The 132,173-nt window shown below is 38.2% G+C and overlaps 1 protein-coding gene across 1 annotated transcript; it reads left to right on the top strand.

The window, feature by feature from the left end:
* The first annotated feature begins 11,155 nt into the window (after positions 1-11,155).
* On the top strand, positions 11,156-76,012 carry LOC146403592 (uncharacterized). The gene is made up of 5 exons (XM_085024912.1): positions 11,156-11,443; positions 65,139-65,226; positions 71,648-71,712; positions 73,153-73,307; positions 74,870-76,012. Exons 1-2 carry the CDS (start codon positions 11,156-11,158, stop codon positions 65,208-65,210), a joined length of 360 nt encoding a protein of 119 aa, XP_084881038.1. The 3' UTR covers positions 65,211-65,226; positions 71,648-71,712; positions 73,153-73,307; positions 74,870-76,012.
* The last annotated feature ends 56,161 nt before the right edge of the window (positions 76,013-132,173 follow it).

Here is a 132,173-nt window from a genome sequence, read left to right as displayed (position 1 = left end):
CATAGAATAGTAAGCTCCTGTTGCAGAATGCAGGGAGTTCAACATTTGACACATTGGCAAGAAAATTTGTCTGTGATTATCTAGTCTTGGCTGGCATACTTTTAATGCCAGTTGGTCCATCGTGCTGTTTTTGATTAACCTAATTGTTGGAAAGCTTATTTATTTATTTACTTATTTACTTATGTTGAGATTTAACATCTGTTGTTGTTAAGAGATAGACTTAATTTAGTAAGTAAATTTGGTAAGTCTTGTCTTGTGCCTGTGGAACATCTCTGGTACATTCGCCCCTTTCCGGGTGTCCTCTGTTAGACACACATGTTGATTTTAGGGCCCTTGAAAAAATGGCACCCCAAAGGGAAACCGAAGTTTTTTCAGGCCAGAGGGATGCCATCCATTCCCATCTTTGCGGGGGGTGGGGGCAGATAGGATAAGAATCATTCTTTGATCATAGAACTTCTGCTGAGAACTCTGGTGGCTTGCCATTGCTTTTGGAATAAAGGAAGGCAAAGCCTTTCAGGTTTCTGGAGTCTGGCACTTCCTGGCTTCTAGAGAGTCAACTGGTGCTGTGTTTGCTGCTCCAGAGGCAAGAGCCATCTTCTCTTCCTCGGAGTTCCTTCTCACTTCAGAGCCTTTGCTTATAACTTCCTTCTGCCTCCGCAGAGATCGCTTTGCCCAATCCTCTCCTCTTCGCCTAGTAAGTATATTATTCTTTAGCTCTCAATTCAGTATTTGCTACATTTTCTTCCTCAGGTGTGGGCAAGCTCATCAGGAGATCAGAAACCCTAAGCTCTGATAGGGTCAGATTCCCTCTTATTCTAAACTCAAGTAGGAATTTTCTCTCTTTTGCGGCATTTAAAAAACAGAGGCAGTTTAGCATTTGTTTGTGATTATTTGATTAAAGTCACTGTGACTGTCCTCACTCATTATTTTATCTTCAGTGTCTACTGAAGTGAGCAGAACACAACAAATCTCTTAAATGTTGTTCCAATTAGGTTACTGGTGTCAGAGAGGAGGCGGGACAAGGCTCTTGGCTTACACATTGTCACCAATTTCTCACCACAATCATGTAAGGGAGATAATTTTTCTGTTTGATACATAAGGAACCTGAGAACCAGTGAAGGTAAGCAATTTATTCAAGTTCCTTCAATTGGTAAGTGGAAAGAGTATGATCTAATCCAGGCATATGGATTATGGGTAGGACTTTTTATCTCCTCAGCACATATCCTATTTTTCTGCTACCAGCATCCCACATTCTTTTTTTAGAAACCATATGCAGGAGTTCCCAGGGTAGCTCAGTGGGTTAAGAACCCAACATCGTCTCCATGAGGATGCTGCTTTGATTCCTGGCCCTGTGCAGTGGGTTAAGGATTGGGCACTGCTGTAAACCACAGCATATGTCTCAGATGTGACTGGGATCCAGTGTTGCTTGTGGCATAGGCCACAACTGCAGCTCCAGTTCGACCACTAACCGGGAACTTCCCATATGCCACAGATGCAGCCATAAAAAGAAAAGAAAGAAAGAAACACAATTCCATGGTTTTCAAGAAGGATTGTCATTTACAAGCCTTTGTTCCCCCCCACACCCCGCCCCCACCTCCTCAGCTCCCCTCCCCTCCACTATAGGGGTGGGTTTAGCATCCAGGTCTGGCCAATCTCCTGATATCACCTGAGCTGGGTCAATTAGCACCCACTGAGGTACTTACAGGCTAAAGTTAATTGGAACGACTACCACCTTAATATGGAGTTGCTACAAGCCACAAAAATGTGAGGCTTCCTTTATCCTATTGGTGTCTGGTTTGACCAACCTTAAAAAATAATGACAGACAACAGTTCACAGAGTACTCTTTGAATAACCTCGATTTTTCTAGTATTCAGGGAGTACCATCAAACTCCTTTGTTTAGTTCAATTGTTTCTCGATTATAGAATAAAGATTAGAAAATACTGCCAAGGATAGTAAAGGCTTAAATGATTGGTAGGCAGCCTCCTTTTCCCTTTACACTGTGCCTAAAAATTAATCGCAATTCCTATATAAAAATCAATAGTAAATACTTACATTCCTGAAAAAATGTCGAGCCTGTATAATACAAAATCAGAGATTTTTTTAAAACTCTTTTATGAAATATAGAAGTGTTTACAATATTATCTCAGATGTTCTATTTAAGGCTGTCAAGAAATACTGATTGCACATCGAAAGGAATTTGGTTGACAAAAAAAAAAGAATTAGTATTCCCTGAAGATAATTACAACATAGATCATTATCCTCCATGTCTATCAAATAACCAAGGAGTTATTAGCCATCATAACCTACTGAAAAAGTGAGATTATTAAGAAATTCTAAAGAAATAAACTTATTTAAACATTCTAGTAGGAATCTCAGTGAAAACAATTCCAATGGATCCTAGGGAGTTTCCTGGTAAATTTAAAGCTATTACTTCAACTTTGCAGAAACAACTAATCTTATTCATCAACTAATTCATTTGACAATTTTAATACTTCCAGTAATTATAACAAATAATTTTTAATTACCTCCAATAATCTCCTCTAAAATGTATTATTCATTTCTGGTATCACTGCCTTACTTCAGAGTCTCATGAATCTCATTTAAACTACTGCAGCAGATTTACCAATTATCATCCTGTTTCTAGTTTTTTCTTCTTCCCATCTGTTTCATCATTGTTGCCAGCATTACAGTAGCATCTATAAAAATATAGGCACAGCACCTAACAGTCTACAAGTGTATTCTGATTCTTCAAACCCAGAAAAGAAAATATTTGGCCACAATATTTCTAGTTTCCTAGACTCATCAATTGTACTAGCCACTTTCTTCCAACTAGCCATATTGGACTTCTCAACATTTTTTCTTTGACGCCTTTGTTCCTGTGTTTGCATTGTTCCTTTAGCACAGAGTAGCTTTTCCTCTATTTTTTGCCTGAAATCTCCTTTTCATCCTTCAAATCCTGGTTCAAATAACACTTCCTCTTTGAAGCAGAGTGGTTGCTCATTCCTTACAACCTTAATTAGGCTTACAATTAGTGGGAAAATTAATTTGTAATCCATGGGCCCTCAGTGAAGGAGAGAAGGATGCTGCTCAAAACACCGAGTAAAAGAATCAAATAAACTGTAGGAATTTGATGGGAACATTCTAGAGAGAGGATATGAATATAGGGCTTGATAAAAGTTAACTATATTTTCATGTTGTTGGTTTTTTTTGCTACTAAAAGTTTAACAACGATTTTTTGACTCAAAATTTATTTTTTAATAAGTATAATTATTTCCCTTAACTCATAGAAATGTTTTTGTTTATGCCTTTTTCTAATCCTTAGAGATTTCAAAAATTGAGTTATTTCAGAAACCTGTAGGTTTAAAAACTAGAAAAGAATTTTGATAAAAGTTGGTTTACATAATTAATCTACAGATAAAGTGTTGAGGCCACAGAGAGGCTTGCGTGAGCAAGGAATAGACCCATTGTCTCCAGAATTGACATATGAAATACTTTCTGGCTAGTCTGGAGACACTACTTCCAACGAATCAAGATCAAAGAATAAATATTCTATCCTTGTTTATTGCAATGAGTGACTATTAATAAGACAATGATTTTAAGATTATTTAGGGAAGAATTTCTAGAGAAAATAAAAAGGTGGAATTGATTTTCTAAATGAAATGTATATTCTGGGAATACACTTTTCTATATTCCCAGAATATAGCAGACTGTTGAATATGTATTTGTGTATATATAAGATGCTCAAATAACATAAACTGTTGTAACTTTTATATATTTTATTATATAAATATTCTCCATGATATTTAAAAGTGTGTCATGTACAATATATTATGTAATTATTTTTGCATACTTTTCCTGGATATTATGGTTTTCATATATGTCTCACAACTTTTATGTGTATAAGATAAATTAATTTAGGTTGATGTTTTTGGCAGTGATATTATCTGCCTCATTTATCTGAATTTAAAAGAGATTTGTGACTCAAACTGTAGCAGTTTTCTTTTTTATATTCTACTTTTGAAGTATCTTCTCTAATGAATCATTTAAAAAAGTTTCTAGAGCATGGCTTATTTCCTAATTGACACATTTCTTCTATACAGCTCTTGAATGGCACAGGTAGAGTATAGAGATATAGGCAAATATACTAGTACTTTGTAAAGCTCTTTCATAGATATAATGCAACTCCCATAGTTATCTCTTCCTTTAAATGTTATAAACAGGGAATGGCAGAGAAGCTGTACATGTCTGGAACTTTTTCTTTCTTTCTTCTTCTAGAGGTTGGTGGGTGAAAAGATTTTGATATTAAGGCAGCTAGGGAACAGATACCATTATGGGTTCCAAAGTCTGAAATAAGCATTGCAGGAACTTTTTTTTTTTTAGTGGATATGCAACTTGCTTAGACAAGTAGCAGATTTTTCATGTCTCCCTCCAGCGTCATCAGACCACTATCAAGTTTGGATAAAAGACATTTGTTAACAATGTACCTTATTGTCTGTGTTTTCCCTCAGCTAAAAACTATTTGCAGTGACCCCATCTTCAGAGGTTATGGGGATCTTGACCAGTTTTCAACCTAGTTTGCTGAGGCCTTGAGGGAAGAGATGGCTTCAGAATTTAGAGATCCAAATTGGAATAGCTAGTAAGTCCTAGACCTTGCTATCTTAGCCGCATACACTGGCCACCCTCACCCACCTTCCTTTTTAAACTTTTTTTTTCCATTCAAAACTATTATTCTGTATTATGGAGGTTCCCATGTCAAATCTGTTTCCAGCTTTCTTATTCTGAAGACTACACCCAAGGTAAGACAATAAATAAAAATAAAGTGATCATTGTCATAGCTATGAATTTGTAAATACATGTTTTCTTTTTCATTTATAAAGTATGCATGCTTAAATTGGATTGCTTATTGCTATGATATCTTTCATTTACCTTAAAATATGCAGTGTGTTCTTGTGTGTGCTATTGATGGAGGGTATATCTCAGCTGCTGAAAGCATGCTCTTTAAGAATTTCAGTCAAGGGCTGGCCAGGTAGCTTTCATATTAGAAGTTCCATGTTTAGAGGATTCTAGTGGGAACATTTCTATTATCCATATCTATGCTATCCAAATCTAGCTTAGTCATAAATGTTGGAAATAGATTAGAAATAGGAATGCACAATATTATTCATAGATAGCAGACCAAATCTAATAATTTTTTAGAAGTGAAAATGGTGGCTTATGGACCAGTATCATTAATGGAAGAGTCTCATTGGTAAATTAAAGTTCTTCAGGATACATGGACTGGCTAAAATTGTTCTAAAAGCATAGACATGAACAGGGTATAAAAATTCAGGGAGGCACAAAACCTTTAGCAGTAGTTACAATGCTTAAGACTCGAGCCCTAAACAGACTGGTTCCAGCCATTGGTGTGGGAGGAGTTTTAATAATGTGTTTGCTTTGAGTAAATATTTCATGCAAGATATTAATGGGAATACTTAACTGTACCAAGATCTGGGACTTTATCAAGCTGTAAAGAATATTTTGCTTGGCTTGATTTGTGTCTCTTTGTGAACATATTGGTCTCTATATGTTGTAGAATTTGGTCTGCGATTTGCTTTCAATATGAATTGATGGCCACATACTCTACCATAAAGAATCTAAGAGTTGTGCACATTAAATTGGCTTGAAGTCAGTTAATAATTGTTCATGGAGCACTCACCAAGCATATATTATTTAACCTTTAGAGTAGTTATGCAATAATCCTCATGATACTCCTAGCAAAACTGTTGTTTGTTTTTGGTAAACCATCTATGCATAGGATGATGTTAATTATTGTCATTATTTAAAGAAAGAGAAGTAGGATGATCAAATCCACATATAAGGTGGGCACAATTACCTATTTTAAAGATGAGGAAACTGTGGCCACAGGGTAGTTAAGTGACTACTCAAGAGCACACAGATTAAAAAGTGGCCCATCTTAGATTTAACCTGTGCCTGAGTGACTCTAAAAGCTCATCCTTCTAGCCATGAGGTTTTACTGCATTCCCCAATGATTTTTTTCTTGTTAATAGAAGAATTTACAGGGTGAGAAGTGAGTTAAATATTTCTGATAATACAGTATTTATGTTGCAGAGTTTTCTCCTGGGGTCCAATGATGAAAATAATTCGTCAAGTCTAGGGCACGCTGGGTAGCTATGAGGACTATAAGATAATTAGACACTTTTCGAAGCAATGCTCTCAGCATGGAAAATGTCAATTTTGATTCAAATGACTGATGTCACAAAAACAAACTCATAGAGAACAGACTTGTTGCCGAGGGGGAGGAGAGGTAGGGGAGGGAAGGATTGAGAATTGGGGATTAGCAGAGATAAACTATTACACATAGGATGTGAGACTAACAAGGTCCTACTGTGTAGCACTGAGAACTGTATTCAATAGTCTATGACAAACTATAATGGAAAAGAATATGTGTTTTATACATGCATACATACATACATATGTATGTATGTATAACTGAGTTACTCTGCTGTGCAGTGGAAATTAACACAACATTGTAAATCACCTATACCTCAATAAAATTGTTTTAAGTGAATGATTTTATAACAATGAAGGGTTCCAAAAGCAAAGCAAGATTCTTTTATGTAGAGCAAAGGAAATAGGCTAGTACTGAGTCTTTTCAGGGCCAACACTGGAAGTTTAAGATTATCTGTGCTGATTTTCCCCTTAATCCATGTTCTTGAGTTTCTGGTTACCCGACCTTAGTATAGCTTGTACAATATCATCTGTGTAACCTTTGTGTTTGTCAGTTTATCTTGATCAACTATCAGTGCACAGTGAGAAGCTGCCTTTCATCTGGTTTCCCATGGTGCTAACTAGGAAAAGAGAAACTAAAAAGTTTACATTGAGCAGAAATAAAGTAGTCAAGGTATTAAAGCACTGACAGTGAACTTAAAGAGGGTATTTGAAGAAGGAAGGCTTCCTAGGGAGAAGGTTCACTATAGAATATCGACACTATAGGATTTTGGGAACAAAAAGGGTTGGCTAAAATCTTGATGATTTGCAGTGGTACAAAGCTTTACTATTTCAACTTCAATAAAGAGTTTTTGTCAGTTCATCCTTATGCTGAAGCTGTTCTTCTAAATCTAATGCATCAAAGATCTGCCACTGTTAAGGTAGATAATCCTTGAACCCTTAGCAATATAAGCAGAACTGGCAAGGAAGAAAAAAAAAAAGGATGATGCTATATACACCTTTGTCTCTGGAAGGAAAATAGAAGAGATTTGGTTTTTGGGAGACTAGCTAAATCAGGCAGAAGAGCAGAGCAAGGCTTTCTCCTCCCAGAAGAGAGGAGAAAGTGAACAAGGAAGTTGTAGAATGCAAATGATTAATTTTACAGCTCCGTGTTAAATGAAAGGAGGAGGTATATTTCACTTCACTAACATGCCTTCTTTTATCCTGTGTGGGAGTTAAAAGAATATTAGTTTTGCAGTCAGTATACTTGGGTTTCAATCCTGGCTCCAATACTTTCTACCTGGGAGGTTTAGGGCAGATTCTTTAATCTCTCTGACCCTCAGTTTCCCCATAGGCTAAATGGAGCTCCCAGTACTTATCTCCCAGAAGTGTCAGAGCCTACATCTGTCACTCACCTTCTATTTGACTTTGGGCAGCTCAACCTCTCTGAGCCTCAGGAGCTGGCTCCATCTGTAAAATGGGACACTCATGCTTCCTGGCTCCAATCTAGAACTTTCTGCACACGTGGACAAAACACACAGGACTGATGGTTCTGGTGGTTTTTGCTCTGTCATATCAGAATAATAAAGACTACCTGGAACAATAATGCCTTCTAAAGATCTGACGGTAATATATTTCAAGTCTCCAGTTCATAGTAGCCAAGCAATAGACACTACACAACTGGCATGCAGTCAGTGTTCAAAGTACGTTATTTTTGGTTTTGTTTTGACCATGTCTGCAGCCAGGGGCTGAACCCTCACTGCAGAGTCCCTGCAATAACAATGCCAGATCCTTAACTGCTAGGCCACCAGAGAACTCTTAGAAGTACATTATTAAATTCATATATGATCTATGGGTGGTATTGGCTTATTCAATACTCCTTTTCATATCAGCCATAGCAGACAACACATGAGACAAAAATTTCTTATATTTAAGTTGTGTTCTCCACTTTTTCAAAGCATGATCATATTCTCATGGAGAAAGACATACACACACACATACACATCATACTCACTATTTTCCAGAAAGAAAGGCTGAGATCCAGAGATATTTAGTGATAGTCAGCATAAATTGTGTGATGTAGCAGGATCAGATTTAGCTGGAGTCTGGGCTCCTGAATTCTGTCCCCGTGACCTTTCCATCACACCACATTCTAATTGGCCCATGGATCTTGAATACCTTTCTAGAAGTCCTCTGTTAGGGTGCATTGTAAGAGCAAGAAATAAGCAATCAAAATAGGCTTTCCTCTTCTGAGTTCGTTATGTGTTGATATCCTTGGCTTACTGTCTCAGTTTTTTAAATGCAAAGAAGATAATGAACTCTCTGTAACATTTAGAGAGGAACAGAGAGAACACACTTTTGCTAAATTGAGTGGACTCGTGCCACTATCAGTTTCAAGCCTTGAACTGATTTCAGACTCTTGAAAGCTGAAAATTAGCAAAATATTTTGCCTGTGTTCAGAAAAAAAGATTGATGTTTTTAAGATCACAAGTCAAACCCATCAACTTGAGATGGCAAAGGAAAAGTTAAATATTTTGATCAATAATGCAAATTGGAATACCCGCAAAATTAGTAAATTTTCTTTGAAACAGAAATCTTCTTCTGACTACATCTTGTTTAAAAGCATTGGACGTTATGAGAATCAAGCCCAAACCAACTCAGATTTCTTAAAGTGGTTTATTTTCCCCAGATAACTACTGTAATAGTTGATAATTTTTTTCTTTGCCATATTAAAATACTTTTAGAACGTCACAGAAATATACAACATTGGGTAAATGCTCTATGTTTTTGTTCAGTCCCACCTACAATGATTTAATTCAATCTATAGTACTCATAAAGAAATTCTTCTCTAGGGCCATGACGCCAGCCCTGAGATAAAGATGGTCTCTACCTTTGAGAAATCCTGCATCTGAGCTTTACGGTAATAAAAGCTTATAGTTGCTAACGTTTATTGATCTCTTGTTATGCATCCACTACTCTGCCAAGAGTTTTGCACATGTTTTCTCATTTAATCTTCCCACCTTAGTCCTTTAGAAACTGCATTTTAATTAGCCCCATTTTATAGATGAGGGCACAGTGGTTTAGATTTAGGAATTTATCCCAGGACAGAGTTTATAAGTAGTTTAATCCATTGACTTAATTAATATGTGAACAAATATCCAGACAAATAATTAACAAACTTACCCACGTAAACAACAAATACTTACAACTAATATTATTACAACTAATAAGAGTTTTCCTTCTTTAAATGAAACAAAGGTGTTTGTTGTTATTGTTGTTTCTCTTGCCAGCTTATGCTTCAGTGATTGTGTGATAGGAGCCTCATTGTTGTGCAGAAAGGGCAATGCATTGATAATCTCGTAGAGGCCTGCAGGACTACTAACTCAAGTCTCTCGTGACTACTAACTCAAGTCTCAAGTGCTCTGACCCAAACACTGCATTTTTTTTTTTTTTTACAGATCAATTAAGACCAAAAGGATGTTTAAGCTTTAGTTTGATTTCATAATAAAACTTTACAGGTACTTGTGTTTTTCCTAGGGAATTGTGGTAATAACATGCTGGGAATATATTCAGAACTGTCTTTTATTGAAGAATCTTAAACACACAAGACCAGAGGACCTTAAACATGAGAGCACAAGGGGCATGAGGGTAGGGGGAAATTCGGGTAAATAGGAGACTTTACAAAGAATAAATAAAATCCCCACCATTTTATTTGAAGTTTCGGGTAGAAAACTCTTGATAGAATATTTAGAAATATATTGAGATGACTAATTCCATTTATGCATTTATAGTGGATTTAGTGACAATGTTAGTTACTATGCTGCCATCACAAGCTACCTATGATTATACGGCTTAAACAAGGGAAATGTATTTTCTTACATTTCTGGAGGCTGAAAGTCCAAGATCACAGTGTCAGTGGGATTGGTCTCTTCTGACTCTCTCTTTGGTCTGCAGTTACCCTCCTGCTGTGTCCTCACATGGGCATCCCTGTGTACAATGGTGCCCTGCAAATCTCTTAGTGTGTTCAAATCTCTTCTTACTATAAGCACAGCAAGCAGTCAGGTCAGATGAGGGTCCACCCTCTCGGTCTCATTTTAACTTGATACCTCTTTACAGGCCCTCTTTTGAAATACAGCCACATTCTAGGCATTGGGGTTCAGGGCTTCCACATACAAATTTTGAAGAGACACAATGCAGCCCATAACAGCAATCTTTAGTTGCAAAGAGCTGAGAGTTCTTCCAGATCTAGAATTTTACACATTTTTTTTCCCAAAGTTTCACTGCATATAAGTTGACCACAATTTAATTTGCTAATATAATGCTTTCCTTTATTTATTAAAGAGACATTTCTGCTTTTCCGTGCTACCAGAGGGGGTCCATTCGGGGTTGTTCTGGGTTCTCCTCATAACTTAAAGGAAAATGGTCACAATGCCAGGAGCCCTTGACGTCCTGCAAACAAGGAAGAGGAGCGTCCTCAAATTCCTTGCAGCAGGAACCCACGTAGGTGGCACCATCTGTGACTACCAAAGGGAACAGGCCATCTATGAGCGGGAAAGTGAGGGCGTTACCTCACTCGCCCAGAGGGGCCCTGCGAGGAGCCTCTGCTGGGAGCTTGCGCCAGGGCTACCCCTGGAAACCAGGCTGTTCCAGGGTCCCGTCCTCCAGGAACAATGGCCAGCGAGCTGGGCTCAAGTTCGCTGCGGCCCCTGGAGCCACTCCTCTTGCCAGCTGCTTCTCTTCTGGAACCTTCCTTCGCCAACCAGATCCAGGTTTCCCAGAAGCTGAGACTTCCAGTGGGTACTGAATGAGATCCTAGGTTAACCCTCCTGCCATCACTGGGTCCCACCGAGTTTCCTCTGCGCTGTGTGGACACGGCCCTTGCTGAGACACAGCAAGGAGCACCTGCGCTGCGGCGGCTGTGGTTGGGGGAGGGGGGAGTTCTGCGCATGTGCAGCTCTGGCTCCCAGGAACACCTGGGGCGGCCGGCCTCTGCCCGGAGGCTGACGACGCTGAAAAGCGAGAGCGGGCTGCTGCTGGCGGGACTGTGGCCCGGGAGGCGTTTCCGGGGGAACTGGGCTGCTGCAGCCCCTGCATTTACTGCTCCTCCCCCTGAGGGTGCACGTGGGCCTTCAGGTGCCCTCTGTGCCCACCCAGCAGCTCCCCACTGCAGACCGCAGCCCTGCGGCCCCGTCGAGGACTGGACCGCGGCTCCCGGCACTCTGGCTGCTGAGCAGGTAGGAACACCACTGCGTGGTCTTCAGGCGTCCTTCCACACGCCCAAAGAGAAAATGGAAAGAAGACTGGCAGAAAGTAAAGTTTCTTTCAAAAAATGGCATTCCCGAATTAGCCTTAGTACACACACACGTGTGTGTGGGGGGATATATGAATATATATATATATGAGTGTATCCCCACATGTGTGTGAGTATTTTGGGGGCAATGGAGAAACAGACAGCTGTGGTTACATCTACCTTTTAACTCCTACAGTTACAACCAAAAGTGTTTGTCCAATTATTGACCGCGAATAGCCACAGTCACATGGTTGCCCCATGCTAAAAGCACTCTTTTTAAAAATGGATTTGAAGAAGTTTCTGTTTTAGATTAACCTACAGTTCCATGCTGCATTCCACCTGGTGTGGGGACACCTTTATATAGACAAAAGTAAATTATGAGCAGCTGTACTGAGTTAAAAGTCATCCCAAGTACTTTCAATAAGATCCCTGCTGCTGTGCATTTTATTTTCCAAAAGCAGCTGCAAGAACATTTGCAATCCTACAGACCTTGGCAGCTGCCCTGTCCAGAGGTGGAGTCTGTGTCTCTCCCCACCACAGTCTTCCTCCTTAAAACTTGGTGGGCCTTTAGGACTGCCTCAACAAATAGAATCCTGCAGAAAAGATACTGTGGGACTTCTGAGAAGAGGCCACTAAAAGGCAACATAAAAAGTTTTTCCATCTCAATAAAGTCTGTATTTGGAAGAAGAATGTAGGAGAAATGGAAGGAAAGAGAAATAATGCATTTATTTTCTGCTTCAAATAGTTTCTCTTTCCTGAAACGGTCACCTGTATTGCCAAAAGATGCTTTCTTAAGCAGAGAGCAGATTGTCTTTATGAGGGATGCCAGAGAAGGGCAGTTAGTTATTAGAAATAGGAAGGGTGGTTGAGGAGCTAATGACTGCACAATGCACTCCACCTGTAGTCTCAAGTTTATTTATACTCTGAAGCCAGATCACACTCTGGAGGAGAGGGATGCTTATCTCCCCTGCTGGGGTACCTTTGGCAGAGTATATTCCCCTGCCAAGACATGGGCAGCAGCAGGATAAGGTAACTTAGAAGCAGCAAGACTATGAACCCTCAGACAGAAAGGATCCGGTGGGCATGATGCTACATCTGTGGACGGTAGATAAAGCAGGGATCTGCATGCAAGTTAAACCAGACAGCGATTAGAAGCACGAGCGGGGGTTGGGGGAGAGGGAGAGGAGAATCTGTAGCTTGTGCCAATTTTCCTGGTATAAATACTACTACCATGACCACTTTCAAGTTATTAAAGTGAGATGGATGGACTTGCAAAATTTTTTGAAATTTTAGCGATCCACTCTTAGGAGTTAGTACAGGCCAGCTCCAGCACACTGAGAGAATTGCCACAGAGATTTATCTCAGGCAAGTATAATGGACTAAGGATCAGGGGCTTAGGCAAGGAGATTTAGTGACAGGTTGTCTGAATCCAGGCAAGTCACCTGGGTGATTTTTACCCGTATCATCAGCACGAAAAAGCCAGCTATGGCATTGAACATCGTCTGAGCCATAGCCTCCGGGAGCTCTGTTTGTTTTTTTGTTTTGTTTTGTTTTTTTTAAACACTCTGTGGGGGTAGGTCAGAGGCAGGAGGAAGCAAGTTGGAGTATCTGGCAGAGTGGGGAGCAGAAGCCTAAGAAGCGTCATGGGGTGGTCCCTGTCTTCTCTCTCCTGGGTAGATGTGCCGAGCATCTGGGCTTTTAGTAGGGCCTTGGCTCCTCCCTCTAATTAGATGCTTCATTCTCAAACCAATAGCCAACAGGTGTGGAATAGGGAAGAAAGTAGTTGACAGAAATCACCCCTCTGTTTGGTAGTGAGTTGCCTGCTTCTAATCAGCTTCAGGAATGAGATAAATGAGATAATTTATACAAAAATTTCCAGCCTCTCTCTCTCTCTTTCCTTTATAAACATTCTGCCTCACTTGAAGCAATCTGTCTTCCATGTGATGCCATTCACAAATACGGTATTGTGAGAATATTCTTTAGCTCACATTCTAGGGTGTTTAAACACATTCAGTATTTCAATCTGTGAATTTATATCATTCCCAGAAAAAAAAATTTATTTCCAGAAGAAATTTACAACCTAAAGAACAGTCAAAGGAATTCTAAATGACAGAATGACTGTAGTTTTCATAACTTACTAAATCATTTAAAAACAGCTGTCCTTTGCATCCTTTGCAACCAAATTTTTTTTTGTTTTTTTTAATGGGTCTGACTTTGGGCACAGTTTTAGTCACAATGCTCTCATTGATCATTTCTGCCATTTAGTCATAAGGTAAGAAAAACTCCAAGAAGCCTTCTAGAAGGTCAGTAAAACAATTAAATACAGCATTTAAAGGATTTAAATTTTGCTAGAGAATGAGATTGTAATATTTCATTATTCGAATATTCCTTTCCTTTCACATGATGTTTGTTAGTTGTAACTAAATAACATTATGCAAGTAATTCTGGAAATAGTGTTTTCTGAAGATACGTAAGCCTTACACCATAAAAATGGTTGACACTGTTTTTTAAAATGGTATATGTGAATTTAATTATGAAAAAATGTTCAGAAGTGGTTGATTTAGAAAATAGTTTGTGATTGGGTTCTTTGTCTCCTGTGAAGTGGAAAAAGATAAATTTAACAGGCCCCTTGCCTGGGCCTACTGCCCGATTCATTTTTCATTCCATCGCTCTTAACCCTGAGCTCCTTGGGCTTTTCCACGCTACAAGCCTGCCTCGACCTGACTGGAGAGTTCAGGTCCAAGCCTGTCTCTGATAAACTACCTGAGCCTCTTCTCCAAAGCTCCCTGCAAGGGCAAGGCCGTAGGGCTTCAAGCTTTTTCTTATAAAGTCCAGAGGCTCTCCTAAGAGCATTAAGAACTTAGAACTCCGGGTCCAGGTTGACGACACTGTGCTTGCCTTTGTTATAAACCCACATCACACGATTGCGTATCATAGGCCTCCTTGTCCCTCGCTCCCTGCTTTTTTATTCTGAGAAGGAACCAGGAAGGTAGGTTTGGAATCCTGTTTTCTTGGCTTTTGTAGGAAGCCACCCCTGAATTACCAATTAGAATCATGCCTCCCTAAGCCATTCCTCGACCTCTCTATTTCGAATTTCCCCCCTCAAACCTTTAGTCATGCTCCCAGCACTCTATCTCCCTTTAAGCTTTATTTTCCTCCCTAATATTCATCACTGATTAGAATGCCATATATTCTCCTTCTGTATTTGTCTATAGCTTGTTTGTTTGTTTTTTTCCTACTAGGATATAAATTGCAGGAGATCAGGACATTGTCTGTCTTGTTCACTGCTACTGCCTGGCACCTAGAGCCACGGTGCACTACAGATACTAAATAGTTACTAAATATGGGACTAATACAAGTGTGAATGAGCAAATTCTGGACGGCAGGTTCAGAGCTGGGAATAGGGTTCAAATCTGTGGCTTTCCAGTGACCAGCTTCGCGAGAAATAAGATGAAGGTCATTTCCATGTAGGGCTGTTATTTATGTTTCATTCATTCATTTAACAATGAACGTTTGTTGAGAAACTTTTGTATACAAGGCACGGTTCTAGATGCTGGAAGTTGGTGCAGAGTTAGCAGGTTTATTAGGGTCGGTAGGGTTTAGAATTGTATTACTTTGCACTGTTAAGGATGCTTATTTACATGCCGTCTGAAAGACTCTGTGAGTGAATGCTAGGGGAAGTGTCTGGGTACAGGTGGGTACAAAGTGGGAGCACAAAGGAAGATGTGGGTACCTCGAAAGAGGTTGTAGTCATGTGTTGCCAGGCATGGATTTGCAGAGAAAGAATTTATTTTTTGCACTAAAGAAGTTATTGGCAAGAGTTCACTCAACCTGGTTGGGGGAACTGAATGCCCAAAACATCGATGAGTAAGCTTATGGCATTTGGGGGGAATTACCGAGTTATTTGTGACCAGGAATAAGGCTGGGAATGTAGGTTCAGGCGGGGTTAGAAAGTACGTTGAGAATTTAAATTTATACCCTGTAGGTTACAGGAAACCACTTAAAAGTTACTACATGGGGAGTGATAGCTATGTCATAGGTTTCAGAAACATGAACTTCTTTGGTGCAAAATGTTTGGAATGGGCGGAGGAAAGATATTTCATGTAGAGATGCCTGCTAGGGGGCTTTGGTCTTAGTGGGGACGATGATGACTAGGGTAATAGCAACGGGAGCAGAATGGAGAGGGTGGAGTACCTTTGTATTTCAGAGGTAGAAGCTATAGGATTTGATGCGAAGAATAAGGTAAAGGGAGGAATGAGCTATGTGGATGAAGTTTCTAATTCGGGAGCTGATGTGGTGTTTTGTCCTTAACTGATATGAGTAATACATGGGGTAGAGGTTTCTGGAAAGACGGGGAGGGAGACACACCGGTTTGCTGGCAGAGGTGCTGTTTGAGTTGCAGGTGCTCCTAAGAAGGTGAGCCCTGAGTTCTGTGTACAATGAAGCTGGAGATGAAGATCTGGGTGTCATTGCCGAGGCTGTGGGGTTTCATGAGCTCCATCAGACAGAGGATACAGAGCCAGAATAAGCACTCCTAGAATGGAATCCTAAGGTATATTTAAGAGACTCTGGTAAAGATGGACCATGAATACTCAGTTTCACCAGAACCAGAAGAGAGAGAAGAGAGGAGGAGCCTTTGCAGAAGGAAGAAATTGTTAAGTAAAAAATGCTGCCAGAAGTCAAGAGAATGAAGTTCGGTAGTTAGGAGTCTTGGGTGACCTTGACAAGAGCCATTTCACTTGGGTGCTGAAGGTGGCAATTGGATTGTGAGGTTTAGAAAGTGGCAAAGCAGGAGGAATGTTGTACATTTTGTGTGAATGTGCAGCAGCACCCCCTTGACCGCCCTGGCCACACCCCCGTAACCCTTCTCACAGAAGCAGATTCTCAGTCATGCAGGGCTTACAAGGAGTTGAATTAGTTTAGCACCTTGTTCACCTGAGAACTCTGTCATAGTAGTCACACATTGACACTATGTGACTGCCAGCCCTTTCCTGTTCCTTTAGCATCCTCACGGATATTTTTATAGAACTGAGGAACACTATTTACTGACCAAAATGTATTTGGGAAGGTGAGTGAGATCCAGGAAGTCTTTATTTTTAAAAAGATCAAGGGCAGATGCTAGAATTACCAGCAGCAGTCACGTATCCTGAGGTGTCCTTGATTTAAGTTCTATGCTAGTGACAATATCCTCTGTCACCTGTGTAATGGAAAAAAAAAAAAAAAAGCCAAGATCATTCTATAAGCAAAACTTTCCACAAGTAAAAGGACAAACACACACACAAGTATGGAAATGTATAGAAGAATCTGAACGGTACGTATCTAACAGCAGTGAGTAACTTTGAGGAGTGAGGTTAGGGGAGGGATGAAGGTAGAACTTGTACTATTCATACTGCACTGTTAAAATTTTTCAGTGAGCACATGCACACGCATTACTTGTGCAGTTCTTTAAAAGATACACCATCTCCCTCTGTGGGAAACGGTTCTTTCCACGTCCCAACACAAAATACTCTGTAGAGTTTATAAAGCATTGAGGTTTTAAACATGATTTCTGCCTAGTGACAAGCCAGACGTAATCATGAGCCCGTTAGCAAAGGAGAAATGTGAGAGAGAAGGGTTCTACGAGAATAAAAATGGGTATAAAGATCATGAGCAAACTTTGGTGCTCTTTTCAGCAGCCGGATGGCATTGCACACTGTCCCAAAGTGTGATTTGTTTGCATTGAAATCGCAAGGGGCACCCGCTAGAAATACAGAGTCCCAGGTCCCATCCGATCTAGCAACCAAGATGCTCTGAGGATGAGACAAGGAGCTTGTCTCTTTCAAGAGCACCCATGGTGCTTATGAGGTATGCAGACATTGGAGGCTTACTGGGGTGCGTGTAAGAACACAGTAGCTGGGAAGTGGAGGGCCACGTCCTAACTCTTAGCACTGGTGTGGCCGTGTACACATGGCTTATCCTCTCTCAGCCTCGCCTTACCATGTGAACATTGAGCTTTCCCTTCCGTTTCCAGAATTCGGTTTGTGTGCCTGTAAGCATGACAGAGCACAGGGAAGAGGACACCTTCCTCTCAAGAAATCTTTTTGTTATCGTGATTGTATTTGTGAGAGCCGGGTTTAATGAAATCAAACTTTTAAAATTCAAGGCGATCAAACGTCTAGGTGCTCATCTCGCAGAGGAATTCCTCTGCTCACGGTCATGGGCACGCATCACGGAGTGAGTCCTTGGTGATAGGGTGATACCGCAGTTAGTCACGTTTCGTTTCTCCCCTTGCTCCTAATCTGTAGGTTTTAGACCTGATGGTCTGAAACTGGCTGGGGCGGAAGATGGGGTGGGTGGAGGCAGTGTTACAAACACAGACAAGTTTCATTCCTTAACCTGGAGGTCGCTAAATAGCCTGTAGCGTGCGGGCGATACTTTCACCTCCTTTCTGTGTTTAGTAACTGCCTAGTTAGGTCTCCTGCAAGCTTGCTCTGCTCCTGTTCTGGCACTTTGGTCCAGATTCCCTGGTGGCTGGTCCCAGAGTGATAGAGGGTTAGCTTGGTGAAATAGCCTTGGACTCGGACCCTGACGTTAGAATGTGGAAACGGGCAATTGGAGAGTATCAGGATAGACATTCTATCTTCTGTTGACCTTTGCTCAGCTCCTAACCTACCAAAAAAAGAGAAGGAAAGGAGGAAAATTGCTGCACTTTTGGTATTTCCCTGTACATAATTCACGAGAATTTCTTAACATGTCTTTATCGTTACAATCGTTAAGGACATAAAAATGCGGTATCACTGTTATGTGTAATATTCTACTGAATTCCATATAGGCTCGTATATCATAACCATAATGAAAATAACCACAGCCACACGCACGCACATGCTAACAATGCTCTGAAGTTTCTAGTGTTCTGTGGCATAGCAAGGGTCCAGTTGTGTCTTGCAAGACATCGTGTCCCTTCTTTGCTGTGTTTCCTTTTCTAGCCCTAGAACTACACCATCCCTTTCTCCCCCACTTGCTTCTCTGCCTCTCTTCCTTCTTCCTTTGAAAAGTGACATGGATAACACATTTTAGCCCCAAGAACATTTTTTTTTCTCATAGACTGCAGTGGTTTAATACATGCAGTGGGCCCACTTTTTAAACATGCAACTATTTATGAATTCTACAATGAAGGAAGTTTGGCAGGGGGAGGAAGATTTAGGTGTTTTTTTTTTTCTTTGTATGGCCACACCTGCAGCATATGGAAGTACCCAGGCTAGGGGTTGAAACAAAGCTACAGTTGAGGTCTACACCACAGCCACAGCAACACTGGATCTGAGCCGCACCTGCGACCTACGCTGCAACTTGCTGCAATGCCGGATCCTTAACCCACTGAGCCACAGTGGGGACTCCAGATTCAGTTTTGAGTGGAGACTCTCCTTAACAGGACTCTTCACTATTCTGAGAGGTTGTTAGGCTAACTGAATCTTTGTTGCTTCGGGTGGTGGGTGATAGGAACAGGAGACAAGGGCCACCGGGGGATGAGGAGAGACAGTGAAAAGACCGTGATTCACAGAGTCGACCTCAGTCAGACCCCGCCTTGGAGCCAAGGATAAAGGAAGGAGGTTAGAGGTAGGGAACTTCTCACAGAATGGCATGGCCCATGATCTTGGGGAGCCCTGATAACACTGATGGTAATTTTATTATTCTTATTCCTTGACTTATATTTAAATTTTAAATGAAGCTTTATTCATCATTGAAGCCTGGGTCAAACTCTGCTGAGGGAAATTATGAGATGATTCTTTACCCATGTTGTACTGAGCTCATGATGTGAGCATAACTGCTTCTTCGTCTGAAGCTGACACCAAGGTAACAGCATCCTTTCTAGGGATGCCATCCCTCCTTGGATTCTATGAGTTAGCCAACAACAGAGAAAATGGCTTATGAAAGAAGAGGAAATGGGTAATGATACCTAAGTTTGGGCAGTAGAGGGTGTAAGTATCCTCCGCGTGTCTTGGGAAAATTTAGAAAAAGGAATGTGAAAGACACATATTTATCTGCAGTCCTGCAAGATGAGTCAGATGGTTTTTATTTGAATATTCAGGGAAAGGACATCTCCAACGTCTTGCACACTTGGGGACTCTCAGGTGAGTCATCGTATATCGCACTGTCGAAAAGCCTCATGTTTAAGATTGTCAGTTTTGAAACATGAATATCATATGTATACATTCTGTGAGTTAATATTTTTCAGTGTCCTTAAGTTTAGTCATCTCTTAGTAAGTGATTTCGTAGATATGTGATGGTATGGGGTTGAATGTTACCTGGATATACATGGCCAGTATTTGATTGCAATGAAAAAGATGGGTCATGTTGGAGAGACCAAACTCCTAGAGGTCATCTGATGTTGGAAAGATGAATGACGTTTGCTTGATGGACAGATCTCGTAAAAGAGAATCTTGATGGAAAAACAGTCTTACTTTGTAATCAGTCACAGCGTTTTTCACTATTACCCTTGAGTTCGGCCATTGATACAATGCCAGCCTTGCAGTCTGTTTTTTCTTAGTCACTACCTTATTCTGCAAAGTTCTCTTCAGATTAAGAAATACAAAGCCACACTCAGCGACAGTGATTCATGAATAAAAAATTCATGATCCATAGTCTTTCTATAGCTCTCGATTTTTTTTTCTCCTTGAGCTTTTCAATTTAAAGATAAATAGACATGCTTCTGGGAAGATAAATTTATCTCAATTTGTTCTCATCAGGTTAAAAATCATCCAGTTCGCATTGGCTCATCCCAGCCCAAACAGTGTTTTATAAATAATATTCCTTAAGTATAGTTAGTTTTCATCTTTGGAGAAAAAGCATCTCTGCTGCTGGTCCCGTCTGATGCCTGGGATTAGAAGGTGAACATGGGTGTTAATTGTGGCTGACACTGCATGCCCTACATCAGTGATTATATCAGGAGTCAGGGGCCGTAAAGGGAGATATAAATTGGTGCCACAGACGTGGCGCCAGGCACAGACAGGGCCTGGCTCCTAGTCATGACCGATGTTGGGTTGTCAAAGTGATTTCTGGATGTTGTGACCTGTTGTCAGCTCCCCTGCCCTGAGATGCCCAGCCAGTGTTGAATAAACTTGCCGTTAATTTGTCTCCTTGCTTTTGTGTTCTCTTAATTGTCTGGCTTCCCTTTCTTCATGTTGCCTCCTCTGAAGTTGACTCCTGAGGAGGTGGCCTGAGGAGCTGTGATTGAGATTGTGTGGGAGCACATCATCAGAAAATGTGGATGTTAGAGAGGGAACCTTGGGAGGAGGAAGGTGTCGAGAAGGAACACTTGGGGGAGCGAGGGATCTCCTCACAGGAAGCTGTGAAAAAAAAAGGGACAGCTTGGAGGTCACCTGGGAAAGAAAAACGTCATAGCTAAAAAGTCAAAGGGAGTAAGGCTGAGGAAAAGAAGTGGGGAAGAAGGTTAGACGTGGTTCGGAAGGGCTAGCAGAGTGATCAGGAGGCTGGGAAAGCTGGAGTATGAAAGAAAAAACCACAGGCTAGAAACTGTTCCAGAGTCTCCCCTGACTGCTGTACACTCATGCTTTCCCCACACCTGACCTTTTCTGTAATTTAAAACCTCCAAAGCAGTGGTGTTTCCATTAAATAATCAAGTACCTATAAATGTATATATTGTGAAAGTTCATCAAACCAAATTTGATTATTAGATATGAAAATCCAATTTCCTTTTTTTCCCTTATCTAGTCTTCAGAACCTAATGGAAAAGGGCCTCAGAGGTTTTCTCTTAAATCATTATTAAAAAAATTCTATCCTCTCCTTTTCTACCATTAAAACCTTGCATGGCAGTGGACCAAAGTGCATTAGCATTATCCTGGAGAGATAATAGGAAACTCCCAGTCAAGGGGATGCAGCTATTTCTGCTCCCCTCTGTTCCCATGGGCTTTTAGTTCAGTGAAGTCACCATCAACATTTTGCTTAAGCTGGATTTACTCTGTGTATTCGGTTTTAAATTAACTGCGCACGATTTATTTATTGTATGGATCTATGACTCCTTTTAAATTTAATATCCAAATATTAAGCAGAATTTTAGAGTCTGAATTTCCTCCCATTGTGCTGTTGATAGGTAATCATGAAGAAAGGCTGTGGTGTGTGTCAGCAAACATAGGGAATCTTTAAGTGAAAAACAAAAATTCATAGAACACCAAAGATCAAATACAATGTGCTTTAGGTTGTTCGTGATTTGAGATTATTTGTCGTTACAATTACTATTCTTTATTAGTATGGACAGTTGCCAGTTGACCAAATTCTGATGCATGGAATTCACAGATAAATGAGAAGACTATCAAACACATTCTTTTTTTTTTTTTTTTTTTTTGTCTTTTTAGGGCTACACCCATGGCATATGGAGGTTTCCAGGCTGAGGGTTGAATCGGAGATGTAGCCACTGACCTACACCACAGCCACAGCAACATGGGATCTGTGCTGCCTCTGTGACCTTACACCCCAGCTCACAGCAACACTGGATCCTTAACCCACTGAGCAAGGCCAGGGATTGAACCTGCATCCTCATGGATACGAGTCTGATACATTTCCTCTGAGCCATGATGGCAACTCCAGTAGATGATTTCTTAAAGGACCAAATATATGATACTTTTTTAGAATCACCCTTGTTCTCATTTTAGAATCCAAGCAATAGTTTAAAAAATTTGTTGTTTCAAAACCTTCTAGTTTTCTGTACTTATGATATGATGGTTTAGAGTATTACATACACATTTTTGCAAAAATTAGACCACTTCTGCCAAGATAAATATTGTGTAAGCCCCTAAACTATCATAATGGCCCCAGAAGTAAACTTAGAACAAATAAAAAGAAAACAACCTTTTGCGAAAAGCAAGATCAGCAAAGCAGACATTGCAGTGTATTCTTGATAGACGTTCAATACATACATTCTCTTCAACGAAATATGAATGGAAAAATATTTTTGCTTATATTTTGGGATAAGATTAAGAAATAGCTCATACTTTCGGGTTGAGTTTGCTCATGACAGAGAAGAATGGCATAGTATCAGTATGTTCTCTTGACTGCTTTTGTTAACCATATTTATAATCGTCAGCATCTGAAGTCTTTTTAACATTCTTCTCTGGATTGTGGTTGAGTTCCCCTGGTTTACTTGGTCATCCTTGCACTGGGGGTCATCGTATTGGTTGATTTTCTGTGTCACCTTGTCTAGGCCACGGAGTACCCAAATATTTGGTTGAGCGTTATTCTGTGTGTGTCTGGGGGAGTGTTTCTGGATGAGGTTAACATTTAAGTTGGCAGACTGAGTAAATCAGATTGCTCTCTTCAGCGTGAGTGGGCCTCATCCAATCCATTGTAGGCCTGACTAGAATAAAATAGCTGAGTAAGGAGGAATATCCTCTCTCTGCCTGACCATCTTTTACTGGGATGTCAGTCTTCTCTTGCCCTTGGAGTCAAGCTCGGACTGAAACTTAAACCACCCACTGTCCTGATTGACAGGCCATCCGACGAGACCTGAACTATTCTTTTGGCTCGCCTGACTCTCCAGTTTGCAGACCGCAGACTTAGCCTCCATAACTGCATTAGCTAATTCTTTCCAATAGATCGCTTTATGTAAATCCTATTGATTTGGTTTCTCTGGAGAACCGTAATACAGTCACTTACTTAGTTTTCTCATGAGATTGTCAACAGGAGCTATGCTGGCTTATAGAAACACCAGTTTCAAAGACTTGTACACTTTCCTACAAAGTCTCTTCAAAGAGAGAGCTCCAAGAGCAGGGGAAGAACAGCCATTTCCATTCACCGACCTAGAAACTGGTCAAGGCCACTTCATTTAAACAGATCATCAGAGCAGAGAGTAGTGCTCTGAACCTCCTGCCTTGGGCTCCTTCATGGAGCTCTGTGTGCCTCTGGCTTGGAGTCCCGAGTGCTTTTAGCATCTGGCAGTTTGTTGCTCAGTCCCCAGCAGCTCTGCTCGGCTGCTGGAGGATCTCGCTTTGCCTCTAGAATGTGACACCCAGCCTCTGAAAGTGGTCTCTGCTGTTGGTATTTCCAAAGCCCACCAGTCGAGCTGCTTCTGCTGGAGCTCAGGTGTCTTTACCCTCACATGGATGGATGGGCTTCTGGAGTCTCATGAATTAAAAAAAAAAGAAGATAATATATGTCTTTTTCTGGGAAACAGAGCGTATGGAATTTTTTTTTCTATCAGTGTTGAAAGGTCGCGGTACGCAAAAAAGGGCAGTTGTCCTAGGGAGTTGGTAGGCTTGCTCGTTCTCTGAGGCATTTTGGTTCAGTTTTGCCCTAGGAAGAAACGTGAGCTCAGTCAAAGCACTCTTTGCCTTGTTGAGCCCAAAGCAGTGCAGCAGTATCTTAGCACTTGCTTAACCCATCTTGCTCCCCTTAACTGAGAAGGTTACATACACTTCTTCCTCAGAGTGGCATGCCAGACCTTCTCAGCCATCTCACGCTGAGAAAGATAGCTCAAGGTTAAACACACCTGTGCATTTTTGCAAGGAAATAGTCTAGTTTTGAAGCTTTCAGGGTCAGGTACACGTAAGTTCACTGTTCATTCGAACTTTATGCTCCCTTGTCTGTCTTAAGCATACATGTTAGTAAAATACTCCTTTTTCCCACTTCTGCCAATGTGTCCTCCCCTCTGAACTATATTTGGGGGGCACTGAAGTTCAGTGTTAGGGTTTCAGTGACTTCCAACAAATGCTTACTACTTGTCTTCTCTTAGTAACTAAATTTTTGTAAACTACAGTGACAAGATGGTGTCACTGCCATAATTTTTCCAAGTAAAGAAACAGTACTGGATTCCATTTGTATTTTGTCAGTTTGGTGCTGTTCCACCATAATAACTTGGAAGGTTTATTTTTCATTATGTTTCTGTTGCTCAACAGTAGGACTGGTTTTGTCTGCATGAAGCTGTCATTCTACCAAGAGCTGTATTTGTAAATAGCCATAATCAAAAGAATGACAACTATAGTATGGTGTCTATAAGGTGCAATGGAACTGCAGCCTGGGGAGCAATGACCTTTGATTCTGTGTGTGCAGGCGGGTGAGTGGAGGGCTCGGGGAAGCTATGAGGAAGAGAGAATTTTCTCCTGTGCCCTGACATGGATATAATGGGACTACAGGAAAGTAAAAAAAGGGAGATCTGGTAATTGTAAAATATTCTAAGACTTAAACTTCAGAGAAGCGTTCTTTCTTAAACTAATGTTTGGAAAACAATTACTGTTTGAATAAGAGTGTTTACATATTCCTATTAAGTGATGTCTTTGAAATGCTTAAAACCAAGAAATTCTGTGCCAGTTTTTTTTTTTTTTTTAATAAACAGCTGTGTGCTTTCAATGTCTTGTTACTTTTAAGTTTAAACAACAATTTAAAACATTTTAAGGAGTAATTTTTCTTTTGCTTTTGAATTAAACCCATTCTTTTTATACAGAAACATTCTAATTTTCTTATTTGTCAAACATTTGTGGAGTGTTTTATAGAATTTAATACATATTAGCTCTCTTAGGAAGAGATTTAATGCTCTGTAAAACGGAACTGCTACTGTCAGCTACTATATGATTTGATGTATTGCAAGAGTTTATAGGTTAGAGTCATTAACACATTCCATACAAAGGGTCATTCTAGAAGTAAAATGGTTTAAATTTTAAAGTTGTTAGTTCTTACAATTACTGTTGTTAGTTGTTACAATTACAATTCGAACTTCCTGAAACAACCCACTGACTAGTAAAATTATCAGGCCTCTATATTCTTTATGCCTTCATAGATTAGGGTTATTCTTGGATAGTTATTTGAGGAATCTGTTTGAAAACATTTATGCACAATCACTTAGCCTCTCGTATTTAAATAACACTTTGATAACCATAAATTTTTGTTGTTGCAAAACTCTTGCCAGTATTAAGTGCTCTCTTTAATAGATTCTTTGCCCCTTTGTTACGTAGATATTTTTGCCGTTTTAATGGAAACTTGACTCAAACTACAATGAATTTGATAACCTAACCTGCAAAACACCATACAGTGTGCTCAGTACCTGTAACATAGAGTCTTGAGGAAAAATAAGCTTGTAGACAAAGAATTACAGAGTGATAAGTTAAGTGCTACGAAAGAAGTATGCGTAGAGACTCACATATTCAGAGACTCACACATTATGAAGATTCTTTTTAGAGGGTGGTGAACCAGTGGAGAAAGCCTATAGAGGGGAGAAGTTTGTGTAAGATTCTAGGGGAGTAGCAGAGGATTTTCGCTGAAGACAACATCACAAGCATAGTGAGTGTGAAGAATGGTGAGAAACCCTATTGGGCAGGACGTGAGAATGGGAAGGAGGCTGGAGGCGCATTGGTAAAGGTCTGGTGTACCCCTTAAGCTGAAGAGGACATGACATATACTGGAGATCACCTTGATAACAGGAAAGAGAATGGACCTCTTGCAGAAAAGAGCCATGGTGGAATTACAGTGAGTAATTAATAGGCAGAGAGAGAGTCTCAAATGCAGGGCACACCTTGGAAACAGATAGGAGAGGTGACTTGTGAGAAATGTTTGGGGCTGGGGGACTTGCCAAGAACTGGTGACCAGCCAATGAAAGAGAAAAGAAGGTATAGACCCAATGCCAGAGGAAGAAGAGTAAATGACTAATTCTTGAGTTTGCAAAGTAAAATGAATTAATTAATCTTGGAAAGATAGAGCAAGGAATTTTGAATGAAGCAAAACTTCTTAGAAAAGAAATGCATTTTAGTGAAAGGAACGCAAACACAGGTTTCAGTCTTGGTTCTCTGCTCTATTATTCACTAGTTCTGTGAAACTTGGAAAGCTCTTTAACTTCCTTTTTTTTGGCCACGCCCACAGCACATGGCAGTTCCCCAGCCAGGGATCAAACCTGAGCCTCAGCAGTGAGCCAAACTGCTGCAGTGACAACACTTAGCCTTAACCCCCTGCTCCACAGGGGAACTCCAGAACTTTTTAAAGTAGGGAAAATTGTACTTATTTTCTAGAGTCGTTGAAAGGATTAAAAGATAAAGCATATCTCAAGTGACCAGCACTTTCCTGAAAGATCAGAGACACTCAGTTTGTGTTATTTTCACTCCCACCATCCTCTTCTTTTGAATTTGAGGAGCATGAAAGATCTAAGTTAATTAGTCAATGAGACAAAGTTGGTTAAAAAAATAGAAAACCCAGTCAAAGGAAGGACTCAACAGAAAGGTTGCAGAGATTTTAAAAAATTGGATAGCAGAGAAAACCTGTATGTATTTGATCTTGGGCTCTGTAACTACTTTAGAAATATACTGTATTCCAGACAACTTATTTCTGCTGGCTTAGCTGCCCAGTTAAGACAACACTCAGCTAAGTGGTCTCAAGAAAATGAAAGACACTAACATTAGCCAGAGTAGGAAATGGATTTTAGAACGTAAATGTGTTCTGAACAGAGAACACAGAAAATGAGATGTAGTTTGTGATATTATTCTTTTGATTATGATAAGGGAATGAGGAGAGAAAAAGGTGATAGCAAAATGACGGGCGTGCAGTTGACAAATGATTTGATAATGATTTACTTTAGATTACATAGATGCGTTTTTCTTTGAACACTTTAAAATGAGCATATTTTAGACCACTCTGCTTCTAAGTCATCAGTCACTTAGCATTTTTTTTGTTACAGAAAAAATACTTCTCCCCCCACAGATGGTCTGAATATTCTACAAATGTCTCAAAGTCAGATTCAACCTTCTGAATAGAACACGATTCTAGAGAGCTTTGACCTTCCCCCTGCCCCTTCATTCCCTGCCACAAGAGGGCATATATTTCATCTTATCTTAGAAATTAATGGAAAATTAGGTATGTGGGCAGTTTCCAGTCTGTCTAGTTGCCTACCCATTCTGAGATCTCTCTTAGAGACTCATGATTGCCTTTGATATGAAAAAAGGTCTATTTATTTCTAAACGTTCCCATTTAGTATCATGAATTTATCCAGTACAGTCTAGAGTTTATTTGTTTGTTTAATGTGAATCATCCCATTATACCAAGCAGAGAGCATGGCTTTATTGCCTCTTTTATCAAATAATTTAGTACCAGGTATTCAATAAAGCAGGTACTCAGTCACCTTTCTAAGCACCAAGGTGTTCTAACTTTCTACGTTCTGCAGTTGGGTCAATGAGATGATGCTCTCTCTGATGTTAGAACTTAGTGATTCCACCTCATCTTTACTTTTATTTACTTTTTTTTTTTTTTCAGAGAAGAGACACCTTTACTTTTATTTACTTTTTTTTTTTTTTTTTCCCAGAAGAAATTCTGGGAGATCCCCAGCTGACTTGTAGATCTAGCTTTAGAGGAAACAGGATAGATTTCAGGGGTAAAGCAGGACAGGTTAGGATTTTCTGACCTTGTTACACCAGATATAAGTTTGTTCCCAAACAAACTGATTTTATTTTTCTAAATTAAATTAAGCATTCTTCCTTACCTTGGAGTTAAGAAAGGTTACATCACCTCAAAAGATGCCTATTTTCTAGACTGTCATGGCCCATAGGAAGGCTGGAGGCTCTGTAGCTGACCACAGAGACTTTTGCCTTCTTAGACGTTCCACGAATCCTCTAAAGCTTTGGTTTTTAGGCTTTCGTCCCTCAAACATTTTAGGCCCACCTACATTAGAATTACTGGTTCCTCCCAGAATATTTTCCGGTCCCCAGAAGTCTCCCCCTCCTTCTGGAGTAAGGACTCTCTCTTTTATCCCTGTGAGACCTCTTTCTAAAATAACCCGAATGCTTTAATTAAATTAGAGAGTAAAATCTCTAGAGCACAAAAATACTGCTTTTCTTCTAGAGAGAGAAAGGAAACATGATTCTCATTTTCCTGACCTGCTCACAGAAAACCTATGGTTTACTTCATCTGATTGGCCTGTCATGATTGGTCCAATGTTTCTACTTTAGTGGGGTTGGAGGCTCCTAAGTGGATGCTTCGCTATTCCTGCTATAAATGAGATGCCAGAACTGGGATTTTTGTGTGTAAAGATGTCTGAGGTAGATTTCTTTGTGTCTATTTCTACATGTGCAAGTATTAATTCAGGTTGAGGTACGATCAAGTAGAAAATCAGATAATCATCTCAGAGAGGTTTTACGGGGTTCCACTGTGCTTTAGGTATTATGATCGACATTGGAATTGGAGGTGTAGCTCTGAACCAGACAGATCACAGGATCTTACATTCTATCAGGAATTTTTTTTGGAGCAAGATGAGGCTCAAAGTGAGAATAGGGACTGTCATAACTGTATGTAAATTATTTAATATTTGCAGTAACCCTGTGGGCAGATATAAATAATTCCGAGTCCTGTTTTGCAGGTGAGAAAGCTGAGATGGAGAACATTTAAGTAGTTTGCCAAAGTTTAAAATGATTGTAAGCATTTGAGATATTAAAATCCAGGTATTCAAACCTGTGCTCAATGCTGTCATACTGGTCAGGGTGGCCGTGAAGATTGGGACTGTAGATTTTTGTTGAAATAGAGGGGCTTTCTTGATTACTTCTCCTAATATATACTTAAGGTGCAAGTCTATTTGGTGAAAATGATAGCTTGTGTCCTTTCCCGATGTCACATGTTGAAATCCTAATTTCAGGTACTTCAGAATGTGACCTTATATAGAAATAGAGTTGTTGCAGATGTAATTAAATAAAGATCAGGTGATGCTGGAGTTGAGTGAGCCTCTAACCTAATATGACTGATATCCTTATCAAAAGGGGAACTTTGGACACAGACATCTACACACATGGGGAAGACCATGTGGATATGAAGGCAGAGTGAGGTGTCTGTAAGCCAAGGAAAGCTAAAGATTGCCAGCAAAACAGCAGAAGCTAGGCGATAAGCATGAAATATTCTTCCTCACAGCCCCCAGAAGAGCCAAAACAGCCAACACCTTGGTCTTAGACTTCTAACCTCCAGAACTATGTGACAGTGCATTTCTGCCTAAGCCGTCCAGATGTGATACATTTTTACAGCAGTCCTAGCAAACTATCATACAAACCATCTGTGGTAACACATCACAGATGCCCAAATAGAGAGCGATTAATGAACATGCTCCCTTAATGTCCCCTCTTCGTTAGTGATGAGCAGCAGCACAGATGAACACATCACATATTGTTAACATAGGAGCAACCACTAATGTGCACGGTCATCCGTATTTCCAGACTTTATGTCCACCCTCTGTATTTCCCTTAAAGAAGTTGATTCATTAAAGAAAAAAAACAAAACACTAATTAGATCCATCCATCATATCCAGTAAATGCTTCTTGTTTGGTTGAGGAGTTTAACCAAAAGGGAGTGGAGAAATCCATACAAATTTTTTGAAAACAGCAAATATATTAAATGTGAAATCTGAAAGTAAGTGTTCAAAGATGGCCAGCCTAGTCTGTGCTGCTTTAGGGGAGTTCATCAGATGTCAACATCTCCCCTTCCAGCCCTTAACTTCTGCAGTCATGTTGCCTCAGAATTCATAGTGGAGAGTGCTATGGACAACAAATAATATCTTGTGGTCGAGTAGGAGAGAAGAGACAAGTGCGTAAATAATGGAAGAATCAGAGAGAGAGAGAGTGATGTGTAACACAAATAAGCGTATGTGAAGGAATATATTAACCCTGACTTGGGATTAAAAAGTGAAAATAATAAAACAAGTTTTCTCTTAGGGAGTAATTTTAAGTTTGAGAATCTTGAGGTTAGTATTTTGAGTAGTAAAGGCAAATAAAACTAGAGTTTTCTTTAAATCAGGGCAAGTGATTGTTTCTTGACTTGTCTAAATATAGAGTAAATACTTAAAATTTTTTTCTTCTTTTATAGACTTCACTTTTTAGGATAGTTTTAGATTTATAGATGCATTGAGCAGCTAGTACAGAGTCTTTCCGTGGGTCACTCTCCATACAACATACATACAACACAGTTTTCTCCATTATTAACATTTTGTATTACTGTGTACATTTATTGCAATTAATGAACCAGCATTGATGTATTATTATAAAGTCTATAGTTTACGTCAGAGTTCATTTTTGTAATTCCCATTATGGCCCAGCGGGTTACAGACCCAACTAGTATCCATGAGGATGTGGGTTTGATCCCTGGCCTCACTCAGTGGGTTTGGCTGTGCAGCTGTGGTGTGGATTGCAGACAAGCCTCAGATCCTGTGTTGCTATGGCTGTGGTGTAGGCGAGCAGCCTCAGCTCTGATTCGACTGGGAATTTCCATGTGCCACAGGTGCAGCCCTAAAAAGCAAAAAAAGCAAAAAAAAAAACACCAAAATCCCAAACAAAGCAAAACAAACTCCCCCACCAAAAGTTCATTCTTTGTTTTGTAGAGTTCTGTGGGTTTTGATACATGAGTAATGCCATTTATTCACCATTGTCGTGTCAATCAGAATTTACTGCTCTAAATTTCCAGTCTTTCACCTATTTATTTCCCCCCACCCCCCATCCTTGCCACAACGAAAACCTTAGAAACCACTGAAACTTTAACTGCCTGTAGAGTTGTGCCTTTTCTAGAATGTCATCTGATTGGAATCATATGTGTGGTCTTTTCAGATTTACTTCTTTGACCTAGCAAAGTGAATTTAAGTTTCCTCCATGTGTTTGTGTGTGTATGTGTTTGTGTGTATGGTTTGAAAAGGAAGACTGCTTTTAGCTTAGCTTTGTACGAAACTGCTGCACCGTCTTCCAAAGCGGCTGTACTGTGTAACATTCCCATCAGCAATGAGTGAGAGCTCCCTATTTCTCTACATCCTCACCAGCATTTGGTGTTGCCAGTATTCTGGATTTTGGCCTTTCTAATTAGCATATTGTGATATTTCACTGTTTTAATTGCATTTCCTCAATGACAATATGATGTGGAATATTTTTTCATTTGCTTATTTGCCATCTGTATATTTTCTTTCATGCTGTGTCTGTTAAGGTCTTTGGCCCATTTTTTATTTGGGTGGTTTGTTCCCTTACGGATTTTTAAAGACTTCTTTGTATATTTTGGATAATAGTGATCAAATGTGTCTTTTGCAAATATTTTCTCTGAGTCTCTGGTTTTTCTTATTCTCTCGACGTCTTTTGCAGAGCTAACGTTTTTTGTTTTAATAAAATACAGCTTACTAAATATTTCTTTCATGGATCATACCTTTGATGTTGGATCTAAAAAGTCATCACTGTTCCTAAAGTCATCTTGGCTTTGTCCTAGGTTCTCTCTTAGGCATTCTATAGTTTTGTGTTTTATATTGAGGTCCAGTCCATGTTGAGTTAGTTTTTACGGTGAGTGTAAAATCTGTCTAGATTCATTTGTTTGCATGTGGATATCTAGTTGTTCCAGCATCATTTGTGGAAAAGAATCTTTGCTCCAGTGTGTTGTCTTTGCTCCTCTATTGAATTTCTGTTGACTACGTTTGTGTGGATGTCTTTCTGGACTATATTCTGGTCCATTGAGCTACTTGTGTATTCTTTTGCTAATATCACTGTCTTGATTACTGTAGCTTTATTGTCTTGAAGTCAAGGAGTGTCATATCTCTGACTTATGCTCTTTTCCTTCAATAAGGTGTTGGCTATTTTGGGTCTTTTTGACTCATAAACTTTAGTACCAGCTTTTGGTATAGATGATATAACTTGCTGAGATTTTAATTGGGATTGTCTTGGTCTATAGATCAAATTGAGAAGAACAAACATCTTAATATTGAGTCTTTTTATCCATGAATGTGAAATATCTTTCTGTTTACTTAGATTTTCTTTATTTCTTTCATCAGTGTTTTGTAGTTTTTTTCTCATATACATGTTACATGTGTTTGTCTTAGATTTATAGCTAAGCATTTAATTTGGGGGGATACTGATGTAAATGGTGATGTTTCTTTAATTTCAAATTCCACTTGTTCATTGCTGATATGTAGGAATGCGCTGGACTTTTTCTGTTAATCTTGTATCCTGAAACCTTGCTATAGTTGCTTAGTAGTTCCAGGAGTTTCTTTGTAGATTTTTTTGGATTTTCTGCCTAGGTAATCATGTCATCTGCAAATGAAGGCAGATTGGTTATTTCTTCCTTCCCAACCGGTATTCTTTTTTAATTTTTCCTTCTTTTGTCTTATTTCATGTCTTACTGTTAGGACTGAAAGTGTGATGCTGAAAAGGAGGAGTGAGAGGGGACGTCCTCGTTTTGTACCTGATATTAGTGGGAAAGCTTTAGGTTTCTCACTTTTGAGAATGGGGGTTCATGATGTTCAGTTGTTAGTTTCTTGGAGATATTCTTGATTAAGTTGAGGAAATTCCCCTCTATTCCTCATTGCTTAGTTTTTAATCATGAGTGGTTGTTGAGTTTTGCCAAACGCTTTATCTTCATCTATTAGTTTAATCCCCTATCTTTTCTACTTTAGTCTATTGAAATGGTATATTACATTAGTTGATTCTTCTTCCTTACTGAGACATAATTGACACCACATATGTTGAAGGTGCACAGCACAATAGTTTGACTTACAAGTATTGTTGAAATTTACATTGATTGATTTTTTGAATGTCAGACTAGGCTCACATGCCTGGAATCCCATTTTGTCATGGTGAATATTCTTTTAATACATCGTTGGTTTCAATTTGCTAATATTTTGTTGAGAATTTTTACATCTATATTCATGAGAGATCTTGGTTTATAGTTTTCATTTATTATATCTTAACTTGTTTTGGTATTAGGATAGTGCTGTTCATATAGAATGAGTTAAGAGTATTCCATCTTAGATTTTGGAGGAGAGATTGTAGAGAATTGGTATAATTTCTTTCTTAAATGTTTGGTATGATTTACCAGGGAAATGATCGGCCTTGCTTTCTTTTTTGGAATGGTATTAGTTACTAATTTAATACTTTTAATACATAGAGGTTTTTCTTTGTGTTTTTTGAGGCATGTGGAAGTTCCCAGGCTAGAAATCGAACCCAACCCACATCAGCAACCCAAGCCACTGCAGTGACAATGCCAGGTGTTTAATCCTCCGCTCCACAAGGGAATTCTCATAGATATAGGTTTATTTGTATAATTTGCTTATCCTTTTGTGTGTTTTTATTTTTACATTTTGTATTTTTATGCCTTTAAAGAAATTTGTACATTTCATCTAAGTTATCAGATTTGTAAGTATGGACCCACGTAGTGTAAAAACTAATCAGAATTAAACAAATGCCTTACTTGACTTAATTCAATCAAATGGATTATGCCTGAATCTTATAACAAAAAAGTTTCCCCATTTCCTCTATCATTTAATTTAGCTATTTTAAAGGAATCTCTGCCTGACTCCAGCCCAACACAATATTGTTATCACAGCAGTTACTGCTTTCTTCTGCTCACTCTCTTCTGCTCTACAAGTATTTGCACCCTACACTTTGAGTCCAAAGGTGTAGCTCCTACCCTTTCTGGTTTCAGGACTTTGTGCTTCCTTTACTGCTTGTATCATCTGCCTTTTCTGCACTTTCACATTACCTGAGAATTGGATAATGCGCCATAACCTGTTTTCAAGACTATCTCCTGGTTCTGGTCTGTTTATCTGATATTTAATCTCTTCCTTCTGTTGACCTCAGTTATTTGGGTGAAGAAAAGACTCTTTTTATAAAATCATGAAAAAAGAAGAGCAAGAGAGGGAATGCGTCTTTCTTGACAGTTCCTTAGTACTGTCTTGAGTTTACAGTTGAAATAAAAACATGCAATCTTCGTTGGAGGCTAAGACATCCTTTAAAGAAAGAAACCTTCTGGGAGAAAAGATAACCTCCTGGTTATTATGAAATGCTAGCTCATAAGTATATTCCATTACAATAAATTATCTAGCCTTTAAAAAGCTTTTAGAATTTTAACAATGAGAATCGTTTCTAGAGTGAGAAGAAAAAAAATTTTTTTTCTCTCCACAGCGTGATTACAAATCATTTCTCCTGCTGTCTAATGCTTTTCAAAATCATAGCACAGTTTAAAAAAAAAAAAAATCCCTCCACTTCCTTTGTTGAAAAAGGAAGGAACTGAAGTCATTAATGGTTCTGATGAAATTAGGAAATTCATACTTTCCCAGCCCCAAAGAGAATCTGTTAAAAGTTTTAACAGCTTAAAAGTCTCTCTCAACTTCTCTCAGTGTTCATTAAGAAAACACAGGAGAAATCCCCATACGGAAAGTATAGATTTTTCTTTCCCCTAATCACATAAAGTAGCTTCTTATCTCTCCTCTCCTTTCTGCAGGAGAGAACTGAACTAAACCACAGGCTACTGTTTGTTTCAGTGCACTTTGGTCCGTATCAACCACTGATTGTTTGCCCTGTGTTTAGATACAAAAGTAATCAGCTTTTATGCTTCTGGAAACCTGTTGACCCCTCTCCTAAGTATGTATACACAGACTTTTGCCAAAGTTTCAAGGTGCTTTATGAAAGTAGGATCATCTGTCATGAAGGTGGGGGAGGTCACAAGCTCCAAGAGCAAAGCCCAACAGCTGCTCGGAGAAACATTGCCAAGTTTAAGAGCAGCTTTGAAGGATAAACTGGGAGATTATGGTAGCAAGCATGGATAAGGCTTTTGGAAGGTCGGGGGAGGCTACACTTCCATAGAACATTGTATTACAAGTCGAAGAAGAGTTTTGTTCTTTTCTAATGAGTTGTGTACATTCCCTGTGGAATACCAAACACAATTTTTTCCTTCTAAAGAATAATATTTGATTGAAAGTGCTTTGGCTTTGGGGTTGACATACTTTAGAACCTGAGAGAATCAAGAATAATGATTTCCACAAATATCTTATCTATTAGAAATTAATCTTAGGAGTTCCTGTCGTGGCTCAGTGGTTAACGAGCCCAACTATTATCCATGAGGATGTGGGTTTGATCTCTGGCCTTGCTCAGTGGGTTAAGGATCTGGCATTGCCATGAACTGTGGTGTAGGTCACAGACACGACTCATATCCTGTGTGGCTGTGGTGTAGGCCAGCAACTGTGACACCGATTCGATCCCTAGCCTAGGAACCACCCACCATATGATGCAGGTGTGGCCCTAAAAAGACAAAAAAAAAAAAAAAAAAAAAAGAAAAATTAATTTTAGATGGATTCATCATAGTCATACCTTTTTTTTTTTTTTTTTTGGCAAACATATGCCAAAGGAATGAGTAACTTTGAGGCCAATGTTCTACTCTAAGGTTGAATAAGATCTAATTTTTATTTTCTGTCATAGTTGTAGGTTGTTTCTTTGGAATATGTTCTTAACCTAATGCAAATAGTCCTAGGTTATGGTGCTTCTTAAATTTCTAGTTTTCTTTTTGCTATATTGATCCTTTTGTCTTTGAACACCACTTATAAAAATTAAATTTCAGGAGTTCCCGTTGTGGCTCAGTGGTTAACGAATCCGACTAGGAACCATGAGGTTGCAGGTTCGGTCCCTGCCCTTGCTCAGTGGGTTAAGGGTCCGGCGTTGCCGTGAGCTGTGGTGTAGGTTGCAGAGGCGGCTCAGATCCGGTGTTGCTGTGGCTCTGGCGTAGGCCAGTGGCTACAGCTGTGATTCAACCCCTAGCCTGGGAACCTCCATATGCCGCAGAAGCGGCCCTAGAAATGGCATAAAGATGGAAAAAAAAAAATTAAATTTCAGATGCTGGTACAGACATTGGTAATATATGGAATTCATATATATTCACATAACATATGGGATTTAAATTAATATCTAAATTCTAATCTTTAGACTTTGTGGTGATCTATATGATTTTCTTTTATAGTCTTGCCTTCCCAATTGTATTTTTTATTGGATTAACATTAAATTCAGTTTCCTTCCTTAAGAATACATTGGGAAATAGACATAAATATGGCAACCCAGAGCAATACATAATATAGTAGGTGGCAAATCAGAGTAAAAGAAGATTTTACCAAAAATCAAAAATTGAGAACATTTCATTTTAATGTAGATATTTGAGGATATATCATATTTTTCAACTTTGATTATCATGGCATATTAATATTTACCTTTCCTCTGTGACAATGAAATATATATATATATTCATTTTAACTTGTTATCTCTGTATATGTGTTTTGTATTATGTTGTGAATGTTTAATGAATATTGAATTTACCTAGATAATGTATAAGAAAATAAAGCTACATTTATCAACAGTTCATACAGTATTATCTCTGCCTAAGAAAATTTTAAACTTCTGTCCTGACTCAGTTTTTATTCAGCTCAAATGCTCTTTGATATTGGCCTGAACTGCTGTTGAATCAGGACACAAAAAGAATAAAAGTTTGCTTTTGTTCACAGGTTTAATTCTTACATTTTTCTTACTGTCAAAATATATCTGTCAGAAATCTTTCTTCCTAACTGTAAGTTTATAGCAATTAACTTTGTTTTGAGAATGGTGCCATTTTAATGTTTTTACCACATATAACATAGGACATCTTTATAGCATCTAGAAGGACTTGATTGATAAATTCAGGATATGGTAAAGGCTACTTTGAGAACTACCACCAGAAAAAAGAGATTGTACATGTTGGGCAGAAAAATATCATAAATGTCCACTTATACTATTATTCAACTGGTGCTCTATGAATTACTTAACTGTTTCTCTACAGTTGAATATTTAACTTGTTTTTGAGCATTTAGCTCCAGTATGCATTTTTCTCTAGAATTAATTTTATTTTTTTTAATTTTTTTTTTATTTTATTTTTTTTGTCTTTTTGCTATTTCTTTGGGCCGCTCCCGCGGCATATGGAGGTTCCCAGGCTAGGGGTCTAATCGGAGCTGTAGCCACCGGCCTACTCCAGAGCCACAGCAACTCGGGATCCGAGCCGCGTCTGCAACCTACACCACAGCTCACGGCAACGCTGGATCGTTAACCCACTGAGCAAGGGCAGGGACCGAACCCGCAACCTCATGGTTCCTAGTTGGATTCGTTAACCACTGCACCACGACGGGAACTCCTAGAATTAATTTTAAATGCAAAATTATTTGGCCCCAAATATATTAGTATTTTTTCCTTGATCATCTATTTTTGTATATTTTCAAAATGATTGGATTGATGTATAGTGATAACTTGGCACTCTCCATATGTGACAATAAAGTGGCAGTTTCCTCTGAGAGAGTTACAGAAAAAAATTGATCTTGTCAGAGGTCATGTACCAACTGGAATTTAGAGTATAAGGCACAGACCTACCTAGAAGACCATGTTAGATTTCAGTTACCTGCCTGAGCTGGGTCGGTGAATGCATCATGTATTTATTTATACCCCGTCTTATTTCAGAAAGTATTACGAGATGAGTAAATGTATCTGTAGCAATGGCCCACAACAGACTACAAAGCCGAAAGGAATATACGTCAGCTTTCCTTCCAAGAAGATAGGAGGAAGCAAAAGCCACTTCAAAAAGTCGCTTGATTCCAACTTCTCTGTGGAGCTTGATCCTACTTAAAGCTGAGATATAGGCACAATTAATCTCTTAAGTTTTATGTCCCTTTTGTAAAGTAGTTTGGCAGCTACACTATGAGCCATAAAAATGTGCCTACTCTGACTCAGTAATTTCACTTCTGAAAATACTAAAATAAATATGGGAATAATAAATCTTATGCATTAAATATCTATCACAGTATTATTTAAATATTCAAAACTTGGAAATAACCTAAATTTTCATCCAAGAGGACAAACTAGATAAATAAAATTATATCTACTTGTTAGAAGTAGTATATATTTTGGATAGTAAAGTATTAAAGTATTAAAGTATTAATCACTGCAAAAATTAATGTAATATTAAGTGAAAAGGCAGAATATAAAATATCATGCCTTGTGATGATAATTGTGTGAAAGAGAAAAATGTCATGGTTTCAAGAAAAAAGTAGACCAAAATGTTCATAGTCTCTGTATTAATAGAAGGGGAACTGTATGTACTTTTTATATTCATTTTTATTTACCAAAATTTTATTGTGGGTTTATAATATTTCCAAAGAAATTACTTTGAGGAATAATTAAGCATCCACATCTAAGTAATCTCATTCTTATATTCTGATGCAATATTAAAATACAGGAAACATTGCTGTCAGAAAATTACCTTTTGGTAAGTATTCCCAGTGTGCTAGGGCCTGTATCAGCCCCAAGCACCTCTGCAGTGAGAGGACAGCTGAAATCTAGGGGAAGAGCTAGCCGTTGAGGAGGGGGAGCTGGTGGAAGCGCACACCGTTGAGAAAAGCCAGTAGCCGAAAGCCCCAAATCAAAATGGGGCATGACTTGGACAATCTGTATGTAAGGAGGCTGTAAGATAGCAAAATGATCCTTCATGCATGCATGGAACCAGTGAGTTTCTTGTCTTTTTAGACTTTGTATACCAAAGTCTACTAGGGCGTACCAAATTCCATTTCTGCAAAATGTGAAAACAGTCATTAAAACCTGTTTCTGTTCCTTCGTGTAGATGAGAAATGGAAACAAATGGAAACAAAGTAGGTTATGGCCCTAGCTAGGTGTAATGAAATCACATTGTAGTCTCCTTGAACATGGCAAGAATGTGTTTTTTTTTTTTTTTATTTGTTTTGTTTTTTGTCAGTCTACTAATTTTGAAAACCTGAGTCCAATGCTTTATCTGTGGTAGTTTATTTAACTCACATAGAACCCTATGAAGTAGATGACACACAGGTATTTTACAGAAGAGGATCCTGGGTCCCAGAGAAATCACATTATCTTGCCCAGGGGCACACAGCTAGTGGTAAGATTAGGATTTGAACCCAGTTCTACAAAGCCCAGTTACTTTCTGTCATTTTTAATGGGTCTGAGAGTGAAATGACCCAGTAGCGTAAGTCCAGTGGGGTGTTATTACACTTACTCCCTAAGGCAAAGAGCAGATAAGATGAAATTCTGTATCTTACCTTCTCTGAAAAGCAAGTGAAGTATCTTAACCTACAGATCTATAGCTGATAATGTAAAGACCACAATCACCCAGCTACATTCAGGATAACTGGAATATGCCCAGGTCTAGAGCAGACCTGCATTCAAGGTAATATTGATAGTGCTAACGGCATTGCCGTAGAGAAACACTTAGAGTTATTTCCGGTCTTGCAACATTTAGCATCTGGTGAGAGATAGATTGACTCATGTTGAGAAAAGTACATGTTTCCAGAGCTAAACTGTTTAAATTCAGTCCAAAGCAATCCAAGCTGAACTGAATGAATCAAACCAAAATAACTCTAAGAAACAGCTGGAATAATTTTATGCAATGTTGCACTGTAGAGTTTTAGGTCAAGCAATGAAATCAGTCACCAGACATTTTACCTCCATGGTTATACAGAAGAAAAATGTCATGTATTAGATATATGTGCTTGTGAGTAAATAAGTTTCATAGATTTCATTTTATTTGGTAGTTTGCATTTTCTCTTCATTACAATTTTAAAGTCCAAAAGTGACCTCCTTTTCCAAAATTATGTGGAAAAGACTTGTTTTGATTTTTGCATGTCCATTGTGAAGCCCTTGGCTCCCATAAAAATGCCATTTTTTCTAAATCCTTTATTGGAGTCATGCACTTTTTTTTTTTTTTTTTTTTTTTTTTGGTCTTTTTATGTTTTTAGGGCCGCAGTCTCAGCTTATGGAGATTCCCAGGCTAGGGATCCAATCGGAGCTGTAGCCGCCAGTCTACCCCAGAGCCACAGCAACTCGCGGGATCTGAGCCACATCTGTGACCTACACCACAGCTCACGGCAATGCTGGATCTTCAACCCACTGAGCGATGCCAGGGATTGAACCCACATCCTCATGAATGCCAGTCGGGTCCGATAACCACTGAGCTACGACAGGATCTCCTGGAGTCATGTATTTTTAACAACACTAACCAATGCATCCCTTGCAATTGGTAGATCCACTGAATATTTTCACTTTTTTTTTTTTGTTTTGGTTTGTTTTGTCTTTTTGCCTTTTCTAGGGCCGCTCCCGCGGCATACGAAGTTTTCTAGGCTAGCTAGGGGTCTAATTGGAGCTGTACCTGCCAGCCTACACCACAGCAATGCAGGATTCGAGCCACGTCTGTGACCTACACCACAGCTTAGTGCAACACCGGATCCTTAACCCACTGAGCAAGGCCAGGAATTGAACCCACATCCTCATGATTCCTAGTTGGATTTGTTAACCACTGAACCACGATGGGAACTCCTGAATATTTTCAGGAGTTCCCATCGTGGTTTTTAAAATAGCAAATCTTTAACCAGATATCTGGTGCTTTGGTAGAAGTTTCAGTTTACATACTTAGTAGACTGAGGCCAACTCATCTTAAAGTAGATTTGAACTGACCAAAGAGTGGGTCAGTTCTCTGAAAGCAACAAAATCTAATAACAGCTTGAATTTAGGGCAACTTAGGCCACTCTTCCTAGTACTGAAAGGTAATCAACTTTAACAGACCCACTGTAGTAAAACAGCTGAGAAAGCTGCCCTCCTTAAGACCGTAGGAGCTGACTTCCTTAAAATGTAATCATCACACGTGAAACTCTCTATTCCAGAGACATTTTCAGTCAATAATTGAAATGTGTGGCAGGAGAGAAGGTGGAAGAAGAGAAAAAAAAATCGTCGTTAAGCTTCTCAGTGTTAAAATCCGCAGTCCTATTTAGTATCCAGCACACTGAGGTCACTTAGAACTTCCTCTCGTTTTTTTGCCGCTCCCTTCCCTGCTGTTGGTTCCACTCTCCACTCCCCAAGCCCCTCTCTTCCTGAGCATGACAAATATTACCGTGGTGTTCCTACATCAGCCCAGTCCCTGCTTACCTGGTCTCTGCTGTTCCTAACTCCTCAGAGCTGGATTCGTTGATTCTGTTCTTAATCCCATTTCCTGAGCCAACTCTGGCTCTATCAAAAACATCCTGGATCACTGAAAACTCTTCTCTTGACAGTCTCTGGGACTTGAAAGATAAGTTACCAAGAAGCCAGTCTGAAAAGGCTCTATATGGTATGATTCCAACTCTACAACATTTTGGAAAAGGCAAACCTATGAAGACAGTAAAAAGATTTGTAGTGGCGAGGGGGGTTAGAAGGGGAGGAATGACTAAGCAGAGCTCAGAGGATTTTTAGACAATGAAAATACTCTGTGATACCACAGCGATGGATACATGCCATCATATAGTTATTCAAGCCCATGGAAGGTATAACACCACGCATGAACCACATGTAAACTATGGACTTGGGGTGAAAGTGGTGTGTCAGTGTAGATTCGTTAATTGTGGAGAGTGTTCCGCTCTGGAGGAGGAGGTTGATAATGGGAAAGGCTGTGCATGCGTGGGGACCTAAAACTGCTCTAGACAAATGAATCCTTTAAAAAAAGGAATTAAAAAGAGTCACACTTCCAAAACCTAAAGGTAATAAGGCCAGAATTTCAAGCCTCCCCTATTTCTGCCTGTCCACATTGTTCTAAGTCACAGTTCTCATTTCTTACCTCTGGAACTGGTTTTGTCCACAGGAACAGGCTCCTGCCTTCCAACTTACTTCTGACCTACCTCTGACCTACTGATCTGCTGAGAAGTCCTGACTTTTGAGATTCACATGACCTTGTATAAATTACACACCATTTTCCATGGAAGTCCCTCCATCCCCACCAATTCTCCAGTGGTTTTGAGGGCACACGGGGATCCCAAACACTGCTGGCTCTTATTTGACTCCTTAAATGAGGTTTAATGCTTCCACTGTAAGTTGGTTTATCGGTCGGTTTGCTCCTCCAGTTATGCCATCACTCTTGATTCCTGACATGGATCATAGCATGCTATGCTGGATTTCCACCAAAAAATACAACTCATGTAAGACAGTTGCATGTGAATTAGACTCACTGCATATTCAGTGCTCAGTCAGCTGGGACTCTGAGTCCAGAATTGAGCTTGTCTCTCACTCAAAGGTCAAGAAAGATTGGATAGTTCCTGGGTTAGAAGGGTCTGTGGAAGTAAATACTGATCTACCTAATTAAGGTAGGTTTCTAAATCTTTAGCAGACCTTAGAATAGGTCTGGGCTGTGTATGATTTTGCCTAGGAATTGTTTTCAAGAGATTCTGTCTGGATCTCAGAGTCCAGGGATTTCCAAAAGATATTTGAATTTTCTTTATTTTATAATAAGAATAAGGGAATTAACAGGCTTGTTCATTATGGATCTAGTTAAGAAAACTGGACGTGCAAGAGGCAATGGAATGCAAGTGACTACTAGTTTACTCATTCATGTGTTTATCTATCCAAGATGTGTTTATTGAGTGACTTGTTTGAGCCAGGCAAAGTACCATATGCCTTGGACATGCACTTAACAAAAGGGATATGGTTCAGCTCCTTGTGGAACTCATTGTGAACTCTGAGTGAGGCAGAAAATACATGAGAAAACTACTATTGGGAGAGGTCATTGAGAAGACACGGCTGAGCGTTGGCCCACAAGCTGGCCCCAGGAAATTAGAAGCTCTTTCCACATCCCTCTTCCTTGGAATGTACATTCTGCCCACCTTTCCCACCGTGGGAATGGTTTTTAAGGACACAGTCCTGAGAGAGCAATGTGTTGTTGAATCATCTGGACGTATAAGTGACTAAAACCACTTAAGGCTTCTGTGTAAACCTCTAAGATTCTGGCAGGTGGGTACAGAAGTCTGTTTGTCTTGTGGTGCCCAAGACAAGACTTTTTTTTTTTTTTTTCTTTTTTTTTTTTTTTTTTTGTTATTTCCCCAGTACAATTTTTTTTTGCTACTGTACAGCATGGTGACCCAGTTACACATACATGTATACATTCCATTTTCTCACATTCTCATGCTCCATCATAAGTGACTAGACATAGTTCCCAGTGCTACACAGCAGGATCTCATTCCTTATCCATTCCAAAGGCAATAGTTTGTATCTATTAACCCCAAGCTCTCAGTCCACTCCTCTCCTTCCCCCTCGGCAACCACAAGTCTATTCTCCAAGTCCATGATTTTCTTTTCTGTGGAAAGATTCATTTGTGCTGTATATTAAATTCTAGATATAAATGATATCGTATGGTATTTGTCTTTCTCTTTCTGTCTTCCTTGTAGTGCAAGTTCTCTCACTTGTTAAATCTACCAACTACTCACCTGGAGTGGTCTGTATTTTTCTTTGGTCTCTCCTTGCCCTCCTTGCATAGGGGCCAGTTTCAGGTTTCACTCAGGGAGCTCCTGAGGTTTCAACCCAACAACCAGCAGATAAATATTCCCAGTATGTTAATTTTTGTGAATAACTAATATGAGGTTATTTTTAAAAATTGACCTTACCAAGGAATAATTAATGTGCAATAAAATGTGCTCCTTTAAAATGTATGGTTTGATGCCTTTGACAATCACCAGTGTAATAAAGATAGAGAGCATTTTCATAATTCCAGAAAGTTTCCTTGAACTCTTTGGAGTCTGTAATTCCCTCCTTGATCCCAACACCCCAAGCAACCACTGACTTGCTTTCTATTCGCTGAGATTAGTTCTGCCTGTTTTAGAGTGTCATATAAATACAAACCTACAATATTACTCCTTTTTGTCTGGCTTCCTTCACTCAGCGTAATATTTTTTAGTTTTATCTATGTTGTTGTATGTATTGGTAATTTATTCCTTTGTGTGGCTGAATAATATCCTGTTTTAGATAGGTGTCATAATTTATCTGTTCACCTTCTAATGAATATATCAATTGCTTTCAATTTCCATAACTGCTGTGCCCATTCGGATACAAGTCTTTGTGTGGGCATATGTGTTTATTTCTTTTAATGTGTAAGAGTGAAATTGCTAAGACATATGGTAAGAGTATGATTAAATTTAGAAGAAATTGAAAGACTATTTTCCAATGTGACTATTTGTTTTTGCACTCCTTCCAGAAGTGTAGGAGCCTTCACCCAGTTGTTGTACATACTCACCAATACTTGATAATGCTATTCTTTTCAATTTTAGCCATTCTGCTTTTTGTTTGTTTTTGATTTAAGGATTTTTTTTTAAATTGAAGTATAGTTGATTTACAATATTGTATTAGTTTCAGGTATGCAGCAAAGCAATTCAGTTATAGATATGTATTCCAGATTATTTTTTATTATAGGTTATTACAAGATTTTGAATATTTTTCCCTGTGTTATGCAGTAAATCCTTGTCGCTTATCTGTTTTATATATAGTAGTGTGTAGCTGTTAACCCCATACTCTAATTTATTTCTAGTGTGTATTATCTCATTGTTTAAAAAATTAATAATGTAATAATTAGATTGACTTAATTTGATTATTATATAATTATATACATTACATATATGATTATTATAATATACTTTATATGACCCAAGATATGCAAATTGTTTCCAATTTAACATGTAATCAGTATAAAAAGTATTGAGATATTTTACATGATTTTTTTCAAGCTAAGTCCTGTGTATTTTATTTATTTATTTTTAGTATTTTATTTTTTATGTAATTTAAAAAATTTTTTTAATTTTTAAATTTTTTATTGTTATTTCCCCCAACACACTTCTTTTTTTCCACTGTATAGCATGGGGAATAGACTTGTGGTTGCCCAGGGGGAGGGGGAGGGAGTGGGAGGGATTGGGAGCCTAGGGTTAAGGATGCAAACTCTTGCTTTTGGAATGTATTATCAATGAGATCCTGCTGTGTAGCACTGAGAACTATGTCTATATACTTACAACGGAGCACCACAATGGAGAAAAAATGTATACATATATGTGTAACTGTGTATTTTAGACACCAGCACCTCCCAATTCAGACTAGCCACATTTCAAGGGCTTAGCAAGCATATGTGTCTAATTTTCACCATATGGGCAATGGATTTGCTGTTTATTTACTAATCCTAAAATTTTACTGTGTGTGTTGAGGATCTTGCACACATTATATGTTGTCATCCTAGCAATAAGTTGAGCTCTATTCCCTTCTTTTGATGGAGCTAAAGAACTTTCTGCAGTCAGGCCCTTCCCAAAGCCCTACCCTCTTCTAGCTGTACAGCAACACCCCCACTCCCAGAGCCCTGGACTCCCAGCATCCTACTCAGGGTCTGGTGAGAAGTATATGTGGAGGCAGGTAGAGGTCACCTGTGAGCAGAAGCGGTCATGGCATTGGGTTTGCATTTGCATTTCTCCAATGACAAATGATGTGAAGAATATTTCTTGAGCTAGTTGGTCATTTATATATCTTTTGTGTAGTCTACGTTCAAATTTTTGACTACTTTTAATTAGTTGATTTCTTATTACTGGGCTCATGAAAGAATTCATATACATGAATTTTAAATATCCACTCCCCTACCCACCCTGAGTATTTAGCTATATCTTCATTTTCATAATGATGTTTCTTTTATGAGAAAAACATTTTGTTTTGATGAGGTTCAGTTTATCACTTTTAGGTTTTTATGATTCATGCTTTTTTGTGTTTGCCTAGCACAAGGTGGCAAGGATTTTCTCCTATCTTTTCTTTTATTCAGTGATTTTTATTTTTTTCCATTGTGGTTGGTTTACAGTGTTCTGTCAGTTTTCTACCGTACAGCAAAGTGACCCAGTCGCACATAGATATATACATTCTTTTTCTGATATCATTCCATCATGCTCCTTCATAAGTGACTAGATCTAGTCCCCAGTGCTGTAAAGCAGGATCTCATTGTTTATTCATTCCAAAGGCAATAGTTTGCATCTATTAACCCTTTTCTTTAAAAAATTTTACAAGTTTTTGCATTTAAATCTATGATCCAAACATTTATGTGTAGCTTGAGGTAAAGGTCAAGGATAATTTTCTCCCATGTGAATATCCAGTTGTTTGTTCCAGAATCATTTGTTGAAAAGACTGACTTTCCCCATGGAATTACTTTCATATTTTGTTGAAAAATAGGGGATCACATATAAGTGGGTTAATTTCCAGCCTCTTGATTTTTTTCCATTGAAGTGTTTGTCTATCCTATGCCAATATCACATTGTCTAAATCACTGTAGTTTTATTAGAAGGCTTGGAATCAGATTAAATCCTCCAACTTCGTTTTTTGAAAAAAACTTATTTTGGTTATTTTAGGTTTTATGTATTCCTATAAAATTTTAAAATTTGAGCTTGTCAATTTCTCTTTTTAAAAAACCTACTGGGATTTTGATTGGAGTTGCATTTAGTTTATAGACCAATTTGGGGAGGACTGACTTTAAAAACATTGAGTTTTCTAATTTGTGAACATAGTAAATCCTTCTTCTTCTACTTCTCCCTGCAGTGTTTGTGGTTTTTAAATTCATGTCCTGCATATATTTTGTTTTTGAAGATGTTATAATTGGCATTCAATATTAAAGATATTTTCCAAATATCTGTTGATAATAGGTTATTCTGATATTTTTCAAAAGCCAAATAGTTTGCAAATTGCCAGTATCAAGATAAATTTGAATATTCTATACAAGCCAGCTGCCTTGTGGTCATCTAATAAGCATACCACCCTTAAGTTTCAGAAATTAACCACACTTCTACTGTTGACATTATACACAGGGGATGAAATTAATCTTTGTTTTATGATATTTATTTGTTTGGGCTGGTTATTTCGAAATTTTTGTCTATAAATTTTTTGATTGTGCACCTTCTTCTATTAGTGAAACCATTTACACACATCCTTATGTATGTATCTTAGGAAATTTATTTACAAGTTATATACACAACATTCTTTACTAATTTGTCATATAAATGATATAAAGCATGGACATTTGAAAAGGTCAAAATAAAGAGTAAACCACACTTTTAAATGTATTAATAGAAGTGATGGCTTTATATTACTCTTAGCTAATTTTTTAAAGCATGAATACAGGCAGAACAAGTTTCTTCATTAACAAGTGTGGATGTAAATCCATTGTTTAGTCTTCTTGGTTATTTGAATTTCTTTAGCTGACTTCTTGTCAGGTGGGATTAGGGTGTCCTTGTCTTTAATCTTGTATTATAAATGATGAACAGCTTGTTTTAGGAGTATGCGGCGCGTCATCTCTGCTATTCTTTTTGTAGTTTGCTGGCACTTGCATTAGTAGCAGTATTCTCAATTTGTAATTTATTTCCTGGAAACTTTTTAAGCCACTTGTCCATTTTGTAATGTTAGGCTTGGCTAAATCGACATAATTTAATCTGTAAATACAATGAGCCTACTTAAACTGCAGTAAACTGGAAGCCAACAAGTGAATGAAGGTCTGTGTATCAGAATTCCCTCCCTTCTTTCACATCCGTGCCTGGGAGCTTGACATCTGGTTACAGGACAGAGGGAGCAAGTGATGACACCACTTCAAGCATATATTGTCTTAGTTAACCTTAATTTCTTAATTGTTTCAATTAAAAGTAAACATAAGTAGAAAATGTAATTTCCCCCCTATACTTCAGGGGATCATCTTGGAATCCTCTGATGTCATTATTAACCTCCCCTTGAGAGACCAATCATTTAGGCTGTGTTGCTACCGAGTCCATGTGATTGCATTTGATGTCTCTGCCAGCCAATGTGTTTCATGCAAAAATTAAATAAAAAATAAAAATAAGATACAACAACATACTCTGTTCTATAGCTCTGTTCCAGACAGCTGAATCATAATATGTGCTATTGGTCATAAAATAAGGATGAATTTGGATGCTCTTTGCAATCCTACAAGTTTAGGAATAATAATATGCAAAACATGTGTTTCTGAGGTCAACTGAAAGTACATTCTGTTTCTACAAATTACTGGGAAACTTTGGTAGAGCACAAACTTATTTAAATGTATTCAACCATTTCCTAAGTATTTCTAAGTTTCTTAATATTGCTCTATACAAGGTAGTATCCGAACAGCCTCCCAGTTCTTTCTTTCTTTTTGTTATTTCCCAAATACAATTTTTTTTCCTACTGCACAGCATGGTGACCCAGTTACACATACATATATACATTCTTTTTTCTCACATTATTATGCTCCGTTATAAGTGACCAGACATACTTCCCAGTGCTACACAGCAGGATCTCATTGCTAATCCATTCCAAAGGCAACAGTTTGCATCTATTAACCCCAAGCTCCCAATCCACCCTCACTCCCTCCTCCTTGGAAACCACAAGACTATTCTCCAATTCCATGACTTTCTTTTCTGTGGAAAGGTTCATTTGTTCCATATATTAGATTCCAGATATAAGTGATATCATATGATATTTGTCTTTCTCTTTCTGACTTATTTCACTCAGTATGAGAGTCTCTAGTTCCATCCATGTTGCTGCAAATGGCATTATTTTGTTCTTTTTATGGCTGAGTAGTTTTCCATTGTGTATGCATACCACATCTTCCTAATTCAATCATCTGTCAGTGGACATTTGTATTGTTTCCATGACTTGGCTCTTATGAATAGTGTTGCAGTGCACATGCAGGTGCATGTGTCTTTTTCAAGGAAAGTTTTGTCCAGACTTATGCCCATGAGTGGGATTGCTGAGTCATATGGTAGTTCTATGTGTAGTTTTCTAAGGTACCGCCATACTGTTCTCCATAGTGGTTGTGCCAATTTATATTCCCACCAACAGTGCAGGAGGGTTCCCTTTTCTCCACACTCTAACATTTGTTATTTGTGGATTTATTAATGAGGGCCATTCTGACTTGTGTGAGGTGGGATTCATGGTAGTTTTGATTTGCATTTATCTAATAATCAGGGCTGTTGAGCACTTTTTCATGTGCTTGTTGGCCATCTGTACACCTTCCTTGGAGAAAAGTCTATTCAGGTCTTTTGCCCATTTTTCTATTGGGTTAAGGGCTTTTTTGCTGTTGAGTTGTATAAGTTGTTTGTATATTTTAGAGGTTAAGCCTTTGTTGGTTGCATCATTTGAAACTATTTTCTCCAATTCTGTAAGTTGTCTTTTTTTTTTTAATGGTTTCCTTTGTTGTGCAAAAGCTTGTCAGTTTGATTAGGTCCTACTGGTTTATTGTTGCTTTTATTTCTGTTGCTTTGGGAGACTGACCTGAGAAAACATTTGTAAGGTTGATGTCAGAGAAATGTGTTGCTTATGTTCTCTCCCAGGAGTTTGATGGTGTCTTGTTTTATATTTAAGTCTTTCAGTCATCTTGAGTTTATTTTTGTGCATGGTGTTTGGGTGCGTTCTAGTTTCGTTGATCTGCATGCAGTGGTCCAGGTTTGCCAGTAATACTTGCTGAAAAGATTGTCTTCTGTCTTTTTCACATTTTGTGTTCTTGCCTCCTTTGTGAAAGATTAATTGACCATAGGTGTCTGAGTTTATTTCTGGGTTCTCTGTTCTGTTCCATTGGTCTGTATGTCTGTTTTGGTACCAGTACCACACTGTCTTGATTATTGTGCCTTTGTAATATTACCTAAAGTCTGGGAGGGTTATGCCTTCTGCTTAGTTTTTGTTCCTCATATTTTATTTTAAAATAGAACTGGGGAAGGCAGAGCAAGATGGCGGAGGAGTAAGAGGTCGGGCTCACCTTCTCCCACAAATACATCAAAAAAACCCCACAAATCTACATGTAAAATGACTCGCACAGAACATCCACTGAATGCTGGCTGAAGAACTTAAACCTCCAAAAAAGGGCAAGAAGCTCTTGACATAACTGGGTAGAACAAAAAAAAAAGAGAGAGAAAAGGAATCAGGATGGGACTAGCATTCCTGAGAGGAAGCTCTGAAGGAGAAAAGGAACCCACCTTCTGCAAAACCTCCTAACTGATGAAAGATCAGCCGAGTTGGCGGGACCTCAAAGTCACCAATAAAAATGCACCAGCTGGACTGAGAGCAGCAAAGCAGAGTGAGAGCCGCACAGATCATCTGAACCACCGGCCCAGACACCACAGCCTGAGACGCTCGGGCAGGAGCTGGGCACTCCGGCTACGGAGGTCAGTCCCAGAGAGAAGACTGGGGTTGGCTGTGTGCTAAGGAGCAGTGCACCATGGCTGAGGGAGTGGTACACCACAGGCTCGGGTGGGGAACACCACTGCAGAGGGAACCTGGGAGAAGGTCCGGACCCATAGGAGAGGCAAGGTGCCATTGTCAGGGAGGGGAGAGGAGGAGGGGCCGACGCTGTAGAAAACTCCCCGCACCTGAGTGTATGCCTGCCCCTGGGCTCTTAGAGGGCAGGGTGGCTCTGGTGCAGGCTAAGGACGGTGAGAAACCTCTTGCTCGTTTAGGGCAGATTGGGCGCTTCTTGTGCAGGCTCCCGGTGGCCAGGCACCTCTTAGGTGTGCTAAGGGCATCAGGGGGCTAAGTGCGATCTGATGCCTCTTGCACAAGCTGAAGGTGGCACGGACAGACTGCGTTAGTCGTCTCAGAGGCCAGAGGGAGGCATGGCTTGTCACCACTGGGGGCCTGTGAGTGGGCTCCACTTGTGACCCCAGTCACCTCAGGGGTTGGAAAAAAAGACAAAAAGAGGGCACTGCAACCAAGCACCATATGCTGTTGTTCTCACTCCCCTGGGAACATACCTGCGCAGCAGCTGCCACTGCCAAATGCTCTGGGCGGCACCCAAACACTTGGTCACTGTTCCTTCCCAAGACCCCACAACTAGGAGCAGCTGGTGCAGCACCTCCTATGTGGGCTAAGTGGGACAGGGTACTTCTTGCGTGGTTTGCAGGCAGCAGGGGCAAACCGTCACAGTTATCCCTGATTCCAGAGGTTGGACGTGGCCCACCACCACTGGGGATACCTGAGCAAAAATCACTTGCAGCCCCATTTACCTCAAGGGCACATTGTGACCAAACAGCACCTGCTGTTGCTCTCGCACCCCTGGGAACATACCCACACTGCTGCTGCCACTGCCAAACTTTCCAGGCAGTACCCACATGCCTGATCTCTGTCACTACCCAGGATCCTGCAACTAGGAGCAGCCTGTAAAGCACCTCCTGTGTGGGCTTAGTGAGGCAGGTTGCTTCATGCATGGTCTACAGGTGGCAGGGGCAAACCACCACAGTTACCACTGACTCTAGTGCTGGTCATGGCCCACTCCCAATGGGGTCCCTGAACAGGCACCACTTGCAGTTCCAGTCACCTCAGAGGAGGGCACTGCAATTGAACATGGGCTGTTGTTGCTCTCACTCCGCTGGGAACTCACACACCCTATGTTGCTACTGCCAAATGCTCTGGTCACCTTGAAGAACTGCCTAGAGCTTATTACCACTTCCCAGGGCCCTGCAGCTTTGAGTAGCCTGTGCCACCTTCCTGCAGGTCCTTGCTGCTGTTGAGAGCTCAATGACCAGGCACTGACTGTTGGCCCTACCCATTGCCTCCTTCTCCCTGAAAACACACTGAGCATCCTGGGAATAACAGCCTGCCCACACTGAAGAAAGAGACAGTAAATATTCACACTCCCACCCCAAAAGTAAATAGTAAACCCCCACAAAATACAAAGGGATGCTCTTGCATAGAAGTAGCCCTCCAAGACTATGGGTTGGCTTCCCTAAACTCACAGAAAAAGAAAAACATAAGCAAGATGAAGAAGCTTAGAAACCATTCCCACTTAAAGGAACAGGATTCATATGAAGCAGCAAACAATGAAACAGATCTCTGCAGTCTAACAGACATGAGTTCAAAAGGGAGATACTGAAAATACTGAAGGAATTAAGAGAGGATATGAACAGTAATGCAAATTCCTTTAGAAAGGAACTGGAAAATAGGAGGAGCCAAGAAAAACTAGGAAATTCATTTGCAGTGATACAAACTGAGCTAAAGGCAATTAAGTGCAGAATGAATAATGCAGAGGAACAAATTAGTGATGTGGAAGATAAAATAAGGAAAATCACCCAATCAGGACAGCAGACAGAAAACGAAATGAAAAAAAACCATGGAAGCAATATGAGAGACCTATGGAAAAATATTAAGTGGGTCAATCTATGCATAATAGGAATTCAAGAAGGAAAAGAAAAAGGAGATGGAAAATGTATTTGAAGAAATTGTAGCTGAAAACTTTCTAAATCTAAATGATACTGATATCAAGATACAGGAGGCACAAAGGGCCCCAAATAAGCTGAACCCAAAGAGGCCCACACCAAGACATATTATGTAAAAATGGCAAACGTTAAAGACAAAGAATTCTAAAGGCAGCAAGAGAAAAGCAAAACATTAATTATAAGGGAATCCCCATAAGGCTATCAGCTGATTTCTCCACAGAAACACTACAGGCCAGAAGGGAGTGGCAAGATATATTTAAAGTGCTGAAAGGAAAAAATTTGCAACCTAGAATACTCTATCCAGCAAGAATATCATTTAAAATAGAAGGAGAAATAAAGAATTTCTCCAACTAACAAAAGGTAAAAGAGTATAGCAATACTAAACCCATTCTAAAGGAAATACTGAAAGAGCTTCACTAAATTAAAAAAAAAAGAAAAATGAAAAAAAGAAGAATTAGGATGGAGGAAACCACAACTGGAAAGCAGTCACTTAAGTAAGCCAGCATACAGATCTAAACATGAAGATGTTAAAAAAAAACCCAAAAACCAAAACAAGACAAACAAAACCAGACATCAAAATCATACAATGTGGGAAAGGAAAGTAAGAAAATAGGGATTCTTTTTTTTATTTTAATGATGTGTTTGAGCCTATATGACTATCAGGTTAAAGCAAGCAGATATAGGAAGGGGTTAACATACTTAAAAAACAGGGCAAGTACAAATCAAAACCGAATATTACATTCACAAAAACTGAAAAGTACTCAAGCATAAAATAAATGGAAACCAGCCAAAAAAAAAAAGAGAAACAGAATTAACTGGAAAACAAGGTTTAAAATGGCAATACATATCTATCGATAATCACCTTAAATGTCAATAGAATGAATGCTCCAATCAAAAGGCACAGAATAGCTGATTGGATAAAAAAGCAAAATCCTTCGATCTGCTGTCTACAAGAAACTCACCTTAGGACAAAGGACACACATAGATTGAAAGTGAGGGGATGGGAAAAGATATTTCATGCCACTGGACAAGACAGGAAAGCAGGAGTTGCAATACTCATATCAGACAAAATAGACTTTAAAATGAAGGCCATGAAGAAAGACAAAGACACTATTTAATGGTTAAAGGAGCCATTCAAGAAGAGAATATTGCAATGTCAATATATATGCCCCTAATTTAGGAGTACCCAGATACCTCCCACAAATACTAACAGACATAAAGGGAGGAATTGATGGGAATACAATCATAGTAGGAGACTTTAACACCCCACTCACATCAATGGACAGATCCTCTAGACAGGAAATCAGTAAGACAACAGAGGTCCTAAATAACACAATGGAAAAGTTAGACTTAATTGAGAATTTCAGGACATTACATCCAAAAAAATCAGAATATACATTCTTAAGTGCACATGGAACATTCTCAAGAATTGACCACAAAATGGGGCACAAAGCTAACCTCAACAAATTTAAGAGTATAGAAATTATTTGAAGGTGTTCCCATCATGGCTCAGTGGTTAAAGAATCTGACTAGGAACCATGAGGTTGCAGGTTCGGTCCCTGCCCTTGCTCAGTGGGTTAAGGATCTGGCATTGCTGTGAGCTGTGGTGCAGGTTGCAGACACGGCTCGGATCCCGCATTGCTGTGGCTGTGGCATAGGCCAGAGGCTACAGTTCCGATTAGACCCCTAGCTTGGGAACCTCCATATGCTGCTAGAGTGGCCCAAGAAATCACCAAAAAAAAAAAAAATTATTTCAAGTATCTTCTCTGACCACAGTGGCATGAAACTAGAAATCAACCACAGGAAAAGAAATGAGAAAAAACTTACTACATGGAGACTAGACAACATGCTATTAAAAACCAGTGGGTCAATGAGGAAATCAAGAAGGAAATTAAGAAATACCTCGAGACAGATGATAATGAAATACAACCACTCAAAAGTTATGGGATGCCCCAAAAGCAGTGCTCAGAGGGAAATTCATAGCAATACAGGCCTTCCTCGAAAAGAAGAAAAATCTCAAACTGACAACTTAACCCAACACCTAAATGATTTAGAAGAAGAACAACAAAACCTACAGTCACCAGAAGGAAGGAAATCAATAAAACAGAGATTCAAAAAACAGTGGAAAAAAATCAATCAAACCAAGAGCTGGTTCTTTGAAAAAGTAAACAAAATTGACAAACCTCTGGCCAGACTCATCAAGAAGAGGAAAGAAAAAACCCAAACAAAATCAAATGAAAAAGGAGAAGTCACAACAGATACTGCAGAAATACAAAAAACCATCAGAGAATACTATAAACAATTGTATGCCAACAAATTTGACAACCTGGAAGAAATGGACAACTTTTAAGAGACTTACAACCTGCCAAAACTGAATCAAGAAGAAATAGATTAACTGAACAGACTGATCACTAGGAATGAAATTAAATATGTCATAAAAACACTCTCTACAAATAAAAGTCCAGGACCAGATGGCTTCACAGGTGAATTCTACCAAACATACCCACCCAAAGGGGAACTTATACCCACCCTCCTTAAACTTTTTCAAAATGTTGAAGAAGGAACACTCCCAAAGACATCCTATGACACCACCATTACCCTAATTCCAAAACCAGACAAAGATACCACCAAAAAAGAAAACTTTATAGCAGTATCTTTGATGAATATAGATGCAAAAGTTCTCAGCAAAATTTTAGCCAACTGAATCCAACAACATATAAAAAAGATCATACACCATGACCAGATGGGATTCATCCCAGGTGCACAAGGATGGTTCAGTGTACACAAATCAATCAATGTCATACACCACATTAACAAAAGACAAGTCAAAGACCACATGATCATCTCAATAGATACAGAAAAAGCATTTGACTCCAACATCTATTCATGATCAAAAGGCTTACCAAAGTGGGTGTAGAGGGAATATACCTTAACACAATAAAAGCCATTTATGGCAGGAGTTTCCGTCGTGGCTCAGTGGTTAACAAATCCAACTAGGAACCATGAGGTTGTGGGTTCGGTCCCTGGCCTTGCTCAGTGGGTTAAGAATCTGGTGTTGCCATGAGCTGTGGTATAGGTTGCAGACGCGGCTGGGATCTCGAGTTGCTGTGGCTCTGGCGTAGGCTGGTGGCTACAGCTCTGATTCGACCCCTAGCCTGGGAACCTCTATACGTTGCAGGAGCGGCCCAAGAAATAGCAAAAAGACAAAAAAAAAAAAAAAAAAAAAAAAAAAAAAAGGCCATTTATGACAAACCCACAGCAAATATAATATTCAATGGAGAAAAGCTGAAAGCCTTCCCACTAAAATCTGGAAAGAGACAAGGATGCCCACTCTCACCACTGTTACTCAACATAGTACTGGAAGTCCTAGCCACAGCAATCAGACAAACAAAGGAAATAAAAAGCATACAAATAGGAAGAGAAGAGTTAAAACTGTCGCTGTATGCAGATGACATGATACTACATAGAGAAAACCCTAAGGACTCAACCCAAAAACTACTTGAACTGATTAACCAATTCAGCAGCGTAGCAGGATATAAGATTAACATTCAGAAATCAGTCACATTTCTGTATACTAACAATGAAATATTAGAAAAGGAATACAAAAATACAATACCTTTTAAAATTGCACCCCAGGGAATACACCTGACCAAGGAGGTGAAAGACTTATATGCCGAGAACTATAAAACATTAATCAAGGAAATTAAAGAAGATGTAAAGAAATGGAAAGACATTCCATGTTCCTGGGTTGGAATAATTAATATTATAAAAATGGCCATACTACCCAAAACAACCTACAGATTGAATGCAATCCCTATCAATTTACCCATTGCATTTTTCACAGACAATTGACAGAACAAACAATTGACAGAACACTGTAAACCAGCTATAATGGAGGAAAAAAAATCACTATGTTGAAAAAAATATATGAAAGCTCCTAAGTATGGCTAGAGAAGAGTTTAGGATAAAAATAAATGGACCCAACTTAACCAAATTCTATCTGGGACACCTCTGCTCACACATTAGGATATTGGGTGTTGTTGTAATGCAGACAGATATCCCCTTAGTGTGCAAACAGAGAACATGAGTACCCTGGGAGATCAGGGAGGAAAGTGATGAGGATGTACCAAAACCAAGTGTGGATGCAGCAGAGGACAGATGCTGAGCAAAGCCATTTGCCCCAGGCATCACCGTTGTTACTCTAAGTGGATCTTTTTGGATTCGAAGGAATCATCTCATTTACTTGTTGTTGATCCTCTAGACCAGAGATTGGCAAACTTTGGTCCACAGACCAAAAGCATGCCACATATTTCTGTAGGCCCCAGGAGCTAAGGATATGGTTGGTTTTGGTGAAATTTACATAAAATTGAAATTTCAGTCTCTGTAAATGAGGTCTTATTGAAACACTGCCATGCTCATTAGTTTACATACTGTCGATGGCCACTTTCATACTATAGCCACAGAAGTGTAGTTGTACTAGTGACTCTATGATCCAGTGCTGACTATCTGGGTCTCTCTATATAAAGTTAGCTATACATACTTGAGGTGTTTGCCTGATCTTTCTTTTTGGATTGAACAAACAATTTTCTTAGGGGAAATAGAGAACAATATTTATAGAATGCTTATTTGCTATGTCATTTCACCTGGTCCTAGTAACAACCCTATTTGATAGATGTTAACACACTATTTTATGGATTAAGGAACTGAAGTTCAGAAAATTTAGGCAATTTAAAAGATTGTGTAGGTAGTAGATTTTGGAGCTGGGTCTCAAATGTGTTATTTCCCATACTCCCATGTGCCCGAGAGGGTAGATTTGTTGTGTCAATCCCAAAGCAAAGATGAATAGAACTATGGGATAGTAGGGAAGGGAGTCAGCAGTTTAATGAGTATTTGGTCACTGTGTTGGGACCTGGTGTATCACCAAGCTGTCTCAGAAAAACTGACTCAGCTTCTAATAGGAAGACAGCCATGAGTATTTTTTTATTACCCATGGATGGTTCCCCTATAGGCTCTCTTTTTCCTAGGGTTGAATGCTCTTATCGGTAAGACCAAAGTAATTTATAAGAAAGGCTCTTTCCATACTAGTCTTTATTACAAGAAAGAATATTAACCTTAAACTGAATTCAACAAATCTTCCCAATTTTCCAATATACGGTTGAAGTAGCTCAATTTAAAAGTCACTCTTTGTTCACTTTTTAAGTATCTGCAGATAATATAGCAGCAACTGCAGAAGTGGGACTCTGTTGAAACAAATTATAGTTGTCACTGATTGATCTCCAAAGGCATATTTCCTTTAGAAACTGGTCTTTGAACATTCACTGAAAAATTTATGGTGCTTTAAATGAAAGGAGCTAAAATATAAAAGATGAGGATTATTTCTTTATGTGGTGGCAGGATAGCTTAAAGATTAACTGTTTCGCTGATTGATCCAAAGCATCACAGCCAAACAGACATTCAGAGAAATGAACTAATACTTAAGTTACTAAAAATAAATGTTGGTCGTGTTGTAACCTATTCATTTTTTGTAAGTAGATATGATCCACATTTGATTTGTAGGGAATGAAATGTCTCTGCATTGCTGTCAATAGATTCTTCATCCCTACCGTCATTTTTCTTAAGTAGTTTTTACATTAACTTTCTCTCACTGCATTATTTTTCTTCCTCAGAAGAAAGAAATGTGCAAGTGCTAATTGTCTTTTGCTTACTTGCTTATTCCTGTTCTGCCTCCAAGCCTACCCATGTGCAACCCACCATGGCCCACCTCCCATCCCATTGTTGTGTTCCTTGGAAAGCTAACTGTGATGGAAATAGCTACTGGATACAAGGGCTGTGCGGCATCTGAAAGCAGGACAAAAGCCTTAAGTATAGAAATTCTAAGGGGCGGTTGCTCGAGGTCAGGTGGTAATCAGGGAGGCAGAGGTAGACCCTCCATAAAGATGGCACTTCTAAGAATGGAGCATTAATCCCTGTACAGGGATCACCATAGAGAAGACGTGCTCAAAATATGTCTTCTCTTCAATGTAGTACTATCTAAAGGAGCAAAACAGAAGCAACAGAAACCCAAACTATGAAACGCCAACATTAGGGGAACTTTTCAATAATTGTGCTCTATCAACACAGTGAAGATGCTCATTAAGATGATAATCATAAGTCTGTGCTCAAGAAACCATCACATGGAATAGGATAACATATGAAATGATGTAAGTAGAATAGCAGAGCTAAGAGTCGGAGTCTTGGACTAAAAGAATGCTACTGACTTGGGGAATTTAGACAGAGAGGGAGAGAGAGAAAGAGATAGAAAATCTGGGGATTAGAAGAGGAGAGGGAGGAGGGAGGGAGAGAAAGGGGAAAGGGAAAAGGAGAGAAGGTAAAGATTAAACAACCAGATCTCAAAAGACAAGAGAAGGTACAGCTACAGTGATCTGGAAATTGGAAACTAATATCAAAGCACACGTAGATAGTGTCGGGACCTGAGCAGACAGTAAATACTTTGGACAAGGAAGCTAAGAATGAATGGATATTTTCTACTTTTATGAAGCTTATACCTAGAGCATTTTATTATGGTATTACCAGACATTTTTCTTTGAATACCATTCGAGGGGAGCCTTCTCATCATCATTTTAATAGTTGGGGAAAGGGATTGATACATACATTATTAAATTATTTTAAAAGGGTTGCTGTTCCTTCTTGTCTAACCTTAATAAATATGGAAGTTGAGAAATGATGTTTGTGGCACTTAAGGTTCTGTGATTGCAGTCTGTCAATGAAAAATAGAATCTCACTTAAGAGAAATTATCACAGTTATCTAAAAAAGTGAGAAGCTAAAAATGAATTCTAAAGAATAAGACATTGATTTTTAAAAGTACAAAGCTGCTGTCTAGCCTGTTAAAATTTAGAAAGTTTACATTTTATTTTTGACTTTACCATGCTTTTGTAAATGTATAGATCTGTTCAGTGAGATAATAGAGATAATTGAAAATAAATATATATGCTTGAGGAAGAGAATATTTTACGGGTATTATTACCACTCTTGGAATACCAGTTAGAGTGTGGTTTCCTCTTATCCTTAAAAACCATCTGAATTGTTGGTACCATTACTGATTATCAGCACAAACTATAGAAATGAAAGGTTTAATTGATTTTTGAAATTACTTTGTATTAATGCTCCTTTTCACCTGTAGTTGTGCAGAAGAAGAAATTTTTCAATACTGTTGTTATTAGTCATATTATTAGCACCTGTGGATGTCAAAGATAGGCAGATGGTTTATAATATCTGCATATTGATAGAACAAGAGCGTGGCAGACTTCTTTGGAAGACTTAGCCAGTTATCATGTCTCTCCCATCTCATCATCATCAACATTTGTACATGAAAGAAATGTCTTCTTATGGGCAAATTTGTGTGTGGATGTAGGTATGTCTGGTGAGGTAGGTATGGGGCTCTTTCAGGGCTTGACATAATGAGAGGACAAACATCTATTGTGGGTTTAGAATCATTTACCGTTTGGGACCGTGGACCGCTTAAGAGAGAGAAGAGTCGCTCAATCTCTTTGTTGATTCTGATACAGTAAACTTTTAAAGCTTCTTTATGCTGTCTTTTTTTTCTCAGTATTTATCTGAAAATAAGAGTGTACATCATAAAATGATACATGTACTACTTATCACTATGTAATTTTATGGTTAGATGGTGGTATAATTTCATGTTGTAGACGTTTATAATGTTATGGCATTGTTTAAAACTCAGTAAAGGAGTATTTTAGGAAAGTATACCTTCAAAGAACAATGTTTTCTTAAGCTCATTCTGTAGATAGATACTGTACTCACCAGACTGTTAGATTTACATGTTTTTTCCCCTTTACCTTGATGAACTCTACAGCAGTTTTGGTGGTCTTTAAAGTGTTTTGGTCTTTGCTCTTTAACGCTTTAACTTTTAAACATTGTAATTACGAGAGTTCCCATCCTGGCTCAGTGGAAATGAATCCCACTAGGAGCCATGAGCTTGCGGATTTGATCCCTGGCCTCATTCAGTGGATCTGGCGTTGCTGTGCGCTGCGATGTAGGTCACAGACACGGCTCAGGTCTGGCGTTGCTGTGGCTGTGTGCAGGCCAGTGGCTACAGCTCCGGTTGGACCCTTAGCCTGGGAACCTCCATATGTCTCAGGTGTGGCCCTACAAAGAAAAAAAAATGGTGATTGCATATCATTTACAATTCAGATAGGACTACAAGGCTTCTTCCTGCTCCCTTCTCTTGTTCCTCTGCTCCCCACCACTGTTTATTCTTTACATACCACAACATCTCTAAATACCATTTTTCAAACAACACTTTGGGTTTTTCAGTTATAGGTATTTTCCAGTATGAAGGAGGAGAATTAAGTCTCTTAGGTTCCTGTTCCGCTTCCAATGGCCCCTGGCCACCAACTCACATTCATCTCTTCCTAACCTCTCCGGGTAGCTAATTAGGGCAGGTCAAATCTTTAATGTATACTGTTACTGTGTAAACATTTTAGCAGGCAAGCCATATTATGTACTATGGTAGAGTTTTTATTTTCTTTGGATTTAATCATTGTCTCTTTTCCAGTTGTTTACTTTCCCTTGTATCTCTTGCCAAAGGACTTCCCCTAATCATTCAAACTAATAAACAGAACAGGTATTTTATCATTGCGTTCTTACACACATCTGTCTTGCAGCCTTCTGTCCTCTTTTTCAGAAGCGATTAGTGGCTCTCTAAGTCTGCTACCAAACTTCCTAGGATATTTCCCCATCACCCTGGATAGTCTAATTGCCCCTTCCCTTATTCTATCTCATATCCTTAATGTCACATCATCCTTGTATTTGGTGTACATCCTGGGTTTACATCTGGTTGTAAAATAATCACATTAGCCAAAATAAAATTGATTTAAGTTTTGAGATGTTTTAAATGTTGAATAACGATCCAAACTGTGTGTATTAAGTTTTTTGCAACAATTAACATCAGTCTTTAAGATGATTACTAGATCCAGTGTACCTTAATTTGGTGACTGCAAGTGACCCACATGCTGCAGATTTTGTTTCTCATGCTTTGGTTGCTGGTTTTAGGTTAATAGCAGATGTTTTCCTTTCTTTTTCACATCTTTGCGGCTCAGCTTGTAAATTTCCTTGTTCTTTTTCAGTACCACTTGATGCCACCACTCCTGCAATACAAAGGTTAACAGAGTCCTTTTCCTATCTCTTAATTTCCCTGTAGGAGTAAAAAAGTAAACCCACCCTTAGACAAAAAGCCCATGACTTATGTGGTTTTTTCTTTTTTCTTCATGTCTTCGAGTAGCTGCCAAATTTTGGCTTTCCTTTCTTTATAACATCTTTGTTTTCTTTCCTTCCCTCAGCAGCATATGAATGAGTACATTTGGTAAGCCATTCCTGGAAATACCCTGATTCATACTCATATAAAAGAAATTAATGACAATTATTGACTAACCTTTATTCTCTTCCAGTGTGGTCCCTTAGTGCATGTAGATGACCCAGCTAATCAAACCTAGGTGATTGATCTAATCATTCTGTGGGCCATTCTTTCTTTCTTTTTTTCCAAACATTCGGCAAATATAAGGAATAGGCAATTATTTGGCTGAGTGGGACTCATCTTAAACACACTTTATTTATTTTTTATTTTTTATTTTTTTGTCTTTTTTGCCATTTCTTGGGCTGCTCCTGCAGCATATGGAGGTTCCCAGGCTAGGGTAGAATCAGAGCTGTAGCCACCGGCCTATGTCAGAGCCACGGCAATATGGGATCCTAGCCGAGTCTGCAGCCTACACCACAGCTCACGGCAACGCTGGATCCTTAACCCACTGAGCAAGGCCAGGGACCGAACCCACAGCCTCATGATTCCTGGTCGGATCTGTTAACCACTGAGCCATGACGGGAACTCCTTAAACACACTTTAAATTGCTATTATTCTTAATAGACCCTTTATTTCACTCTCAGAGTAGCTGGTATCAGTACTGTTTGAGCATTGTTGGCTTAATCCACATAATCCCTGTTACCAAAGGACCAAAGATTTCAGGTGGTGTGACGTAGGAAATTGAAAAAGAAAGTCAGTTTGTTGTGTACGTTTTGTGTATCATGCATTATGGTATGCCCTTTCTTATTTTACACCTCCTAGAGTGGAAACTCTGTGGACAGGGAAGTTTGTTTTGTTCACTTCTGTATCTTGGGTGCTTTGGACAGTGCCTGACACAGAGTAGGCTCTGGATGAAAAAAAGATAGACTGTTTTATGGCTCAGGGGTTAATGAATCTGACTAGCATCCATGAAGATGCAGGTTCGATCCCTGGCCTTGCTCAGTGGGTTAAGGATCCGGCGTTGCTGTGAGCTGTGGTGTAGGTGGCGGATGAGGCTCGGATCCTGTGTTGCTGAGATTCTGGTGTAGGCCCGCAGCTACAGCTCCAATTTCACCCCTAGCCTGGGAACCTGCATGTGCTATGGGTGCAGCGCTAAAATGAAAAAAGAAAAAAAAAAGATAGATGGATATGGCATCTTGTTTAACCCTGTCAGTAGCCCTTTATGTCCTTTTATCAACAAGTTTAAGTAGTTTGCTTTCATTCTTATAGAAAATAGCAAACATTAACAGGTGGGATTCAAATTCACGTCCATATGACTCTTAAGTTTATGCTTTTTAAAAAATATTACATTGGCCTTAATTGGAAGTTCTTTCCTGTTTAGAACCATATCTTTCCATGAATGGCACAAAACCCAGTAGAATGTTGGATGTGTGCAAAAATGTGAAAAAACAAAATGAGAGTCCTTTACATAAGTTTAAGTACTTTTAGTCATTAGTTTTCATCAGGATTCTATATTTTGTCATGTCTTGGCACAGAACTTAACACTTATTTTTCAATTTTTCTCTTAACACAGTCTACCCTGTTGTCTTGTGAGTCTTAGGAGAGTCGTCAAAGGGTGCAGTTTTCAGTGGGTAGGTTTTCAGAAATCACTCATTGTTTACTTCAGCTTTCATTATAATGAAACAGTGATCTGCTTTAGACATCCTCTCTTGAGAACCACTATATAAAACACTATACCTGCATCGGATACAATACAGAATTCAAAAAACTCTCTCATGTTATTTTAGAAATGCCTGGTACAAGTTGTTTCAGTATCTCAGTGCAGCTTGAATAAGCTCAAAGGTATGGATTCATATAAATCCATTCCTCTTAGTATTTAATGAGATAAACAGGTTCTATTACTTGTTCCCCTAAAAGAAACCCTAATTTAAACTCCACTTGTAGCTTAGTTATGTTTTTTTTCAATTATACACAGAAATTTCACTTTTGAAGGAAGTATGACCATATCCTGTAAAGAGCAACGGACTTGGCAATGCTGATCTATATCTGAGTCATAGCTTGATCAACCCAATGGCTGTTAGAACTTGAGCAAGTCATGCAACTTCTCTGAGCCTGAATTGATTTGTCTGTAAAATGTGGACCAAAGTTCATACAATAAGTGTCTCTTGGAGATTCTGGTGTAGGCCCGCAGCTGTGTTGTGGACATTAGATGAGAGAATGTATATGATAAAAAATTATATATTGTAAAACATTAAACACATGTCTTATTAGTATTATAATTAATATCTGGATTCATGGAAACTCTCTGAGTGAGCTGTTCCCAAGCCTTATAAATGGTACAGTTTCACTATCATCAATAGTAATACATTCCCCCTCTTTCTTACCTTTTCTTTCCTGCTTCCTTCTGAAAACTGATTTGAGACCTATTGCAAGGAAAATATGGGAAGCATGATGAACAAAATAGAAATGGAGAGAGGTTTTGAATAAAGAAAAGTGAACTATTAATGGATACTGAGTTAATACGCACAACACTAAAACTGAGCACCAACTTTGGATTGTAGAACCTCGTGTTACTAGCATAACTACGGCTGCTTATTAGGATGATGCAGAGAAACTGGCCATTTCTAAGCAGAATTCTAACTCATCTAAGAAAAATGAATTCTGTTCATGTCGCATTGTGGCTCAACACATTCAGATAACATAGGTTGAACACTTATGCTGTACACTGCGCTAGGCACTGAGTAAACACTGGGGAACGAACTGGACATATCTTGACATCAAGCAAATTTGGGTAACAAGTACAGACATGAGAAAACCACAGCCCCTGGTAGTTAAAACATAAAATCTTATAAATGATATAAATGATATGAAGGAAAATAACTGGGTTTCATAAGAGGGAACAACAGGGGCAACTTATTTTAAACTTTGGAGGGGGTCAGGCACATGCTCTCCAAGGAAATATTGGGTGCATTTTAAACACATATAATTTTCTAAAAGCTAATCATCTGCACTTTTGCACATTCATTAATCCATCCATTCATTCATTTGTTCAAGTAATACTTGAAGATCTCTTATTATAGGCATAGAAATGAAAATAATAAGTTAATTTTTAGAGAAAACTTATGTATCATAGAAGAACCTTATGTATAAAACCTTCTTTGATCTGTGTAATATTTCTCTGAGACAATATATGTTTGTATACCCATTTTATAGATAGAGAAACTCTGGGGCAGTAAAGTAAATGACTTGTCAAACTTATTTCAGTGTTTTGTGACAATGAAAGGCTTCCACTCCATAGTCTTACTCCACATCACTCACCTTTACACACCAACTAACTTATTACATGTACTGAGCTCAACAATAAAGAAACAGCAATGCAGGCAAATAACATAAAAAGAGCATTGCAGTATTCTCAATCCTAAAATATAGGTATGTAAATGAATCTGTGGGGTACAGGAGAGATCCAACCATGTACAAGGGCCATGCTCCTCAGGGAAGTATTTATGTGACGTACATCTTGAAGTGTGGGAAGAGAGCCTAAAGCCTATTTACTCTTCTAGGATGAGCAAAATGATACATCCTTTGAAAGTCTGGAAGGTGAGAAAGAGGAAAGAGTGACAAAGCATCTGTAAGCCCAGAACTGTAAAAGTAAGTGGTTGCTTTGAGGGAATTAAAATATTTGAGTATGGTTCTCATTAGAGGAGGAGTTTAAACTTAGACTGGAAAGGTAGATCAGGGACAGATCACAAAGGACCTTTGATCCAAGGTAAGGAGTTTATGCTTTGTCTTGAATACCGTGCAGGGAGCTGTTTTGACAAGGGAACTGGTAGTAAATTTGCGTTTTATAAAGATGTCACTAGCAGCAACATAGGGGACAGATTGGAAGCGGTGAGATGATCAGACAGGAGGAAGCTGCTGCAATAAATGAATTGCAAAGTGATAAGGACCCAAGAGAAGAAGGTGGAACTTAAGATATGGATTAAAACTCTATTTAGAAGATCAAATGTTAAGGATTTGGAAGATCACTTGGGTGTGAATTTTGAATGAGAAAGTTGTAGTTGAGGACAGTTTTGCAGATTTCTAATCAGAGAGACTGAGCATAGGATGCCATTCACTGCGTTATAGAAACTGAGGCCTAGGATAGATCTTAGAGAAAAGAATGCACTTACACCTGAGCACAAGGGGTTTGATGTCTCTGTGAGATGGCAGATGTCCCATAGTTAGTGGATTATGTGGATCTAGAGCATAGGAGTGAGTTCTGACTGGAATTACGGACTTGTTACCTAAACCAAGAAATAGTCAAACAGTATATAGTAATGAGAGGAGAAAAGACACTCATTCAGCTCTAGGGAATGCTTGTGTTAAGGGAGCAGTCAAAAGAAGAGAAGACTTCTGAAAGTGGAGAACATGACCACAGATGAGAAAAAGAGAAGATACTATTGTCCTAGAAGGGGGGAGATAATTTCATAAGAGAGGGTGTGACCAGTAGCCTAAAATGAATTTCAGGGTTAATTTAGTTAAAGGCAGGAAGTTCTTACTCAATTTGGAGATATGGAGGTTATCTTTCATTTTAATCACTCAGCTAGTGCTTAATGAGAGATTATTATGTGTCAAGTGCAACGCAAGGCACTGAGGATGCAATATTAGCAGGAGAGATAGTTGTGTCTGTATTCATGATGCTTGATCTCATGGTGTGTATTTAACAAGACAGCCTCAAAATAACCACCAGAATCAAGAGAGCAGTCTGGATAGTGGGAATTTCAAGAAGAGAGGTCCTCAGTGAAGGGTGTCTTTGAGTTGGTCTTCACTGTGAGCCGGTCCAGAGAGTACAAAATGATTTCTGATGGTTCAAGGTCAGTTGACACTTTTCCTGTCATCCTTTTGCCTCCTTCTTATCGCTGCTCCCTCTTCCTCTTTAGGCACAAAGTTGGAAAAAGGAAAACCTAAAGCAGGCCCTCGCTGGTGGAGAGAATGCTTAATGTTAAAATCAAATTTGGAGTTTTGATTAATACTTGGATAAGACATTCTAATTATTGAATAGATACTGAGTTTGAAACATAAACTGACAGTCTGGCCATCTATTACTTAATATTAAGCAGAGAAGCCATGGGATTGGCCGAGGTTTTCCTCCATGAACAGGGGACAATAACCCTGAATTAATTTTAAAGTTACCCTAGGGACACAAAATTGAGGTTAACTTTGCTATTATGTCAGGAGTTATGAATGAGGGAGGGTTACAGCAGATTAAAAGGTGATAAGAGGTGAAGACTGAAAATAAGTGGGAATTTCCTTTTTCAAACATGCTTAAAAGTGGGAAAGATTGAGAGGGAGGTAAATCATGGTGAGTTTTTTTTTTAACATTGGAAAAAAAATCTGAGCGTATTTTTATGCTAAGGGAAAAGAGTAGAGAAATAAATGTAGAGTGGATGACCTGGAACATGTAGTTAAACCTGATCTTCACTCTTGGAACATGAATAGTAGCAGCATAATCAAGAAATGTGTTGTTTCAGAGTTCCCTTGTGGCACAGCAGGTTAAGGATCTAACATTGTCACTGTAGTGGCCTGGGTCACTGCTGTGGTGTGTGTTTGATCCAAAAAAAAAAAAAAGAAATGCGTGGTTTTTTTATAAATTATTTTTTCCCCAAATACTCAAGTTTTTCTTTGTCTTTTCCAAGACAAAGAATTCACTAGTCCCGGTGAAATTACTCTAGTTTTACAATAACTTGGAACTTATTGGAACCTTGGAGGATTGAATCAAACATATAAGCTCCAGAACAAAGTCTTTTATTCACTTTTGTTGTATAAATTTTGTTTATTCCTGCATTCCCAGCAGCTGTAACAGTACCTGATGTACAGCATATGTTAAAACTTATTTGGTGAATGAATACCTTATGAATAGTAGCAGAAACCTAAGGGTGAATAATAGTGAGTGAAAAGTTCCACATTGAAAACAGGAATACCAGCTCACAGCCTGTTTGAGTCAATCAGGTTTAAAAATCAGAAATCAGGAAGCCTTGGAATTCCCATCGTGGCGCAGTGGAAACAAATCTGACTAGGAACCATGTGGTTGCGGGTTCGCTCCCTGGCCTCGCTCAGTGGGTTAAGGATCCGGCGTTGCCGTGAGCTGTGGTACAGGTCACAGACGTGGCTCGGATCCCTTGTAGGGGCTACAGTTGCGATTACACCCCTAGCCTGGGAACCTCCATATGCCCTGGGTGCAGCCCTGAAAAGACAAAAAAAAAAAAAAAAAAAAGCAGGAAGCCTGAAAAAACTTTTGGTCTTTAAGTGAACGTTACTTAGGTATTCATTGAACATAGTTTAATGTGAAACTTTTGTTAGTTATTGGATTTTTATTTATTAAACATGAGACGGATGAGTAGCTTTACCTATGTTTTGCCTTTACCAAAACTCTGCAAAATAGGATGAATCAGAAAGGAGAGAAGGGAAATATTTGTGTCTAGACTGCTGTCATTAAACTAATGGTGGAACCAACAATAAAATCCAAGTTTCCAAATTCAAAGATGCTATAAAAGATAAATTTCTGGAGCCATAAAATTCCTTCAAATATTTTTAAAAGAGAAGTCTATAACATTCCCAAAACGCGCTCTCATAGCTTAGGCTAAGTGCCACTACATTAAAGAGAGAAAATGATTTGAATTCCATCATTTCAGACCTGTGCTTATTTATTCAGTCATGCTGGAGTGGTTGTGAGTGTGTGTGTGTGTTGTGTTTTTTTAATGCATACAATTTAACAAAATGAGTCTTATCATGCACTATATGGATATAGAATTCTGACATTGAAAATTATGGGCTGGATTCAACAAAAAGATCATGATTACAGCCTTTTTATTGTATAGTTTCTCCCTCTGCATTTTTGGCATGTAAATGGCACCCCTATTTATTATTGTCAGCTATTTTCAAAATTTAACCACTGGCTTTAATAATAATGATTATTATATTTATAGAAAACTGACAAAGTAGATGCAGTTTGTTATTCACAGAGTTGCAGGTTTTCTATAAATAAAGGAAGGTGATAATTATAGTAAAAGCATATTTTGCATATGAATAACAGCACCGGAGTGATACTTATTTCTTAAGCTTTAGTGTGTAAAGTAGCTAGTTAGGGTGATCATCTTCCTATTTAAACTGCCTTTCATTAAGGTCACTCACTGCTTCCTGTATACTAAACAGTGATTAAACAAGAATGGATACGTTTGTAGTTGGTAGATGCTTTTGTTAAACCATTTTCTGTAGCACTGTTCCTTAGGTAAGGTTTTAAGCAAAGGTCTTTCCTGAAACTGTATCTCTGAAGAGGAGATAAACTTGTTTTTGGTCATTTGGTTAGATGACCTCAGATCATAGATTGGTTCTAGTATATCCTGAAGCTAACTTGAAGACTGTCTCTGGCTTTGCAGATTCATATGTGCTTTGGTTAGCATTTTCAAGATTCCTCCTCGTTCTTCCCCTTTCTCAGTTTCCTTCTCTCCTACTGATGCTTCCTGAAATCATGTACCAAACAAACTCCTTACACTAAACTTCTTGCCCTAGGGTCTACTTTTAAGGAAATCAGTTTAATTTATGGGTATTCATAATTGGAATTTACATGATAATATATATACAAGGCAAACAGCATTCAAATCTAAAGCCATCAATTGGAAATAATATTGATAAAAATTACTGTCATTTTATTGAGTGCTTGTTAGATAATCATGTGCCAACAGTGAGACTAGATATTTTTACCTACTCCTGACATCTCTCCCTAGGAGGTAATTGTATTATTATGCCTATTTTATAGATGAAAATATTGAGGCATAAAAATTGTAAGTCACTTTACTAAGATTCCATAACTAGTAATTATTGGAGTCCAGATTTGAAGCCAGAGCTCCTATCACTCAGCAGAAAGTCCCCTTGAATTACAAATTCCTTAAAAAATTATGTCCCCTGAGAATATATGCATATAATCCTTGTAAAATGTAAATATTATTTCTATATTTTATTTTGAACCTAAGTGCTATTAGTTTGTGTTGCTGAAGGTTTCATGATAGACTGAAATAAAGGTTTTATTTTCTTTGAAAAGTAATTGAATTTTGGTCACAGACCATAGTAACCAATGTAAAGAATTATTCACAAGGACAAATGAAACTTGAGATGTGGTAGTCACATGAGCCATCTACCACCTGAACAGTTATTTCTCCTAAGAAAGAAGGCTTGGGTCCAACAGTTTGAAGTAAGAAAGTGATACATTTTTTTTTTTTTTTTTTTTTTTGGAGAAGATTCTTACTTCTGGTTTGTTTTAAAAGGAGGAAGTTTTTATTTTCTGTGAAAGTGGAGCCAATGGCTCATACTAACAAATTCAGGATTAAAATCATATTTGTGAAACAGCAAATAAGAACCTGGCCTTCTTAGCCATCACTGGTTTAAAATTAACCAGATAAGATTGTGTAATTATAGGAACCCTACTATGAAACAGAAATATAAGCAAGGTTTTCAAGATCTAAAAATCCACCTAGCTTCTGAAGATTCAATTGTGCTTTACAAATATAGCAATCTTTTGTACATATTAAAAAAATTATAAACACTGGCCCTAATCACTTGCATTTATTTCAGTAGTACCATCGTCATAGTGAAAACAATTAAGTACCATTCTGAGGAGTTTAAGTACTAATATCTGGCAAATAGTCAACTAATTTTCTCTTTCTATACAGTGAGTTTACCTTTCTGTGGCTCCGAAAGAAAATTGTTTCCATTCTTTTCTCTTTCTTCCTCCCTCCATTTCTCCCTCCCTTCCTTCCTTCCTTTTTTCCTTTCCTCCTATTTCCCCTTCTTTCTTTCCCTTTCTCTCTTTTGGAAATAAATGACGTAATTTTGTTTTATTTATAGTTTTAGTCAAGTTTATATACACCTTTTTCCCCCCAGATAGACTCAAAATCTGAGAGAAAAAAGGAAGACAACTCTTAAATTTCTTTAAGTTAATTATAATTATGTAAGAAACTATTGTAAAATAGAAAGTCAATATTTAAACATTCAAACATGTTTGTTTTCTAAGGGAAAGAATAAATATCAGGAAAACAGCACATTTAAGAAAAAAGTGCCATGCAGTTATCTATATGAAATTCTGCCAACAAATACGTTATTTAGTAATGTATTTGCAAAAGTAATTTGATCTTTTATAATTGGATAGAGCTAATACCTCTCTGTAGTATGACTAACGCCCATCATATTTCGCTTTGTGTTATAGTTAGTTACATACAAATCTTCCAGTCCAACTAAATTTTGATCTTTTCAGGGGTAGGTATTGTTAAATTATTAATGAATATTGTATACCTATCCTGTGACAAATTGGGTCCTAAGCCTTAGGGTTGATAAGGACGAAGGAGACAAGGTCTCTGGGAAAAAGATGAAAGAGATCAGATCAATGCTATACAGCAGTATACACATAGCAATCCAGGAGCCCAGAGAGTAAACACTCAGCCCAATCTCACAGAAGTAATGAGAGAGGGGGCGTGAGAGAGAAGGAGGTAAGTAAACACTAAATTAGTGTCAGCCGAAGTGCAAAAATATACATATTTATGTTAATTTTAAAAGATGATACAAATTTAATTAATTACAGGAATCATGAAAAATAGTTTGAATATTTATGTAATAAAACACTAAATGTTGATCACAAGATTTTAGTGAATTCATATGTACATAGCAAAGGACAGTGGAACATCTCTGGCAGATTTTATCAGAACTATCAGAACATCAACTGAGGCAGAAAATACTTAGCATGGTATGTCCAGCTTTGCCAAAATAATAAACCTCAAATTTATATCTGGTGGTATTTTATAGAGATTGCCTTTAACTACAATTTTATATTTCAGATAAAATGTGTTGAAAGTAGAGAAGCCAGCTATTCAGCCTATTTCCTTTAGCATTTTTTACCAGTACACAAGCGTGTGTGTGTGTGTGTGTGTGTGTGTGTGTGTGTGTGTCTGTTTTCAAATGCAGAAGTTTTGATTACCTGTGAAATGAATTCAGAACAGATAAGCCAGAGGGAAGCAGATGAACTCTTTGCCTTCGTTCATAGGGCTGAATTCCAGCAGAGAGCATGTGCAAATGATGCATTCAAGTTAAATCCTTGCCATGAAGAAGGTGATTATCCATGGAATGATGGAAGAAATAATGCATTATCACAACATTGGATCTTAACCTCTTGAAGGCAGGGGTAATATTTCATGCTCCTTATTTAGCACAGCGTTGACTGTTTTAGATATTCAGTGCATACTTGTTGAATACTTGATCAATATTTCATTTCATAGATTTGGAGGGTATGCTTCAATTTATTTTACACCTGGTCATTTCATCTCTGCTCCTCCATAGGGATGTTAATATGATTTAGTGATTCCAACGGTACCAGGCTACTGCCTCACCTCACTTCTTACACTATTTGTCTATTTGTAGTCCCTTCACATTCCATCATAACAGAGGACAGAGTTTATAGCATGTCTGATGTGTAAGAGATTTTTGTAAATACCATCATACCTCCTGGAATGGTGGGATTATGGCTTTGGCTAGCTGTAAAATCAGCTGAAGGAAAGAGTTGAGGAGCTTACAAGCTATACGTCTTTTCTCTGACTGCAATATGCAGACCCTTGCTTGCTTCATTAGCTCTCCATCACCACAACAGGCATTAACAAGAGAAATGGGAGGAGCAGATGTGACCTTCATCCTAGTCCTGGAAACACTAGTCTTTTTATATAATTCTCCAGTTCTCATAACATAAAAAACCGTTCCTTGAGCATTGATAAGATTCAAAGTGGTGTAGGGCTTTCTTCAACATCTTAACACCAAAAGCTTTGTTTTGGTTTTTCCTCCTAAGCAGAGAAATTAGGCTACATGAATACCAGTCTATAAAAATTCTATATGTCATGTGTAGGGGAAATTTAAATGGCCAGTTATTTAAAGATAACAGGAAATGCAGGTGATTGCTGTGTGGTCAATATAATAAATTAGAAAATTCAGGATGAAAGTGACTTGAAATTGTGCCAGGTATGGCAGAAGAGGAAATGGTTAATATCAAGGAGAACTGATTGGAAAATCCTTGCCAGTTAAGAATCTAGAACTGCTTTTCTGATTCCTATCAGCATCCCTCCAAAAAGCCTATTCATTTTCTATAACACTTCTTTTAACCACACAGACCTGACTCCCAAATGTCTAATTAAGTGGTCAGCCTATGAAGTGGCCATTATATTTAGAATTTGTAAGAAGACTACTTGTATTTATTTATTCATTTTTTCTGCTGTATAGCATGGGGACCAAGTTATAATGTATACATACTTTTTCCTCCCATTGTTGTGTTGTGATAAAAGTATCTAGACACGTTCTCAATGCTACACAGCAGGATCTCATTGTAATAGCATTCAGCACTTGATGATAGGGCGCTCCCATCCCACTATACACTTCAAAGCCTCTTTGAGCACTTGCCACTTGTACCAGGTACGGCATATTATTAAACAGGTTTTCAGTGCATGTACTTGCTTTGGTAACAAGAAGGAAAAAATAGCTTGCCTCTTTTCTCATCTTGCATCACAGTTCTGCAGAGCTGATTTGAGCTCCACTCTCCCTCTGAGTTTAGAGGAACAAAGGGTAAGACAAGAACTTAGTTAATAAAGCCTGCTGCTAATGATGACAACAACCTGGATGGAAAAGTAGCATGGCTATACCTAGCCTTTCACAGAAGCTGAGGGGTGAGTTGCTTTGAGAGGAAAAGGTCTTGCTTAGAGCCATCTGTTTCCAGAGATCTTTCCCTTGCTCTTTAGCTTGTCAGGTTTACGGAGGCCAGCCAGGGTTCAGGAGGTAGGAGAAGCCCATTTGTAACGATCAGGCAATCCCTGGTCATAGGTGAAAAATCATGCAAGGAACAGGAAATGCATAGAACACGCTCAATTATTTAAACATATTTGTTCAGCTCATTCATTCATTTTCACTTTAATGGAAAAAGTAGAAAGCTAACAACAAAGAAACCGCAGCTCAGCTACATTAAGGCTTCTATAGGAGCCATGTTTTTCATCCTCCTCAAAATAGAAATGCCTCTTATATGACACACCATTTGAGCCATGGAAATAAAGGTAGCTGCTCATTTATTTTAGTTCCTGCCCCTTCCCAGTGTGGTTTGTCCCTTTTGAACAAAGTAAGGCAGGCAGACGTCTGACATGAGATAACTTCTGCAAAAGAAGTGATTACATCTCTCTTTCTTCCTGAGATTAAAAAGATCTTTAAAAACAAACTGTGGTTTTATATCTGTAGGTATTAAATTCTCCCCTTGCATTTGCTTTAGTTCAATGTAGCATTTGTGTGGCTTATTACATCTTTCATGGAGCAGATCTAAAACCCTCTTTGTGAAGTGGAGGGTAATGGCATAGTGTGCCATAGGTCTTACAGATCCTGTTTTTCAGCCGGCAAGCAGTCCTTTGCAGAAAGGAGCTGCCATGCTGATGTGAAACATTTCTTTTTCTGGCTGAGGTTTAATTCTCCATTCACTTTAGGAATTGCTTCTTACAAATAAAATGTTTGATGGCTATTTTTCCCTCTCTGTCAGGCTAAAGCAGAGCTTGCCAAATTTAAGGGTAAATAAGAACCACCTGGAATGTTTTCTAAAATGTTGACTCCTGGGATCCTCAGCTAAGACACGGATTTAGTAGACTTAGGGGTTGGACCCAGGACCCTACTTTATATAAGTAAGCACTCAGCTGACCTGATGCAGAAGGTCATTTAGAGAAACACTAGCCTAATTCTGGAACAAAGCTAACATGTGAGTATTAAACAACTTTCCTTGCAAGATATTTTCTGTTTGATTGATGAGTTCTCTTTTATTTCAAATTGTCACTAAAAAGCCAGTAAATTATTTTAAAAAATGAAAAAAAAAAGATTTAAAAAGGAAGTACAACTACCTTGCCTTCTAGTGGGAGCTGTGAGTGCTATGTAAAAAACATGCAGTAGAAAAAGCAAATTAGTCCAGTTCGATTACAAAGCAGTACAAAATTCTAATAAAACCTGATTATAAGACATGAAATCCAATTCTTAAGTGTCTTGGTATAAAGATGCACCTATAGATTATAGAGTAGATGAGTTCAATAAGTCAGATTCTCTCATATGTTCCAGCTTGTTGGCTGTCACGTAAGCATACACTGCATGCAGAGATGGCAAAATGCCTACCATTCTAGTACAAATCTTGATATGCCCTCCACTGAGAAACCTAACACAGACCGACATCCTTTTCTGTTTTGGTTCACTTTATGGGTTGTTGAAGGGGAAGATTGTAGCAGGCCCTTTTTGAAAACACCTGGAGAGCAGGCACACCTGGAGACCCTTTCGTGAAGCCCAGGAAGGGAAAGGAGAATAGAAAACATCCAAAGTATTCTAGTGGACCCACGGTGATGCTGCTTAAACCCGACAGACAAGCTGCCAGCTTTGAGAATCTGGCAGCCTGTCTGCAACACCTGGAGAAATGATGGACTTACACCTTTTACAGCTGTATGTTACACAAGCCCTAGAGAAGTTGACTTGGATTTACACACACTTATCTGGTTCCTAGTGTTGAAACCCTCAGGAATTTTCAACCCTGTAGAATCTAATATTGCTAAAAAATTAACTCTTACTTCTTCAGTCAGTCAAGTGCAGGGTAGAAATTAGCCCAGGGAGGTGATTTGGAGAACAGGCTTTGGATCTAGAATGCCTAGGTTAATAGACTGGCTCCACCGGTTTCCACCTCTGAGCCAAGTTGAGCATGTTAATGAAATGATCTATGCATCGACTTTGTTCTGTATGCAGTGGAGATAGGAGATAATCACATCTATGAGATGAAGTATTAAGACTTCTTAGGAGGGCTCAATTAGTTAATGCTCATGAAGACTTATTTGGCACAGAGCCTGGCAAAGAATAGGCACTCAATAGATGTTGGCTTTATTACTATTTTTGTTGTTGCTATTGGTAGAGAAAACAGAAAGAACTGTGTCATTCTTAATTTGAAAATGTTTTGAAACTGTATTGAAGTATACTTTACATATGCGAGAAAGCACAAATTTTACATATCAGTAATTTTGGACACACACAGCTGTGTAACCAGCATTCCAATTAATATGTAGATTATCCTAAAAAATTCCCTAATGTTTGCAATCATTCACTACCTTCATCCATACCCTAAGAAACAATCTGATTTCTAAAACAACTATTTTGTCTGTTTTAGAGATTGATAAAGATGGACGCATACACAGTGTACTCTTTTGTGTCTCGTTTTTTTCACTCGACATGCTGTTTGGAAATTCATCGTTCCCTCCTATTGCTAAGCATTCCGTTTTCTTAATACACTATTCGTCTAATCATATATTGATGAATCCATAGATTGTTTCACATAAATCATGTAAAACTAGGAATAAAACTGCTCATTCTTATATACATCTTTTTGTGAAAATGTTTTATTTTAAATGATTTTTTTCTATTATTATAGCTGTCAGTTTTCTACTGTATAGCAAGATGACCCAGTCACACACACACACACACACACACACACACACACATATATACATTCTTTTCCTCACATTATCCTCCATCATTCTCCGTTATAAGTGACTAGATATAGTTCCCAGTGCTACACAGCAGGATCTCATTGCTTATCCATTCTGAAGGCAACAGTTTGCGTCTCTTAACCCCAGATTCCCAGTCCATCCCACTCCCTCCCCCTCCCCTTTCCCCTTGGCAACCACATGATTTTGCTTTCTGTGGAAAGGTCCATTTGTGCCATATATTAGATTCCAGATATAAATGATATCAAATGGTATTTGTCTTTCTCTTTCTGATTTACTTCACTTGGTATGCGAGTCTGTAGTTCCACCTATGTTGCTGCAAATGGCCTACACCAGAGCCTCAAGAACGTGGGATCCAAGACGCATCTGCAACCTACACTACAGCTCATGGCAACACAGGATCCTTAACCCACTGAGCAAGACAGGGATCAAACACGCATCCTCATGGGTTCATACTTGGGATCATAACCCACTGAGCCACAAGTAGAACTCCCCCTTATGTATTATTATTTAATGTCTGCAGGATATAAATTGATGTGCCCTCTAGCATTCCAGTCAAGTCTTTTATATTCTTATTAATTATTCTATCAATTATTTTGAGAGAGGTATTAAAGTCTCGACCTATCATTGTGTTTTTTCTTTTTAGAGCCCCACCTGAAGCATATTGAAGTTCCCAGGCTAGAGGTCGAATCAGAGCTGCAGCTGCCAGCTTATGCCACAGCCATAGCAAAGTAGGATCCAACCACATCTGTCACCTACACCTTGCAGCAACTCTGGATCCTTAACCTACTGAGTGACACCAGTGATCAGACTCACATCATAATGGATACCAGGTGGGTTCTTAACTCATTGAGGCACAACAGGAATTCCTATCTTTGTTAATTTGTCCCGTTAATTTGTCTGTTGCCTATCCATTTTTTGCCTCATTTATTTTTAAGCTTTATAATTAGATGAGTATACACTTAGAATTATGTCTTCCTTATGAATAAATCCTTTTATCATTATAAAATAAATATCTCTGGTAATACTTCTTGTATTGAAATAATCTAACCATATGAAATTTCTTAGTATTAGGGTTGGATGCTGTGTTTATTTCCAGGCTTTTACTTTCAACTTGTGTGCACCTTTATATTTAAAATGCATAGTTTTCAAACAACATCCAGTGAAGTCTTAGGCTTTTAACTAATCTGACAACTATGTAATCATTTACTTTCTAGGATTTCATTCTAGCTCTTCTGATAGTTTTTTTAGCTATAGCTCTTGGTATTTTTTTTTTTTCTTAGTGGTTGCTTTAGAGATAACAATATATGTGATTAACTTTGAAGAGTCTATTTTAATTAATATTATTGCACCATAGATAATGTAAGAACCTCATAACAGTATAATTCCAATTACCTTTCCTCCATCCTTTGGGATATTGATGTAATATATTTACTTCTGCATATATCATAAACCCCATAATACATTAGTATCAATTTTACTTTAAATAGTTAATGAAATTTTAAAGATTCTTTTAAAGCAATCTTATATAGCTACTGATCCGTTTACTCTTTCCATAGTTCTTAATGGCAGTGGTGGTCTTCAGAGCTTTTCAGGTGGTGGTTTGGCTTCTCAATATCACATCCATTTCTTGTATAGAAATGCAGTTTTGCAAGGGTGAAGTGCTATCTTTGGTTCAGTTCCCTGGAAGTAAAGCATGAAAAAGAAACTCCAGTTCAAGTTAGGAGAGTATTCTCAGGACAAAGGCCCTGACTGAAGCTGAATAGGGCAGAAAGGAAAAGCTTAGCGTGACTCTGGGTTCATCTGGAGACTGATTTCAATCTGATCCTATCAGGAAGATCTGGAGTGCAAATTGTATCATAGAAATAGTTCTATGTTAAATACAGATAATGCCCTATTGTGCCTTGTGCTAATCAGTCTTTGAGGAAAGCCTCCTCCTGCCTCCTCCCCAGAATGGAGGAGTGCATAGCCTCCTGGGCCAGGTGGCTCCTGTTGGCTGAGGACTATTTTCTAGTGATGAGTCAGGCGTGATTTCTTACCAGCCAAGATTTGGCCAGGGCGCCAAAACATTCACTATAGGGCTGTCTTTGAAGATGCAGTACACTCCTTAAACCAACAACTACTGTATATTGATGTGTCCCCAGTAGAATAAATAGGTTCAGAATCAAGAGGTGAAAATAGAAGTGGCCCAGTGTGAGGTGCTTAGGGAGAAGTTGTGTTTTGTGTTCCCACAAGTTTAGGCTCAGTAAGCTTAGAGGTTCTAGCTGGTGGTGGAGATGAGATGCTTCTCCCAGGGGATAGAGTTAAGAGTCTGCCTAAAGGTAAAGATGCAGGTACCATGTGGTCATTTGGAGTACCCTGTGCCTGTAGAAGAGCAGATGCAGAAAGGAGCTGTACTGGCAGGTATAATTGAGCCTGATCTTCATGGGGAGAAACGCCTGCTGCTGTGTGTTGTGGCTGGTAGGATGTGTCTAGTACAACGATGAACTGGGGCATTTTGGTGTATCTTTGTGCCCCATTTTAGTTGTATATGGGCATGAAAAGCAATCATGGCCTGATGAGGCCATGATAACCAACTCCTCAGGAATGAGGATTGAGGTTACTCCACTAGGCATACCATTAGACTGCAGAAGTGCTATCCTAGGCTGATGGAAAACCAAAAGATAAGTTATCAGTTTTCTCTTAGAGGTCAACTGCAACAGTGAGGACTCTTTTCATTCCAAGAATACTTCTCTGCTATGTTTTCCTAGGAATTATGCTCATAATACTCTGGAGACATTGTAACTGGCTGGAGTGAACTTGATGTGAGAATTAAATGCATCTCAGTGGTGCAAGCAGTGGCTGTAATAGTCTGTATGCTTGGGGGAGTCCATTCCTCAGACTCTTTTATGGGGCTGGTGCTTCTGTCTTACAGCTGATTCCAACTGGTTGCTAAAAGCCTGCTTCCCTTTTCTGAAGAATTATCCCAGTTAAGGCTGGTGGAAGCTGACTCACTTATGAGGTTGCCTCTGTCAACCTATAGACAGAAATGGACTTACACAGACGTTCAAAAGTCCAGTTCTCTTGCCTTGGGAGGAACAATGCTGCAGTGAAATTTATTCTCCAGCTCTCTTTCCCTCTGCTCACGGCATCAGACCAAGACTTGACATTAGCTTAGATGGCATCCGTGCGTCTAATTTCCTGCCTCAGGTTCTACTTCTAGGGAATCTGAGCTAAGACAGGGGAAAAATCCACTTCTTTGGGTTCTTGCCTTTGCTTCATATTTGGTCTCCAGAGATTCCTTGATTTTTTGCCAGCTGGGTAAAAATATTTTGAGAAGTTTTTAAAAACGTTTTATTCACCAGAAGAGTTAGTCACTATTGGAAAATGGGTTAATAGTATCTCTGCTTCTCTTTTATCCAGACCATTTTCTAGACAAAACCCAATACATGTTTTATAATATGCAGACCCTCATTGAGCTATATATACTCTTTTGTAAGGAGAAGGATTGTGGCCTATCTGGATTTTTTGCTCTCCAAATTTTTGTTAACCCAAGTGTATTCTGAAGCCACTTTACTGCAGTGAATTATACTTGCAGCAGTTTAGATCTGTGATGGGAGAAAATACTGCATCAGAACAATATTACCAAAATAATAAGATTTTTCTTGAATACCCATTATCTCCTAGGAATTTTCAAATATTATCTGTAAAGTTCATTACAGCTCTCCAAGAAAGTATTTTATAGGCAGTGAATAAGTATTTGTTGAATGAATGATGAACAAAATGTGAAATAACATTTTACTATCTAAAAGGCAAGAAATTGTGGATTTTTTGGAGTTCCCGTTGTGGCTTAGCAGTAATGAACCCAACTAGTATGCATGAGAATGCACTTTGATCTCTGGACTTGCTCAGTGGGTTAGCGATCTGGCATTGCTATGAACTGTGGTGTAGGTCACAGACATGGCTTGGATCCTGTGTTGTTGTGGCTGGATATAGGCCAGCAGCTACAGCTCCAATTCGACTCCCAGCCTGGGAACTTCCATATGCTGCGGGTGCAGCCCTAAAAAGATGGAAAAAAAAAAAAAGTAAGAAAGAAAAGAATTTTTTTTAAAATTTAATGTTATTGGAGTACAGTTGACTTACAATATTGTATTCGTTTTAGGTGTACAGCAAAGTGAATCAGTCATACATATAAATAATACATTCTTTTTTCTTATGTAAGTTATCAAACACTATTGAGTAGATTTTCCTGTGCTATACAGTAGGTTCTTTTTAATCATCTATTTTGTACAGTAGTGTGTATATGTTACTCCAGCCCTCCAAATTCTTCCATCTCCCCAATGGTTTCACCTATGGTAATCATAAGATTGGTTTTGTTTTATAAATAAGTTCATTTGCGTCATATTTTTATAAATAAGTTTCTGTTTTATAAATAAGTTCATTTGCGTCATATTTTTGATTCCACATATTAGTGATCTCACATTTTATTTGTCTTTATCTGACTTCACGCAGTTTGATCATCTCTAAGTCCATCGATGTTACTGCAAATGGCATTCTTTCATTCTTTTATGGCTGAATAATATTCTGTGGTATATATTACCACAGCTTCATTATCCATTTCTCTGTCGATGGACATTTAGATTGTTTCCATGTTTTGGTTATTGTAAATAGTGCTTCAGTGAACATTGGGGTGTGAAATTGTGCTTTTAAAAGTCTCTGGTGAGACTGGTGCTACACTGTTTACTGTTCAATTTTCAGGCCTTATTTTATTCAGCAGTATTTCATGCAGTTGGTGATTTTCTCTTCTTTGAAACTTTTTTTTTTTTTTTTTTCACTTGGCCTCCCGGAAACTGCTCTCTTGGTTCATCTCCTGCCTTGCTGGTCACTTCTGAGTTCAATTTCTGGGCTTTTCCTCAATTTCCCACTTAAAAACATTTACGTGTGGAGGCCTCAGCTTTTCACTCCTTCTCATTCCCTGTGCATTCATTTGCTTGGTGACCTCATCTAGCCCACATTCGTATGTCCAGCCTGGCTTTCCTCTTTGCATTCAAAACATATATCCAACTGTGACTACCATTTCTTCTAGGGTCTCATTGCTACCCTCTGGTTCAAGTCTAGAGTACTGCAGTGACCTCTTACTTCCATCCTGTGGTGTATTCTCCATATGGCAGCCAGAGCTAGACCTTTTAAAAATGTAGTCAGATCATGTCATTTCTCTGCTCAAAACCATCCAGTTGGTACACTCATCACTCACAATAAAGATGGAAACCCTTCCCATGGCCAATAAGGACTCAGATATTCTAAGAGCTACTCCTTCCTGTGTCCCCACCTCTCTGAGCTCATCTCACTCTTCATCTTCTTTGTTTCTCTCTAGCCTTGCTGATTTGGAGTATGCCAAGCACATTCCGGCCCTCAAGATGTTTGCCGTGTTCCTTTTGCCAGAAAAATCTGCCCTCGCTTATTCATAGACTGACCCCTCTGCTTCTTTTTACCTCTGCTAATTCCCTGGCAACTGTATGAAATAGAATGGTCTCCTCATTTCTCTTTGTCTCCCTACCTTTTCAAATTTTTCTTCTTAGCTTTCCCTATTACATATGTAATTCTTTGCTTATCATCTCTTCCCATATCCATTCCATTTGAAATGTAAGCAACAACTATTTTATTTACTGCTGTATCCTCATTGCCTGGAACAGTGCCAGATACATAGTAGATGCTTAGTAAATATTTATGGAAAGAATGAATACATGAAATCATTTTCATTATTAAATGTTGCTTTGCAGTGAGCTTTTACACAAACTCTCTCTGTAAAAACTGCTGAAAAGTCTGTGAACATCCTCTCCATGCTCTCTCTTCTGCCTTTGGGAGAACTGTATCCTTAGATGCAGAAAGATTAGGAGGCTCTTGCATTTCTCTCACTTGGGCCAAGGTGATATTCAGGAGAAGGGAAGGGAAGGGAAGAATGAGTGGCAAGTATTTTCTTCTGCCTTGAGGGAAAAATAAAAATTTTGTAGTGTATAATTATTCATCATAAAGAAAGGGGCCCTTCATTGTGCTAGGCGTCCTGAAGAACAAAGCCCAGACAAAGTTAATTTTGCTCTTGCTCTCCCATTGCCCTGACTGAAGTCTGTCCTTCAGTCTATAATCCAGTGACCTTTTTCCAATCCATTAAATAGAGATAATAATACTGTCCCAACCTTACAGTGGTGCTTGAATAATTAGTAAAAAGTTTATGAAACACTTTGACATTCTCAGATGAAAGGAGCTAAAGAAGTACAGGGGGTTATTATATTTTTAACACTCACAAAACCTAATATTAAAGTAATGGCATTTTACACTTTTATAAGATCAAAAGCCTTTATAAATGTCATTTAAAAATTTTATTAAGTTGATTTACAATGTTCTGTCAATTTCTGCTATACAGAAAAGTGACCCAGTTATACATATCCTCCCTCATGTTCCATACTATCCTCCCTCATGTTCCATCACAAACGATTAGATATATTTCCTTGTGCTATACATAAGGATCTCATTGCTTATCCACTCCAAATGCAATAGTTTGCATCTACTAATCCCCAAGTCCCAGTCCTACTCCTACTCCATCCCCCTCCCCTTGGCTACCACAAGTCTGTTCTCCATCTCTGTGAGTTTGTTTCTTTTCTCTAGATAGGTTCATTTTGCCATATATTAGATTTCAGATTAAGTGATATCATATGGTATTTGTCTTTCTCTTTCTGACTTCACTTAGTATGAGAGTCTCTAATTCTATCCATGTTGCTGCAAATGGCATTATTCTGTCCTTTTTATGGCTGAGTAGTATTCCTGTGTGTGTGTGTGTGTAACATCTTCTTAATCCATTCATCTGTCAGTGGACATTTAAGTTGTTTTTGTATCTTGGCTATTGTGAATAGTGCTGCAGTGAACATAGGGGTGCATGTATCTTTTTCAGTGAAAGCTCTGTCTGGATATATGTCAAGGAGTGGGATTGCTGAGTCACATGTAGTTCTACAGTTTTCTTAGGTACCTCCATACTGTTTTCCATAGTGGTTGTTGTACCAATTTACATTCCCACCAACCTTGTAAATTGTTCTATTTTCTTCACATCCTTTGTAGCATTTGCTATTTGTAGACTTATTAATGATGGCCATTCTGTCCAGTGTGAAGTGGTACCTCATCGTGGTTTTGATTTGCATTTCTTTAATAATAAGTGATGTGTAGAGTATTTTTTCATGTGTCTCTTGGCCAGAATGTCTTCTTTGGAGAAGTGCCTATTTAGGTCTTCTGCCCATTTTTTAATTGGATTGTTTGTTTTGTTGCTGTTGTGTTGTACGAGCTGTTTGCATGTTTGGGAGATTAAACCCTTGTTGGTTGCATCATTTGAAACTATTTTCTCCCATTCTGTAGGTTGCCTTCTTTTTTTTTTGTTTTGTTTGTTTACTTTGCTGTGCAAAAGGTTATAAGTTTGATTAGGTCCCATTGGTTTATTTTTTGTTTTTATTTCTATTGCTTTGGGAGACTGACCTGAGAAAACATTTGTATGGTTGTCGTCAGAGAATGTTTTGCCTAGGTTCTCTTCTAGGAATTTTATGGTGTTTTGTCTTATGTTTAAATTTTTAAGCCATTTTGAATTTTATTTTTGTGCATGGTGTAAGAGTGTGTTCTAGTTTCATTGATTTACATGCAACTGTCCAGTTTTCCCAGCACTACTTACTGAAGAGACTGTTTTTTTCCCATTTTGTATTCTTGCCTCCTTTGTCTAAGATTAGTTGACCATAGGTGCCTGGGTTTATTTCTGAGTTCTCTATTCTGTTCTATTAGTCTGTATGTCTGTTTTGGTACCAGTACCACACTATTTTGATTACTGTAGCTTTGTAATATTGCCTGAAGTCTCAGAGAGTTAGGCCTTCTGCTTGGTTTTTATTCCAGAAAAATGAAAAACCATATGGTCATCTCAATAGATGCAGAAAAAGTGTTAGACAAAAATCCAACATCCATTCATGATAAACTCCTACCAAAGTGGGTATAGAGGGAATATACCTTAACATAATAAAAGCCATTTATGACAAACTCATAACCAATATAATACTCAACAGAGAAATGCTGAAAGCTTTTTTGCTAAAATCTGGAACAAGATAAGGATGCCCACTCTCACCAGTTATATGCAGCATAGTACTGGAAGTCCTAGCCACAGCAATCAGACAAACAGAAGATATAAAAGGTATCCAAATTGTAAGAGAAGAGGTAAATCGTCACTCTATGGAGATGACATGATGCTACATATAGAAAACCCTAAGGACTCCACACAAAAACTACTTGAACTGATCAATGAATTCAGCAAAGTAACAGGATACAAGATTAACATTCTCAAATTGGTTGCATTTCTGTACACTAATAATGAAATATTAGAAAAGGAATATAAAACTACAGTACCCTTTAAAATCACACCCTACCAAATTAAATACCTAGCAATAAGCCTGACCAAGGAGGTGAGGGACTTACATGCTGAGAACTATAAAGCATTAATTGAGGAAATTAAAGAAAATTGAAATAAATGGAAAAGTATTCCATGCTCCTGGACTGGAAGAATTAATATCATTAAAATGGCCGTATTACCTAAAGCAGTCTACAGATTCAGTGCGATCCCTATCAAATTAACCATGCCATTTTTCACAGAACTAGAACAAAAAAATCCAAAAATTTATTTGTAACTGTAAAAGACCCAAAATTACCAAAACAATCCTGAAGAATAAATGCCATTTTAAATTCATTTTATTTTTAGAGAAACTAAGGCACAAGAAGGCTGAAGCCTATTTCCTGGGGTGACTGTAAATGAATTGAAGAGTCACAGATGGGTGGCATGTAAACATATGTGCAGAGAAAGACCACAACATGGCAAACATGGGAAATAGAGTTAGTTTAACCACCTTAATCATGAGGACTAATGCATGGTATCAAGTTTAGAGTAGGACATTCACTTGACCAGGAGCAGGGATACCATAATCTTTGCCCTGGCTCTTAGACCAACTCATGTGATATTAAGTAACTCATTTAACAAGTATTCAGTATGCATCTAATAGCCTACAGAGGTGGAGGGATTACCTGTCCAGAGATTGATGGCAGTGGAGAAGCATGAACCCTGGGAAAAAGTCCTGGCTTTCCTGGATCTTGATGGGATCACTCAAGACGCCCTTACAGGAGTTCCCTGATGGCTCAGTTGGTTAAGGATCCAGTTGGTCACTCCTGTGGCTTAGGTCACTGCTGAGGCATGGGTTAGATCCCTGCCCTGAGAACTTCTGCATGCCACCAAGTGTGGTGGTGGTGGGGCGCAGCAGGGGTAGAAACACCTACATCTGCTCAGGGAGTAGCAGCCCCTGCCTTCTTCCTGTGTGTTCTATAGGAAGGGCCCACCCAAACCATGGAATCTCTTTGAGCCTCAAAGCAAACTGAACTGTCCCTGAATTATTCCAGACTCTAGGATTTGGATGCAGCTGTGGCTTACATGGGGAGGTAATGAGAATCCGGATTGCTTCTTTGTGTATCACCAAAGTGTTAACTACCAGTACCTTCACCACCAGCCATCAAGTACAAAATGTCATGCTTTCTGCCATTCTCTGGATTGTGGCTCTAACCTTGCAAAGAGGAGTGATGAATATCTCATCACTGCCTGAACTGTACCAGTGCTATTGGGTTATAAATCCATAAGCAAAGAATAATAACAACTTAATTAAGAAGACCCAGTTACTGAGAGGAAGAATAAATAGACGAGTCAGAAGACAATTTTAACAAATAAGTCATTTCAATTCAGATCACATGCCAAGGAAACCTTTCCATGCTTACTAAAGTGGAGAACCACTGATGAGAAACAAGTTTTCTTTTGTTTTTTTTCCTGGAGATATAATGGGAAAAAAAAATCTAATAACAGAGCAAAAATACGCAGTGATGAATATCATTAGAAAAACAATAAGAATCTTAGAGAATGTATTCTGAGAACATATATATAAATAAGAGCTCTGTAGGAAGGAAAGTGAAAAAACAGAGTGGTAATGACTTAATAATTCAAGAGAAATTGACGGGGCTGAAAATGGATTTGAGTCTGCTGATTGGAAACCTCCTTCGAACGAGGAAGGATTAATTTACAAAGTCCTACACTAAGGCTTATCTTGGTGGCTTTTCAGAATTTCAAGAATAAAAAGGACATCTTAGATGCTTCCAGAGAATAGCAGCTTTCCAGTGCTGAGCGTATCATTTGCAACACTGGATGCAAGAGAACAGTGGGACTACTTTTATAGATGACTGAGAGACTGCAGTTCAAGAGTCATATACCCAGCCAAGATATCATCTGTGTAACCAGACCAAGGAAAGAAAAATTTCCAAAAATTCAAGAGGGTATATCACTTTATACTTTATCTGAAAAATATGCTCAAATCTGTGTCCTAACTATAGGAAAATCAAAGAAGAGCTCAACATCTTGAGAAGAAAAAGCAATAGGTTATAGATTGAAGGTGATGCTGTAACATTTAGTCACTTGTGCTGGAACATGATGGAGGATAATGTGTGAAAAAGAATGTATATGTGTGACTGGGTCACTTTGCTGTACAGTAGAAAATTGGCAGAACACTGTAAAGCAACTATAATGGAAAAAATAAAAATCATTTAAAAATAAAGGTGATGCTGTAATGATATATTTTTAAGTCTTAAGTTTGAAATAAATGATACATTTATTAGGCTATGGAAAAACCCAATTGCTTTGAGGTAAATTATTTGGTGAGGAAGTTGGGGGAGCGAGAAGCATAGAGAAGGGCAGAAAGAGATTTAAATACTGCTACCAATTTCATCCATTATTTCACTTAATAAGCAGATACCTTTGAATGATTGTGAGATATGAGATCTATTTCTATAAGATATGACTCTATTATTTCTTCCTTCAGCAGCATTTCCCACATGCCTCTGACAGTGTGTATCTCCACTATTGAATGATTCTAGTTGTCTAAGGATTTGTATTATTTAACCAGCCTGGCTTTAAAAAGGGACAAAATCATACCATTTGCAGAAACATGGATGGAACTAGAGATTCTCATACTGAGTGAGTAATTCAGAAAGACAAAGACAGATACTATATGATATCACTTATATGTGGAGTCTAAAATATGGCACAAATGACCTGTCTACAAAAAGAAAAGACCATGGAAATGTAGGACAGATTCATGTTTGCCAAGGGGCGGGGGGAAGGGGAGGGAGTGGGATAGATGGGGAATCTTTTTTAGTAGATGGTAACTTGCTCTTGAAGTGGATGGGCGATGAGATCCTGCTGAATACCACAGGGAACTATATATCTAATCACTTGTGATGGAACATGATGGAGGATAATGTGAGAAAAAGAATGTGTGTGTGTGTGTGTGTGTATGACTGGGTCACTTGGCTGTACAGCAGAAGTTGATAGAACATTGAAAATCAATCATAATTTAAAAAATTAAAAAATAAGCAGCACTGTCTCATAAAATCAAGACAGTGACTTCATCTTGTGGTCAAGGATAATCAAAGATAATTTTGCCTGTGTTCGATTTTATGACTTTAAACATCTAAATTGAATAAACCACCTCTGTTGTAGATCAGTAGAACCCAGGAATTAGCGTTCCAAAGATCTTAAAAGCAGGTGTGTGTGGAATGGGGCAGTCAAATAATTCCAGAGATTGCAATTCCATCCTGATGTGTTGGGCTGGGGGAGGTGGAAAGTAAATATAACAAAAGATTTGGAGGAGATTAAGAGAACTCGGAGAGACTGTTACTTGCAATTCTATGGCAATAACTTTGAAAGCCAACAGGAACTGGATGGTTTCCTAGACAAAGGGAACTGGGCGTTTTTTGAGGAAACAAAACTAACTTAAGTAAAAATGAAAACCTGAGCGGATAGTAACTACAGAAGTGATTTGGCAGATAATGTAAGACATACCACTAAAAGGCTAGTATTTTAAAATTAGATGAGTATACTGCTATTTAAACCATTTTAAAATCTGGAAAAAGATAAAAATCTCTTAACAAGGTGTACAAGGCTGGTGTTTACTTGAGAAGCTAGTACAACCCTCTCCCCAACTATATATATATATGAATATAAATATAAAAATTCTTAATAATTATCAACAGAATTGAACAGTCCATCAAAGAAATACACCATGATTCAAGCTGAATTTACTCAAGGAGTGTGAAGACAGTTCAATCTCAAGAAATCTACTAATGCGATTAATTCCATTAAGTTAAAGGAAAAAAGTATTTTATCAGTGCATGCTTAGAAGGCATATGCCGATTGGGGGTACCACACAACTTTTTCTCTCAATAAAATGGTGATACAAATAATCAAATTAAATATTATATTTATTCAAGTCCAATAAGACATATCATAGCACTGGATGAAATTCAGTTATCACTTTCCTTAAAATGATCTTTCTCTTTAAAATTTACTTTTTAAAATAAAAAAAAATTACTAGTTAAGAAAAACTGCAGACATACTCTGCTTTCTTGCACTTCACAGCTACTGTGTTTTTTTATAAATTAAAGTTGTGGCAAATCCTATGTCAGGCACATCTCCTGCCACCATTTTTCCAACATTTGCTCTCTTGTGTCTATGTGTCACATTTTGGTAATTCTTAGAATACTTCAAGCTTTTTCACTCTTAGGATATTTGTTACTGTAGTCTGTGATCAGTGATCTTTGATGTTTCTATTAAGAAAAGATTACGACTCACTGAAGGTTTAGAGATGGTTAGCATTTTTTAGCAGTAGAGTATTTTTTAATTAAAGTACATTTATAGTGTTTTTAGACATAATGCTATTGCACACTTAATAGGCTAGAGTATAGTATAAATGTAACTTTTATATGCTCTGGGGAAAAAATTCATGTAACTCACTCTATCATGATATTTGCTTTATTGCAGTAGTCCGAACTAAACCTGTAATCTCTCTGAGATATGCCCGTATTAAAAGGCACCTGGAGAGTACCATCTTCCTTTCTCTTGACCACCAATTTTTGAAATAATATTCTATTAATCACATGTTGTCAGAGCTTACAACATTTGAATTCTGCCTATAACCTTAAGTGTCAGGTTGAGCGCTACAATTAAATAGATTCAGTGTTCTTTATTGGTCTTTTGTCCATGACTTCTGCTCTGACCTTGCTACTTTGAGTCATCTGTCAGCAGGCTGGTTTTCATTGGCTGGTAATTTAACAAGAGGTACTCGCAGATGCTACGTTTTCTCTGGCTTTTAGATGCAATAGACCACTTTGCTGGGCATAAAATTGTTGCATCACTTTCTTTCACTTAGCACTTAATAGGCCTCTTTTCACTGTCCTTAGATATGGGTGTTACTCTAGAAAATTCTAAAGCCAGTATGGGTGGCACTTGTCACTGTGTGTCATCTTTTCCTTTCTGAAGTGTTACATTTTTTCTTATATCCTTAATGTTTAGTAATTTTACTAAGACATGTCTTTTATTTCTTTCTCAATATTTTCTGAGCCAAAAGTGTGTTTTGTCTATTAAATAAACTTTCCTTCTACTAAACGTTTAAGTAATTTGGATAGTATATAAATTCCCTTTTATAGGAAAGCCATTATATGCATATTTTCATCAATTGATCATCTTTTGAATAAACATGTATTTCATATATTTATGCTATTTCATGAAGATTATTTCTAGCCTGACTAGAATGTCTTTTACTCCATTTTGTCATGTTTCTTCTTCTTTTAATTCTACCGTAACTTTGAAATTTGTCAGATTTCTTTTTGCTTACATTTCTCTCCTTCTTTTACCTTGCTTTTCATTTCCTCCTAATAATCACCTATTTAAATATTTGTATCTCTTTTAAAAATCATTTTAAAAGACTTATGTTATTTGTGATTTATTTGAACCTAGCAGAAGTATGTGGTAAGACTTTTAACTTGGCAGAGGTAGGGGGATGTATGGGAGGAAAACCTAAATTGTGATGTATTCTCTGGATCTTCCTTTAACTTAGTTCATGTTTCCATTTTGAGTTGTGACTGCCCAGAGATGTTTTTATTGGGCCCTTTATTACTGCTACTCATGTTTTAATGAGGCCAGCTATTTGTAGAAGAATTCTTTGTGGGAGGGGAGGGGAGTAGGCTGCCATAGTCTGAAGCTTCAATTTTGTCTGTCTGTCTGCAAACCTTTTGCACAGTCATTTATTTTGTCTCTTTTGGGATGACATTTCCATCAGTTTTGGTGTCTGGGCTTAGGGAGTCTCATAGCAAAGACCTCATGGGGTTTTTTTGTTGTTGTTATTTTAATCTAATGATAACTACTTCCCTTTCCCTGTTTTATCCTGCTGCCCTATCCACCAGCTTCTTGCTAAGATCTAGGTTAAAGGCAATGCAAATGATATGTATCCAGAATATGAGCAAAGGATCTGGATAGATATTTCTCCAAAGAAGATATACAAATGGCCATTAAGCACATGAAAAGATATTCAGCATCATTAGTCAATAGGGAAATACAAACCAATGCCACAACATGGTACCACTTCACACTCACTAAAATGGAAAGTGAATGTAAAATGGTATAGACACTTTGGGAAGCAGTTTGGTAGTTCTTCAAAATGTTGAATATAAAGTTACATTTGACCCAAGTAAGTCCACTCTTACCTGTATACCTAAGAGGACTGAGAACATATACTCACACAAAAACTTACTTGAACATTCGTAACTGCATTATTCATAGAGAATTACTTAGTTTATAAGAAAAAATGAGAAGAAATTTCCTGTTGTGGCTCAGTGGGTTGAAGACTCAATGTTGAGGATTCAGGTTCAATCCCTGGCCTTGCTCGGTGTGTTAAGGATCTGACATTGCTGCAAGCTGTAGCATAGATCACAGGTGCAGCTTGGATCCAGTGTTTCCAAGCTGTGGCGTAGGCCTCAGCTACAGCTCTGATTCAACCCTTAGTCCGGCAAATTCCATATGCCACAGGTGAAGCCATAAAAAAAAAGAGGGGACAGCTTCACTGTCCATCAGCTAATTAATGGATAAATTACATGTGGTCCATTCACACAATAAAATATTATTTGACAATTAAAAAATGAAGTATTGTTGCAAGCTGCAGCATGTATGAACCTTTTAAACATTATGCTAAGTGAGGGTAGTCAGTCACAGAAGACACATATTGTATCATTGTATGATTTCATTTGTATGAAATGTCTAGAATAGGTAAAACTATAGAAGGTACTTTAATGGTTGCCCAGAAATGGGGAGTGGGGAATGGGCGTGGGTTTTGTTTTAAGGGTGATGAAAATATCTAAAATTAGACTGTGGTGATGATCACACAACTCTGTGAACTTACTAAAAACTGTTGAATTGTGTACTTTAAATGCATGAATTGTATTTTATGTGAATTATATCTCTATTTTTAAAATCGTTACTCAGCTTAAAAAAAAAAAAAAAAAAGACTGGAGACTGCTATGCCAGATTCAAATCCCGACATCACCAATTAGCAATATAACTGGGCAAGTTCCTCCACGTTTTCATGTATCTGCATGCTGTGGATACTGATAATACCTATCTCAAAGCTGGTTTGTAAGAACAAAGTAGGTGGATGCTCAGAACAGTATCTAGTACCTTGTCAGTGCCTAGGAAGTATCAGTTATTTTACTGGCCTGTCTGCTCTACTTAAAATATGCAATGGCCTCATTTTTCATTTCTAGAACTTCTATTTAGTTATTTTCCATATCAGCTTATTCTTTCCTCATATTAGTGTTCCTTTGTTTTTGATTCCTTTGTTTATATTTTTATTAATTTTAGAATTCTTTTTAAAAAATTTATCAAAGACTTTGACTATGATTAAGTTTAAGTACCTGGCACATAGAAGGTGCCCATAAATATTTGTTGAATTTCTAGAATGAATGCCTAATAGATTGGCCTGCTTTCCTCACTTTTATACTCTGTTTCCTTAAATAAATTATTTAATTTCTCTTTGCTTCAGTGTTTTCATCTGCAACACAGAACAATAATCTACCTCCTAGAGTTGTTGTAGAGTCTCAATGAAATCGTGTCTCGTTGAGTACTTGGCATATATAGATGCTTAACTCTATTCGTTTCCTTCCTTTCCAGCCTCCTAATTGTCTTTTTACAAGTGTTACCAAAAAATTTAAACTCCACCCTTGTAGGAGTGGCTGAGTGCTCGGTTTTTAAGTATTTCTGTTGGGACTTCCTGCCCTCTCTGCAAATCCTTATAGAGTCTGTTTCTCATTCTCACAGCTCTTCCACTTGAGCTCTGTGGGGCCTCACATTTCCCACTGGTGTCCAGTACACTTTCTCATTCATTATTTGGCTTCTCTTGCTGCACCGCTGCTTTAGTTACTGAATAAATTCTACTTTCAAAATAGTAGTAAGTGAAAAAAGTGTCTTAGTGTCTGCATAGTAGAGACTCAGTGGATAATGGCTGAATCTTAAATAGACCTTGGATTCTGCAGCCACTTCTGATTCTTCTGATTGTCACTCAGAGATTCCTTTGGCCCCTGTGCCTCCGAGGGCCACAGAGGAGCTGAACTCTGTTGGATCTGTGATGGATGCTCTTCCCAACCCTGGACGGCCAAGCTCAGGGGTTCCTTTTGCTTCATGTCTTGAGTTAAAGAGAGTCTGAGTTCTAGCCAAGGGGCATCAGTGCTACCCATTAGCAGAAAAAACCAAACCATCTAAAATCTCACAGTTCCTGTTGATGGTGCTTCTTCGTTGTTGCCTGTAGTTTGAATTAGAAGTAACCATCCACTCTCGGATTGTAAGGAGCTGCAGAGGAGCTTCTCGTTTTTGATTGTCTGTTCCCTTCGGGGATGAAAGTGCTGAGTAGGGTGTTCAAGTAACACTAACTTAGTACGTAAATTACATCATTGCTAAAACATAAGGTGAAATTGAGCTCAAGTTTTGGCTTCTGTCCAAATAAATATGTTACTGGAAGAATACAATCATAATGTCTCATCAACTAGAGATATTTGTAGCTTTGATTGTATAGGCCTCAGGGCTAATAGTAGATGGCTTCTTTATTGTGTTCAAAATTGAAGCAAGTGATGGAGGAATAAAAAGAGAAATGATCTTTTTAAAAAAGAAGTGAAATATTTTCAGGTACCATTCAGCCCCCCAGAGACTTTACCTTCATTATAAATTGTTTTAGAGTTATAAAATTCTTCTTGCAACAGAGAACAGATATTCAGTGAAGGCATTTATAATTACTCAATGAGAGTCAGACACTGTATGGTTTTATTATTATATGGATTTATAATGTTGGACATTTATTGTCATATTTTGTCTTTCCCAAATTTATATCCTTTTCTTCAGGAAGAGATCTTGTTTTTTCCTTCATGGAAACCACTCCTTTCTCACTATTGACCTAAGAGGCCAAGGGGCATATAGTATTTTTCTGGATAGCCACTGTGGTTGGTTCAGAGAGGGACATGATCTTTGAGTCCAGGTGTTCCCGGTAAGTGTTACAAACCCTCTTATGACCTTGGAGTTGCTATTATATTTCATTGATTCTGAGATGCCCTGTTTTCACTCACATTTTAATATCTTTGAGACTGAGGTGCATTTTACAATCCATGTCATAAGAAACTGTTGTGTTATTATGTAAGGGTCAACATTTTTCCTTCTTTGCTGGTACATAAAGTTATTTTTTTCTTTACAGTCAGTGATGATGTAGGTGCCATGAAATATGGTTCACCTGGTGCTTCTGGCAACAGTTATGCCATTGTGAGGGCTGAGAATGGAGAGGACATGGGAGGAAAACAGAGTTTAGAGATCAAGAGAAACTGCACAGTGATGATATAATTTAGATTCAGTTGTCTCTTCAATCTTGTCTCAAGTTCATGCTCGGGTTCTATGAACAAACTAACTCCGTTCTCACTTACACACCCTTTAATATTGCTGTTTAAGCATGTGTGAGTACCTCATCTCTCTCTTTTATCTATGAGCGTTCTCAGTATCAAGTAAAGAAACCCTTGAGGTCTGATTAAAGACTAGTACCTGAACAAAGAGCTCAGCGGGCATCTGTAGTCACTTCCCTCTTTCTCAAAGTTAATCGAAGAGAAATAATGGACAGGAAGCAATTTGGAGCATCTGAAACATTTGACAAACATAAATAAAGTCAGTAACAAGCACTTTCTGTCAGGAAATCCTGAGATGCTTTATAATTCAGGAGGCAAATGTAAGCCTTAGACACATTCTAAGTCCTGTGAAACAGACCAAGATTCTTACTTGCCCTGGAATTAACTGACTTGAGATCATTGTCTCTAGGAGAAAGAAATTCTCTCATGCTCATCAAGATTGGAGGAATTTACAGAGAAGGTACCATCCCACCAGACTTTATCAGTAGACAGACTACATAGGGTGTGACAAGTGGGTAATGGGGTATGTGTGTGTGGAGAGAATGCAGGGGAAAATTTTATATATGAGAGTAAACAGTGGAACTACATTTTTGAAGGTAAAAGGATAGTGCAAACCCTAAAATTTTCTGGGACTGTTGTCATGAAACTGTAATTTGACTATAGCCTTTTCTACAAGTGACCCAAAATACTTTCTAAAATTTCAAGTTACTTGATGACTGTAAATCCTTTCAAACCTTATAGGATAGAACCTATGTGGAGGTACTGTTCCATCTTGTCCAGATGCCTTCCTTAAAGATAGATAGTGCCTTTGTGCATAATTAGGATATTTTGGCCTTAAGCCTTGCACCTAGTAATGCTCGTCAAGTGATTAGGACTATCTGAGAAGTGCTATAATCCCCTAGAAATGTACTGTTTGGTTTTTCTCAGTGCTGTTATGAAAATGACTAGGAATGTGTGAACTGGAATTAAGAGCAGTGTTTCCTGCCAGTTAAATGAACAGGAACAAATGTGTATATGCTCAATCACGTTTGCTCTACTAAAGCAAGCTCAAGATCATTTCTTAATTGAATTGTTTAAATAACACCATACCAACTCCACGTCTTTTTATTATAAAACTGCTGGTATGCAATTAACATTTATTCTGAGCCTGCCTCTCCTGTAAAATCATGAAAAATGACAGAAGATTGCCTTCATATGATAAGGGTGTGGACAAGTCCTCAGGAGATTACCTGATACTTCACAGGCAGATTGAATATGAAGCAAAGCCATTCTTTGTGTTCATTAGATTTTTCTACCTTTTCTGTTATCACAGTGATAAATTTACATGGTAATAATCTAGTTGAGATTACTATCTTCTTAACACTCTGTTAAAAAAAAAAAAAAAAGTTGAGCCAAATTCTTGAATGAACACATTGGTTTCTATCAAGAGAGCTATGATTGTGTAACCAAACATATGCAAATATTAAATCCATAGTCCCATTTTACAGAAAGAAGATGCCAGCAGAACCAGTTTGAGAGCCTCAGTTGCTGCGTGGACACTGTTTACTTTTTCATGTTTCCTAGGGTCATTTGGATTTAAGCATTATGAATAACTAGTAATGTTTGAGTTTTAAACAGACAAATAAGCATTATTTGTGAGTTACAGTGTAGATGGCATGAATAAAGTAGTATATGCATGTAATAGTTAAACTCTATGCGATGTTACAAATCAGCTGTATTTTTTAAATGAGGTGTAGTTGATTTACAGTGCTGTTTTCAGGTGTAGGCTATATATATATATATATTTTTTTTTTTTTTTTGAGCAAACGATGTCAATGAGAGTAATTTTAAACACCCCAAATCTTCCTCAGTCCCAATATTGCTATCTAGTTTATCAACCAGAAGAGACTGGTGCATCTTGGTCTTCTTGTTTCATCAGTCATCTTGTTTTGTTCTCATATAGTGTAAATTCTTGAGTAATTCGTTCCATGGGTTATTACTATATGTGGGCTTTTCTGATCTCTGTGCAAAGCTTTAAAGTTTATTTTCTTATTCTCCAAAACATATTTTTCTCCCCCCTTCCTTTGCACTTGCCTTAAGATGTTTTCCTCCTTTTCGTACCCACCATTTGATTCATTTTGTATTCCTCTTTTCCTGTATCAGCCTCTTTTTACTTTTGCCTCGTTTTCTATAGTGCTTGCTTTGCTTTCTGTATGTGTTCTTTGTGAAAAGGGCCAAGGAGTGAGTTATTGTTCACTTAGGGAATGGTATTACGGGGAGTGGAAAAGATGGATATTTTAAAGGGTTATTTAGAAGACCATCCACTTTACTTTCGAAAATATTCCTAAAATCTTTCTAGTTCTCTAACGTAAGGCAAAGTAACTTGCTTTAGAAGCAGCTGAGCAATTGCATAACATTATGAGGTATCATCTAAGAGCACAGTCGCTATACCCAGAATTGCAGGATTCTTCACTCCACCACGCTCCTTCATAGCTGGGTAACTACTCGTTGAGAGGCAATGCCATGTGCCCGCTCACTATTAAGTGTGGTTCATGCCTCGGCTTCTTCCTTTGTCATGGCCCTAACCCTGAGTTTTCACCCTATGTTAGCTGCTAAATTTCATAATCATTGTCTAGATTTTATAATTAACCATCTATAGGCTGAATTACCAGGATTTCACTTTGCAGTATCACTTTTCTAGTGTCTTCTGACTATAACTTACTTCTAGAGTTCTCTGATTTCGACATTAATTTTATAAGACCCTGTGTTTCTTTTTTTCAGTATTCATTGCTCCCTCCTGTACTTTTTACTCTCCTTCTCCAGCTTAATTTGTGGCCCATCACTACAATCACATCTTTGTATATCCTCAAGTCTTTCAGCTTCTGTTGCTCCATCATGAGCAAGATGCCAACTGCTGCTCAGTCAGACTTTTAGTCCACCTTACATGTGTCCCCACACAGCAGAGTGTGGCTGAAGATAACCACGCAGTCTGGGTGACTTGCATAGCCAAGAACGTGGACCTTAATCTGTGCTCACAGCCTCTACCTTTTCTCCACTTAACTGTGGATAAAATCCCTACTAAGAGCTGAGGCTGTCTCAAACATGTGCATTAGGCCTTCCCCTTCCCACCTACTCAAGAACTTTGTGCCAACATTCTTTCCTCCTTCACTAGAAGCATCAGTCCCCCCCGCCCCCATTGACTTCATCACTTACAAATGAAAATAAATGTTTCTCTTCTTAAAAATATCCCTCAAGTTCCTCGCATTTTCCTTAAGCTCAGTTTCCTTTCCTGTAGACCAAAACTCCTCCAAAGAATAGTCTGAATTCACTCTCTTCAATTGCCTTACTCTTATTCTCTTTTGAACTCTTTCCAGTTAGGCTTTTAACCCCATAACGCCTTAAAAGTGCTTTGGGTATTGACACTAAGGACATGTATTTTTCTAAATCCAGTGTCTATCCTCAGTCTTTATGAAGCTTGAGTATTCGGTGGCATTGACAGAGTAGATTCCTATATCCTACTTGAAACATCTTCTTAGTTAGCTTCCAGTACAGCATAAATCCCTGGATTTCCTAGGCACTTTTATTCCTTCTCATTCATCTTCTTTCCCTGGATTTTAAATGTTGCTAGGGCTCAGGATTCAATCCTTAGAATTTTTTTTTTTTTCCTAGTTAGACTCCTTTGGGGATCTTATCCAGTCTTATGAATTCTTAAAAACATGTCTAATGCTGATGGCCCCCAATTTCCTACCTTGAATACAGCTCTTTTCCCCTTTTCAAACTTTTCCAGCCAACTTCCCACTCAACATGTCCACTGGAATATCTAACAGGCACCTTAAACATTACCTGTCCAAAGCTGAACTATCAATAAACTTTGTCCCTCCAGTAATCACTTCAATAAATGGTAGTTTTATGCTTCCAACTGCTTACACTGTGAACTTTTGTCAAAGTAGAATTTTACTTTAAAAGATAAAAACATGACTTTCATATAAATATAAAATGAGCATGTGCCAAAAATTTATTAGCTCACGTATGAAGGAACCAGCAGGATGGTAAAGCTGATTCAAAAAGAATCAAAAACTCAAAAGAAGTAAAGCTGATTCAGAGGAGAAACAGATGTGTGGTCCCTCAGGAGAGTAAGCAAAATAGTGTTGCTAAATTAGAGACAAAAGCAGTTAAAAATATTCAGGGAAATGATATTCTTGAGGTTATCCTCTCCAAAGGACAGGAACTATTTGCATCTCTTTTGTATGCAAGTTTACAAGTAAACATGCCACTTCACTTCACAGTAATGAAGTTATTTCATAATAGTAACTAGTAAGTCAGCGTCAGTCTATGCCTTTGGGAGTTCAGTTAGCCCTGCCCAGGCCTGTGAGGCAATGGTCTGATATAACAGGACACATAGTCATCCCTTTGTCTTATTTCCAAGTTTTAAGATAATATTTCTTAACACCTTTAGTCACCCATGATTTCTGTCTTATAATCACACTTTCTATCATCAAATCACATTGACCTTAATTTCAGTGTCTAAGCATAATCCTTTTACCTCTCGGTACCTTGACTGCTATCACCCCCCCCCCCCCCCCCCCCCCCCCCCCCCCCCCCCGCCGCATCGCTTGTGGCCTGGATTGTTGGCATTCCATTCCCTGACACTTGTATAATGCCTTTTCAATAAGGCAAACAGGGTGACCCTAAAGTGAAAAATAGAGTAAAAGTCAGATCATGGGCTTCTCTTGTTAAGATCTACTAAGTTTACATCTCACTGCCCACTCCCCCCCCCCAAAAAAGCCCTGAAAAGCCTTACACCATCTGCTCCTCTTGCTAAACTACCTATTTGAATTCATCTCCAATAGCACTCTGGTTGCTTAACAGTGTTCAGCCCACAGGGGCTGCCTTTCTGCTTTTTGAGCACACGTAACATGTTTCAACCTCAAGGCCTTTTGGATTTGTCCTCCCCACTGGGAATATTCTTACCCCAGATATTTTCCTGGCTCACTCTCCATCTCCACCAGGTCTTGCTCAAATGTCACCTTCCAAGTGAGGCCTTCCTTGAGCACCCTATTAAAAGCCCAACCCCTTCCCTCCACATTTCTGCTCCTAGAACTCCCCTTACCCTTTGTTTTTTCCTATGAGATTTATTACGCTCTGATATACATATTATTTATCGAGGTCAAGTATTTTTGTTTTGTTCACCTACATATCCCAAAAGCCTAAAACTCCCTGGCACATGAAAGTCATTGTAATATTTTTGAATGAATAGATGACTGGCTAGAGTATTAATTTTCCATCTATTTCTAGTATCAGTTACTATTTTCTCTATAAAAAATTGTCTGTTCCTAGCTCTTGGGTAATTGCATGAAGACCTACTTTGGGGTGGAGCTGACCATTTTGCTCAGGATATATATATATTTTTTCCAATGCTTTTAATTTTCTCCTCTCCAAGATTGTACTGAATTACGTGTTCTACTTATTCTCCAAGTACTTTCTTCCTTTCACACACACACAACCACACACCCACCCACCCACCCACCCCTCTCAGTTGTATTTATGGAATGACCAGGTCTTCTGTAGTTGGGATCGTAGACCTAGAGCCTCGTTCACTATGATAGGTACGTTTTGATTTCAAATCAAGGCTTATCCAATGGTTTACCATTTTTGGCTCTCTGATCTTGTCACAAAAAGAAATATTTAAAATATATCTACACTGCTCCTCTCTCTGTGATCTAAGCACCTCAAACTTGTATCTAGATAGTTGGAATCCAATATAACCAGTGCTGTGCTGAAAAGAATGTGCTTTGCTTATGGAAAATGTTTATATTCCATTCCCTGGCTTCTTCCAAAAAAGGTTTTAAGCTACTTAGGTAAATGGAGAACAATGAAAGCAGCTTTATCAGTTTGTTTAATTTCTTTGGAAAGTAATGTTACTAACCCTTCTGCAGTATTTTAGTTGATACTACAGAGAAAATGGTATTTGTACTAATAGATGCCAAATACAGCCAAAGTCAAAAGATAAATATAATGTACTTATTAAGGCAGTATCCTCTTCTCATTTGGAAATTTTCTTTACCCTTAGGGCAGGCACCAAGATGTCTATGTTTGATGCAATATTGACTTTATCTATAATGTTAAATAAATAGGAAATAATGATTCCTCAGACTGGCTGTGGCAGTTAAAAGACTTGTTCTCTGTCAAAACTGATCATAGGCAGCAGATTAAGACAAACTTCCTTTTTGAATAACCAAATCTTTAATATTTGCTTTTGCAAGAGACATTATTGATTTTTACATATAATCAAAAAAATTAGGGCTTTTAAAAGTCTAAAATTTTCCTCATCTTTAGCAAAAAGTTGGATTTAAGTATTAGATATTCATTGTGTTAACGTTTCCTCTATTTCTGTTACAGAACTTCCCTTTATAAATGTAGGTCAGACAAAAACCGTGTTTCCTTGGCTTTCTCTAAAGTCATTCTTAATTTCTTTTCCTTTTTCTCTGTGCTATTTCTGCTTCCCTTGATGCTTAGTGTTCCAGAGTTGAAGGATGTCAAAATACATTGCCCTAGATATGTACATTGCTAACTATTATATGCCATCTCATCAAAGTCATTTCAATTCTAGGAAGAAATCTGATATAAATTTTGAGAATAATTTATTGTTGTTAGGTTCAAATAAATCCCATATGTTATAATAGTAATTGATTAATTTTATTACTGATGCTGTTTTTTCGCAGGTGTTAAATTTTTGGTTTAGGAAATGTATTTCTTTCCAAGTCTAATGAAAGTTCTGAACATTTCTCAGTAGGACTGATTCCTTGAGTCATAATCACAGCTTTGTTTATAACCTATGTCATTAATAATAACTATTATTAGACCAAATGTTAATAGAAATCACAGCCACAGCAAACTTCTATAAGGCTTCAGCTGGGCACAAAGCTCTGGCGCATCTTTTATGTATATATGTCATTTAACCTCTGAAATTCTTGATAAGAAAGAAAAGGTTTGGGAAGACCATTAAATTTGCTGTGAAACTAGGTCACACTGTCAGTATAAGAGAAAAGGGATATGAACATAAATCTGTCTGACATTTCTTGAGCAAAGAACTTTGTTGTACGATCTCATTTTTTTTTAAAACAAATCCTGGGTGCTAAATACAACATTATACCAATTTTGTAAGTGAAGAAACTGAGACAGTTAGGTACTTTGCTCAATATTACTCTGTATTTACAGAATGACTTAGTCACCAAATACTTTCTGAATGGCCGTTAGGCGCATCCAAGATTTATGAGGATGACAAAGACACATTCACTGTCGTGTGGGGATTTACCACCGAAAGAGAAGCAAAGTAAACAACGTTAGTGTGGTGCTTAATCAAGGAGATATTCGCAGGGACCCCCTGGGAGCCCACGGAGCAGAACTGGAGTTCAGATAGGGAGGGAGTGGGCAGGGAGTGGAAAGGAGGAACGCCGCCTAAGCTGCAGATTGAACGATGAGTAAAAATTAGCTAAGCGAAGGGAGGGAAGAGAGGAGGGATCTTGTAGAGAGAGGGATGATAAGCAAGCTCAACGACTGGAGAGGGCGGCTTGAGAGGGTCCAGGAGTCACAGGTGTAGCTGGCAGAGGAAAATGAGGTGCGTGTAGGGAGAGGTGAGGCAGGGGAAAGAGCCGGCATGAGACTGCCGAGATCCCAGATGCTACCTTAAGCTCTTTGGACGTTTCATTCTGGAGACAATAGAAAGTTCAGATCAGAAAAATCTGGCAGATGTGGAGATTGAATTTGAGGTGAAGGCAGCAAGAGGAGGAAAGTAGGAAGCCACTATGGTAAATGTCACAAAATGATAAATCTGAAACTAAACCATTGACTGCCAGAATTGAAGAATAAGGAGAGAGACCAAAGAGATGAAAGTAGTAGAACTGACAATATCTGGCAAATGATAGGTTGAAAAGGCCGGGAGAAAAGAAGGATTTTAAGACGACTTCCAGGTTTCTGGGAGCTTCCTGTGGTTTGTAGGTTTTGTGAAAGAGCAGGTCTGTGTGATATGACTGAATCAGTGGTGTACACTCTTCTAACCAGCCTATTTGCCATTAAAAGTTTAAGTGAATAGATTAACTGTGAAGGTCTGTTCTTTTTGTCTGAATTTTATTTGCTATTGAAGAAGAGTAGTTCGGATACTTAAATAAACTGCTCCAATGCCTAAACTCAATAAACTAGCCAAGGAATTGTTCCTTAACTGTTGTCCTAAAATTTCACTTTTAAAATTGCAAAGTCCCTGAGTGTACATCTTCTGTACATCCTTGGCTACCTTAGTGATTGAACAACGTACACATACTGGAAGAAGTGGAAAGAAAACTTTATTATGTTAATCAAAAGGAACAGTTGAAAGCCGCCAGTTCAGTTCATAAATAATTTTTTCCCTAGTCATTCTTTTGCTTATACATTCTGAAGTGATGATTACATAATCTGGAAACCAGCTTTTTTTTTTTTTTTTTTTTAATAGCTTTTTTTTTCTGCTTGCTTTTCTTGGTTCTCTTTTTTTCTCTTTTAAAATTTCTGAATTGGAGTTTCCGTCGTGGCGCAGTAGTTAATGAATCTGACTAGGAACCATGAGGTTTCGGGTTCAATCCCTGGCCTTGCTCAGTGGGTTAATGATCCAGCGTTGCTGTGAGCTGTGGTGTAGGTCGCAGACACAGCTCGGATCCTGAGTCACTGTGGCTCTGGTATAGGCCGTTGGCTGCAGCTCCGATTCAGCCCCTAGCCTGGGAACCTCCATATGCCGAGGGAGCGGCCCCAGAAAAGGCAAAAAGACAAAATAAATAAATAAATAAATAAAATTTTTGAATTGTACATCATTTTATTTTCTCTATTTAAAATAATAAACATTTAAGAATACAAATTATTCTACTCTTTAATCATTTACCTGATTAATAAAGTACTTAAGGCTGTGAAATAAACTACAACTATAATTTATTGTATTCCTTAGGGTTGGTATGCAGCATTTTCAGCTATATCATTTTCAAAGTTCTGTTATTATCATGACCTTATAAATCAACTATACTTCAATAAAACAAAAAATGTCTTATTTATGTAAAATTTCTATTTTATAAAATATATCAGGTATTTCGCCAGTGTTTATAATTGACCACTGACCCTTTGGCTTAAACTGTACTTTTTGTTGCTAACACAGCATAATGTTTGAAAATATACTATTAATTCTATGTTGTTAGTAATAACAGAGTTATTATTTATGTTCTGGTTTATGTCTGTCTTTGTTTTTTATGAACTGATAATGGATTATTAAAATCTGTATATCCATTATTTTTTATTTCTAGTAGTGTTTTACTTGATATATTTTGATGCTCTGTTTTTCACCTATAATAGTAGCTCTGTTATACCTTTAGTTTAGATGTTGCCTTTTATCAATCAAAAATAACCTTACTCTGACCCTTTTTACCATATGTTTGGCTAATGTTAATATTGTTGTTTTTGCTTTATATCAAGAGTTTAATTCTTTACTGCTGTTTTTTGCGTATTTATGATCATCTTTCCAAATTATACTAGAGCTATTTTTCTTCTATTCTGATGAATTTTCTCCTGGCATAAGCTAGCTTGTTAGATTTCGTTCACTAAAGAACAAAACTGCTACCATGAGTGCAGGCTTATTAAATGTTTCCCCTGATTTTCACATGCTGTGTTATTAAATGTGTCTTATCTGAATATATCTAGATCTTTATCCCAATTTCAGCACTTTTCCAACTGTTTTCCTTTCAACATTCTACTTTCTTTTTGATTTTGATTTTGATTTATTATAAGACTAATGTTGGGAGGAAATTGTTAAATTAAAATCACCTACTAATAGAAGGGCTTTGGTTCTTTGACTATTTTATTCTCAGCCTTGAAATAAAATAGCCTTAATGACAAGAATTCTTGCTGTTTTCTTTTCATCCCTGTATGAAAAATGATCATTTTGGAAGCTAAAGAACACTTAGTCCTTTGAAATAAAAGTAAGCAAGCATTCAGGAAAGGAGAGAGGTACCCTAGACAAACAAGAGGATTAGAATGGGAGTTAACCACTCTTTCTACCGCATCTGCTTTCCAAATGTGGATCACTCCTTGAGGTTCACATAAAACAGAAAATGTGGACAAGGGCAGCAGCTCATTCTGGGTTGAAAGACACTTTATTACACTTGTGAGCAATAGTTGCAATCATGCTAACCATTGAAAGAGATTTTATTTTCCCTATTCCTGGGTTGTGAGTATCTATGGAGATTTCTTATTTTTAAATTTGAGATCAACAGTAATGTAATTTCTGAGTTCCAAATCAATTACTTTTTTTCTGACTTTTCTTTTTCCAACTAAATTAGAAGAAAAATGATATAAATCTTCTCTAACCAACTTACAGATTTTCTTCTCTGTACACACTATATGCTTTGGTTTAATTTTTAATGGGTTTTGTGTTCACTGTAAGAAGGTTCTTCAAGTGAACCAGAGGTTAAAAATGAAGATGAGAGAGCACTGACTCATTCTAATATTTCACTGCTTTCTAGTACATAGATCTTTATTTTTGAACTTTAGTCTTTTTTTCAGTAGCAGTCTTATCTCATCCAGAATATAATTGTAGGGGAATGATTTTTGTAAGTGACAAAGGAAGTGAGTTTTTAAGAATATAACCACATTTAAAAAATATGGCTATTTTTACCTATATTCATTATACTGTAACTGGTTAAAAATCACCCTTTTGGATCCTTGACAAGATTTATTTCTTTGCCTCTGCTTTTTGTTGTTGTTGTTGTTATTATTGTTATGTTTCTTACATTTAGTTTCAGTGGCTTCTAATTACCTTCTGTTGATTGTTTCTTAGGGATCTGTCAGAGCTGAACAATGGATAAAAGACAGCATTCCTATCATCAGCAAAGCTCTGTGTCTACACAGGGGTCAGAGATGATAGAGTGAGCTTCAGAGAACAGATACAAGTCACACATATAATGAGATAGTGACAAGAAGGCAATTAATGACAAACAACTACAGCCATATTACACTGGAAATTAGGAACATACAGCTAAAAGCATTTCCAAGACCTGGAAAAAATACCAGTTTGGAGAAAATATCCTGACACAGAAATATTATGCTTGTAACTTTTATGAATGATAATGGCGTGTATTTGAATTTATCTGGTTTATTGACTATTAATATTCACTTGGCTCAGATTGCTTAGTTACTAGGAATGCAGTGTTCATTAGGCCAGGGTCACAAGTTTAATTCCTGTGTGAGGTGCTTAGACGGTGTGAGGAGTTGGGTCAGGCATAGGAGTAGGTCATTTTTGCACAGGCCTGGCCTCCAGTACCATGGCTTTATTTATTAGGCAGATGACTCTGGAGAAATCTGTTCAGCTCTTTGAGTCTCAGTTTCCTCATCTGTAACCAGGGGTAATTGTCTCCTACCTTTCCACCTCAAAGGAACAAGAAAGAACAGGGGGATAATGGAGTTCAGTGTTCTCTTTAAACCTGAAAACTATGACACAGGTGTAATTTAGTGGCCCTTAGTGGCCATTCTTGTCAACACTGCCATCTCCATTGTCTGGCACATTGTGCCTCCAGTTTGCAGCAATGACAAACCCTTTCCGTTTCCTGGGCCTCTCTTGGTTTCAGTAGTGAGGACCCCTTGTTTCTCTGGGAAACTCCTCTGTTTCAGGCATATTGCATTGTTGTTTACCCTAGACTATGCAGGAGGCCATAGTTCATAGCATGTACCTAATTTTCAGTTCAGGTTGTGGTTTCCTGCCTCACTAGTATGTTCATCATAAATTTTTGAGCATCCACAATACAATGGCACTTTTTGAGACAATGAGTATATAATGGTAACAAAAATCAATACAGATCAGTTTCTGCCCCCAGACAAAAGCCCATCCCATTCTGAGAGAGATTACAGCAAGTAAACATGCAGAAAATACTATGACTGCACGTTGGGAGAAATGTGCTGAAGAGAAAGAGTAGAAAGTAGAAGAGAAGACCGTCCTTAGACGAGGAAGGAAAGGGCTGTGAAGTTACGTCTGAGGCCTGAAGGGCGCCAGCTGAGCGCTGTGTGTGTGTGTGTGTGTGTGTGTGTGTGTGTGTGTGTAGGGATGTGGGGCGGCTCCTCTGAATTGCGGCTCCAGCAGAGGAAAGAACACTCTACTTTGAATTGTCTTTCCCAATCTTATCCAGCATTTTACCTCTTTGATAGAACACAGCCCCTGGCGTAAAGTAGGTAGAGGACCAAGGACAGCTCATGGAATGAATGAATGTGTCTGAGAGTAGGAGTCTTCACAATGAGTACTTAATTCTATAGTTTCAGCCCCCTCACCCTTGAATGGGAGAGATCGTTTGGGGCACAGTCGTCTCCCTGCTATTCCCTACATCACACTGAGCAGGTGAGCCTCCATCTCTGCTGCCTTTGACGCCGTGGAGGACCCCAGGGTTGCCCGAAGCCATCTCTGTTTGCGGCCTGCTCGAGAAACCCATGCCTGATGCCCTGGACTCCTTCAAGACCCATTACACTGACTGCAACTAGGACTGGTCATAAGTCTTAGGGCAGTTTTGCTGACTTTTTATATTTTCATTTTAAGGAATTAACGGACCTTGTACATACACACTTTGGAGTGCTATAAAGGATATTTTTTTTTGTCTCCCACATTTGCCTTTTACACTAAAAGTTGTAGCTTTTCTGCCTACAAGTTTGGTTACATGGCTAATATGGAACTTTTCTTTTTTAATTAAAGGAACATTTGCTCTTCAGTTGCACTGTGTGCTTGAAGCCCTTTTCCCTTATCGTACCATGATCAGGCCCTTCAGTGCCAGGTTTATTGCCCAGAAACCTAACAGGATCACTTTAAGGGGTTGTTATTTCTCTTCCTCCCAAATTTCTTTTGCTTTTCTCTTTTGATAATTGCCACTTTTAAAAAAGCATGTCGTGTAGTTATTTACACACATGGCTCTGCTGGTTTGTGAGTAACGTAGGAACATTATCAGTATTTTCTTCTCCTTCCTTTAGGTTCTTATCATCGTCCCTCTTCCTCTTATTTGTGCTGTGCGTGTGGTGGTCCTAAATAAATACACATTTGTTGCACCAAGAAAAATGTTTCTTGGAGTTCCCATCGTGGCTCAGTGGTTAATGAACCCAACTAGTATCCATGAGGGTTCGATCCCTGGCCTTGATCTGGTTAAGGATCCAGTGTTGCCGTGAACCGTGATGTGGTGTAGTGTAGGTTGCAGATGTGGCTCTTATCCTGTGTTGCTGTGGCTGTGGTGTAGACTGGTGGCTACAGCTCTCATTCAACCCCTAGCCTGGGAATCTCCATATGCCACTAGTGTGGCCCTAAAAAGACAAAAAAAAAAAAAAGAAAAATGTTTCTAGATGATATGAAACAGAATGGAAATCATATGAGAATAACTAGAAGCAGAGAATTAAGGTATGGAAAATTAAAACGGAGGTTACGAAGTAATAGTCAACATTGTTGCCTATCAAGATAAAGATAATTCAGGCAAAGGACACTGTGGTTGTGGGCCCATCTACACTTTCATTTATCAGAGAACAGGGCCAGTGAATCTTAAATAAGAGGAATGGTTGTCATTAGGTCAAATTATTCAAGTATGTTCTTGAGTGTTCTTGTTTAAAGGCATCAGTCTTGAAGTTAAGACTGGATCATCACAATCCAATTTTATAGTGATGATCTTTGTACAACCATAAATGTAATAAATTCATTGAATAATAATAATAATAACAAAAAAACTGAAAAATCTTATAGTCAAACGAAGAGAAAGGGTTATTGCAAACATGTGGTAGTTTTCCCTTTGAGGTTGTCTCCCTAGATGGACTTGCCTCTGCAGACGAATTACTCTTTGCACTCAGATGCCACCAAGAGGTAATTAGAAGTGTAGAGTGAACAAGATTAAAGAGTCGAAAGTCAAGCATGGATGGGACGTGGGCTACTTTATCTCATTTGTTCATGTAATCCTACCAATTGCTATGATCAGATAGATGAGTATATCTAACAATGGAAAATTTCTATTTTAATTTTGCATTTATAGCTTGAATGAAATGATGAAATAAGTCTTTTCTGGGTTATTAACTTTGTTGCTGGGTAGATAGGGCAGTCTCTTTGAGAGCTTCAGATCCCCAAATCTCTTGCTACAGAATTAGGACTTTCCATGTTTTCCAGAGGACTCTCCCTTTCTACAGTAGTCACTTCTCTAATTGATTAGTAAATAAGTATGTATACATTTTTAAATATTAGACTGGGTATTGAACAATTAATGTGTATGCATTATTGTTATGAACAGAAAAGGGGGAAGATTTTTAAAGGAGAGGAACTCATCATTATATGGTAGTTTCTTAACATTGACACATGGTTGTAATTTTTTTAACCATCTGTTACTTCCTCCTTTTGTGGAACCCACATTTAGAAAAAGTCTGGACATTATCAGATAATGAACTATTTTTCTCTTTTTAAAATTAATTTCACATGTATGTATCAGAACTTATGGCAAGCATGAGATATCTAGAATTAAACTAGTAATTTCAGCCAATTACAAGAAGCAGTCACATGACATGTTATTGGTTAATAATGTTTGTTAAATTAGATGTCAGGGTAGAAAAGTAATAAAATAGTTGAAAATTTGTTGATAGAAACAGTGTTAGTTTAAGTTTCCTTAAAGAACCATTCTATCTATGCAGCTATTTTAATTTAAACAATACCCTCATTTCAAGTGAATACTATTTTAAAGTCCACAGACTGTCAGCAGCCAGTTGGATTTTTCTGAGAATTAAAGGCACAGTCTTTCCCACTTATTGTTTTATTTACACTTAGCTATGCCCTGCTTTGGGAGAATCCATGTTTGCTTCTATAGGTATGTACGTCTTAGCTTCCTAAAAAGATTGTGCATTTGTCCATTTATCCTTTCATCCATCCCCAGTGGTAGGCCTAGAATTAGAAACAGAGAATTCAGTAGCAAAGGGCACAGCTTTTCCTCCAGGGACTGGGAGTTTGGAAGAGATCACGTTCCCTGAAATACAGTAAATCGTCGCACTGATGTCACGGAAATAAAGGAAAAGCACTGCAGCCTGGGCTTACATAAAGTTAAGAACTTTAACATGACAACCTTTTATTTATTTATCTTTCCTTCTAAAGACTTGTTCTTTATCTTAAGTAATTAAGATAAAAATGAGACTAAACAGAAATAGAGTATCCCCTTTTTGGGCCTATTGCAGAGTGGCCCATTAAAGAAAAAGTCAGATTCTGGTAAACATTAAACAGATTAGTTTAGTAAGCTACCATGTAGTCTAGTAAATAATTAACATTTCCCCTTTAGAGTTCCAGAAAGAAATGGCAAAGCTCTTTTGCAGTTGGAAGAAGTCAGTCTTCAGCTGGGAACATAGCTTTTTATCGTAAAACATCGCGTATATTTGAGTGTGAGGAGGGGGCATCATTCAGGTAAACGTAATACAGACTCATCAGAGACTTGTGCTTTTCAGCTCAGGCTCATGAGCAATGCATTTGTATCCAGAAGAATGACATGAGTGCCAGGGTTTAACTGAAGGCACAAAAGGAATACCAAGTGGCATTTATGATAGCAAGCTCCAAGAGCAAAAGTAACTTCAGGTTATGGTCAAAACTGCAAGGGTGGCATTCCTTCATCCAGCACTCTCCTTGCCTATCTTAAACTTTGAACACTGTGAATTTGCTTCATTCATTTGCTCTCTTATGCTAAACTGTTATGTATAATATATAAATTAATATAAACATGCAAATCAATATCTATTTAAATATATTTAAAATTTTAAGTGACTTCATATCTTTTCTATGAGCAGATTGCTCCAATTTTCCACAAGTATGATCTGATCAGGACCTGGAAATAAATTAATACCAGTAAAATAGGAGTTCCTGTCATGGCCCAGCAGAAACAAATCTGACTAGGATCCATGAGGATACAGGTTTGATCCCTGGCCTCACTCAGTGGGTTAAGGATCCCGTGTTGCTGTCAGCTGTGGTCTAGGTTGCAGACGTGGCTTGGACCCCACATTGCTGTGCTGTGGCATAGGCTTCAGCGCCAATTTGACCCTTAGCCTGGGAACCTCCATATCCCAGGGGTGCAGCCCTAAAAAGACAAAAACAAAAACTGGTAAACTAAAATATTTTTTTGCAAAGCATTTTATGCTCAGTGCAGAACACAGGCTTTTCTTACTTGACCATCACAAACACTCTCTGTGGTTTAAGGTGGTGTATCCTCATTTATAGATAAAGAAACTGGGACCAGCCCAAGTTTTAGAGGAAATATATGATAGAGCTATGATTTGAAAACCATTGCCATTGCTAACTTTAGCTGACAATAATTGAAAGGCAATTCTTTGTTAGTTTTATACATTACAGGTGTGCCTAATCCTTTGGCACTTTGGCCCTGCTCTCTTTACCAACTTACTCTTTCTGGCTAGGATGCTGTGTCCTTCTAATCCTTCACCTGGCTAAATTTCTTGCTGATTGTTTGAGTCTCAGTTCAGGACTGCTTCTCTGAAGAAGACGTCTGTGGCAACCAAGCTGATTTCTTCCATCGCAGCCTGCACATAGCTCTTTCTTAAGTGCTTGTCATGCTGTGAGAATTTGGACAATGATTTGTTCACAATTTTATGGGCAGCTTCTAATGTAGACCTGCCGTGAATTAAATACTTGTTGAATGAATGAATGCTTGAATGAGTTCCCCACGTATCAAATTGTTCTGAATGGGGTTAGAATGACAGGTTGGGCATGCAAAGTATTGCAGCAAGGGATAAAGGAGCAAACATATCCTAAAGAAAGAATAGACATAGCTGATCTATGAGGCATAATAGTTTGAGGAGATCAAATGTACCCATGGAAAAAAAATAGTAGCTATTTAGAAATCAGAAAGAGGACAAGTGAGAAAAACTAAACATCTCAATGCTGAGTGCCTGAGTAAAATCGAGACTGGAAGAATGAGAAATTAACGTGGAGAAATTCCGGGAGCAAGCTGTTAATCCTCAAATTTCCCTTCCTGTACACCTAAGTGTTTTGGAACCAAAATTGGGTCAACTGGGTCTTAAACCAGGGTGTAGCCAACAAGTGGATTGAAGATTTTTTTAGTAGTATGTAAATGACTCTCTAAATATGCTAAACATTAGTTCACTAACTACTTATTTTCCCACTTCATTAGAGAAGAAAATTACCCCATTCATAGAATGTTTCATTTCCTTGTCCACAGAGCCGATTGCTAAAGTATAGGGCCTGCTGACACGACAGTTTATTTCAGAAGAATAAGAGGAAAGACATAGAGCACATTATATCAGTTATTAAATTCTTACAAAATCAAGGTACTGGTCTGAAGTAGGGTGGAATTCTCTCTCAGCTGGTCAGCAAGAAATGTTATTAAGGCTTTTAGGCAATGACATGACGAGAAGATGCCAGGCTGGGCTCAGTCTTCCCTATCTTCCTATTGTGGCCTCACTCAGGGATGAAGAGATTGAGCAAAGTAATTTTTAAAGTTACCTTTGCTTCTAAAATCTATGCACCATCCTGTGTTTTGACATTTGTTCTTCAATTGACTGCCATTTCCTTATTTTTAAGTCATCCAGGTGCTCTCTCTGATAAGCAAACCCTCTCATCATTTAGTATGAATTCTTGTTAGTTTACAGATGAGAATAGTTAAGAGCAGATTTGAAGAAGGGTGAATGGTAACATTCATTGGAGTTTGCCAATTGCCACCTATGTAACTGGGGTACATTTCTCAGCTTTTTTTTTTTTTTTTTTTCCCCCTTGGTCTTTCTGCCTTTTCTATGGCTGCTTCCTGCAGAATATGGAGGTTCCCAGGCTAGGGGTCCAATCGGAGCTGTAGCCACTGGCCTACACCAGAGTAATGCAGGATCCAAGCCACATCTGCAGCCTACACCACAGCTCACGGCAACGCCGAATCCTTAACTCACTGAGCAAGGCCAGGGTCGAACTCGCAACCTCGTGGTTCCTAGGCGCTGTGCCACGACAGGAACTCCAAATTTCTCAACTTCTGTAAGCCTTGCTTTCCTCGTCTGTACATTAAAGTTACTAATAATAATACGTCAGTCTCAACAGAGTTGTGGTAAGTCCGTGAGACAATGCATATAAAGTGGTACACGTTTATTGAGTGATAAATATTGTTTTATTATTTTTGTTAGAATGTGGGGAAGTTTCATATAGTTAAATGTTTGTGTGTAAATTTCATTTATTTACATGCATTTTCCTATTATCCCATCACAAAAGTTTACTTTAAAAATATAGTCGCTGACAGTAGGAGCTGTATATGTAATGTAATTGCTATATAAACACGATATTTTTTTTTTTATGCTGAGACCCCAATTAACTTCAGCTGAATAACTGTAAAGAATGAATCTCTAGTGATTCTGGATGGAACAATTGCATTTGTCACAAAGTGTGATCGAATACCTCATGTTTTCTTCCAGCTGCTTAAAAGACCTGGCAGAACACGTATTAAAATGGGCAAGCATGTTGTTACTTTGCTTGTAAGCTGATTTTGAAATCTTGACACTTTGCTTTGAGTGGAAAACTGGACGTTCTCATTAATTAATCTGTGGATTTTGTTGCTTGGCTAACTTATCTTCACCATGATTGATGATTTCTCATTATGTTTACACACTTCTGTCTAGCTTGTTCGTACCTCCCTCTTTTTTCCCTGGAGATGGTGGTTTTTTTTGGGAGGGGGTTGTTTTTTTTTGTGTTTTTTTTTTTTTTTTTTTTGCATTGTGCAGCATCTTAGGCTGCAAATGAGACTCTTCCAGGAGCCAGTCATATGTTGTTTTGATAAAGGCAGTCCATGATCCTGAGACAGTTTCATAGATGGCAATAGTTTCACAGATTGTTTATTCAGGATGATGGTTTCCTAAATGGGGGGTGAGACATGAAATCCTGTACAAAGGAGATAACCGGGATGACTTGGTTTCCACTTAGTATTAATGTCTAAGTATATCAGGGGTTGGAACTAATATTTAAGGAATCCCTTCAGTATACAAAATGCTTTATGCATGTTACTTTTTATCCACAACCATACAGAGCTGACTAGTTAAGTTGTATATGTTTTGATATTATAGATGTATTACTGAAGCTCAAAGAAGATAGCTTGCTCCATATCACATGGGTGCATAATTTAGTGAGCAAGCATTTGAACCCAGATTAGTTTTATTCCAGAATACATGGTGTTTCCAATATACCACAATGGCAAATATTAAGTACTCATGAATAGGAATTCTGCTCGATGTATCATTTTTAATTTTTAAAAATTTTTTAAGTTTTATTGAAGTATATTTGATATAAAATGCTGTGATAACTTCTGCTGTACAACAGAGTGATTCCTTTATACATATACACACAGCCATTCTTTTTTCAGATTCTTAAAATAACTTGATATAAATCTGTCCTCAAAGCAAAAAGGCAGCACTGTAAAAGGCCTTTTAATTCAAAAGTAGTGAGAAGTTTCAAAGTTGAGTTTCAAGGTGAATCAAATGAGGCTGATCCAGGGAAGATTTTCACTTGTTCATTAGGTAACTGCCATTCATTTATTTGTAATTATATGATGCAGCCCTTCTCTGTGCCAAGCACAATGAGCAAAAGCTGAAATGGTTCTTGTACCCAAATTTCTTATGCTTTTATTGAGGAAAGGAATTAATAAATTTAAAATAAAATAATTACATGTTTTAATAGATAAATATGAACTTATGAAAATTATAATAAAGGGATAAGGACCCATTTGCTGCAAGAGAACAAATTTAAAGTCATGAAAACCCAAAAGGATTTTACCTATTATGTACATTTGAATATTTAGATTTTTAATGACAGTGTAATGATGATAAACTCGTATAATTGAGCTTACATTTTAATAATTATAACACAACAATATTTTCGTAATTTCTTCTTTCTCTCTTTCTTTTCTTTCTTTTTTTTTTTTGCATTTTAGGGTCGTATCTGTGGCATATGGAGGTTCCCAGGCTAGGGTTCGATTCGGAGTTACATTTGCCTGCCTACACAACAGCAATGCCAGATCCAAGCTGTCTCTGTGACCTACACCGTAGCTCATGGCAATGCTGGATCGTTAACCCACTGAGTGAGGCCAGGAATCGAACCTGTCTCCTAATGGATCCTAGTTGGGCTTGTTAACTACTGAGCCAGGAAGGACACTCCTATTTTCATAATTTCAGTAGTGTTTTTATTAGAATGGTGGAATCGTGGGAATTTGTTCTTTTGTTTTCAATTTAAAAAACATATATTTGATTACACTTTTTTTAAAAAAGTGAAACCAGGAGTTCCTGTCATGACACAATGGAAACAAAATCTGACTGGGAACCATGAGGTTGCGGGATTGATCCCTGACCTTGCTCAGTGAGTTAAGGATCCGGTGCTACTGTGAGCTGTGGTGTAGGTCGCAGACTAGCTCAGATCTGGCGTGGCTGTGGCTGTGGTGTAGGCTGGCAGCTGTAGCTCTGATTAGAACCCTAGCTTGGAAACCTCCATATGCTGCAAGTGTGGCCCTAAAAAGCAAAAAAAAAAAGTGAAACCAAAGTTATTTCACACATTAAAATATTTTCTAAGAATTCTAACTGAATCTTAGGAAACTCTGTGGTGTATGTGTGTGCTGTGTATTTAGATTTTTTCCTTTCTTTCTTTCTTTTTTTTTTTTTTTTTTTTGGCTAAATGAACTTCATAGCCCTGATATGCCTCATCTTCAGTTTTAGATATGAGGGCTTACAGCTGTAACTCAGCTGTTGTCATCTTATTTCCTGGTTTCTAGCTCATAGATTTGATTAAAAGGAAAATTGAAAGTGTATCCAACCTTGAATTAATGCCTACAAGATTAAGGCAAGTCTATGGAACTCAAACTTCTAAGACACTAGCTCATTTCTGGCATTTGCTAAGCTTGAATGCTAGGTAGAAATGAAAATTACTTTGTCAATTATATATTTTCAATCCTATCAGTTCAGGATCAGAAGCAATTTTTTGTTAGGATACGTTTTCAGTGATATATCTTAAATTAGTTAGATATTTAGATATGTAGAGAATTCATATACGTAATAATATATATGTATTACATATACCTATGCACATGTACAAAACCATATATATATTCATAGCGAGCATAACATATTTTCTAATCTTTTTTTCCTGAGGGACATCCAGCTTAAAATATACTTTAGAAAATAGTACTTGTAACATGTTTACGTAGGAATTTTAACACTGCAGACAAGAAAACGAAAATAGTAATCATCCATAATCCCATCACACAAAGATAAACCATGTTATTTTTGTCCATGGCTTTCCACTACTTATATATAAACATATATTTTAATAATATACATATTTATGCATAATACATATATTTACCTCGTAATTGTAAGATCATATTTTCCGACCTTATTTTCTTATAGTGATATCTCAATATGTATTAATGGCTGTACAACATTCTCTTAGGCCGTTTTATTCATCGGTTGATCTCTTAGAGTAGGACAGTCACGTGGTTTCTACTTTTTCGCCATTGGGTACAGTGCCATGGTAAATACCCTGATACAGAAATTTTGCAAATGGAGCTGTGATGTAGCTGCATGAATAGGTTAAGGAGCTTCATGGCTAAGGAATTTAATGCTCCCCATGTCTGCTTCCTTCCCTGTTTCCATATATGCCCCCAATTCATCCTCGAAATGACTTCTCATGCAGCTTAAAAATAAGCTGACTTATTTTATTTATTTATTTATTTTTGCTTGTTAGGGCCGTACTCCCGGCATGTGGAGGTTCCCAGGCTAAGGGTCTCATCAGAGCTGCAGCTGCCAGCCTATGTACCGCCACAGCAATGCCAGACCTGAGTCATGTTTGCGACCTACACCACAGCTCACAGTAACGTGGGATCCTTAAACCTCTGAGCAAGGCCAGGGATCAAACCCTCAACCTCGTGGTTGGTTTCCTAGTCAGATTCGTTGCTGCTGCGCCACAATGGGAACTCCACATAAGCTAAATGATTTTAATCTGCAGTGATAATGCAATCTTAAGTGGAAATCATATAGCCATTGAATGTAATAGGGGTGTGTGATCGCTTTATGATGCTGCAGGGTATAATTTAAGTTAAAAATACAAATCAATTAATACCGATTTGTTCTTGAACATTTTATGACTGCCTTAAAATTATTATGAACATTCTTGTAAATTGCAAAATGAGGATAACAAGTGAAATGACAGAGACTTCCAGAACGTGACTGTTGTTGGAGTGGCAATTGCAAAGGCTTTGTGAATGCCAGCTGCCTCTCCTGCATCAAGTCTACATGTCCTTTTGTCTCCGTCGTATTGAATGGACCAGCCTTACTGACCGAAAACTGACAGTTACTTTTCTGCTTTTCTGTTGGTTTCTTATGACTGTAGATATAAATCTATAGTAAATTGGTCTATCTAAAAATTAACATCGAGGGAGAAAACCAAAATAAGTTTTTTTTTTGTTTGTTTTTTCTTTTTAACACCCATGACTGCAGAGAATGGGAAGTTGGTTCGTGGGGCCTCTGTCCCACTTTGTTTACACATCGCTGATGGGGTTAACCTACGGGACCAGCTCGGAGGAGCGTTAGATAGCAAAGCAGTGATAGCCGGCGGCGAGAGAAACAAGGGGCTGACGTCCTGCCATTTACGTTCAGAATAGCTGAACATTTTCCAGGCACAGTTAGCTGGGTCGCTGACAAAAGTCCTTCTGTTAACCGTGTAGAAGGAAATTCTTCTGGACATGACATAATTGAGGATCCACCTTAAAACACTTTGAAAAATAAAGAACTTTTCAGATTCAGATTGACTTTTTGTCGCTCTCAGTTTTTATTTTATGAAGACACTGATCTTGAATGTAGTTCGGAATTTTAGGGAGCATGAAAAAGTTGGAGAGCTTTAGTGACTGCTACTGTATAGATTGTTTTTTAAGATATTTTAAATTTTAAAACAACTATGGGAAGAATTGGTTGTCTTATTGATTTTTTTTCATAAAACGTACAGTGTACTGTAAGTACTTTAAATGAGACTTACAGTTAATATTTTAAATAAAGTATCATTTCAGAGTGAGGGTTATTTTTTAAAAAATGGTCACTGTTTTAGGCCTAAATCGCTGACCTTTGAGTTTGTACAGCTAGGAAGTTTAGATAAGGAACGAGAATGAAAGATTGTCTGGCGGAGGTACCCTGGGGTACGTGTGGGGACAGAGAAAGTTCAGGTAAAGTATGCTTGAGAAGGTGAGCACCCAGGGTGGAGGGCCCAGAGAGTCAGGGAGGGGCTTGGCCTTGGAGACTCTTTCAGACTCTGAGGAGGGTGGGCTGAAGGCGAGTGAGCTGGGGACCAGAAGCTCGGATCAGTTGCCTGGACTGAATAGGTGAGGAAGAATAAGCAAGGGTCTTGCAGTAGTTTGGAAAAGAAGTAGAAAAGACTGAGGGCTATTTACTATAATTTTTAAAATAGAAATAACGAGAAACAGGATTTGGGGGAGCTTAACTATTTAAATAAAAAGGATATCTGGGAGTTCCTGTCGTGGCGCAGTGGTTAACGAATCCGACTAGGAACCATGAGGTCGCGGGTTCGGTCCCTGCCCTTGCTCAGTGGGTTAACGATCCGGCGTTGCCGTGAGCTGTGGTGTAGGTTGCAGACGCGGCTCAGATCCCGCGTTGCTGTGGCTCTGGCGTAGGCCGGTGGCTACAGCTCCGATTCAACCCCTCGCCTGGGAACCTCCATATGCCGTGGGAGCGGCCCAAGAAATAGCAACAACAACAACAACAAAAAGACAAAAGACAAAAAGACAAAAAAAAAAAAAAACAAAACAAAAAAGGATATCTGACCCAAAGAATTTGGGGCACTCGGTAGAAGGCAGACCCAGACTACTTTGTCATTTTTTTTTTTAAATCATGTGGCAAAAGCCCTTTTTAATACTTAGATTCTTTGAGTTTACCTATAATTCTTTGTATTCTTGAAAGCTAGACCAGAATTTGGAAGATGTAATCCATCAACTTGGGACAAGATGGAGAAATTGATTGTATATGTATGCTAGGACTTTTGCTATTTGACAGCTTACCTTCAGTATAATTTTGCGATACGTTATTTAGTGAGCCAGATATCTTTATGAGAAGAAAAATACAAAATTAAAATAGGAAACATCGTTTAAGATCTAACTTCACTTTCTTCGGAGTTGATGGTAGTGATTTATTATCTTAGTTTTTTTTATATTAAAAGATACCTGTAATTGCTTCTACATGTTTGCGCCTCTTTGAATTACTTTCAAAGCTTAGTCTTGTTCTTCAAAAGAACAAAGGTGGATCTAGACCTAAATCTAGACATGTCTTTGGAGATGTCTATCTTTGGGCCTCTCCTTCCTGTTACCCAGCGCACAGCAGTGTCTTTGGGAAAGCATTATGCTTGGCGGCTTCTACGATGACATCAGCCCTACTCTAAGAACATTTATGAAAAAAGAAAAATGTCCTTGAAGGCTACTCCATGAGCTTGGGAAATAGCGGACACTAAACTGCTTAGATAATGAAGCAAAGTCATCCTCTGCTTCTTCAGAAAATGTGTTATTACTCTGAAAGGAACTTTGGAATCGAATCAAAAAATGAATGGCAGCCCCTCCCCGCCTAGAAGTTGTGTTTAGATTGTTAAAAGGATTTGTCTGGTGTTAGTGAAATTAAAAAGGGAAATATGCAGTGCTATTTCCATTTAAAATTATACAAGATTCCATATGTAAGTCATATCTTTAAGACTTTTTCAATTGCATATTACCAGAATAATAAGACATTAAAAGATGATCTAGCCTCAATAATAGTGGAAGAGTCAGCTACAGATTTTAATATGAAACAATTTAATTGTGTCTGAATTCTCAAAGACTTATTTTCAACATTCTTCCCTTTACACAGTCAAAAAAGAAAATTGAAAATTGTTAGAATGGTGTATAAAGTTCTAACTCTGCTGCTTTTGATGTATCATCACAGTTAATTTCTGTCAGAGAGATACATAGAAAATTAAAGAAACAAGCTGTTTATTTAATGTTTCCCATGTTTACACAAAGAAGTGGATAAATTGAAAAATATTCCAGATAGAAACTGAAGTCCCTATTATTGGGGGGAAAAACTCCGGGTACTTGTAGAGCCATTTATTTTCTCACTTGCTCCTTTTTTTTTTCCCCAAAGAATTGTTGCTGTAGTTTCAATTACTCTTGTATCTTACTTTTGCTTTGAAAATTAGTGTTAGATGCATTCCAAAGCAACTTTCCACTCAATAATCATTAACAAATGTTACCCTGGCCTGACCCTTCTAGTCAGACAGCCACCAAGAGAGAAATGTTTTATGAGGTCTCACCTTTAAAAGAGATTACCTCTGCCCTCCAGGCTCTCTATAACTCTGGAGTCTCCCTTTCTCCCCTACAAACCTCTATCTTTCTTTACATTCTCAAAAGATTTAAGTTGATGTAAAGGTTTTTCAAAAGTTGGTATCACCATAGCCCTGATAGTGGTAATTCTCTATTGCTTACCATCGATTAATCCTAATTTTAAAATGTGGATTTGAAATGTTTCCCAATACCAGAGCAAGCTGGGAAAGGACCTGTTATTTATACAGATTCTCTGGGCATGTTTTGTGAACTTTAATTATGTACAAACTGGTCTCTTTCACTAACTTGAGTTCCTAGAGGGCACAGGTCATACATTTTTAAAATTTTCTCCAATATGTCCATCGAAGTGCTTCGCACAAATTAGATGCTCAACGCAACTTGGCTCTCATTGTCACTGCTGGTGATAATTTTCCTCTCAACCTTAGCTATTTATCAGATGATTACATGGTTGTCTAACTGGTTTCCTGGCGTCTCGGTCTTTTTGAATTCATCTCACATAGCAATGCCAATTGGAGTACTGCATTAATTATGTTATTCTGCTGTTCATAACCCCCCCCCATTTTTGGTAGGATTTCACTTGAATATTCACTTTCTTTCTTAGACTTTATAGTATATTGCTTGAAATGTTTTCCTATGAGCATGTAATTTTACTTAGATATAATTAAGGATAAAAATATTCAAAGGAATAAACGTTTGTGCTAATAAAAAAAAGTCTAAATATAATAGTGTTTCTGGTTCCATAGTGAATACCAATTCCGGCACTTGAATCTGTTGCTGCAAATGACCAAGACATATGTCTATCATTGTGGAGGGGGAGAAGTATACACACATAAAACCAATAGATTTTTTTATGCCTCTAAATGCTTCCTCTTTTCTTATAGTTCATTTTATATTTGAACATTATTTTATTTTCAATAAATGGCTTATATATGAATATATATATATATGACCAGAGATGGAGTTCTAGAATGCTACATACCAAAAAACTGATAGTAGTTGTGACTATACAAGAGCAGTAATTTAGTGTATCTGCCTCTGTTCATTTTTCTGAAGTGAGTCTATAGATTTCATCCAGATTTCAAAGACACAGGTACCACTCAAATATTAACATCTACTCTTCTAAGCACATTTACTTTTTAGACAATTAGCCTCCTGTCTTTATTTAGAAAAAAAAAATAACCCCACTTCCCAGCTTCCTTGTTGCTGATGCCCACTTATCTTCACTGTTCTCTCTCCTTCTCCTAAAGGGAATCATTATTATCTGATCCCTCTTTCAAGACCCAGACCAAGTTTCCACTCCAGATCATTCCAGATATCTTTCTCCTTTCAGTTCTAACAGCACTAATGATTTGGTTGGATGTTGATTAATGAATGATGTTTGGTTCTATTTTTTATGTTAATATGTTGCAGCTTCCTATCTAGATGGTAAGCCTATCGAAGGCAGGAATTACATCTTAATCAAAACTCTAGCTGTATTTATTTAGACTAATAAATAATATTTGAGCTGAGCTTTCCTACCTGATAAAGGAAAGAAAGTAAGCAAACTTTAAGAAAGTAAGTAGTATATGGAATGCTCTAAATGAAATAAGAACATTTTAGTCTCAAATTACCAAAAAGAATTAAATGTTAAATTAATGTTTCAATTTTTAATTTATACAAAAGCCATAGTTCCTGGGGAGGGGTATGTCTCTGCTAATCTGGGTACTTTTACAAATATGCATATTTAAGTACACAATTAGGTTTTAAGATTAATCACTTTAAAGACTTAAAAAAAAACAGTTTTAAACTAAATGATTCAAGATAACAGGAAAGTATAAAAATTAGGAATTTGAAATTCATCCTATCTAAACCCCAAGGAAAAGCAAGCTCTTTCTCATTGCTGCTGTAATATTGTAAGAACAAAATTTTAGGTGAAAAAGTGCTTATAATTATTGCAAGACACATTATATGTAAATAAAACTATTTGGCCATTGAGTCCATGAGTCCTTCTAATTTTAAAGTTTGCCCTGACCGTAAGATTCTCACTTTACCACTGAGACCTGATCAAGTTTAGTAGTTAAGAATTTGGGCTTTGGTTCCAGATAATTCTGGGTTTGAATTTTGAATCAATCACTTAGTAGCTCTCAATTGGGCAGGTTAAATGCATAATCTCTCAGAACCTCATTTTCCTCATATATAAAATGGGCTTCAAAATATTGCCTCATAGGGTAGTTATAAAATTGAGAAAATATAGTGTATGTGAAACACTTATCATAGATCCAGGAACCTAGTAAGAATGCAATGAATGCTCTCTGTGCCTATTAATATTACTAACCTTGTTCAAATCTAATCAACAAAGATGCCCTGCTGCCTCTGCACTGAGTGTAATCTGAGTTCAGTGCACTCTGCCCTCTAACTTTGATCGCCGTGTGCCTCCCCAGCCTCTTGCCTCCTGCCTCATCTGTCTGCATCTTTACACAACTGCTCGTTGTCTCCCTCCTTTGTATTATTATACCTGCTTTATCCTCTGCTTGGGCAGTCTTACTCATTCTTTAGGACCTAATCTAAACGTTCCTTTTCTCAGTTTCTCCGACCTTGATTGTGAAAAGAAACCACAGCTTAAAAAGAACCATATTTGGATTCCTGGTGCCTTTCACAGTGGCTGGCACAAGTAAGTTTTTTTAAAAAGTAAGTCGACAAATTCAACTGAAAAGTGTCACTCTCCGAGGCACTTTAGAGTTCATAATCCTTTCCAAATTTGCCAGTATCCTTTAGAACCTGAATAAAAGACAGACCAAAATTTAGCCCAAAGTAGTAGACTTTTGACTCAAAGAGAATTTAGGTGTGTGTCTTTTGCTACCTATGTAATTTTAGGGTATTTAAACCACCTGAGTTCAAACTTCTGCTTGTACAAACTAAGGTTATTTAAAGCTATCTTACAGGGCAGACAAAAAGAATTAAAGTATTTAACACTGAGCTTGGGACATTCTAAGTATTTAATAAAATGGTTGTTGTACTTTGTTGTTAACAGTTATCTCTGTCACCAAACCTCTGCATCGTCAGGAGTCAGGAAATCCATTATGAAAGGACCAGAGATGGAAAATGTTAGTGTAAGCCATGCACTGTGCTAGTCCCTCTGTATCAGTATTTAAGATCTAAGGAGACATGCTAAATGGAAGCCACAAAGGAATTGAGAGAAGTTGTGTGCCTTGGCCTTCCAGATGTGAGAGCAATTACTAAGAGCCGGAGGTTGGAAAATAAAAGCCACAACAGAAAGCTAGTTAATTGTCTCTTTTGATGAGAGTGATTGTTATTTGTGAGAAACTAGTGACTATGAGATATAGTGAGATTAGATTAGTGTAACACTTTGGAAGGCTATGTATAGAAGGTTAAAATAATTAGAGTCCGTTGAAATACTGAATCAGTCGTCTCAGGAGACGACTGTATTAGTTTTCTATTACTGCATAACAGTTTGCCACTAATTTAGCTGCTTACAAGGATACCCACTTTTTACTCCACAGTTTTATAAGACAGATGTGCAGTACAGAAGAACTGGATTCTCTGCTCAGGTTGCGCAAGGCTAATGTCAAGATGTTGTGTGTTGGTGTGTGTTGTGTCTAGAGGCTCTGGGGAAGAATGAGCCTTCCTGCTCATCTGACATGTTTGCAGAATTCAGCTCCTTGCAGCTGTAGGACTGCAGTCCCATTTCCATGCTGGCTGTCATAGGGAATTTACTCCCTGCTCCTAGAAGCCATCCATTTTCTTCTCGGCTGCCCCCCTTCTACTTCAAGGGCAGCAGCAGAGACTTGAGTCCTTCTTAGGCTTCAGATCTCTCTGATGTCTTATTCTGCCACCAGTCTGAGGAATAGCTGTGCTTTACAGAGTGCATATAATTAGATTAGGCCCACTAGGAAAATCTCTGTGTGCTACGGTCATCTGATCAGTTACTTTGGTTACCTTTGCAAAATCCCTTTTGCTGTGTTACAAGAGGAACGCTAGGAAGCTAAGGTCACAGGGGCCATCTAGAATTCTGCTTGGCATGCAGATCCTGGCAATGCTGTACAGGATAGTCAAGCTCCTAAACACATAAAGATCACTCAGGAGCAATTTTAGCCATTTGAGCGAAGGTATTAAAAGTCTAGTTGGTTAGTAAGAGTAGCTTGTTATGCACTAGGCCTTGTTTATGCTTTCAACTTATATCTTCACAAAATCCTTTTGATACAAATGCTGCTGTTGTTCTCATTTGGCAGTTGAAGAAACTGATGTTTAATAAGTTTAGGAAATGTGCTTAAATTCACAATAGTATTTTGTAGATCTGGGGTTTATATCTACACAAACTATTCCAGCGTCCAGGCTCTCAACTCTCATCCTACCCACTCTCCCTTCCTTGAAAGGCTGGGGATCTCATGTCCAGGGTAAAGACAATATGACAGCTGGCCTCTCGGTTCTTTATGAATCATCTCCATATTACAGATTTCCATTTTGATTTAATTTGCGTATTGGGCACAGACTCTATGTTAAATCTTCCGCTGGGTGCTTAGACGAAATATATGCCAACTCATTCAATTCTCATCACATTAAATTTTTCCCAATATTGAGATACGAAAGCTGAAGCATCCATTACACATCTTGTTTCAGGTCTTAGAGCTATCACGCAGCAGGTGCAGACTTTGAACTCTGGTTCACTTAACTTTGAAGGTTTTTTTTTTTTTTATTGCACCACATGATTAACCTCAGGCTCAACATGCTCAAAGCTCTGAGAAGGGGAAACATGCAGTAGCTACACGTATGGAAGTGGACACCTTACTGCCTATATGTGAAACCCTATTCTGCTACTTACCTGTCTCTCTGGCCTTGGTTTCCTAATGCATAAAAGGAGGAATATTACCAATTTTATGGAGACTATAGCAAAAATTAATGGATTATTATGGGAAAACTCTTAGAATAGAGCCTGGTATCCAGTAAATACTCAGACATGGTGAGTTTTAAGAGAGATTGGGAAGACGTGCATGGTATAGACACCTGCGAAGTAGTTTTACCTGCTTTGTGTTATTTGCATCATTAAAAGTTGATAATAGTAAGGAATAGGGATTGGTTAAATAATGTGGAGTAACAACGTTTCTCAGTGAGGCTAACTAATTTAGGCTATTGGTGACGAGAAACTTAATTTTGAGTTGAGTTTTGAAAACCTGGAGGGCATGTAGGAGTGGCAGAAGCAAGGGGAAAGCTCTATATGTAGGTCATTTATAAAAAGGATGATAGAAGGTGGCTTAGGCCTGGGACAAATTAGGTAAATGTTCTTATTTGGAATGGAGAAGATAGTGAATAATGTATTCCACTCAGGTTGTGAATGTAGAAGCAATGAATCCATTAAAAGCAATTTATATCACTGTATGTGTTTACCCATTTGATAAACATTCATGAAAGACCTCCAAAATGCAAGGTGTTAGCAAAAAAAAAGATGAATAATGAATCTTATTTCCAAAGAACTGATAAATTCATAAAGGAAATGAGATAGGCAGACACTAATGACCGAGCATAAAAAGTTTCATGCGTCCTAAGAGAGGCCCAGATTAAGTTGTAATGATATTCAAACGAGAACTTCAAACTGAGAGGAACTGGGAAAGGTTTGTGGAGGTGATGGATGGCAATTTCAAGGAGGGAATTGGTGAGCTGTTAGAAATAGAAAGAGGGAGAGGAGTTATGCCTTGGCCCTCAAGATATGAGAACAAACATGGGCCTTCATTAGAGAAATAATAGTGGCAAAGGAGGTAAAAAGCACATAGGAGAGAGATGTTTGGGAATAGTAGTCATAGCAATCGACAACTAAATAGACTTTGGCATAAGGAGAAAGAAGAAGTAACAATTAACTAGGGTTTTGGTTTTAATGACTAGAGAGTTAGAATTAGCAGAAACACTGAATACAGACGGAGTACATTGGTAGGAAGGGTGATGTATTTTTATTTTGGACAAAATATATTTTACTACTAGACAGCCCAAATAATCTGGAACGCAATATGGCCTAGCTGAAAAGATGAATTTGGCACAGTGAGGCCTGAGGGGAGGAGGCTGTTGAAGATAAGAGATGTCCCTACAGAAGGAACACCACCAACCAAGAACACGAATGTGTAGACTTGGGATGGGGATGCATCAGTATAGTTTCATCAATTGTAATGAAGGTACCACTCTGTGGGGATGGTACCAACAGGAGAGGCTATGCATGTGTGTTGGGGGAGGGCAGGGGCAGAGTGTGTGTAGAACATCTCTGCATCACCCTCTCCATTTTGCTGTGACCTTCAAACTACTTTAACGTTTCGAAAAGGAAGGGAAAAAATTTAAAAAAAAAAAAAGAGTAAGAGAGACGCTCTTGTCGTCTGTCTTCTAAGTCAGTTCTAGACCAGAGATTTTCATCAGTTTTTTTATGGAGCTGTCCTGTTACATGGCAATGCCTCAGAGGCGTGTGACCATACAATTGATGAGTGGTGAAGGGGGGCTTTTAATAATTATACTGGAACACCTGGTGTAAACGGCAATGGCCCTGAAGCAAGCGGACCACTTTCACTCTCTTCAGAGGCCAGGGGATGAGGATGGAGCTAATGAAGGCAGCCCCACCTGCAGGGCTTCACATCCTCCGACTCAATCAGAGTGGCCCTGTTTTGTGTGGGTTACCATTCTGGGAAAAAAAATTAAAAAGAACTTTAAATTGCCATAAAAAGGTGGAAAACTATTGGGTTAGAAAAAAGTTTGAGGTTCAGGAACAGAAAGGTTTTAATGGAGGTTGTATTTTTTCAAAAATTAAAAAAAAAAAAAAACAGGATTGCTTTTTTTGTTCCCCTCTATCTCACAAGGCAAAGGGTGTTAAAATATTATGGAAGCACGTGTGCTTTTTAAATTACAACTATATTTTTAAACAAACCATTTGTTGGTGATGCAATTGCAAAAGGCATCTAAAATTATCATGTCTAATTTTGATTCATAGAATTGCTTGTTTCAAAGGAATGAATAGATTCTCTTCTAGACTCTGTTTAAAATCTACTTGTAAGTTGTGACTTTACAAGCCAGGTTTCAACCTGGATCACAATTTTTTTTTAATATAATGCTGTGAAAAGGAACGACTTTAACAATAGCAACAAATGTTGTGTGAGAATCAGTTGCTGAAGAGCCTGAGATTTCTTTTTATAGTTCACTAGTGTTGAAAGGAACAAAAATTATCTGTATAACATGTGAATACCAATAAAAAAAAGCTTAAAAATATCCACCATATTGAATAAGAACTAAGAATTCAATAAATATAAGCACTAGAAAAATATAAGTTATGATCTAGAAAATCATTGCATTCTGATTTATTTAATTTTTCGGCTTCAAGTGTTTCCTTTGTATTAAATTTCATTGAAAATTTGAAATTCACACCAAAAATTTTCAATCTCAGGAGAAACTTGAAGTTCAAAATGTGGAAATAATACTGTGTGTATTTTTCTCCCTTTCCTCTTCCTCCTGTTTAATCTTCCTCATTTACTGAGGTTAGTATGTGTTTAATAACTGAACGGGATGAAATTTTCTTCCTCAAGACTAACTCTGGTTTTCAAGTTAGGCAAAAGGATAAGAACCATTTCCCCAAATTGAGATGCTATTAATCATAGGACTTCCTGAGTAGATCCACTGGCAAAGTACCGTTCTTTTTCTCATAACTCTAAATTATGAGTCAGTATCCTTTCAGAAGTGTCCCCACTGACTCTTTAGGTAAGCGGTACCTTCTGCAATGCTGTAGTCATTCACAGTATAAAACTTTGTTATGTTGAGACATTATTTGGAGGTTTTAGTGTTTAGACATACAGTCCCATGGAGAGACAGAGAAGCAGAGAAGAAAATAGGCAATTGCATGCAATGGTAAGTGTCCCAATGGGAACAGGCACAAGTTCCTAGGAAATAAGAAACAGGGAACCCTTAAGTAGGTATTAGGAAATTGAGGAAGATTGGGGTAGGATGTCCGAGATGCATCCTGAGAACTGGTATGTGTTCTTCATAAAAATTTACGTAAGTAGAGATTCAGATGTTCTAGAGAGTTCAACCTTGTGTTCTTTCATTCCCATGTCATTGCAAAGTCCCTTAGAGAGCGATCTCCATGCTGGAATCTGCCACACTGAGACACTTGAAGGCTCTGATTCAAAGTAAAAGGAAGGGTGAATTTATCAAACATCAGGGAAGTCTAGAAGTGAGTGAAATACATCAGCAGAGCCATGACTTCAAAAGTCAGAGGTCAGTATAATGAGATATAGCTCTCAGTTTACGCATTTAAATGGGCAAAAATTATCACACATAAAATTGTTTATTTAAACCGACTGAATTCAAACTCCAAACCTTGACCAATCAGAGCTCAGCCTTTTTCCAAGCTCTTCATTCTTTGCTGGGCGAAGTCCTTAGATCTTCCATAGCTCCAGGCTGTGGGGAATCCTCTGGTTATTGGATATTAGGTCGATGCCACTTGTCATGGGGACATTCCTTTTCTAAGTTTGCAGTCACTTAAGGTTGGGCGACTTTGCTGTTGGGATGCATTCATCCTTGTTTTGGGGATACTAAGAACCCTGGTACCTGGGATCATGGCTCTCTAGATTCTCAAAGGCACAGCACTCCCTTTGAAATCTTTCCCCTATTTAAGCTGCTACAAGTTTGCAGGGCAAGGCCTGTTTCTTGCTGGATTGTCAGACCTCTCTCCCCTGCTTTGTTACTCCTAGAGTCTCATCATTTTCCCAATGCCCTCTCCACTTTCTTCTCCTTTCATGGCATGATCCTCCTAGAGATTTTGTTTTATATAAAAGCAGAAAAAAATTCCTAACATTTGGCTGCTTCTGCTTTGGCTCTGCCCAAATCCTTGAGGCCATAATTACAAACCTGGCTGCCTATTAGGAAGGAGAGGGGAGGGACAAAGTAGGCAGAACATGCACAACTTAACCTTCTGATAGATTATCCTGCCATTTAAGGCAGTGTCCATGGGAGGGGGGAGGGGGAGGAGGTCAGTCCCAGTGAGCTAAGCCGGGAAAGTGCCAGGTACCCTGGACACTTGCAGTCATCCTCAGCATGCTTAATGTCACCTTGCCTGTGGCCAGGAGCAGGCTGGTGCAGGTCGTCAGTGTGTGGGCTGCTCTGTCTTGAAATCAGTCTGTTTGGGGGGGTTTATGTTTTATGTACTTCAAATCCCCAATACCTTTGTCTCTTTCTGATTGGCAGCCCCAGAGCCTTTGGTTTTCCACTTTGGAGTCTTCTCCAAAGTTATCCCATGTGTTCTGCAGATGCCCTGCATTTTCAGGGCAGAGCTGGAGTCTCCTTACGTCCCTATATCAGAAGTGCACAACTTGTGTCCCCGCTGCCAAGGAGACTTGACTTTTCCAGCAGAATTGTTGTCATTATTGACTGTCATCATTAATAACATGTTCCACTCTCTAGCAATTAAGGTTTGCTTTTTCACTCATTATCCCATTTGATCCTCATGAGGATCCTGAAAACTAGGACAAATGCCATCATCTATGCCCCCTAACTGTTGTCTTAATGAGCGCCCTTAAAAGCAGTAGGCTTACCGAAGGTTGACTCATAGACAAGTTGCTAAAAACATATTCTAGACAATGAGAAGGAACCATACCCAAGGCATTTTGTCTTATTTCAGCAGAGGACAAAATACTGCAAGGTAGCCAAGGTGTTCACACAGTAATCTATTCGGAATATTACAGAAATTATCATGGGGGTTGAAGGACGTTAGTTACACGTCTTACTCTGAATCTGATTATATCCCTCTGACGCCAGTTCAAATCTTGACAGAAAAGCTGTTCTCAGTGTAACAAAAGGATCGCTATGAAATCTTTTCTGTTTCTTTGCTTTCTTTTTCTCCTTTCCTCCCACCCTGCCTCCCTCCCTCTCTTGTTTCCTCCTTTCATCTCCTCCTCTTTTGTTCATATGTTACTGCTTTTCCTCCCTCCCCTCAGACACATGTGAGAAACATTACTTTCTACTCCCAAAGCTCGTAAAAAAAAATTAAGCAATAATGATTTTTCAAGAATTCAAGAGTTACTAACATAATTAACCAAATAATGTTTGTTTTACATAGTTTAAAAAATATAGTTTTTAATTATATTTACAATTTCCTAAGATGAAAGGAATGCCCGTTTATTGATCACCTATTATATGTCAGACACTGTGCTGAATTTTACATATATTGTGTCATTTAAACCTCACAACTACCCTTTGAAATGATACTGCTGTGGCTTGAAGTAGTGGAATGTATTTGCTAAGACCTTATAACTGAAAAACAACAGAGGCTTAATTAAAAATCAATTTTGATGTGTTGTCATTTCCAGGAGTGTGTATTAAAAAGGGTAAAATTCCTATTTTGACCAGAATCTCAGAACATATAACTTCAGACTAGGAAGTAACTTCAGAAGTCTTCTTAAAGTAAAAGGCTGCTCCTCTAAAATTCTTTGCCAAGTGATTGCCTAGTCTTTATTAGGACAAATCCAGTAAGTGGCTGGATTATTTTCTCGAGAAATTCATCATTATTTTGAGCCAAATTATGTCTCTCTCTTTCTCCATCCCATCTTTTAATCCTAGTCATATCCTAGATGCAGGGGGACCATATGTCCTACTTGGCTCACAACAGTCTTGGCTTACATACATCCGTTGTTCTGGCATAATGAGCAATAGTCTCTCCCTTCAACTCTCAGAAATGTCTCATTTTGGATGATAAATTATATGCCCACTCATCTTGAGGTCACATAGATTGGACAGTTTTCTGAGCATGTGAGGACAGTCATGAAGCCTTGCAGTCCCACCTTCACAGTCCCCTGGTCATTTTCCAATTTAAATGTTCTTAACTGAGGCTTCATGGACACTTGGGGAGTCCGGGTTTGATAGCCCATGTGAAATACTGTATAGAAGAGTATCATATTAGTTTTTGAGGGCGGCTCTAATAAATTGCTACAAGGAGTTCCTGCTGTGGTACAGAGGGTCAAGGATCTGGTGTTGCTTCAGCTGTGGTGTAGGTCACAGCTGTGGCTCAGGTTTAATCCCTGGCCTGGGGACTTCTGTATGCCACAGGGTACAGGAAAAAAAAAAAAAAACAGAACAGGTAGCTAAAGCCAACAGAAATTTATTCCTTCACAGTGTTGGGGGCCAAAAGTCTAAAATTTCAGTGTTAGCAGGGTTTTCCTCCTGGAGGCTTTGAGGAAGAATCCATTCCACACCTTCCTCCTAGCTTGTGGTGGCTTCCAGTAATCTTTGGCATTGCTTAGCTTATGGCAGTTTCCTTCCAACCTACCTCTGTCTCCGTATGATCTTCTTCTCAGTGCTTCTGTGTCTCTTCCTCTTCTGTCTCTAAATCCAAGATGACCCCATCTTGGTGTTTTTACCTAATAACATCTGCAAAGACTCTATTTCTAAATACAGTCACATTCGCAGGTATTAGAGGTTAGGGCTTGAATATTGTTTTGGGGGGAATACAGTTCAATTCACTGTAAGTATATATGTATTGTTTTGGAAAGTAGACTAATAGATTTTGGCACACCACAGAAGAATATGTAATTTCCCCAAAAGCTGAAAACTGCTCCAGTTTTTCACCTATGCTGAATACAATATTCTCCCATCCTTTTAAAAAAAGTTGTGACTGAAGTCGTAACACCTGGGACGTGGTAGGCACTTAATAAATATTTTTTTTAACAAATCATTGAATGATTTGATCAACCTAGAGGTCAGTCCCTCTGAAAATTTGCTTTTCTTGTGGCAGCCAGTGGATGTCTTGTTTTGGATGGGAAAATTCTACTGATAATTAAAATTGACTTGGTTTATGAGTATAGCTATTTGGAGTCACCTACATTTCAGACAAAATAATAGGAGAATTCTCTTGTATAAAGGACTCGTTACGTTAGTAGAAATTGATGAAGGCTAGGTTCCTCTCCATAAAACAAACCAGGTTTCCTGAAAATGCCAGAGTTCCATTAGAATCAGGCCTCCCTCACCTGTTTTCCCATCATCCCCTTGTTTCCTCTGAATCTCGGCCAAGGATGCTCTGGGCGCCTGGATTGCTCTGTTTTTCTCCCTATGAGAAAAAGAACATAATGTTGCTTTTTCCACTTTTTTTTTTTATTAAGACACCACTCCTTTTGATGGGACTTATAAAATTAATTTCCATAAACCCCCCCTTTTTCCCTGGGGAAAAATTATTTCTTCAAATCTCATCCGACAGTTACTGTTCACCCCAATTGCTCCTTTTCAAAATCTAACACCAGCCTTTTCTGGTATACTTTATGATGTATTTCACAGCTGGAACATGGCCTAAGTCCAGCAATCTGCAGACTTTCCCATATGATTGGTTATACTAGTCTCAACAGCGTAAGACAAAACCAGTTTTGGTAGTCATCCTACTGACAGTTATGCCACAATTAATTCCATGCTGCATGAGACATCTTCCCTTATGTCAGATTTCCAACAGTGTGCTTCCAGTGTCTAAGATTCTTCTCTTGCAGTGTAACTGAATAGAGACCTGATTTTAGTAATTTAATTTTATTAGTTCTTTTCCTTCTGAGTTTTAACAATTTATGCCTTCAGGATAAATGGATTCTAGAAAAATAACTTCCATTTTTCCTTCTCACAGCTAAAAGCAAAAAGGAAGACATAAGAGTGTATCAACTATTATAATCTTAGTTACTAGCAAGAGATTCTTCCTGAGCTTCTGGTATTATGTAAACATAACTTCTTCTCGTCTTGATGGAACTCCCAAATAAGATGGATGTAAAATTTTTAATGTTTATATCCTCCTGCCAAGGTACCAGTTGTTTGT

Source organism: Sus scrofa, chromosome 5 (genome assembly GCF_054392235.1).
Source record: "Sus scrofa isolate SSC_HxYL_T2T_F1_AM1 chromosome 5, Sscrofa_HxYL_maternal_Yorkshire_Landrace_v2.0, whole genome shotgun sequence".
In the NCBI taxonomy this organism is placed as follows: Eukaryota; Metazoa; Chordata; class Mammalia; order Artiodactyla; family Suidae; genus Sus; species Sus scrofa.
The sequence above is the reverse complement of the archived record's forward strand: the minus strand, read 5'-3'. Positions and strand labels throughout refer to the sequence as shown.

Bases quoted from the DNA above. Each gene is read 5' to 3' on its own strand.
- LOC146403592 (XM_085024912.1), top strand. From the start codon at position 11,156: ATGTGCAGCTCTGGCTCCCAGGAACACCTGGGGCGGCCGGCCTCTGCC. The intron at 11,444-65,138 runs GTAGGAACACCA...TTACTCTTCTAG, and splicing joins GCACTCTGGCTGCTGAGCAG to GATGAGCAAAATGATACATC.